This window comes from Nicotiana sylvestris, chromosome 5 (assembly GCF_000393655.2).
Source record: "Nicotiana sylvestris chromosome 5, ASM39365v2, whole genome shotgun sequence".
NCBI lineage: Eukaryota > Viridiplantae > Streptophyta > Magnoliopsida > Solanales > Solanaceae > Nicotiana > Nicotiana sylvestris.
Window position 1 is genome coordinate 116,600,239 of NC_091061.1, and position 144,179 is coordinate 116,744,417.

Genomic DNA, 144,179 nt, shown 5'->3' on the forward strand with positions numbered 1-144,179 from the left:
TTTGGGCTATTTTTGCAAAAGGGAAATTGGACCCGATGGGGGTTGCCTACGTATCCCACATCCGGTGAGAATCAAACTGGCATAGTTTGGGCAAATAAAATAAAAACAAAACCCTTTCTTTCTTTTTTTCATTTTCCTCAAAAAAAATCGGCAGAGTTTCAGTACCATCTAGACATTGGTTTTTTCAAAACAGGTGATTTAACTCACTTAACCTCACATTGCTATTCTATTTTTTCCAACTTTCTCACATTATTCAAAAGTCGGTCAGCATGCAAATCCAAATCAAATAAATTCACAAGTAGCAAGTAAGATGCATCAGGATGGTCTTTTCATTTTTGGTGTACCTGTCCTAGACAGACCCAACCCCTGTGTTGAGTCTCCAAAGTCAAATGCATGTGATGCAAGCAAACATTCCTACTAGGGATCTGGCATGAGGTCTTGTTATACTAGATTTAAAACCTGGGTTTATTGTTCTAGACCTAGCTTACCCGAGCGGACAACTCGAGCCTAAGGGGGGCAGCGCACCGGAAATACAGAAGCTTCACCGGCTTTGCAACTTGTTCGAACCTCATTCTAATATTTGGGATATGACTCTAACAGAAGAGAAGTCACACGAAGTGCACACTCCTCCATGATTTAGAAGACTCAGAGAGAAGAAGGGTTTCGTAGCAGTTTATATACAGTTCACAGAATATCAAAGAGGTAAAAGCAACACTTAGCACATTAGGCCCAAACATGTAACAAATCAGATAATTAATAAAGCCAGCTATACCAATTCATCTAAGCTCGAATTCTGAACCCTGAACCAGAGATTCTGGGTTCGATCCTCAGTAGAGTTGCCAGAGCTATCACACCTCCTTTTTACCTACACCACAGTAGGGGTATAAGGGAGTTTTTCCAATTTAAGTGACAATCAAAACGGGATTTATTTATTTGAAGGATTCAGAGTCTCCACTTGGGATGATTTATGGTGTCCCAAGTCACCGATTCAAATCCCGAATCGAGGAAAAGATTGACTCTGTTTTACAGTTCGCGAACCAACAATCCGTGTAAGGAATTCTGTTAACCCGGGAGAAGGTGTTAGGCATTCCCGGATTCTGTGGTTCTAGCACGGTCGCTCAACTGTTATATTTGGCCTATTTACTTGATTTTAATACATGTTTTAGCCCATGGTTCAATTTTAACCTTATAACCGCTTTACTTAAATATTTTAAGGAAGATTTCAACGTCATCTAAAACACATCTTTGGACCGTGCCACATGAAATGCACCCGCAGTCTGAGACACATTTTATTTAACGTTGTTAAGATTTGGATTTGGGTCACATGAAATGCACACCCGAGTTTAGGAAGGTAGTTTTAAATTACGCGCCTAAAGCAACTATGTATTTGCAACTTTGCGAGGGCCATGAAAAATTTGTTAAATGGCACGCCTCGAATTCTAAGGATTTTAAAAGAAATAATTAAATGAGGGCCACACATTTGAGATTTTGTTTGGCATGGAATGCCTCGATTCCAATTTTAAAAGGGAATTTAAGCTAACTTTGGAGGGCCATAAACTATTTGTGTTGTTCAATATGGCCACCTCTACTAATTTAAGAGACTGGATTATTCAAACATTAAAAAGGGTTGGGGTTCTATTCACCTTATGAGATTATTAAGTTAAAACTTGATAACCAAAGCCAACGACGAATGGCCCAAATGATGAAACATAAACAATCTTTTCCTTGCAAATGTCTTCAGGCTCAGAACCCAAAACAGGCCCCAAGTCCGGTTCCTATCCATTTAAACCAATTCGTGATTATTTCCAATTAAAAGGGACATATCAAATTCTCATGCAAAGACTAAAAACTGACATTGGCCAACTTTGTGATAAAAAAAACGCATTCTGATAGTCAGTTCCTATCTCAAATCTGGGCTTAAAGGGGAGCCCAACACCTTATTGCAAATGTTGCTAAGCTACTGATTTTTAAACGGCTTGAAATAGACCCCAAAAGAGAGCCCACTTCGAAAGCAACGCGCAACTGAACAATGGGGACTCAAGATCGAATCCCTGTGAGCCCAGATTAACTCCCTTATGGAAATTGGGCTCCAAGTGGCCACTATGAAGACAAACCTTAATTAAACTACTGGTTTTTAATATTTTACACAACGAAATAGCAATGGCTGCTCAAACAAGCAATTACCTACATTAAATCAAATGAATTGTCTAGGATGTATTTACCATGCCTTATACACTATCAAATTAGCATCTTGCATACTAACACAGTTTTCATAGTCAGTGTACATATGTTGGCATATATTCCCCTATACCCCATTTTCCTCATCTTAAATACCCATTAATAATGACTTGACATCAACAATTACCTAACAAAGCAATCAGAGATCAAACATAACACGTTATCATGCTAATAGACTCAGAGTATGATCCAGCTAATAGTCCAACTAACAAATTTCGAATTCTCAGCAATGCAAGATTATCCAATTTATACAAATCCAATAAAACTAAACTCCTGATTTCCCAATAGTGCAAAACCAGACTCAAGCAAAGATGATCACACAAAGCCAAGATTTAATACTAGTAATAGAATATGTTGACCAAATCATAAGAAGACAACATTTACTAGTTAATATGATTTAAACTTCAATTAAAATTCACACTAAATAAATACATCCGTAACAATCTTTCTAGAACCAAGTATTACATGTTAAACACAAGATTGAAAGAAGAAAAGATGATTCATATTCACAGCATCAAAATTTTTATCTTACTTTCAAATCCATACTTCGAGATACACATCAAGTGGCATACCTATGGTTGAGGAATACCTCGAAATGAACAAAGCAAACAGATGAGGTGAAGAATCCGCAGTCAAGCAGCAGCAGTACAATAGAATCAACACCAGCAGAACCAGCTCAAACAAAAAATGAGTATGAAAGCAGTAAAGAACAGTCCCCCTCTAACAGTAACCACAATAACTTCAAAACCAAACCTTAAACACCCAACCTCAATCCATTTAAAAGCTAACTAAATCAGAAAATCTTTTCAGGAATGGAAGATTTGAAAAATCACAAAATGAGTTTCAATGGAACAGTAATTCCACTCCAATTTCCAGTCGTTTGTGTTTTTCAGAATTTTTTCTCTTCATCCTCTGCCTTCAATGCCAAGTAAAGGTACATTTAAAGGCAAGGCATTAGGGCATCCTAAAAGTATTTAGTTTTTGCACCTTACCCCTTTTGAAATTCTCATTTTTGCTTAGACCTCTTTAGTGTAAAATTCAGACATTCACATAAGCCCCCACCCCAACTTCTAGGAAGTTTTCTTAGGCAGTTACATCAAGATTCACTAAGACAATTACCCAGAATACCCCCTTAAACCCCTACTTTTTACTTTCAAACAACCAAACGGGTCATGGGTCAATTTAACCCAACAGTTTAAACCCCAAATGAACAGGTCAGAATTGAACTTAAGGCCCGAACAAAACTCAGAAACCCATTTAGCAGAAAAGAGAAATAATTAAATGACTTCAAACATCAAAATCTAACCAAACGATTGATTTCTTTTAGAACTAAATACTGAGTCGGAGTTAACCAAATTACCGAATCAACAAAGCCTAAATTAAGCTAATTATCAGAAATGTCATAAATAACAAAAACAAGCAGAGAACAATATTTAAAACCTGAAAAGAAAGACTGAAAATCTAATGGAGCAAGTACGAACACTAAATTATTCAAAAAGGAAAAACTAGGTCTGAACTTCTATCTACTTTTCAAACATTCACAGAAGCGGGAAGACAAAGAAGAAAGGAGTAGGAAGATGAAACGGCATATAAGGGCAAGCAAAATGAAGAACACTTACCGATTCACATTCGAACCCAATATTGGATCTTCAATTTAACATCAGTGTTAACCGCTTGTTCTTTGTTAAGAACAAACGATCATCACTGCTTATGCCAAACTAGACTTTGAAAATATCGAAAACTCGGACGCTTGTGGTCATGCAAGCCACAGAACCAAAGGCAGAACAATTTTGGCTTTTTGGGGCTTCGAACTTTGACTTTAGATTTAAGATTCGACGAGATTAAGGGTGATTCGAGGGGAGCTATGTTGATATTTGGAAAGAGGAAGGTGAGGGGGTTCGATGGTGTTACTTTGGGGGTAGTTGGAGGTGGCGTCACCAGTAGGTAGTGGTGGGATTTAGGGCGGCTCTAGGGTTCCACGGTTGGTCTCTCAGATGAGAATGAGAGAGATGAGAGATGGGGGTGGGCTTAATTTGGACAGATATATACCAACCCCAACCCACTTCACAGCCGTTGGATTTGAAAACAAAGACGGCTTAGATCAAAGGACTAATCTAAACGGGGTTGTTTAATTTAGTGGGGGGACGGACCAGGTCAGGTGTGTTTGGGGCCGGGTGTGGTCAGTTTTTGGTAGGGGAAATTCATTTGGTCTTGTGGATTTTAATTAAAACAAGCCCAAAACTTTATCTCTTCAAATCCTTTTTCTTTTTTCCAAATTAATTCATTTATTTTCAAACTCTCTCTTTTTTTCTTTTTAATTAATCTTTCCAAAATAAAACTCAAATAAAACCCAAACTAAATCTTATATTAAATCAATCCTAACACATTGAGTTAATTAACTCTAATTAAAACCAAATTAAGCGGAGAAACCACCAAAATTCAAAGATTAAAAAATAAAAGTGCAAAAATACCATTTTTGTGTTATTCCCAATTCTTATGAAATAAATAATTTACTAATTAATTCAAAAATACCAAGTTTAATCCTAAATGCAAATGAAACATATTTTTTGTATTTTTCATTAATTAAACAAAATTAGCATGCACAGACAATATGCAAATAATAACAGAAAATGCCACAAAAATCCACAAAATGCAAACAATGGAAAAATTATTTTGTTTTGAATCTGTGGGAGTAATTCATGTAGGGCAAAAATCATGTGCTCACAGTTTCTCTTCAAGGTGACTTAGTCCTTTACTAATTTCTTCAAATGCTTCATCTTCATCATAGTTTATTTCATCATCACACTCTATTTCTTGGATTATTATTTTAGAGTTAGATTGGCTTTTAAGACCCGGCTGAAGATTCCTCATGCATGTCATGTCATTGAAACTAGCATAAAAAGAACTGCACAAAGAAAGAAAAGAAAATGACATTGTCAGGAGTAATGGAAAAGGGAAATTGCATTTCTTTAAAATTAAAGGATAGAATGGTTTATACATCAACAGACGGAAAATAAAATCTGAATTACAACCCTGGAATAATCCAGATAAACTGAAAGGAAAATAAAGCAAACTACCAAAACTCCTTCCGGGTAGGGAGATGAGTAGCATCCCAATTGTTAACCTTCACTTTCGGCCCAATAAACTGCACATCCATTTTGCTGGAACCTTCCCCAGTTTCTACCATGTTCACCTCATCAAACAGACTCTGGAACCTTTTAACCAATTCCTCATCAAAATCAACCGCAGGCTTTGGCACTGTTGTCATTGGACGCTTCACGACCCCTGCCTTGATGAAAGACCTGGAGAGACGTGGGACTGGCTTAGGGAGCGACCATGCCTTACTTTTCAGCTTTCGAGCCTTCTCCATATCATCCCCTATAGGCTTGAACCCTAGACCAAATGTGCCCAGATTTTCATGCAAGGACACTGGTTGCACGATACCTTGTAGAGATGCACCCAGACCCTTGCCCGACATAAAATCATTTTTTAACATCTCGGTTGCTACCATGACGATTGCAGATGCTAACTTTAGACCCGGGATGTATTCCTTTTTTGGAACCTTTTCAACTGATACCGTATCAGACATTTGATAGATCCGCGGCCCCTTATCCTCTTCAGCCTCAATAAACGGGACGAAAGTATTATTGAAAGCACATAAATTCTCATCCCCATGCACGATGATTTCTTGTCTATATCATTCGAACTTCACCATCTGGTGTGAAGAAAATGGAACCGCCTTGGCAACATGTATCCAAGGCCTACCCAACAACGAATTGTAAGAAACAACCACATCCAGTACCTGGACCTCCATAGTGAATTCAACTGGTCCTATTGTCAACTCGAGCATGATGTTTCCAACAGAGTCTTTTCCCCTGTTACAACCCATATCCACATGTGTTAGTTCATGCCATATATTAGTTAACATAAATCCAAGAAGGAATTATCTTTGAGATGATAAGAAGTCAATCATATTGGTCTTAAGTGATACAAGAGTGTATAAGGGTGATTAACAAGTATTAGAAGTTAAATGAATCAAGGATGTTGTAACTCGTATTTTCAGGTAAATCTAGCGGTGCTTAATACACTCAAGAGGTCATGTATTAAGGTATTTTAATCATATAATATCCGTATCATAAGTCTTGAAGTCAAACGAGTTATGAAACAAAAGTCGACAAAAGTTGTCTCAACTTAGGTTCATAATTTTACTTAAACATTAGGTCAAATGTTTCTAATCTTTTATCCTAATTTAAAAGGAATTACGGGGTGATCTACCAACCAAATTAAATATCTATGAGTCTAGTTTCCAACTCATTAAACTGTTCATCGATACGATCTCAGAGTAGAGAGATATTCGCATTTTTGCGAGACTGCAGCAAGCACCTCTCTATGGGGCCCACTAAGGCGGTTTAAGATATTTGGACTTATATAGGATGCCTCCAACCCATTTTAAGTCATTTATTCTCACTATTTTCAAACCTTAGAACCCTAGGAACATCCTCTCAAGGTTCTCTCAAGATTCAAGACCCAAAAAGGGCAAACAACACAAATCAAGTGTCGGGAATTTCGTGGCACTAGTAAGTCTCTTGTTCTTCTTGTTGTTGCTCATTTTTGTGTTGTTCAAGCTCGTGTGGGAGGTTTTTTTAAAGGGTTTATGTTCTGTAAATACTCCCTCATGTTCTTAATATCAATCCTAGGTGATTTCAACCCTTCTAAAGTGATTCTAGTGCCGAAAAACACTAATTGATCGCTAGTTTCGCTTTTTTGTTGTTGTGGCAGCATTGGAGGGATATTTCATGGAAATTTAATGTCAAATTGGAGTTTTTCTTTCTATATAAAGGTAAGGAACCTCTTACTCTATATTTATTTAAGATTATCCAAGTTGCGGCTAAGCCATTGAAGCTAGAACTTGTGAAATATATATCGAAAGGCTTGGTAGTAATGTTATTGTTTTGTGGACTATTTTGCGTTGCTGTTGGGCTGCGTATTTTACTACTGTTTTGTGGAGTTTTGGAGGAGGAAGGGTGTGGAGAAACACCATATATATGTAGGTTTGTGGGATGATAGTTATTCGTAATATTTTCGGGTCGTTTGACACGACTACGGTGGTCGTCGTATGTATGGAGTGATTAGGCTGTGCGTGGACTATTTTGGGAGGCTCAATATGTTTATTATTGATGTTGTTTGGGCTGTTTGGTGACTGTTTTGAATGGTGTGAGGTCATATATATAGGGGAGGTGCTGTCCGTTTCATCGTAAAATAGGTTGTGGTCGATACATAATAGTTATGACGCTTAAATGATAACGATAGTATCGTTTCTCTTATTGTAGACTAAGGAGTTTTGACAATTGCATAGCTTGAGATTGGGGAAGTATATACAAGGTATGTGAGGCTATCCCTTTCCTTCTTTTGCACGACTCCGATTGTACATAATGTAATGAACGAGCTTCCAAGATACTCTACTCTTAGAAGCTAGCAGTACTTACATTGTTTTCCCTCTTATGGAACGATTGATGTTAATGTTGCTTCTCTTATTCTTATGTTATCAATGTTGTTGGTACTTCCTGATTCTTATAAGGTTCATAGTGAAGAGTTAGTCCTAATAACGTGTACAGAGGATACCGACCTTACGTCACTCCGAAAGGTTTAGAATGTGATTCCATGAGTCGAGCATGCATTATATATATGTATCTATTTTACTCTACCGAGCCACGCTATAGTTGGCCGGGTACGGCACCTATTGTGCAACCACTGATCAGTTGGGTTTTACCGAGCTCCACGTGGCCGGGTACGATTCTACCGAGCCTATTATGGCCGGGTACGATATGATGATCGAGCCTATTATGGCCGGGTACGATATGATGATGATGATGCCCACAGAGGCGAATGTTTTAAAGGTTTATGTATTTATACATATGTATCATGCATTTCATGTCAGTAGCCCTCAGAGGTACTAAGATGTTACAGGTTGTATATTCTCTATCCTTGCTTACATTACTGATCGTATTTATGGTTCCCTGCCTTACATACTCAGTACTTTATTCGTACTGACGTCCTTTTATTTGTGGACGCTGCATGTCGTGCTGCAGGTCCTAATAGACAGGCAGGTGCAGCTCCTCCACCACAGTAGGCTGTCCAGTTCAGCGGTGATTGGCGAGATCCCTTCTCCGGACTTGCCTTGGTCTTGGTATGCATTTTTGTTATAGATATTATGGGTATGTCGAGGCCCTATTCCGGCTATGTTGCAACACTTATGTTCATTTAGAGGCTCATAGACAAGTGTCGACTCATGTATAGTTTGGTATGCCTTGTCGGCTGGTTTTTATTATATAGTCTTTCATGGTAGCGTGGTAGCTCATACCTTATATGTAGTTTCTTGATTGTCTGGTCATCCCCTGCTATGTATGTACATGTCGTCATCTTTAATTGTTGGTTGTCCATGATCCAGGTCTACCATTTATATTGATCTCGTCAAACCTAAAAGATCATAATGAAGGTTAGATGAAATGTACGTTGGTGCTCGGCAAGTATGGTCGGGTGCTAGTCATGGCCCTCCAGTTTGGGTCATAACAAACTTGGTATCAGAGCAAGTCTGTCCTAGGTATTGTCTATGAGCCATGTCTAGTAGAGTCTTGATTATGGATGTGTAGCGCGCCATATTTATAATCAGGAGGCTACATGACATCTAGGGTTGTTACCTTCTTCCTGAATCTAGATCGTGCGTAGAGTTGAGTCGTAAGTGTTTGTCTCTAATATTCACCTTGTTTTCTTTCAGCGATGCCTTCGACTAGGAAGCAAACAATTAGTAGACGGCTTGATACAGCTGCGGGAGAGGGTACCAGTCAGGTGCCCCAAGCCAGAGCAGGCCAAAGTGAGGCTCAGAGTGAGATGCCGTCTCATACCTCATCTACCCCGTCTCCTCCAAAGGATATTAGGAGGCACCCAGCACCTCCAGTTCCTCCGTCTAGCACTACAGACCAGGATATGCGGAGTGCTTTGTAGTTATTGACTAGCTTGGTAGCTGCTCAAGCTCAGAGGCAGAATACAGGTGCTGCTGAGAAACCAGTTAGTACGAGAGTTCGTGATTTTATTAATTTAGACCCTCCAGTGTTTACCGGATCAAACCCCAAGAAGGACTCGCAGACTTTTATTGACCTGGTTCATCGTACACTTCGGGTTATGCATGTTAGTGATACAGAGGCAGTAGAGTTGGCTTCTTATCGGCTACAGGATTTAGCGGTTCTCTGGTATGATAGTTGGGAGATATCTAGGGGTCTGAACGCTCCTCCAGCTGTGTGGAAGGAATTTTCTGAGGCCTTTCTTTGTCACTACTTGCCAGTTGAGATACGACGAGCTAGAGCTGATAAGTTCTTGAACCTTAGACAAGGTAATATGAGTGTGCGAGAGTACAGTATGCAGTTTGATTCTTTGGCAATGTATGCTCCCTATATGGTGGCAGAGATGAGTGAGAGGGTGCATATGTTCGTGAATGGGTAGGGACCACATCTGATAAATGAGTGTACGATAACCTCCTTGGTGGAGGGCATGGATATTTCCCGTATTCAAGATTATGCCCAGACCCTAGAGGATCGTAAGCGCCAGCAGAGGGCAGTTAGGGAGCAGGATAGGGGCCAGCATAAGAGGGCGAGATTTGCAGGGTATTCTGATGACTTCAGAGGCCGCATCAGGCCACAGTTTTCGAGGAGTTCGGCGCCACCTGTAGCTAGTGCTCCTCCACAGTTTCAGAGGCCTCGATATGATCGATCCTATTCTGGTCCAGGTCAGAGTTCGCGGGCATCTGGCTCGCAACATCACAGGGATACTAGTCAGATGAGACCCCCAACACCACATTGTGATCAGTGCGGCAAGGCCCACTTTGGACTGTGTCGTCGAGGTTCTGATGCATGCTATTCGTGCGGGCAGCCTGGCCATATGATGCGGGATTGTCCTAATAGAGGAGGTGATGGTATGGCTCAGCCGACTGGATCTGTGTCTGGTTCTTCCTCATCAGTTCGACCTCCAGCACGGGGTTTTCAGCAGTCGACAGGTCGTGGTAGGGGTAGAGGTGCAGTGCCGAGTTCGAGTGGTGCTCAAAATCGAACCTATGCTCTAGTAGGTCGACAGGATCTCGAGTCGTCTCCAGATGTTGTTACAGGTATTATATCTGTGTTTTCTTATGATGTATATGCGCTGATTGATCCGGGATCTACATTATCATATGTTACACCCTTTGTGGCTAATAAGTTTGGCATTGAACCTGAATTGATAAGTAAACCCCTTGCGGTATCTACTCCGATAGGAGATTCTGTGATTGCTAGAAGGGTATATAGAGGTTGCACTGTGATGATTTGTAGTCGTCAAACCTCGGCAAATTTATTTGAGTTAGAAATGGTTGATTTTGATGTGATAATGGGAATGGACTGGTTGGCCTCATGCTATGCAAATGTTGACTGCCGTACGAAGATGGTTAGGTTCCAATTTCCGGGTGAACCCGTCATTGAATGGAAAGGGAACATTGCTACACCAAAAGGTAGGTTTATTTCCTATCTTAAGGCAAGGAAAATGATCTCAAAAGGTTACATTTATCATCTCGTTCACGTTAGGGATGCGGAGGCGAAGCCGCCTACTCTACAATCAATCCCCGTGGTCAACAAATTTCCAGATGTTTTCCCAGATGAACTCCCAGGCCTTCCTCCTGAAAGGGAGATTGAGTTTAGCATTGATGTGTTGCCTGACACTCAACCGATCTCTATCCCTCCATACAGAATGGCCCTGGCAGAGTTGCGAGAGTTAAAGGTGCAGTTGAAGGACTTGCTAGATAAGGGCTTAATTAGGCCTAGCACCTCACCTTGGGGTGCGCCAGTCCTATTCGTGCAGAAGAAAAACGGGTCGTTACGAATGTGTATCGACTATCGACAGTTGAATAAGTCTACTATAAAGAACAAGTATCCACTTCCAAGAATTGATGACATGTTTGACCAACTCCAGGGTGCCAAGTATTTCTCCAAGATTTATTTACGTTCAGGGTATCATCAATTGAGGGTTAAGGAGAAAGATATTCCAAAGACGGCCTTCCGGACAAGATACGACCACTTTGAGTTCTTGATGATGTCGTTTGGGCTAACAAATGCCCCAGCAGCTTTTATGGATCTCATGAATACTATATTTAGGCCCTATCTTGATGTGTTCGTGATTGTATTCATTGATGACATTCTAGTATATTCTCGTTCGGAGGCAGAATATGCGGGCCACTTGCGGATAGTATTACAGATGCTTCAGGATAGTAAGTTATATGCTAAGCTCTCCAAATGTGAATTTTGGCTGAACTCAGTAGCGTTCCTTGGCCATGTGATATCTGACGAGGGTATTAGTGTCGATACTCAGAAGATCGATGCAGTAAAGAATTGGCCGTGACCTACAACACCATCAGAAATCCGCAACTTCCTAGGGCTAGCAGGATATTATAGGCGGTTTGTGGAAGGGTTTTCCTCTATATCATCACCATTGACTAAGTTAACACAGAAAGCTACCAAGTTCCAGTGGTCTGACATTTGTGAACGTAGTTTTCAGGAGCTGAAGAATCGATTGACATCCGCACCAGTGCTCACTCTTCCTGAAGGAACAGAAGGTTATGTGGTATATTGTGATGCCTCATGTATAGGTTTGGGGTGCGTATTGATGCAACGTGGGAAGGTGATTGCTTATGCATCAAGACAATTGAAGAAGCATGAAAAGAATTATCCAACCCATGATTTGGAATTGGCTGCAGTAATATATGCTTTGAAGATATGGCAGCACTACTTATACGGCGTCCATGTTGACATCTACACAGATCACAAGAGTTTACAATACATCTTCAAGAAGAAAGAGTTGAATTTGAGGCAGCGTAGGTGGCTTGAATTATTGAAAGACTACGACGTCAAGATATTGTATCATCCCGGTAAAGCCAATGTTGTGGCAGACGCTCTCAGCCGTAAATCAATGGGAAGCTTAGTACATATTGAGGCAGGTAGATAGGGGTTGACTAAAGAGCTTCATCATCTAGCCAATATGAGAATCAGATTATTAGACTCTGATAACGGAGGTGTTACTGTACAGAATACATCAGAATCATCTTTGGTAGTCGAGGTAAAAGCACGGCAATATGAAGATCCTATCTTAGTACGATTAAGAGAGAACATTCAGCAATGTAAAAGTATGGCTTTTGAGATCAGAAGAGATGGGGTACTGAGATACCAGGGCCGATTGTGTGTGCCTAATGTGGCAGGGTTGCGAGAGAAGATTATGAATGAGATTCATCAATCCCGATATTCCATCCATCCCAGCTCGACAAAGATGTATCATGATGTCAAGGAGCAGTATTGGTGGGATAACATGAAGAAGTCTATTGCAGAATTTGTAGCCCAGTGTCCCAATTGTCAACAAGTAAAGATAGAACATCAGAAACCCGGTAGATTGCTTCAGAATATAGAGATTCTGACCTGGAAATGAGAGGTGATTAATATGGACTTCATTATTGGATTACCTCGCTCTTATCATAAGTTTGACTCCATCTGGGTGATAATTGATCGACTTACAAAATGTGCCCATTTTCTGCCAGTTAAGACAACTTACACGGCTGAAGATTATGCGAAGTTGTATATCAAGGAGATTGTTAGGCTTCATGGTGTGCCGGTATCTATTATATCAGACTGAGGAGCTCAATTTACAGGTAACTTTTGGAGGTCTTTTCAGAAGGGTTTAGGCACACAAGTGAATCTCAGCACTGCATTTCATCCGCAGACTGACGGGCAGGCTGAACGTACTATTCAGACACTGGAAGATATGCTACGAGCATGTGTTCTAGATTTTAAGGGAAATTGGGATGACCATCTTCCACTCATAAAATTTGCCTACAATAATAGCTACCATTCCAGTATTAAAATGGCCCCATATGAGGCACTATACGGGAGAAGATATAGATCACCAGTTGGATGGTTCGAAGTCGGTGAAACAGAATTATATGGGCCAGATTTGATTCACCAAGCTATTGAGAAGGTGAAAGTGATACAGGAGCGATTGAGGACGGCACAAAGCAGGCAAAAATCTTATTCTGATGTCCGACGTCGTGATCTAGAGTTTGAGGTTGGTGATTGGGTTTTCCTGAGGATCTCACCAATGAAGGGTATTATGCGTTTTGGGAAGAAAGGTAAGCTGAGTCCAAGGTATATCGGGCCGTATAAAATTCTTCGACGGATTGGACAGGTTGCTTATGAGTTAGAATTGCCATCCGAATTGGAATTTGTCCACCCGGTATTCCATGTATCTATGTTGAGAAAATGTATTGGAGACCCTTCTCGAGTCATCCCTATCAAAGATGTACAAGTTACAGAGGACCTATCATATGAAGAAGTGCCAGTGGCGATATTAGATCGGCAAGTCCGCAAGCTGAGAACAAAAGATGTAGCTTCCGTCAAAGTATTGTGGAGGAACAAAAATATGGAAGAAATGACATGGGAAGCAGAAGAGGAGATGAAGTCTAAATACCCTTACTTATTCCAGAATGAAGATAACAAGGATGCTGGTGGAAGACAGGATACATTGGAAGGTGAAACGGCTCTATGAGGTAAGCAATAATTTGAGAATACTCCTCCTTAATACAAAATGGTGATATGTAGATAATGTAAATACGCATAATGCTTTGTGTAGCCTTGTGAAGCCATATGTTGGGCTTAATTACTTGCAAGTTTTGCTAGTGACCATTTTATAGGGGAAAATTGATCGGAAATTTCCATTGGAATCCACGATGATTTAAACTCCCCATAAACCCTTACATTCGAGGACGAATGTTCCTAAGGGGGGGAGGGTGTTACAACCCATATCCACATGTGTTAGTTCATGCCATATATTAGTTAACATAAATCCAAGAAGGAATTATCTTTGAGATGATAAGAAGTCAATCCTATTGGTCTTAAGTGATACAAGAGTGTATAAGGGTGATTAACAAGTATTAGAAGTTAAATGAATCAAGGATGTTGTAACTCGTATTTTCAGGTAAATCTAGCGGTGCTTAATACACTCAAGAGGTCATGTATTAAGGTATTTTAATCATATAATATCCGTATCATAAGTCTTGAAGTCAAACGAGTTATGAAACAAAAGTCGACAAAAGTTGTCTCAACTTAGGTTCATAATTTTACTTAAACATTAGGTCAAATATTTCTAATCTTTTCTCCTAATTTACAAGGAATTACGGGGTGATATACCAACAAAATGAAAGATCTATGAGTCTAGTTTCCAACTCATTAAACCGTTCATCAATACGATCTTGGAGTAGAGAGATATTCGCATTTTTGCGAGACTGCGCCAAGCACCTCTCTATGGGGCCCACTAAGGCGGTTTAAGATATTTGGACTTATATAGAATGCCTCCAACTAGTTTTAAGTCATTTATTCTCACTATTTTCAGACCTTAGAACCCTAGGAACATCCTCTCAAGGTTCTCTCAAGATTCAAGACCCAAAAAAGGGCAAACAACACAAATCAAGTGTCGGGAATTCCGTGGCGCTAGTAAGTCTCTTGTTCTTCTTGTTGTTGCTCATTTTTGTGTCGTTCCAGCTCGTGTGGGAGGTTTTTTTAAAGGGTTTATGTTCTGTAAATACTCCCTCATGTTCTTAATATCAATCCTAGGTGATTTCAAGCCTTCTAAAGTGATTCTAGTGCCGAAAAACACTAATTGATCGCTAGTTTCGCTTTTTTGTTGTTGTGGCAGCATTGGAGGGATATTTCATGGAAATTTAAGGTCAAATTGGAGTTGTTCTTTCTGTATAAAGGTAAGGAACCTCTTACTCTATATGTATTTAAGATTATCCAAGTTGCGGCTAAGCCATTGAAGCTAGAACTTGTGAAATATATATCGAAAGGCTTGGTAGTAATGTTATTGTTTTGTGGACTGTTTTGCGTTGTTGTTGGGCTGCGTATTTTACTACTATCTTGTGGAGTTTTGGAGGAGGAAGGGTGTGGAGAAACACCATATATATGTAGGGTTATGGGCTGATAGTTATTCGTAACATTTCCAGGTTGTTTGACACGACTACGGTGGTCGTCGTATGTATGGAGTGATTAGGCTGTGTGTGGACTATTTTGGGAGGCTCAATATGTTTATTATTGATGTTGTTTGGGCTGTTTGGTGACTGGTGTAAAGTCATATATATATAGGGGAGGTGCTGTCCGTTTCATCATAAAATAGGTTGTGGTCGATACATAATAGTTATGACGCTTAAATGATAACGATAGTATCGTTTCTCTTATTGTAGACTAAGGAGTTTTGACAATTGCATAGCTTGAGATTGGGGCAGTATATACAAGGTATGTGAGGCTATCCCTTTCCTTCTTTTGCACGACTCCGATTGTACATAATGTAATGAACGAGCTTCCAAGATACTCTACTCTTAGAAGCTAGCAGTACTTACATTGTTTTCCCTCTTATGGAACGATTGATGTTAATGTTGCTTCTCTTATTCTTATGTTATCAATGTTGTTGGTACTTCCTGATTCTTATAAGGTTCATAGTGAAGAGTTAGTCCTAATAACGTGTATAGAGGATACCGACCTTACGTCACTCTGAAAGGTTTAGAATGTGATTCCATGAGCCGAGCATGCATTATATATATGTATATATTTTACTCTACCGAGACACGCTATAGTTGGCCGGGTACGACACCTATTGTGCAACCACTGATCAGTTGGGTTTTACCGAGATCCACGTGGCCGGGTACGATTCTACCGAGCCTTATGATGGTCGGGTATATTTTTTTACCGAGCCTATTATGGCCGGGTACGATATGATGATGATGATGCCCACAGAGGCGAATGTTTTAAAGGTTTATGTATTTATACATATGTATCATACATTTTATGTTAGTAGCCCTCACAGGTACTAAGATGTTACAGGTTGTATATTCTCTATCCTTGCTTACATTACTGATCGTATTTATGGTTCCCTGCCTTATATACTCAGTACTTTATTCGTACTGACGTCCTTTTATTTGTGGACGCTGCATGTCGTGCTGCAGGTCCTAATAGACAGGCAGGTGCAGCTCCTCCACCACAGTAGGCTGTCCAGTTCAGCGGTGATTGGCGAGATCCCTTCTCCGGACTTGCCTTGGTCTTGGTATGCATTTTTGTTATAGACATTATAGGTATGTCGGGGCCCTGTTCCGTCTATGTTGCAGCACTTATGTTCATTTAGAGGCTCATAGACAAGTGTCGAATCATGTATAGTTTGGTATGCATTGTCGGCTGGTTTTTGTTATATAGTCTTTCATGGTAGCGTGGTAGCTCATACCTTATATGTAGTTTCTTAATTGTCTGGTCATCCCTTGCTATGTATGTACATGCCGTCATATTTTATTGCTGGTTGTCCATGATCCAGGTCTACCATTTGTATTGATCTCGTTGTCTGGTCATCCCCTGCTATGTATGTACATGCCGTCATATTTTATTGCTGGTTGTCCATGATCCAGGTCTACCATTTGTATTGATCTCGTCAAACCTAAAAGATCATAATGAAGGTTAGATGAAATGTACGTTGGTGCTCGGCAAGTATGGTCGGGTGCTAGTCATGGCCCTCCATTTTGGGTCGTGACATCCCCTTCCGCCAAAACCTCGGACGCATATGATGTTCTTGTGAATCCTTTCATCATCAACTTTTAACTTGTTCAGAGTAGAGAGAGGGCAGATGTTTGCACTGGAACCATTGTCAATTAACACCCTTGTGGCCACAGAATCTTCGTATTTCACTGTGAGATAGATGGCTCGATTGTGTTCTGTACCCTCTAGAGGCAAATCATCATCCGAGAATGTGATCCTATTAGACTCAAATATCTTATTGGCAATCTTCTCCAAATGGTTCACTGTGATTTTGTCGAGGACATGAGCTTCGTTCAGAATCTTCATCAGGGCTCGTCGGTGCTCATCTGAATGGATCAACAATGATAATAGGGAAATCTAAGCAGGAGTTTTTCTCAACTGTTCTACGATAGAGTAATCTTGTACCTTCATTTTTCTCAAAAACTCCTTTGCCTCTTCTTTAGTGACCGGTTTCTTCACTAGAACTGGATTGTCCTTGAGTGTTTTAGCTTTCCTTAACTTTTCCGGGGCAAAGCATCTCCCCAAATGATTTAATCCTTGGGCCTTGTTAACTTCCTCTTTAACTTCCTTCCCCTTATAGGTCACTATCACTCGCTTATAGTTCCATGGGACAGTCTTGGTGTTAGCTACCGAACAGCTGGGTCACAGCTTTGATAATGATAGGGTCCGTGCGAGCGCCCTCCACAATTATGACTGGTTTACTTGTGACCCCTAGCACGATCACCTTTGGCTTTTCTTGATTTGCTATAACATCACTTGGGGACCTCTTTTCAACTACCACAAGTGACTTATCATTTGGCATGCTCAACTTGTCCGCCGATCCTTCAGCTATCAGAGAGGTTGCTTTTGTGACAACCGGGTCCTTGACCGACTTACTTTCACTAGACCGGATCATCATGACAGATTGTGAAGGCTTCTTGAGCTTCCCATCTTTGTGCACTATCTCAATCATGTGTGTTTCAACATGGGCCGACAATGGGTTCTGATTGATATTGGGTGCTTCTGGGCTCTAGACCACAATCTGGTTTGTATCAATGAGCCCTCGGATGGCGTTCTTCAAGTGCCAATATTTTTCTGTGTCGTGCCTCGGAGTATCAGAATAGTACGCACATCTGAGAGAATAAGCTAGGTTTTTTGGAAGGGAGTTTGGTAGTTTTGACTCAATTGGCCTTGGAACATCCAACTACCTCAACCTTTGAAATAGGCTGGTATAAGATTCCCCAAGTAGGGTGAAAGTTTTCTTCCGCTGCAACCTTTCATTCCTGAATTCTGGCTTGGCTCGAAAATTTGGACCATTAGGGTTTCAGTATGTTTGTGGTGGTGGGTAAGGGTTTCATGGAGCTGGTGCATGCCATTGCGGGTGATGAGGTGGTTGAGCATATGACTGTGCATGATGGACATGATATTGGGGTAGCCTGGCTGAGTATTCAGGCTCTGGTAGTGGGAAGTAGTGCTGGGGTGGGCTATATGAAGTTGGAGTATAGTTTTGAAGCAGGGGTCGAGGTTGGGTGTAGTAGGTAGGAGAATCCCCTGGTCCGTGCCATGATCCTAAAATGACCATAGCGACATCCTCTTTCTTATCCCAAGCACGCCTCCGGTGCCATTCTGGATTGCCTGCATAGTTACTTTGATGGCAGAGTAGCTCATGATCTTGCTTGATTTGAGCCCTTCCTCTACCATTCCTCCCATTTTTACTACTTCATTGAAAGACTTACCTATGGCTGAGATCAAATGACCAAAGTAAGTAGGCTCCAAGGCCTGAAGAAAGTATTCCACCATTTCGTTCTCCTCCATTGGAGGGTTAACCCTTGCTGCCTATTCTCTCCAGCAGAAACCGTATTCCCTGAAGCTTTCACTAGGATTCTTCTCAATCTTAGTCAAAGACAAATGATCTGGAACAATCTCGATGTTGTATTGGAAATGACGAGCGAATGTTTGGGCGAAATCATCCCAGGTATACCATTTGTTGTGATCCTGACGAGTGTACCACTCCAATACCGCGCCACTCAGACTTTGGCTGAAGTATGCCATTAACAGCTCATCTTTCCCACCGGCTCCTCTAATTTTACTGCAGAATCCCCTTAAGTGGGCCACGGTATCTCTGTGCTCGCCATACAAGTCAAATTTGGGCATTTTGAACCCAACAGGTAGTTGTACGTCAGGGAACAAACACAGATCTTTGTAGGCTACACTTACTTGACCTCCCAACCCTTGCATGTTTCTGAGCGATTTTTCCAGGCTACTCACCTTCCTAAGCATCTCCTCATATTACGGGTTTTTAGGTAGTTTCTCAGTCTCAATAGGGAGGTCGAAACGAGGAGTGTATGAGTAATGATATGGGGCCTTGAAAGTAGGCTCTGGGGGATAGTACTGATTATCTTGGGTCTGGAATAATGGTTTACTGGAAGATTGATGGAGTGTAGCTGGTGGAGGTGCTACGAAAATAGGGGTAACTGGTGGAGGGGGTATGGGGTTGTTTTGGCTGGTGGAGCTTGTATGGTTTGGTAAGTGGTGCCATGATAGTGGTGGTAAGGGGTGAAGTTTGGTGCATGTTGTGGGGATGGATCTGTAGTGGGAGGTTCTTGGGACTGGGCTAGCGGTGGGATGAAAACAGGGTTGGCGGGGTATAATGGTGAGGGATGCCCTTTCATCCATGCCTGGTATATCTCTGCCATCTGGTGTTTCAACTTATGTAACTCCTCTTTCAACCCAACCTCAGACTCTTCTACCTCTCTTGGTAGATCAATAATACTTACGTCCAGTTCTTGGCCAGCCATGATCAACTTGTTTTTAGACCTGGTGTTGTACGGATGGGTTGCCAGAATGCCAAATAAACTAACCACCATCCTGTTCTCAATGACAACAGCAACTTGTTAGTGTTTAAGATTTAACAGATAGGCAACCACATATTTGGGATGCAATGCACCTAAACAGTTAAAGCTTTTATCGTGTATTAGAACGGCTGCATGCTTCATTCCGACTTTAAACTAACTCTTCTCATTTTGCGCTTTCTCTTCTTTTTTTTATTTTCTTTTTACTCCAATCCCTCTTTGATCACTATTGGCCTTTCCCACTTGTTTTTTATTACTTCCCTTTTATTTTGCACTCGTTTTCTCTCTTGTTTTGCCATTATTTCCTTCCACTCAATTTTATTTTCTTTTATTCCCTTTTTCTCTCTTTTTTTCTCTTTTTCATTTTTCCTTATGTTAGGGTTATGATCAAATCCTATGGGGATTGCCTACGTATCATGATGCCACATGAATCAGACCAGTAAGTAGTTCAGGAGATAAGTGCAAAATAAAATAAAGATACATTTTTTGGGTTTTAAAATTTTCATAAAATAAAATAAAAACAAAATATCCTGCTTACAACGACTTCTCCTACAGAATTAATCATAAAAATTAACAGACTCAAAAAGTGGACTAACAGACCTCAAAAGAAAAATGAAAATACGGACTCGAAAGTGGACTAACGAACTCCAACAGAAACTGAAAATACAGACTCGAACAATAAATCAGAAATACATGAGTGCATCAACTGCTGCTCTAGGGGCCTGCGGGACATCAGTCGGTCTGCCATATCTTCTTGGAGGGGAAATAGGACATCCATGATCTGCCGAACAAAAATCATAACGGAAATGAAGAACATGGACCTGGTCATGTATTCACATTCGTTGCACTTCATCACAATGTAGTCCACAATCATCCTAACTCTTTCCCTAATAATACCCTTTCTCTTGAAGCAACCGTCCGATCTGCTGAGATCTGGCCCCCAAAACTTGTTCGGTTGTATGATTTTGCTCTTGAAGCTGTTGCAGGTCTTTTTCTAGCTGCGACATCAGGGCATAACAGTGTTCTCTTTCTGCTTTGAAGCTCTTTGCTTGTTTGGCCATCTCATTCTCAAGGGTAGTTAGTTTTTTCTTCAAGTTGGTGGCTTCTCCCTCATATTTCCTTTTTAATTGCTGGACAAACTCTGCCCATCCCTCTGCTTTCTTCACCAACTGTGCCCAGGCTCTCGCCAGATTACCCTCGGATTTTTTCAAATCATCCTCGTACTCAGATATTTTCCTCCTAAGACCATCTATGAGTCTTTCATCCGTTCGGATCCTTTCCTGATTCTCAGCAGCTATCTTCATTTTTTGGATCTGGCTCGAAGGGCTTTGTTTTCTTAGGCCAATTTCTTCCTCTCCCCTTCATCAGCAGCCTGTACACTTTTGTCAAATTTAAGATCTCTGATTTGCCCCTCCAATTTGCTTATTGTGGCTCTATAGCTTGTATCTTTTGCCAACTAATCCCATTGCTCATGTGCCCAATTAGTGAATTGTTGAATATGGGGCTTTTTGGCGGGCTGTTCGGTCTCTTGATGGACTTGAGACCTTTTACCATACCAGGTTGTGTAACTAGGCTCCAACTCGCCTTTGGACAGATCTCGTACCTGAGTCTTTGGCTCCATGAACCTACAAAGATGCCAAATTCGGCGCACCTTTTCTTTCGGGAATACAGCTTTTCGCCCTAGTTCGATGACTTGTCGACTCAAATCTTCATCATGTGGGATTATCTGGTACCTGCCTTGCTGGCGCAGAACCTTATGTGAGACATAGGGCTGAATGCTCCGGAGACCCATTAATATAAGAAAACACACTTCGGCCGACATGTAAATGATTTCAGTGAACGAGAGCCACCCGAATGTCTAATCAATTTTGCTTGCTGTCAGAGAGCTAAAATGTGTGAACCATGCCTCCGTACCTTCCGGAAACTCATGACCCTTTACCCGGTTTTCATGTTCTTCAATGCATTTAAGACCGGTCATACCACAGTTCATGTACCCCGGACGATGGCAGAGGTGTTCTTCTATACAAAGTTGTAAGAGCATGTTGCAACCCTCAAAAAAATTTCTCCCTCATCGGCAAACAGTTAGAGCTTGATAAATCTCTACTAGGATCATCGATACAATGGTGCCAGTAGCCTTTTTAGTCATGAAGTCGGCCATTCCCACGATCCCCAACTCTATATTTCTATCCTTTCTTGGGCAAATTAAGACGCCTCGGAATGCCACTATAAAAGCCAGTCCTTGTCGAGCCTCCCATTTAACTTTGTTCCCTGAATGAGTTAGATCAGTATCTGGAGCCTCAAACTCGTGGGGATCCCCATAACGCCGGTACAAGAAGTAGAATGTGCAAAATCCCTCAGCCAAATTTCCGTCTTTAACTTCCCGACTGATACTCAGGAGGTCTAGAAACTTATGAGGAGTTACCGCTCTAGGTGCCACTGCGTATCGATTTCTGAGATTCCCACTAAGACCACATAACCTGCTATTTCCTCAAGCGTAGGGGTTAGCTCTAAATCGAAAAAATGGAACATATTATGCGCCGGGTCCCAGAAAGGTATCAAAGCCTCAATTATATCCAACCTCAGCTTAATCTTCAAAAGACCAATGAGACCGCTCAAAGCTTTTATCACAATATCTCTACTGACTTTCCCCAAATCATTCCACCACATATGGAGTTCTAACGGGATTTTCTCGAGGATTATGAAGGGTTCATTTTCAATAATGCTCATCTTGCACATTTATTTAAAGTGATCAGTTAAAAGACCATGATTTATTTTGACTCAAGAGAAAATTGTCAATTTTCAAAAATTGCAATTTAAAACAAAAAAAGACCTTTGCAAATACGGCCCTTCAGCACCTCAGGAAAGAAGATTTTAGGGCCGTGTTTGCTAATCGGCCAAAAATTTAAAAAAGGACCATAGGTGGCTATTCTTGCCAAAGCAGCCTTCCAGCGCCCTTTTGGGGGCATTTTGGCTATTTTAGACAAGAACGACGTTACCTAATTTTATTTACGACGAAATAACAACACTTCATATTTTTGGGTTATTTTTTGCAAAAATGGAGTTGGACCCGGTGAGGGTTGCCTACTATCCCACATCCGGTGAGAATCAAACTTGCATAGTTCAGTCAATTTTGACGCCACAAACAAACATAAACATTTTTGAAATAGCTTTTTCCCTTTTTTCAAAAATTTATGCGGAGTTTTGGGATATTTGGACACCAAGTTTTTCACAGGCGGGTAATTTCCTCGCTCCTACCTCAATTTGGTTTTTCTCAATTTTTCTTCCCTATTCTAGAAGCCGGTCAGCATGCGATCCGAGTCAAATAAATGTGCAAGTAGCAAGTAAAATGCATCAGGATGGTCTTTTGATTTCGGGTGCACCTATCCTAAACGGACCCAACCCCTGTGTTAAGTCCCCAAAGTCAAATGCACGTGATGCAAACAAGCGTTCCTACTAGGGATCCGTCATGAGGCTATGTTATACTATGTTTACAAACCTGGGTTTACCCGAGCGGACAGCTCGAGCGGGGGGGGGGGCAGCGTACCGGGAATACAGAAGCTTCACCGGCTTTGCAACTTGTCCGAACCTCGTTCTAAAATTGGGATATGACTCTAACAGAAAAGCTACACGAAGTGCACCCTTCCCAGATGATTTAGAAGACTCAAATAGAGGAGGGTTTCGTAATAATTTATATACAGTTCAACACTATTAAAGCAGTAAAAGAGCGGCATTTAGCACATTAGGTTCAAACATATAAAAAATCAGATAATAAATAAAGTCAATTATAATATATATTCTAAGCTCGAATTCTAAACCTGAACCAGAAGTTCTGGGTTCTTTTCCCCAGTAGAGTCGCCAGAGCTGTCACACCTCCTTTTTCACACCCCCGGAAGGGATATAAGGGAGTTTTTTCTAATTAAAGTGACAATCGAAATGGAATTATTTATATTAAATTCAGAGTCTCCACTTAGGATAATGTAGGGTGTCCCAAGTCACCGGTTTAAATCCCGAACCGAGGAGGTTTGACTCTATTTATGGTCCGCGAAACACAGAAATCCGGGTAAGGAATTCTATTAACCCGGGAGAAGGTGTTAGGCATTCCCGGGTTCTGTGGTTCTAGCACGGTCGCTCAACTATTAATATTGGCCCAATTATCTGATTTAATTACACATTTTAAGCCTATGTGCCCTTTTAAATTTTAGCCACCTTTAATATTTCAAGGTTATTTAAAACGCATCGTAAGCCACGCTACATGAAATGCACCTGCGGTTCACGATATGTTCTATTTAATCTTGTTGTAAATTAGAACCGGGTCACATGAAATGTACACCCGAATTTTAATAATTACAAATCACAACTACGTCACGGGAACCATACCCATAGCCATGATAATTATTTAATTAACACGCCTAAAGTAAACTACGAAATTCATTGTTTAGTATCTAAGTTATAAAATTAATATGAGGGCCATAGGTGGTTTAATTAAGATGGCACACCTTACTCTATTTTAAATAAAAGAATTACGTTTAATTAGAGGATTATAAGGTCCTTGATTAATCTAACTCAAGATTTAGTCTAAACACTAATTTCGAATATGCATTGAGATAAATTAACGGGCTCGATTACTTAAGGAAGATTGAACCAGCTGCAGACCAGCTGATAATTTAATGAAAATACATTGGGGATGGGCTCGAAGTTGAGCCCACCACTCAGAACGAAGGGCCAAATACACCTAGCAATAAGATTGGGCCAATAACAGGCCCAACAATACACTGGACTCCAAATTACAAGCCATTTCTTTAAACATAAGGCACCGAAAGGAAAAGGGGTGGGGCTGAATACGCTTGGGCCTGAAATTGAGCCCAAAACATGGCAAAAACCAAATAGAGGCAAGTTCCAAGGGTCTGATTCAAACCCAACTGCCCCATCTTGAGCCAGGGCCAGTGGGCCAGGCGGATTCCAGTATATTAAATCCAAAATCCAACTGGACAGCCCACATAGCTCCCTTGCTCAAATAACTACACCATTACTCAATGACAGTGAATATGCTAAACACACTTTAAACTATTGATTAATTTTGCCAACATCATATGCATAAGCACCTTATCCATCTTGAATTCTAAGATAAAACTAACAATACATAAATCACCATGCAACTTTCTTGTATTTTCAGCAAGTCTAATACATTAAAATAAAACTACTTGAATCATTCAGTACTGAACCTCACAGCTTCTTTATACATCATATCTACTTACATGTAGGTTCAATGTCTATTTAACAATAACCACAGACTTTGAACCATTGATGAGCAATTAACTATTAAACAAAAGATTGGACTCGACTTGACCTATGAAATAGCAAATAGACTCGACCTAAACTATCAAAACCAAACACCTATGACCATAGTTTTCCAGAAGGCTGCCAGTTCTTCCCACTCATGAGCAACATTTGTTTCAGCTTCTAACTCTCATGAATCTGATCATGTCGAGATCAGAACCTCTAAGAGCATGGTTATACATAGGTTGACCACAGATCTATCATACAAAACTCAACCTACAAAGCAAGAATATTAGGCATGAATGAACATTAACAATAGTGTATATAGTTCAAACCCAACAGATGACAAATGCTACACTTAAAACACCAGAAAACATGTTTTTTACAGCATAAAAAACATTAAATTAACAGAGATGTACAAGGTCCAGAAAATGCAAATGGTATGGCATCATAACAACCTATCATTCAAACAACATTTCTAGCATTCATGTTAAATCAGATTTACAGAGGTTTGGCACAAGGCCATGGTGTGTATCTTGATGCTTGAAAATTGCTCCAAAGTAATACACAGATGCAAGTAAATCAACAGCTAAGAGATGGATTTTCAGCAGCAGATCAGCAGAAAGCAAACAGCAAGAAACAGCCTACACATCCTCAAACTTAATCCTTTCTTCAACTTGTGGAAACTAGAAATTTCAAAGAAGTTTTTTTAAAAATTTTTTGGCTCAAAACAGAAGAAAAAGAATCAGCTCTAATGAAGCAGTGTTGAACTTTCAAGAGGTTTTTTAAGGTTGTGAAAATCTGATTCCCAAATGAGTGAAGAGAGGATACTTTTTATAGCCTATGAAAATGTCATGTGCTCCCGATGATAAGGAATTACTCCCTCAGCCATAAAGGCATCTTTTAACAAACTTGGACAGCTGGTTGTCCCTCATTGGTTTCTGCACTGTGTGCTAACCAAATGAGGTCAGCTGCCCCTATTCTAAACCTTTCTTTCATTGGCCTTATCTGAACTTCCCATTTTAATCATTTCCAATGACCCCCTTAAGTTTTTATATTGCTCAATTAAACCCAAGGAATTTTTACTAATTCACAAACTAGGGTAAACACAAATGAGGCCAGAAATGAAATAAAATTCATATCCAAATGCCAAACAGAGTTGAAATAGAGCGATATAAGAAATTACCCTAATCAACCTTCAAATCAAAACAAACTAACCAATTAAACTATTTTAACAGCTAATCAGAAATCAACCAAGTAGATTGTTAATCATTCTAATTAAACTTCAGACTAAAATAAGCAATTATTAAAAAACAGAATAGCCAATTTATCGAGAGCCTTATAAATATTAGACCTAATTAAACCAACCTATGCAAATTGAAATTAAACCTCAGATAATGAAATCTTAACATGCTTTGTCTAATCTAAAGAACAGATGCACAGAAAAGTCGTAAAAGGAAAAAAAACTAGAGTTGTGATGATTCCAGACAAACGGATAAAAGAAAGAAAGAAGATAGAGATAAACAGAAAGAAGGAAGAAAAAGGAAAGTAAAAGGGATTACTCATGCCTGCTTTGGATTTTGACTCTACCGAGAACTTTGGACAAGCATCAACGGGATAAAACGAACTTGGACGATCATTAATCAATGGTTCTCAACAAGAACAGTCGACTAATGGACTTCTTAGGTTCAAATAGCCCAAAAATTGACCGAAAATTAAAAAGGGAAAAGTTAGGGTTTGGATCTCAGATCCGAAATTTGAGCATTTTGAGGAAGATTTGAGGAAAATGGTTTGGGGATTTAAAAAGGGGAGGGGAAGGTGGTTGTTTGGTGTTAATTTGGAGTAGTTTGGAGAAACTCCGCCGCCGTAAGGCGATTTTTGGCGGCGGAATACTGTGGAGACGTCGGGGAATATGAGACTGGCTAGGGTTTCATGTCTTTGAGTTTGAGAGAGATGGAATGGGGGGTCGAATGGGTATGGGGGCGTTTGGACAGTTTTATACTTATGAAAGGGTAGTTCCCATCCGTTCGATTAAATGGGATGAACGGATGGGACTTAATGTGATGGAAACGATGTCGTTTGATATGGGGCAGAGCTGGACCGGGTAATTGTTTCTTGGGCTCGGACTTTGGGGAGGGTTTGGGTTGTGTTTGGGCAAATCTGGGGCAGAAATGTTTGGACTTTGGCCCAATGAAATTAAAACAACCCCCTCCCCCCCCCCTTATCCAATTCTTTTATTTTCCTTTCTTTTTGTTTTTCTTTTTATTTAATTAAAAACCTAAATTAAAATCCTAAATTAATCTAGATTGTAAAACTAACTAATTTCTTAAAAATTACAAATATTCCTTGATCCTAGATTAAAAGAGAAAAGCTACTATTATAAAATTAAAGCTAAAAATGCAAAAATGAACCATTTTGTGATTTTTATTTTTTAATAAAACAAATAATAACTAATTAACCTTAAAAATGTAACAAACACAACCTAAATGCAATGCATGGTATTTTTTTGGCATTTTTTATGATTTTTAATGGAAATTAAACGTGCACAAAAATACAAACAATTAATAAAATTCTACAAATATCCTATAAAATGGCAAAAAATGGAAAAACCCTATTTTCTTGGATTTTATAGGAGTAATTCATATAGGGAGAAAATCACGTGCTCACAACTTGGAACTTAGGAACTTGCACACTCTCTGAACTTTGTTCCTAGCCCAGCTTTTGCGGCCGCACAAGTCTTGTGCAGTCCGCAATTTGCCAGAATGTCTGATGGACTTTTCTCCATCATCTTCGGCTGCAGATGAAATTCTGCGGTGCGCACTTTGTAACTTCCGTGCCTTTTATTGCATTGAGTTTAGATTACTACTTTTTGGGTCGGATTTCATTTATGGAGTCCAATTTCCAATATTTCTGTAATTTAGCACATTTCATTAGTTTCGGGAACACAATTCAATGCTTTTAGACTAAAATAAATGCTAAAAGGCGCTAATAAATAGTCAAAATCCCCACTTATCAGTAGAACAAATTAAGGAAGTTATTGAAAGAATAGGTTCACTAAGAAGGTAAAAAAAAAGGGTACATAATTTGCGGAGAGTTTTTGATGAGGTTTATATGCATATAGTGCTTGTTTAAAGGCTTAACATTCATAACAATACGTTATGAACTTAAGTGCTCTCTAAGTGCATTCATTTTGCTATTAATGGTAATATTCATGGTTGTACAAAAAAAAATTAAGAAGTGCTAATCTTTTCACATGAAAAATGAGACAAAGAAGTTATCCAATTCATTGATTCAATTTCTTTCTTGTTCATCTCACAAAGAATAACAATTATGCCCTCACTAGATGGATAATATTTACATAACGTGTCAATAATATTTTATTTATTTTTAAATTCTGAGTACCTAGTCAAATAGTACCAAATAAATTAAAATAAAAGAAATAATAATTTTTTGTATAGTTTAAAATTGAAAAAATGTCTCACTGTAAATTCTTTTTATTCGCGGGGAGAGATATCGGGTGAGTGAAAAATCTTCTCATTCCCCTTTTAGGGAGAACATAAAATAAAATAAATATAGAAAAATCAAGGAATATTAAAAAAATCCATGGTTTAACAATTAGCATAGACTAGTACGTAGTAAGTTTTATCCCTAGTCACATTCGATAGAAAATTTGGCGTAGGAATTAAGGCCTGTATTCTATCCCAAACCTAACAGAAACGAGTTTTTAGCAAAAATCATCCTTAAACTATGGCTCAAATCAAGGGTATATCCTTGTCTTATCCTAGTAAACGAAAACCATCTTTATACTATTTAAAAAGTTGCAAGAATCATCATTCCATTAAATTTTATCACAAAAACTAGCAGCATCGTCAAAAGACCATGTCCATCACGTGCCTTTTCCCCTCAATTTTCCAATATTGTCCCTCCTGCCCAATCGACTTTTCCAAGAACGTGCTGACCGTCTTCTCTTTCCTTCTTAATTTTTGTTTCCTCCCTTTCTTCTTCTTCTTCTTCAAGAAAACTAGCAGGATGAACTAGGTGCTGCTTATTTCTTCTTTAAAGTTGCTGCTATTTAATGAACAAAAATGGCCTACACTGAAATAACTTCTCCTTAAGTTGTCTTCTTATAACAAGCAGATGATAACAAGAGATTGACACGACCTTGAGGTGGAAATGCATTATGATCATGTAAAATCTTATATTTGTGCCGAGCTTTGATGAGGGTGCCGATTCTCTTTGTGTCAGTTTTATTAGTCTACCTATAAATGAGAAAAATTAAAAGGTTCTAGCTCTAAATCAAGAACCTGAAAGTCAGAAACTAGATTAGTTCTCTTCCATTTGTCGGAGTGAGTGATTTCACAATAGTTGAGCTAAACCGAAGTTGGAGTCACATTTTAAAAACAAACCTTGCATCATCACCTCAAATTAAAGATAGAATATCAGAATCTACCGTACGTGCATTGAAATACATGCTGCTGCTTAGAAAGTCAAACCTCTTCCATTATTTTTAAAGGCTTTGCACTTTCCTCTCCAAAAGGAAGGTAGCAAGAAATAGTACAGCATGAGATCGGAGTGTTCCAACTATCATACCATAGTTGGGTGTGAAGTTCATATGGAAAGAAACTTCTAGTTTTGAAGTCTTAGTCCTTTTTGGCAAAGGTGGAAGACGATCGGGTAGGAGGGACAATATTGGAAAATTGAGGGGAAAAGGCACGTGATGGACATGGTCTTTTGATGATGCTGTTAGTTTTTGTGATAAAATTTAACGAAAGGATAATTCTTGTAACTTTTTAAATAGTATAAAGATGATTTTTATTTACTAGGATAAGACAAGGATGTACCCTTGCTTTGAGCTATAATTTAAGGATGATTTTTGCCAAAAACTCCTAAGAGTAGGCCGACTTTGACCTTTCCTTCACGCTATTTCAGCCCAATACATCGCCTATATAAACTAGCCCTTCTTCCCTTTCGTTCCATTCACAACTTCACAAACAAATTCTTCTCTCCTTTTGCAAAACAAGCTAACCTTCTCCCGACTCTTTTTCTTCTTCCTCTCAAGGTAAGCAACTCCAATTCTTCCTTTTCTCTCTTAATTTTTGCGATTTGAATTGATCTATATGTGGTTTTTTGTTGAGAAACATGTCAGATTATATTGTCCTTTTAGTTTTTTTCTGTGTGTTTGATTTATCACACGTGGTGAATTACTGCAATCGACATTGTTCTTCGATTAATTCATGTGTAAATTCTGGATTTTGCTTGTGGAAGTTATGAATTTGTTGAGCTAGGCTTTGTTGCCTTTTTTCGTTGTTTTTGCTTATTATGGTAACTTTTTTCCTTTTTTGATTTATTGGAATGTGATGGGATCTGTGTGTGACACGGTTCTTCGGTTAACTGATATTGCCCAAGTTTTCACTAGGAATTTGATGACCTTAGGGTTTGATGGTTCGATAGTTGCAGCTTGTTTTGATTTAGGTTGATCAAAAAATCACGAATATAATTAGAGAAAACTGAGCGGTAAATGATTGAGAGGTGGTTGATGCTGCTGACCCATGATATATCACTTACATATACTAACTTGGTCTACTGTCTACTTGATATACATTTTTTTCATGAATCCATGATGATCAGATAACGAGAATAAGCTTAAGCCTGGGTAGGAAAAGATTTCATCACAAACGAACTTAGATAGAGGACTAATCACATAAGCGAGCTTCATCCCGATCTCTTGTCCTTGAAGGGGACAAAGAATGGATAATATTTTCACTTGGTTCTATAATCTATGTAATACAAGTTGGATCTTGACATTGAATAATAGCTTTTGCTTCCAGCCTTTATGATGTGTTTACCATCTTGTTTCAATTGTGTGCATATGTTCCTTTTCTTTTAGGTATTGGTTGGCTATCTTACATGATTTCTTTGTTGTAAACTTTGTATATATGGTTGCTTGCGTACTATGTTTCAGTAATTAGGAGAACCTAACTGCATTGAGATTGTTTGTGCCTTAATGAAACTCTTGTTCTGGTGTCCTTGAGACAATTAAATATTTAAGTTAGATTCTAAGTGGTAATAATAGTTTCTCATTGTCCTTTCAGATGCAGATATTTGTAAAGACACTCACTGGAAAAACCATTACTCTCGAGGTTGAGAGTTCAGACACAATTGATAACGTGAAGGCCAAAATTCAAGACAAGGAAGGAATTCCCCCTGACCAGCAGCGATTGATATTTGCAGGGAAGCAACTTGAAGATGGAAGGACACTTGCTGATTATAACATACAGAAGGAGTCGACACTTCATCTGGTGTTGCGTTTGAGGGGAGGTATGCAGATTTTTGTCAAAACTTTGACAGGAAAGACCATCACTTTGGAAGTGGAGAGCTCTGACACTATTGACAACGTGAAGGCCAAAATTCAGGATAAAGAAGGGATCCCACCAGATCAGCAGAGGCTCATATTTGCTGGTAAGCAGCTGGAGGATGGGCGCACCCTTGCAGATTACAATATCCAAAAGGAATCCACACTCCACCTTGTGCTTCGCCTTCGTGGTGGTGAATATTGAGGATTGAAGTGCTGCTGGTGTTTTATATAAGATGCCTACCGTCTTGTTCTAATGGTTTTGTTGTTAAGACTTCTTTTTGGTTTCTCAAGTATTCTTCTAATGTTGAATGACCAACTTTAAGGGGTTCGCTTTCAACTAGATGTTGTTCTCTGTTTCTTTTCCTTTGCTCTGCTAAATATTAGGTCATTCTGTTTCTTGAGTAAATGTTGTCTCCTTATCTTAATCTGTTTCCCTCCCCCTTTCTCTAAAGAGAAGTAAGAAAATAAATTCAACTTTAGGGAAGCACAAGACAGCAGGCACTCATTTTGTGACACTTTCTTGAATGCCTTACCTGGGCTTTCTATGGTAGCAGAATTTGGACGGATGGTTCATATAAGGCAACTTAACTTGCAGTAATAACCTCCAGGTCTATCAAAACTGCCTTCGCAGTTAGTTTTGTTCTGCATTGTTAGCGGAAACGTGAAAGAAAGAATACAAGATTTAACGTGGTTCGGATCAAAATAATCCTACGTCCACCAGAGAACAGTTGCTTTTTTTTTTTTTTATTAACAAAGGAAGGGGAGAGTTCCCAATTACACTTAAGAGAATTTCTCTCTTAACTCTCTACTCACTACAATGTGTTGTATTATTTTTGGGATGGTTTCTACAAATGAAGGAGTGCATCTATTTATAGAGGTAAAGACCTCCTCTTGATGTCATTGGTGACATCAAACTACCTCCTCTTGATGTCATGGGTGACATCAAAGGAGGAAGCTTCCTCCTAGCATCCACACCAACTCTTTCCACCAACTCTTCCAATTGGCATGCCATTGTTGACTAAACATAAACCAACACCTTCAATCTCCACCTTGGTTTGCGTTTCGAGCGTGCGTGTGAACAACTCTGGCCAAAACTTCTAAGCTTACTGGGCAACCCCGTTGTAAGAAACAAGAAGAATCAAACCATTGTTGAACATACCACCTCCACCTAACAACTGTTCTCTTCGGAGTTGCATCAGTTGATGCACACCCCCGCCAAGTCCTTGCAGTGTGCAAACTTAGCGAGTGGGACTATCTTGGTCAACATATCTGCAGCATTATCGTCTGTGATAACCTTCACGACCTTGATAGTTCCCTCTTCAACAACATCTCGAATAAAATGAAATCTGACATCAATGTGTTTAGTGCGCTCATGAAATCTCTGATTTTTCATTAGATGAATAGCACTCTGACTATCACATCTAAGAGTTGATTCCAGCTGAACCAAACTCAATTCCGCTACTAAACCTTTCAACCAGATAGCTTCCTTCACCGCCTCCGCTGCTGCCATGTATTCTGCTTCTGTCGTAGACAAAGCGGCAATCGACTGCAGAGTCGACTTCCAACTAACGGCACTGCCAACGAGGGTAAAGATGTATCCAGTTGTGGACCTTCTTCTGTCAAGATCTCCTGCATAGTCAGAATCTACATAACCGAGAATTGAAATACCTCCACCACTTTTTCGAAAGGTCAGACCAACACCAGAAGCTCCTTTGAGATATCTCAATATCCACTTGACAGCTTCCCAATGCCTCTTTCCTGGGCTGGACATGTATCTACTTACCACACTTACAGATTGAGCAATATCTGGACGTGTGCATACCATAGCATACATAATGCTACCAACTGCACTGGCATAAGGAATCTTTGACATATGCTCCACCTCATCCTCGGACTGAGGCATTTGTAACTCTGAAAGTTTAAAATGAGGAGCTAATGGTGTACTTACAGGCTTGCACGTATGCATATTGAATCTCTTGAGAACCCTTTCAATATACCTCTTCTGAGAAAGATGTACAACACCGTCTTCTCTTGAAATCTCCATACCAAGGATTTTCTTTGCAGCTCCTAAATCCTTCATGTCAAATTCCTTACTCAACAGTTTCTTCAAAACATTTATCTCTGTAATGTTGTTAGCAGCAATAAGCATATCATCAACATACAATAGTAAATAAATCATTGAGTTACCAGACATCTTCTTGTGATACACACAGCTATCAAATGCACTCCTTGAGAATTCATGTGTAGTCATGAATGCATCAAACCTCTTGTACCACTGTCTAGGGGATTGCTTCAAACCATACAAAGACTTCTTTAGTTGGCATACGTGATCTTCTTTTCCCTCAGCTAGGAAACCTTCAGGCTGATCCATATAGATTGTCTCTTCTAGATCACCGTGTAAGAAAGCAGTTTTGACATCAAGCTGTTGAAGCTCCAAGTCAAATTGGGCAACCAATGCTAGTAGCACGCGAATTGAGCTATGCTTCACGACTGGAGAGAAAATTTCATTGTAGTCAATTCCCTCCTTCTGACTGAATCATTTTGCAACCAATCTCCCTCTTTCTTTCGGTAGACCCACTTGCATCCAACTGTCCTCTTCCCCTTTTGTCTTTTCACTAAGACCCATGTCTGATTCTTGTGAAGAGACTCCATCTCTTCAGTCATGGCTAACCGCCATTGTACAACATCCTTGCAAGAAGTTGCTTCAATATACGAGGAGGGCTCCAGATCCTTAATCTCTTCTTGTGCAGCTACGAACGCATATGCAATCAAGTTTGCTTGATTTATAAGGCGTTCCGGTTCTCGTGTTTGCCTCTTCTCCCTCCCCTTTGCAATTGTGTATGGTTCATTGACAACAAGTTCTTCAAGGTCTACATCTTCTGACTCATCTTTAACCTGAGTCTCTTGATCCTTTTCCTTGGCAAGCTCCACCGGAAGCTCCACCTGCTCGTCGTTCTTGTTTCCTGAAAACTCCACGGAAACTTTACGGGGATCAAGTATAGAGGATTCATCAAAGGTGACATCTCTACTAACTATAAATTTGAGTAAAGACAAACACCAAAGTTTGTACCCTTTTACTCCATCCACATACCCTACGAATATGGCCTTCTTAGCCCTTGGTTCAAGCTTTCCTTCATTAACGTGATAATAAGCTGGACACCCAAATACTCGTAAGTATGAATAGTTAGAGGGTTCACCTGACCATACCTCATTCGGAGTCTTAAAGTCAATTGCCGATGCTGGAGATCGATTGACAATATGAGCAGCAGTGTGAACTGCTTCAGCCCAAAATACTTTGGACATTTTGGCTTGTAGGAGCATACAACGAGCCTTTTCAAGAAGAGTTCTGTTCATTCTCTCGGCAACTCCATTCTGCTGTGGGGTATGCCTGACAGTCCTATGTCTTGAGATCCCATGAACCTTGCAGAATTCATTAAACTCTTCATTGCAAAACTCCAAGCCATTGTCTGTGCGAAGATACTTGATTTTCCGCTCCATTTGATTTTCAACCAAAATCTTCCACTCTTTAAATGCTTCAAAAGCATCACTTTTTGCCTTCAAAAAATGCACCCAAACCTTTTGTGAGAAATCATCAATAAAAGTGAGAAGATACCTCTTTTTGCTCTTCGATGGAAGTTTAGAGGGATCCCATAAATCTGAATGGATGTAATCTAGCACTCCTCTTGTCTTGTGTTTGCCAGTGCTGAAGCTGACCTTCTTTTGCTTCCCTAGAACGCAATGCTCACAGAAGTCAAGTGTGCTGATCTTCTCACCTTCCAAAAGGTTGCGATTTCTCAACATCTCCAGTCCACGTGCGCTCATATGACCCAGTCTCATGTGCCATAGTCTTGTCTTGTCATCATTAGATAACTGCATTGTAGATGCATTTGCAGAGCCAACAATGGTGCTTCCGGCCAATGTGTAAAGGTCGTTCTCTAGCTTGCCTTTCAGCATGACTAAAGAACCTTTAGTCACCTTTATAGTTCCTGCTTCGCTCATGTACCTGTAGCCTTGTTCATCCAGAGTACTCAGGGAGATCAAATTCTTCTTCAGATCAGGAACATGACGGACTTGTGTAATAGTCCTCACGACTCCATCATGGCAGCGAACCCGAACTGAGCCAATGCCAACTATTGCACAAGTTGCATTATTGCCCATTACTACGGTTCCTCCACTTTTCTCATAGCTGCTAAACCAGTCTTTTCGGAACGTCATATGCAGAGTGCAAGCAGAGTCTAACACCCATTTGTTTCCATAACTACTATTATTATTACACGATGTTGTTAGTACATAATCATTATCAAAATCATGTACCTGTTCAACTGTGGATGCACTCGCCTTTTCCTTGGACTTTGACATTGGGCAGTCTCGTTCAAAGTGCCCCTTCTTGCCACAACCCCAACACTCTGTATTCTTCTTGTTCACACGAGACTTTGATCTGTGCTTTGATTTGCTCTTTCCCTGTTGGCTAGTCCGGCCTCTCACAAAGAGCCCACTTGCCTGGTCATCTCTATCTCCTTCAATGTGCCTCCGCACATCACTAGAGTTAAGTGCCTGCCGCACTTGCTCAAGCTTGATAGGCTCCTTGCTATACATCATTGAATTCTCAATATCACGATATCCTGAAGTCAATGAAAATAGCAAAGCACATGCAAGCGTCTCCTCCTCCCTTTTTAATTCCTGCAATCTGTAAGTCCATGACAAGTTTATTGAACGCATCTAAATGATCTTGTAACGAAGTACCTGACCCCATCTTAAATGTGTGAAGACGCCGTTGTAACAACATCCTTGTTGTCACTGATCGGTCTTGGTATAGCCCTTCTAGCTTTTCCCATAACTGTTTGGTCGTCTCTTCGGTACCCGTACTCACTTCACAAAGCACGTTAGGTGCAAGGGATAGTTGGATTGCACTCAATGCATCCCCTTCAATCTTCTCCTTGTCGGGAGTTGATATATCCTTAGGATACTTTCTGTCAATAGCATGGATTGAACCTTCCCTCCGCAGTAACGCCATCATCTGGATCTTCTAGATATTGTAGTTGTTGCGTCCACTGAATCTATCAATTTCAAACTTCATGGAACTCATCTTTGCTTGTTCTTCCTCCTTGGATCGTTAAAGAATCATGTTGCTCTGATACTAATTGTTAGCGGAAACATGAAAGAAAGAACACAATATTTAACGTGGTTCAGATCAAAATAATCCTACGTCCACCAGAGAACAATTGCCTTTTTTTTATTAACAAAGGAAGGGGAGAGTTCCCCATTACACTTAAGAGAATTTCTCTCTTAACTCTCTACTCTCTACAATGTGTTGTATTATTTTTGGGATGGTTTCTACAAATGAAGGAGTACATCTATTTATAGAGGTAAAGACATCCTCTTGATGTCATTGGTGACATCAAACTACCTCCCCTTGATGTCATGGGTGACATCAAAGGAGGAAGTTTCCTCCTAGCATTCACACCAACTCGTTCCACCAACTCTTCCAATTGGCATGTCATTGTTGACTAAACATAAACCAACACCTTCACGCATTATTTTTATGCACTCTACCAAATGACCTCTTATACATATGATAATACCAAATAGGTCGTATAATTAATACTTGCATTAGTAATACATATGTTCAAAAAGCGTACCAAACAAGGTACACAAAGTTAATGCATGCATTATTTTCTCTAATGCATCCTACCAAATGACCCCTGCCTCACGGGAGTGTATGTAGCCCTATAATATCGGGTTCAATTGAACGCATAACTTTTAACGCAGAGTATAAATTTATATGTAAAAAGTTACTACAATCGCAATAACTTATGGATATGAACCCATAAATTTAAGGACTCAAAGTAGTAAAAACCTTAAAGGTTGAACCCATAGAGTTTAAATCCTGGATCCGCCTCTGCTAACTAATACATAGTAAACTATGGTATTAGCAATATCAAGGCTATTAATGCATGTATTAGCATGGTTAAAGATAAAATTATAAGTCCCTTAAAGCTAAAAAATATGGAGTGAATTTTTGTAAACAACAAATTTTCTTAAAAATTATGCAATGAATTTTAATTTTTAATACACATACCAAATAGTGGATAAGAAATAATCTCTGCATAATTATGCTTGCATTACTAACCTATGCATTACTAATACACCTTATTCATCACTCTTCTTATACAACCAACCAAACGACCCCTAAGTATATTTTAGAACTCATACCCTGAGAGGAAACTGCAGTTTGATTCTTCCGACTTTTTGAGTGACAGTGATGAGAGATCCGTAGAAGAAAACAAGGAGACGAGAATAACGTTTTTTTTTTACTTTAGGCAGGGTTAATTTGGTATATAAATTTTTTTATAAGGGTATCTTTGTCATGAAATAAATCAATCTCCTTTTCTACAATACCCAGATGTCAATCTTAAATCACATCGCTTTCAGGCCTTCATTTCTTGAGATATTGAACATTTTTTTTCTCCATCTCAAAATGAACACCGTTGATTGCTTTATGACAAGTTGGTCTTACACTGAGATGACCGGGATCAGAATAGGTTAGTAGATCCATGTACTTGGTTCGTCATCCCGATCCCGATCTCGATCCCTGTACTTGAGGAAGTTTAGTTGGAACACTTGTACTCGATCAAATTGAATTATTTAAACCCTCCTAATATTTGTGAGTCTCACATGGTCAGATACATGTATCCACATCATCATCTTCTTATTTACTACTAAATTTTCTTTCTCCTTCACGCTATTTTTCACCTTCACAATATTCTGGTATTTTCAAAACCTCCGGGAAAATTCGCCTCCAAATTTATTTGCTTCAGCTTCCTCTCTCGACTGTTGCTTGTGAAACTATTAGGATTCAATTTTTTGGGGTTAAGGAAATGGTTGCATAAAGAATGTGCTAGCCGGGAGATCCCAACCTTTGCCTTCAAACCACAGTTTTTTCCATCCAACGAGATCCAAAATTTTCATACATTCTGATAGCTATCATCGCCGTCTTCGTGACCTTCGTCGGAGCAAGCACTTAATGGTAAAATCATGCATTTGCTCAAGAATGATTTAATTGCCATTCTTCGCGAACTCATCCACCAGAACCAATCCACAAATTCTTTATTTCCGAATTTCTAATTTTACAATATTGTAGTTGTGACTCATTGGAATTTGCATTTCCTAAAACATTGCAAGTCAAAGAATAGAAAGGGAAAAAAAGCTCTAATTGACATACCCACTATAGTTCTCATTTATCGCCTTCAATATGAAAGGTGATGGAGGTCTTGATGGAGGAGCGGTACGGGGTGGAAGGCAGCGGGTGGGGGTGATGGGTAGCGTAACTTTTTGGAATTTTTACCTCCTATAGCAAAGGTTAACACCTTATTTATTTTAAATAAATACCATTTAAAAAATTATATTCTATAGATACCTTTTAATGTTTATAGCAAAATATCTAATTTTGGTTACCTCATACCCCTAAGCCACTAAATATGCTATTCAGTTACACTATTTTCTTTCTCTCTCTACTTTGATACATGTCATTCTCTTCCCCCGTCCCATTAAAATTCTCGCTCTCCTCCTCCTTCTAACGGCATCTTCTCTTTGTTTCACTTTAATCAATTCTTCAAAATCCAGCGACCCAATTCCTACACCATGGCCAAACACAATTCCACTCGATTCTCTTCATGAATAACACCAAAGGGAATCTTCAGATTGTTGATTTGTGGTATGATTATCCCAATGGCAGGAACTTCAACATTATCCAAAACCAATTGGGAAAGCGATAAACTCGAGGTTCTCAACTTCCGTCATCTTCAATACAAGATTCAAGTTTTAACAGAGTCCTTATTTTGCCACCATTGGTCGATGGCGGATTCGCCGGAAATTAGGGTTTGTTCTTGCACAAAAACGATGGAGTTTGGGGTTGAGCAACTTGATTTTCTGTTAATATATTTCAATGTATTTTCAACGTATCACGATGTATTTTATGTATTTCATTGCCTTTTTTTTCAATGTAATTCAATGTATCTCGTTATATTCCATATATTTCATTGTATTCACTGTCTTTTTTTTCATTGTATTTCAATGTATCCCGCTGTATTCTATGTATTTCATTGTATTCACTATCTCGCTATATGTCATGAATGTATTCATATATTTTTTTAATTAATATAATTTATGTATTCAGATGTATTATATAATTTCTCTGAAGATTGCTATATTTTTGGGATATTTTTCGGTTGAGAATCTTTTTTATAACCGAAAATACAAATTTTGTGTGTTATAATTGAGTTTGTTGAGTTATATTAGGAGTCTATTATGTTGATTGATACACTTTTCGTTTAAAAATAGTGTAATCCCCTATTTCACGTCGTGAATACAGTCGAATACAATAATCTGTCCAGCTGTAATCTCATGTTTCACGCCATGAATACAATCGAATACACTCGAATACAACAACTGATTAGGTGGACTTCCCTGATTCACGCCTATTTTAGCTATTGTATTCATGAATACAATAGCTTAAATACATCTAATACATCTTATAACTACAGAAAATGTATCTACAATCCGTAATATAACAAATGATATCTATAAATAACTAATTATCACTAAAAGATAGTGGTTTATGAAAATTTCTCTAACTTTCTTGGGGTGCTGGATATGTTTGAAGATGGGACGAGGGGGCGTTCTTTTTTACTTTTATTGTTCTATTTTTCCCCCTTTTTTATTTAATTATATTTGAGTTTGCTTCTAAAAAAATATAAACTATAGGTTCATGCTCTATTTACGGTGCATACCATGAAGCTTTGGTTAATGGTTTGAGGGATTTAAATCATTCATTTTGATCAAGGACAAATGTTCGAATGAAACTTAAAGAAGTATAAAGATCGGGATGACAAATCGGAACAAGTACATGAATCTATTGGGCTATCATGACGTTATTTATTGATTCGCGAGATTTTTACTTAGTCATGCTACATTTTAAACCTTTTTCTTGTTGGTCGGAGAAGGAAATTCATGATTATGGTTTGAAATAAGCGCAGTACCAACCCATTTTCTCTCTTCTTTCTTTGACAAATATATCATCACTATGCGCCATTCTCTTTTCTTTTAATTATTTGACCAGACAAACTCTTAACAAATCATTGATTTATCTTAATCTAAATATGATTTCTATGCGCACTAAAGCCACAACAATAAGTATACTTAAATGAAATTTAAATGCAGTATTAAGCGAGTGAATCATTGTCGATTTTTCATCACCTAACTAAGGAACAAATGATACAATTGCATTCATGGTTAAAAGTTTTACGGTAACTAAACTTAGGGTGTTCATGGTTTGGTTTGGCCGGTTATCTTATAAACTTATACCATATTAATTTTTCGGTATTCTATTTTATATAATCAAAATTAGATTTTTTGAAACCATTTCAATCATCTCGATTTCTCTTCGGTATCGGTACGGTTCAATTAATTTTCAATATATTTTTTTTAAAACATGTAAGAGTCATTAACAAAAGTTAAAATACGATAACATGTGTACTTGCTTACAGGGGCGGACCAACCTTATACGAAGGGAGTTCAATTTAACCTGCTTTGTCAGAAAAATTTATTATTCTTGAAATTTTTATCAGGAAAACATGAAACAGATAAATGCTAAAGTACTTGAACCTACTTGACACATATAGAAGTTGCAGAGCAATGGTAAGGCCTAAGGTTGGAAGTTTGAACCACTTCTAAAGAAACAAATTGAAATATTATTTCTTTTAGCTATGGTCCTTTTGCTAAACGTGTATTTTGAATGCACATTTGAATTCATGTTCTAGTTCATCACATTGTTGTAGTATTTTGACACATATAGCTGTTTCTATTTTTGTCTTTATTTTTTTTTTACTTCTCTTTATGATTTCTTTTTTTATTTAAATCCAATAAAAGCTATTCTTATTAAACTTCATTTTACTTCAATTAAAATTTATACCTTTCTACAAAGTGAATTTTGGTTCTCTTTTTTATAATTTTTGCAAAAAAAAAATGAGAGGCCCAAAATCCATTAAAGGTCATGATGACGCCTTATACCAATGTCAGGCAAGACAACAATAATTAATTAACATAATTACTCATTTTTAGTATTTTGAAATCATAATGTTTCCTTCATTCAATAATAAGAAATAAATTAACAAAGTAATTGATAATATTTTCCCAATTACAATACTGGACAACTCATAAGTACCCTCCAAAATCCGGTGTCAAAAGTGCATGAGCATCAACTGGGGAGTAAAATAAAATACAGCATTTGTCCGAAATACAAATTAGACAGAAAAAATATAGATAACTCTGAGGGAGACTTTGTTGGCTGCAGATTGTAACATGGAATGGAGCTCACCTAAGTCCCCACAAATAACCACGCCTCTGCGCTCACAAGGCCACTCAACATATATGTACTTGCACAAAAATATACAACAAGTGTAGTATGAGTACGTAAATCAACGCGTACCCAGTAAATATCCAGTCTAACCCCGAAGAAGTAGTAACGAGGGATAGACTCTGACACTTACTATGGGCTAACAATAAAATGCCGATATTATATTTAAGCATGGAATACGTAATTTAGCTGAAAATTCAGTAACCAGAAATAATCAACAATCCTTTTACTAATAGAAATTCCCAAACTCATTTCATCATTTAACATATCTCAAGCCAATGTCAATTATTATTAGTTCCAAAGAGTTATCATGCGCAAGTCATGCAGAGTTCGTACGGCCCGATCCAACATAAATATTTAAATTATGCACTGCCAAGGGTCGAACGACATGAACCATAGACGCATCTATCTGCTACCAAAGCATTCGGCCCGCTCCACAAAAGAGAAAAATACATTTAAAACAACCAATTCAAGATTTATTAAGGGACGATTATTCAAGGAAATACCAATTCTCATGAACGGTCAAGCAAATGAAGTTTAACCTTTTACAATTCTTATATCAAGTCTTCAATATGATTTAAGCAATTAAATTAGCAAGTAAAGTGCAACAATGCAAGTATAACATGATCTGGGTCCTAGACTACCCGGACACAAGCATAAAAGTAGATATGCACGGACTCTCATCATCTCGTGCGTACGTATCCCCCACAAATAGAAGCACATATTAAATCAATTCACCTATGGAGTTAATTCCCTCTTACAAGGTTAGAAAAGAGACTTACCTCGCTCCTAAGTTCAATAACCGGCTCCCAAACCTTTCCAACAATTCAAACCGGTGCCCAACACTACAAAACTAGTCAATAAATGTACAAATCCATAAATATATGCTCTAATACTCATTATAATCCAATTACAATAATTTTCAACACCGACCGAAAAGTCGATAAAAATCACCCTCGGACCCACGTGCCTGGATTCTGAAAATTTTCGAAGATAAACATTACCCATGACACCACGATCTCAAATATGATTTATTCCAAATCCCATGTCCAATTTCGTGGTCAAAATCTAAAAATATCAATTTCTAAGTTTTCTACCAAAAATCCCAATTTCTACAAATTTACATGTATAAATCCATATACAAACCATGTATTTAAATCACAATGTGCGGGAATTTACTTACCTCATGATAGATGATGAAATCTCCTCTTCAAAAGCTGCCAAAAATCACCCAACCAAGTGAAAGATGGGAGAAATGAGCAAACCCCCCCCCCCCCCCGTTTCAAAATAATCTGCCCAGGTGCTGCCTTTATTCGCGTTCGCGATCCCTGAGCGCGTTCGCGAAGGCTAGCTGACCTTGTCCCTTCGCGTTCGCGTTCCCCTCTTCGTGTTCCCGTAGGCCAAACGGCCTCAGGACCAGCTTCCCCCTTTCCTTCTACGCGTTCACGATTGACCCTTCGTGTTCGCATAGGTTCCTCAGGCAATCCCTCCGCGTTCGCGACCTCTGCCCCGTGTTCACGAAGGCCAAAACCCAACAACCTTAGAATTCCTCTTTGCGAATGCGGGACTCCCTTGGCATTCGCGAAGAAGGAACCCAGATACCACCAACAGCAGTTCCAAAACAGCTCAAATTGATCTGAAACACACCCGAAGCCCCTAGACCCCCTCCAATCACACAAACCAGCCCATAACATAATACGGATCCGCTCGAGGTCTCAAATCACATCAAACAACACCAAAATCATGAATCTCATCCAAATTCAAGCTTAATGAACTTTAGAACTTCAAACTTCTACATCAGATGCCGAAACCTATCAAATCACGTCCGATTGACCTCAAATTTTACACACAAGTCACATTCGACGTTACAGACCTAATCCAACTTCCGAAAATCGGAATCCAACTCCGATATCAAAAAGTATACTCCCGGTCAAACTTTTCAAAAACCTTCAAATTTCTAACTTTCGCTAAATGACCCCGAAATGACCAACAGACTTTCAAATCCACATCCGACAGCGCTCCTAAGACCAGAATCACCATACGGAGCTATTTTCGGGCTCGAAATTCCAAATGGACATCGATAACTTTAAAATAAACTTTAACCCAAATTTATGAAATCCTTCCAAAATGCCAACTGTCGCACCTCCTTTTTCCGCACCCGCGGGGGGCGTAGGGAGTTTTCTCCAATTAAAGGACAGTCGAAACGGGATTTGTTTGTTTGTTTCAGAGTCGCCACTTGGGAATTTTAAGGCGTCCCAAGTCACCAATTTTAATCCCTGAATCGAGGAGAATATGACTCTGTTTATTATTCTGCGAACCAGAAATCCTGAGTAAGGAATTCTGTTAATCCGGAAGAAGGTGTTAGGCATTTCCGAATTCCGTGGTTCTAGCACGGTCGCTTAACTGTTTTTATTATTGGCTTAATTATCTTGATTTTTATTAAATACTTTTTGTTACGTGATTTTTCTACCGCTTTTACTTATTGTGATTAAGGACCCTTCTTTGAATCGAATTACGCGTACGTATATTCGTGTTATAAATTTAAAAATGATTTTAATGTGAGGAATCGTGTCACGCGTACGTGTACACAATGATATTGATAATATATTTATTATAAACATAATTATTTTTTTTCGAAAATGTGTTTAAAAATAAAATTAAGAACATTCGCCTTTCTTAAATAGTAAACCGCACATCTCGGGTTTTATGAAATTAATAATGATATTCTCCGAGAAATCTCTTTTTAGTAAAAATTTGCTCGAAGTTGCGCGAACGCATAATCCGAATCGCCTTTAGAAGTATAATCAAGTCACGCGAACGCATCCTTAATTATGCAAATATTCTTGACAGTAATATAAATTCTCTACAAATGTTTATTGCATCCATCTATTTTTAAATGTAAGAGTCATGGAGAATCACCGATTGGGATGCCACCAAATTTCTTGACAAAGAATTCAAAATTTATTAGGCGTTGCTACAAGTCTTATTTTACGCGTATGAATTATATACCTCAAAACTATTCAAATTTTAAAGAATTAATGATATGAAAAAGAAACAAACAACATGTAACTAAAAATACTACCATTCTTATCGTGGATACGACATTAATATATCCAAAAATCGAATCGCATATAAAACTGGAAAAAGAATTAATTTGATAGACAAATTAATAATTTCTGAAGAATTTTCATTGTTATATTTAATGCGAACTCTATTTCTACATATCCTTGACATAAAATGTTGCAATTCGTGCTTATAAATCCCATATCCTTCTCATATACTTGTTTTTAGTCCAAAGTTATAATTGTTTGGTTAATTTGTTTACAATGGTAGATAAGAATCAAGTTGATAAGAAAGAGAACTATTATACAAATTGATTCAATAAAATTGCATCACATGCAATATAGTTGTACGTCTGAACCATTCCTAATATTCTAACCTTTGTTATTAAGAAAGAAAACTAATCTACCAATTGATTTAATAAGACGACATCATCTAGCCTTAAACAAAATTGGATATTTGACAAAATAAGCTAGTAATGTAATTTCTGGGTATTTCCGTACTATTATTTACTTAGCTCAATATCACAAGATTTAATTAATGGCCAATTTTCTGCAATGTTCCCTATCTCAACAATTCAAACAGTAAATGTCATCACTAGTCCTCAAAACATATAAGATTATCGTGGAATTTACTACTCCAGAAGGTTAATTAGTTAACAGTTTATCATGTCAAGTATAATACTATGTTAACCAACTAAAACAAAACTGAAACTTAAACTAATAAAATTTAAATGAGTAGAAGACATCCTTATAATTCCAAACTTCATTTACTTGCCATGTTGAAGCTTTTCATGACATGAATTTACAGATATGTACCTGATATTGGAAGCAAAAGAAAATGATGATGAGAATCAGCGACAGTAATAACAATACAGCAACAACAGTCCAGCAACAGTAACAACCCAGTAACAGACCGGTGGAGTAGTAATCCCAAAAACAAAAGCTTTAAGCTTTGAATGAAACAACAACCATTAATACTAATTTCAAAACAAAGAAAGAAAGCAGAAGATTTTTTAGTTTTTATTTTTATTTTGAAAGCTTAAATATTTTTCGGAATTTTTCTCTCTCTTTTTTTCAGATTTGTTTCTCTCTCTCGTATCTGTGTATATATTTTCTCTATCTCTCTCTATTTTTTCTCTCTGTTTCTCTTGTTGTCTGTCTTGTCTTGTGTTCAAGACTTCTTCTTATAACTCATCCCATAAACCTTTCAATTAATTAAAATCCATACTTTTTCTCTACCCAACACATTATCTTTCCATTCATCCCCATTACATTAAATAAACATATCACACCACCCCATTATATTTTGTCCCCCATGCTTCATTTAAAATAATACAAGATTCCCCCTTTAAATTAAATCTTGTCCCCCCTTTATATTAAATAATCATATCACAACCCACCCCATTTCATTTTGTCCCCCATGCTTCAAATAAACAATTACAAAATGTACAATTCCTAAACTACCCCCTCCGACCTTATTGAAATTACCAAACTACCCCTGAACGTACTACAAATTTACCAAACTACCCATCAGCTATAACACATCAATTAATCAAACTTAACCAAAATATAGACTATATGATCAATTTCTAACAATGTTCAAACAACAATATGAACACGGATGAACATCATAACAACAATATCACATGAACACGATTTTAACAACAAATCACATGAACACAAATTGAACAACAAAGAACAACTAAAATTTGATTGAACAATATTTTAGCAACAAACAATCCTATTTTCGGATTCAACAACTACAACAAACAAGTATATTTAGATTTCTAACTTCAATCATATTGAACTTAAAATCAATTCTAACAACATTACAACCAACAATTCCTATATTAAACTTTATGAGACAAATTCAAGAAATAATCACAAATGGTAAACAAGAAATCAAGCTATACAAATTTCGGATTCAAGAACAATCAAACAAAGTATGAACATGAATTAAATCTATTTTAAACAACAAACATGATGGATTTAAACGATTAAACCAACATATTTCTCTAACACAACTAAATTCTTTAAACAAATAACAAGATCGACGAAGAAACAATTATGAACTTAAACTTGAACTTAACAATATTAACAATTTCTAACAATACATAAACACATGAAACAAATTGAAGAAATAGTTAATTAAATTTCAATTTGAATCTAACAAACCTCAAACTAACAAATATTCATTTAAACAATAATACAAACATGAAATGAATATGAAAACAACTAATTAAACTTCTATTTTGAAATCTGAAAATTAATTTAACAAACAACATGAACACACTAGAAAATTATTTCAACGATGAATCAACGAACAAAACAAGGATTAAATCATTTAACGATTTTGGATCCGGAAAATATAAAACAAAAATATGGACAAAAATAAAACTCAAAAACTACTAACTGGATCGAAACGACGAACAACGACCAAACAAACAACGAACTTGACGATGAACTCACGACGTACAAGATCTTGACTCGACGAAAAACCCTCGACCAAACGAAGAAGACGGAGGGAAAGGAGCAGCAGTCCGCAGCTGGCCATGGCAGCATCAAAGCTTGCTCGTCCATGGCTGAAACGTGAGCAGCAGCAGTTGCTGCGTGATCTTGGCCATGACGGAGACGAAGAAGAACAACGCAGCAGCAGTTGGGTTGTCGCGATGGATGTTCAGCCATGAACGACGAGGCATGAAGCTGGATGAGGCAGCTCAGGGCTTGAAGTTTGAACCACGAAGCAGCAGCAGCTGGGGGGCGTGTTTGGACGTAAGCAAAAGCAGCTGAAACGCAGCGGGGAAGCAGCCATAGTCGAGCAAGCTTTGAGCTTGACGAGCTTCAATGGCGGATAGGGCTGGGGTCGTTTAGTTGAGCCGGGGTCGTGAGGGTGACGTGCGTGTGTGCGTGTAGTCATGGCTTCTTGATGTTGAAGGCAAAGGGAAGCCATGGGAGGTGGAGAAGCTTGAGGAAGAAGAAGAAGATAGGAGGGGTGGGGGCGGATTGGTTTAGTGTTTTTAGGGTTTTCTTCTTTTAATTTTTGTTTTGTTTTTGTAAAATGTAAGACAAAGGGGTTTGGGTCTTTTGGGTTATGGACTGGGTCGACCCAGTTCGAAATGGACTGGGTCGTAGGGAAGATTGGGCCATTTTTTGGGCCTGTGGCTTGAAATTGAAGAAGAGGCCCAATTCCGACTTTCTTTATATTTTCGCTCTCTTTTCTTCTTTTATTTTTCTAAAACTAAATTATAAAAATACTTAAACTATTATTAAGAACTAAATTAAGTTATAAAAGTGCAAATTAACTCCCAATAACAATTAACGCACAATTAAGTAATAATTAAGCATAAAATTGTATATTTGGACATTAAATGCTAAAAATGCAAACGATGCCTATTTTTGTAATTTTTAATTTTTGTAAAACAAATTTAATTACTAACAATTTTAGAATTAAATCCTACATGCAAAATGCGACATATTTTTGTATTTTTTATTAATTTAGCAAATAAACATGCACAGACAAATACAAATAATTATTCAAAATATCACAAAATTGCACACCAAAGAAAAATCATTTTATTTTTGAATTTTTTGGGAGTAATTCTCATATAGGGCAAAGCTCAAGTGCTTACAGCTGCCCCTCTTTGCCCGAAGACACGAAGGGTTTTCGTGCAAAGATAAAGCGAGCGATTTTTGCCCATCCGAGTACTCCGTTGAAGCATTTTTTTTGAAAAAGATTTGACCAAACCTTTGCTTCAAAGGTTTCCTACATATCCTGGGCTAAACAGGAATCAGGTCAATGTAGTTCGGAAAATTTTGGTAGCTGGGACTACCGTGGGACTGCATAGTTACTGTTGTTGCATGCTATTACTACTGCTTACCGATCTCCTTGTTACACCGTGCTTAAAAAAAACAAGAAGCTAGGCTAGAGTACAATTTGTTTTTGTTGCCTTGCTTCCTTGTCTGCTTGCATTTCTTTCGGTGCTTTACTTCTTTTGACACATGTACTTGAGTTTGTACTGTGACCTCTTGTTGCAACCTTCTGTTTCCCGGTGCCGGGGAATTTTATTGTTTCCTGCTGGGGATTCCTATTGTAACCCTCTGTTTTATTGTCCTCTGACTTGATCTTGAAATGTATGCCTCTGTTATCTGGGCGGGCTCCCAACTTCAATACTTGAAAATTAAAGACTTGAAATGTATGCCTCTGTTATCTGGGCGGGCTCCCAACTTCAATGCTTGAAATGTAAAGACTGAAATGTATGCCTCTGTTATCTGGGCGGGCTCCCAACATCAATAACAACTTTAGAAATAAACGTCATTCCTCTCTTCAGGCGGGCTCCTGACTTCAACCAATACATTGCCATTCCTTTCTTTAGGTTGGCAAGATTTCAACAACTTTTAAAAATGCCTTTCCTCTCTTCAGGCGGGCTCCTGACAACAACTTAGAAAATAATCGCCATTCCTCTTCAGGCGGGCTCTTGACTCCAAACCATACATCGCCATTCCTTTCTTTAGGTTGGCAAGATTTCAACAACTTTTTTTTTTTTTAAAAAACATCTTTCCTCTCTTCAGGCGGGCTCCTGACTTCAACAACAACTTTGAAAATAATCATCATTCCTCTCTTCAGGCGGGCTCCTGATTTCAACCAATAAATCGCCATTCTATTCTTCAGGGGGCTCCTGACTTCAACCATTTTTTTTTCAATTCAAACTTTTTTTTTTAAATTATTATCCTAGGAGAAAATTCATCAGACTAGGATTTGATATCTTATCTTAGGAGAAAGATTCATCTGACTAAGATTTTATCTTGGGAGAAAAATTTCATCAGACCAAGATTTTGACTCTAGGAGATAAATCGTCAGACTAGGTCCATTTGTTGTGATCTTAGGAGAAAGATTCATCCGACTAAGATTTTATCTTGGGAGAACAATTTCATCAGACCAAGATTTTGACTCTAGGAGATAAATCGTCAGACTAGGTCCATTTTGTTGTGATCTTAGGAGAAAGATTCATCCGACTAAGATTTTATCTTGGGAGAAAAATTTCATCAGACCAAGATTTTGACTCTAGGAGATAAATCGTCAGACTAGGTCCATTTTGTTGTGATCTTAGGAGAAAGATTCATCCGACTAAGATTTTATCTTGGGAGAAAAATTTCATCAGACCAAGATTTTGACTCTAGGAGATAAATCGTCAGACTAGGTCCATTTTGTTGTGATCTTAGGAGAAAGATTCATCCGACTAAGATTTTATCTTGGGAGAAAAATTTCATCAGACCAAGATTTTGACTCTAGGAGATAAATCGTCAAACTAGGTCCATTTGTTGTGATCTTAGGAGAAAGATTCATCCGACTAAGATTTTATCTTGGGAGAACAATTTCATCAGACCAAGATTTTGACTCTAGGAGATAAATCGTCAGACTAGGTCCATTTTGTTGTGATCTTAGGAGAAAGATTCATCCGACTAAGATTTTATCTTGGGAGAACAATTTCATCAGACCAAGATTTTGACTCGGGAGGGAAATTCATCATACTAGGACTTTTTATCCTAGGAGAAAAATGTAAAGATCAATGATTTGAGAAACTTACCTTTGCAATCTCTTCTTTTCTTTTCTTTTTCCTTTGCGCTGCTTTGTTCTTGCTTGCTGGGGATAATACCACTGCGGGAGTCTTCTTTCTTCCCCTCCTTCAAATTCAAATTCAATAACACTGTTGGGGATATAAGTGTTATCTTTTTGGGATAACGTTGTTGAGGATAACGCTGCTGGGGAATTTTATCCCTTCAAATCGATGCTTCATTCTTCTGGAAGCTGCTGGGGATGACAATGGCTTTTGCTTTTTTTATACACCAATTTCATCTCTTTGGTTCTGTCTGCTGGGGATCAATTTCCTCCATTGGAAACTTATTATATTGGGGGAAACCCTGGTTCAAAGACCACTTCCTTGGTGCTATCTTTATTCTTCCCCAAATGGGTACCTGATTTTCCAGAAAATTTTCTAACTGAAAAGAAACTTTTTTGCCCCAGTTTGACAATCTTTCTTGTGGCATGCATTTCCGACATCAATGCCATTTCCTTTACCTGTTTTAACTCAAACAAAATTTGTTAGCTTAAAGCGTGGTAGTTGGTTGTGATACTCCACTGGGATGGCTTTTCCCTTTCTCCTTCCTTGCTCTGCATTCCACAAGGGACGATATTATTTGCTGGGGATAATCCTTTTCTGCTGGGGATATCCCTCTTGACACTCGTTGATCTTTTTATCAATTCCCTTTTGCTGGGGATATCTTTTTTTTTTTTTGACATTGGCCTCGCGCTTGTTCCTTGCTGACTATACCATTTGTATGTACTAGTCAGATCTTATCTTGGAAAACTGATGACCTATTTTGAAGTCATTTCCCACTGGTTCTGACCAAACAGACTCTACTGGGGAATTTTCTATGAAAGGAGAAAGATAAAAAGGAATAGAATAAAAGACAAAAGAAAAAAGATGACTCTTTAACGAAAGAAACTATAAATAAAAAAAAACAATCAAACGCAGACACCGACTCTAATGGTCATGACATGCATATGTGTCATATCCTCTGCTGTCAATCATCTTTCAAGATCTTCAATTGGCAATTCCCCATCTGATTCTTAATCTTATTCGACTTGTAGTGCCCGAAGAGTTTTCACTATCAAGCCTCTCTCATTTTGGGTTTTTCTCTCAGCTTTCATCGCCTTATGGTGTCCGTGAAGATTTTCACCGATAAGACTCTCTCATTTATATCACTTTCCAGCTAGGGATTTGGAGTGTTGCCGGTATGACTCTCTCTGCTGGAGATTAGAGTCATTTCTGCTGTGGAACAGAATGTTATGTTCGCCGGTAAGACTCTCATTTGTCTGACTTGGCATCTTCTGCAGACTGGTCAGAAGGTCTTTCTTTGGACCGTAATATGAGTTTTTTGGATAGGCTTAGAAAGAAAGGGTATTAAAGGCTCAAAAACAAATCAATTTGGGGTTCAAAATTACAACCTTCGAAATCATATTTGTTTACAACAAGCGCAACCTTTGCCCCAGTTTCTTGCTTGGGGATTATTTATTTATTATTTATATTTTTTTTTAATTTTTTGTTACACTATGCACACCATGCACATTATGCACACTATGCACCCTATGACCGAGCCGTGAGGCGCCTACGTATCCTCTTTGAGGAATCAGGTCAAACGTAGTTCCCAATTCCTCTGTTTTCTTCTGACTTTCTTTTGTTTTTTGTTGTTATCATTTTTCTCTCATTTTTTGTTGTTTTTTTTCTTTTTTTCTTTTTTTTTTCTTTACCTTCTAGGCTTGTATTTCCTAGTCGTTGCTATTGATTCCGAACGAGGGGTATGAAAGAAAATAAAATAAGGCTCAAAAGGGGTAACGAAGGATAAAGTGTTTAGGTAGCAGAACAAAATGCCTTCGTCATTCCAGTCTTCAAAACATGCCAAGTGCAAACAACATAATTGAACATAGATTTATAGTCTCTTCCGACGGTGCTGGTCTTGACAATTATGTTAAACACTTGCTTTTTCATTTGTCATTTCTAAAGCACTGCTGGGCGACACTCTCACTCTCATGCACGACCCTCATGCCAATTTGGCGAATCTTGCATTTAACGGTTTTCTTTATGTTTTACTTGCCCCAGTTCCACATGACTCGGGCTTCAAATAATCTCAAACCGTTCTTATTTCCTTTAAATGCTTTGATCACCTTCCCAGGGTTTTATGATTAACTTTATAGACTAGGCCCAAACTGTGTGCGCATGTCATGTCCCTAGAATCGGCGCTTGAATAAAAATGATAAAAGGACTAATCAAAAGAAAACTGGAAATAATAAAAGACCGGCTTTTGTATTAGACTACTGGCGAAATGGTTTGAATAATAAAACAAACAAAACAAGCAGAATAAAATCCTAACACAGCCTTGACAAAACTTAAACAAACTGATATGACAAAATGGAAAGATAAGAAGGTTTGACTCAAGACAATATTCGGATTACAACCCTAAGAATAATCCGGACAACAGAAATGACAAAAAAATAAGCCACCACAAGCTTCTCTCTTGCTAACCAAGGAACGGAGCGTCCTCCCATTTTATCAAAGTTGGCATCTTTAGCCACTAGGCTTTGCAGTATTGTCCAGACCATTTCCAACTTCGATATCATTATCATCAGTTAGCGGCTTTCCGGGATGACTCTAAAATCCCATGTTACCAGGCATCCTCCCCATAAAGTGTGCATCATGATGTGCAGGTAAAGGATTCTGTGCGATATTCTGGGTGTCATTACCTTGGATCACAATCAGATTTTCCTGGATCATCCTTTCTATTTCTTTTTTCAAATCCCGACAACTTTCAACATTGTGCCCCTGGGCATTGGAATGGTATTCACACCTTTTAGAAGGGTCAAAGCTTCTTGCACGTGTGTCCAGATGATTTGGAGGAATAGATGCAATCATGTCGTGATGCTTTAACCTCTCAAATAAGCTTTCATAGGACTCTCCTATTGGTGTAAAATTATCTTTCAACCTTCGTTCCCCTTTATACTTCTGGCTTGGATGTGGGTTATAGGGCACCTGAAAGTTATGTGGAGGCTTCTGGAGATTTTGTGACGCTCGTGCTCGCCTTCTGGGGCGTTTTGGTGGCCGGGCAACATACTGAGGTGGAACAATAGAGTGTTGTGGGTTCTGAGGGGGATAATATTGCTCAGGGGATTCATAGATAACTTTAGGAGGCTGCTCATACCTTCGAGATGTTCTCCTAGGACCTCTTCTTGACCCTGATGTCATCATGATTTCTTCAATCTTCTCATTTGTGTCGCAAAAATTATCAGACTCAACCCGGACAGCGTGAGTTGCAGCTTTAAAAACTGCTTGACTCATAATTTTTCCTGTCTTAAGACCATTCTCTATTATTTCTCCCATTTTGATTGCTTCCGAGAAGGATTTGCCAACTGCGGACATCATGTTCTGAAAGTAATCTGGCTCTTGCGCTTGAAGGAAGACAGTTATTAGCTCGTGGTCATCCATGGGTGGCTTAACTCGAGCTGCTTGCTCTCTCCATTTAATGGCATATTCCCTGAAACTTTCACTTGGTTTCTTCTTCAGGTTTGAAAGGGAAATGCGGTCTGGGGCAATGTCGATGCTGTATTGGAACTGTTTGACAAATGCTTGTGCCATGTCGTCCCAGACATACCAGCGAGACGTGTCTTGATCCATAAACCATTCGGAAGCTACTCCCGTAAGGCTTTCCACAAAATAAGCCATCAATAATTCTTCATTTCTTCCCGCACCTCTCAGTTGATTGCAATACCTTTTCAGGTGGGCAATGGGATCTCCATGTCCATCGTACTTTTCAAATTTGGGAGTTTTGAAACCAGGCGGCAAGTGGACATCGGGGAACATACATAGATCTTTGAAGGCAACACTCTTTTGGCCAGACAACCCTTGCCTGTTTTTCAACCATTGTTCTAAGTTTTTTACCCTTTGGGTCATTTCTTCTTGTACCATTTTTCGGGCAGGCTCTTCAATCTTTGAAGGAAGATCTAACGAGTACGGGTGGTACTTAGGAGAGTGGTACTGCTCTTGTTGTGTCGCAAATTGTGACTCATGACGAGGTTGTCCTTGCCCACTGACCCATGCTTGACACACTCCGGTCATTTGCTGTTTTAGTATTCTATTTTTTCCCGGCACAGTAGACTCTTGTTGAACCCTCTGAACAAACCGACCAACTCAACTTTCTTCACAATTCAAAATAAAACATGTTAGAATGGACTCAGTCGGTTCTTATTACTAGCAACATCTTTTTCCCCTTTTTTCGATTTTTTTTTTCATTATTTGTTGTGGTCGAATCTTATGGAGATTGCCTACGTACCATGACCCCGCATGAATCAGACCTTGCATAGTTCGGACCAATAAAAGATAAGCAATACTAATCATTTTTTTTTCGATTTTCATATTGGGTTTCAAAGGTTTAAAAATGACCTATAAACTTGAAAATCAAACGACCCACATATTATAATCAAAAGTCTTACAAACTCCAAAACAAATGGCCAGCTTCCTTTCTCCGTTTGACAAATGCAACCAAACGGCTATTTTTGCAAATGTGGCCCCTTCCAAATCTCACATGAATTTTGAGGCCGGGGAGGATTATTTTGACACTTTACACACTTGTTCGTTCTTTTACGAAAATAGCCTTTCGACAACTGAAAGATATTCTAAGGCTATTTCGGCAAGAACGGTTTAAGACGCGGCCGAAGCTGGCTCGGCTTATTTTGACCAAATATCCAAACGGTATTCACCTGACCGTTGACTCTTTGTTTTTGTGTTTTTTTTTTCAAATTACAATAAAAACCGGGTGTTGCAAACACGGCCCTTCAGCGCCTCGGGGACGAAAATTTTTTAAGGCTGTGTGGGTCAACTGGACCAAAAATCCTAAACATGACCCAAAAGGTGGCTGTTTATGCAAAGTCAGCCTTCCGGCGTCCTTTTCGGGAACATTCGGCTATGTCTTGATAAAATAGCGTCACCCGACTTCTTTATGACGAAATTAAAATTTGACATATATTTTTTTGGCTATTTTTTAGCAAATGGGGAGGTGGGATACCGCCCGACTTATTTATGACAAAAATTAAAATTTTGACACGTTTTTTATTTATTTATTGGTTTTTGGCTATTTTAGCAATAAAGGGGGTTGGACCCGATGAGGGTTGCCTACGTATCTCACATTCGGTGAGAATCAAACCCGCGTAGTTCGGGCAGGTCATGAATAAAGTAAATAAACTAATTTTAAATTTTTTTTTTGAATTTGTAAAAGAACTGCTTTAAAAGAAGAAATGAAGTATATATATATATTATTTTTTTTGATTTTTGATTGATTTTCTTTTTGAAAGAAAGACTTCTAAGAATTCCTTTTCTTTTGATTTGAACTTTGAGAATTTCAAAAGTAAAAGGAAGATATTTTTTTTTTGTTTTTTCATATTCTAAGAAGAAAGAAAATATCTTTTTTTTTTTTGGAATTTTACCTTTAATAAAAGAAATGCTTTCTAAAAAAATATTTTTTGAATTTTGAATTTTCTTTTCAATTTTTAAAGAAGAAGGAAAATATTTTCGAATTTGTTTTATTTTATTATATATATATTTAATAATTAAAAAGACTTTCTAAAGAAGTCAATAATGGAAAATATTTTTGGATTTTTTATTTTGAAAATTGGGAGTCTAAAAAAAACTTTTCTAGACTTTTTGGCAGGATAAATATTTTTGCAACAAATAAAGATATATATACATTTTTTGGAAATAAAGAAAAAAAATTTGGATTTTTTATATATATATATTTGCAACAAATAATAAAACCACTTTCAACGCGACTCTTTTTATTTTATTATTGACATTTTCAGAAACAAATAAAAAAAAACTATTTTAAAAATAAGATTCTTTTTCATTGTCATTTTTCAGGGGAAGACAAACTATTTTCCATTTTTTTATTTTTTTTTATTTTTATTTTTTGAAAAATAAGACAGAACAACGATTTTTTTTATCTTTCTATTTTTCTTTGCTTTTAATAAGACAAACTAATAAAACATTTTTTTTTCATTTTCTCAAAATTTCGGCAGAATTTTGACAGTTATTTGGGCATTGGTTTTTTTTTCAAAAATAAAGAATCAATTCCCTAACCGCTATTTCTTTTTTCTTTTTTTTTCAATTTTAAAATATTATTCCTGATATTCAAAAGATAGTCAGCACACAAGTCCGAATCAAATAAATGCACAAGTAGGAGCAAGTAAGATGCATCAGGATGGTCATTTTCATTTTTGGTGCACCTGTCCTAGACAGACCCAACCCCTGTGTTGAGCCTCCAAAGTCAAATACACGTGATGCAAACAAACGTTCCTACTAGGGATCCGGCATAAAGCTGAGTTATTCTAATTGAAAAACTTGAGGCATATTGTTCTAGCCCTGACTCACCCAAGTGGACAGCTTGAGCCGAAGTGGGGGCAACGTACCGGGAGCACGAAAGTCTGCCCAGCCTAGTTACTTGTCTCAACTTCGTCTTATTTGGTATGACTTCTAACAGAAAGGTGGGCCACGCGCACGTGTACACCATAAATTCAGAAGACTCAGAAAGAAGAAGGGTTTCGTAGCAGTTGTATATACACAGTTCAGATAATATTAAAGCGGTAAAAAGCAACATTTAGCACATTAAGCATAAATCATGTAAAATCAGATAATAAATAAAGCCAACTATAGCAGTTATTTTAAGCTCGAATTCTTGAACCCTGAACCAGTGGTTCTTGGTTATATGATCCCCAGCAGAGTCGCCAGAGCTGTCGCACCTCCTTTTTCCGCACCCGCGGGGGGCGTAGGGGAGTTTTCTCCAATTAAAGGACAGTCGAAACGGGATTTGTTTGTTTGTTTCAGAGTCGCCACTTGGGAATTTTAAGGCGTCCCAAGTCACCAATTTTAATCCCTGAATCGAGGAGAATATGACTCTGTTTATTATTCTGCGAACCAGAAATCCTGAGTAAGGAATTCTGTTAATCCGGAAGAAGGTGTTAGGCATTTCCGAATTCTGTGGTTCTAGCACGGTCGCTTAACTGTTTTTATTCTTGGCTTTAATTATCTCGATTTTACATTTTTATTGCATGATTTTGTTACCGCTTCTGTTTAGATTGTTTATAATAAAAGACCCTTCTTCGAATCGAATCACGCGTACGTGTATTCGTTTCATATATTATATATTATATTAACGTGAGGAATCGTGTCACGCGTACGTGTACACAATGATATTGATAATATATTTATTATAAACATAATTATTTTTTTTCGAAATTGTGCTTAAATAAAATTAAGAACGTCTGTCGCTCTTGTATGATTAAATAGTGAACTGCACATCTCGGGTTATATGAAATTAATATTGATGATCTCCGAAGAACCCCTTTTTATTAAAAATTTGCTCGAAGTTGCGCGAACGCATAATCCGAATCGCCTTTAGAAGTATAATCAAGTCACGCGAACGCATCCTTAATTATGCAAATATTCTTGACAGTAATATAAATTCTCTACAAATGTTTATTGCATCCATCTATTTTTAAATGTAAGAGTCATGGAGAATCACCGATTGGGATGCCACCAAATTTCTTGACAAAGAATTCAAAATTTATTAGGCGTTGCTACAAGTCTTATTTTACGCGTATGAATTATATACCTCAAAACTATTCAAATTTTAAAGAATTAATGATATGAAAAAGAAACAAACAACATGTAACTAAAAATACTACCATTCTTATCGTGGATACGACATTAATATATCCAAAAATCGAATCGCATATAAAACTGGAAAAAGAATTAATTTGATAGACAAATTAATAATTTCTGAAGAATTTTCATTGTTATATTTAATGCGAACTCTATTTCTACATATCCTTGACATAAAATGTTGCAATTCGTGCTTATAAATCCCATATCCTTCTCATATACTTGTTTTTAGTCCAAAGTTATAATTATTTAGTTAATTTTTGATTACGAAGATTGAGTTTGAGATAAATAAACCAATTCTTATTCTCTGCCTACGCGAATATTTGCAAACACTAACTCTATATTTTGTAAAAAATCATCGACATTATTTCATACATTAAAAGAAATGAGTTGATCGCGTTCCTAAAATAACTATGCCATTTGTTATTAAGAAAGAGAACTAATCTACCAATTGATTTAATAAGACGACATCATCTAGCCTTAAACAAAATTGGATATTTGACAAAATAAGCTAGTAATGTAATTTCTGGGTATTTCCGTACTATTCTTTTACTTAGCTCAATATCACAAGATTTAATTAATGGCCAATTTTCTGCAATGTTCCCTATCTCAACAATTCAAACAGTAAATGTCATCACTAGTCCTCAAAACATATAAGATTATCGTGGAATTTACTACTCCAGAAGGTTAATTAGTTAACAGTTTATCATGTCAAGTATAATACTATGTTAACCAACTAAAACAAAACTGAAACTTAAACTAATAAAATTTAAATGAGTAGAAGACATCCTTATAATTCCAAACTTCATTTACTTGCCATGTTGAAGCTTTTCATGACATGAATTTACAGATATGTACCTGATATTGGAAGCAAAAGAAAATGATGATGAGAATCAGCGACAGTAATAACAATACAGCAACAACAGTCCAGCAACAGTAACAACCCAGTAACAGACCGGTGGAGTAGTAATCCCAAAAACAAAAGCTTTAAGCTTTGAATGAAACAACAACCATTAATACTAATTTCAAAACAAAGAAAGAAAGCAGAAGATTTTTTAGTTTTTATTTTTATTTTGAAAGCTTAAATATTTTTCGGAATTTTTCTCTCTCTTATTTTCAGATTTATTTCTCTCTCGTATCTGTGTATATATTTTCTCTATCTCTCTCTATTTTTTCTCTCTGTTTCTCTGTTGTCTATCTTGTCTTGTGTTCAAGACTTCTTCTTATAACCCATCCCATAAACCTTTCAATTAATTAAAATCCATACTTTTTCTCTACCCAACCCATTATCTTTCCACTCATCCCCATTACATTAAATAAACATATCACACCACCCCATTATATTTTGTCCCCCATGCTTCATTTAAAATAATGCAAGATTCCCCCTTTAAATTAAATCTTGTCCCCCCTTTATATTAAATAATCATATCACAACCCACCCCATTTCATTTTGTCCCTCATGCTTCAAATAAACAATTACAAAATGTACAATTCCTAAACTACCCCCTCCGACCTTATTGAAATTACCAAACTACCCCTGAACGTACTACAAATTTACCAAACTACCCATCAGCTATAACACATCAATTAATCAAACTTAACCAAAATATAGACTATATGATCAATTTCTAACAATGTTCAAACAACAATATGAACACGGATGAACATCATAACAACAATATCACATGAACACGATTTTAACAACAAATCACATGAACACAAATTGAACAACAAAGAACAACTAAAATTTGATTGAACAATATTTTAGCAACAAACAATCCTATTTTCGGATTCAACAACTACAACAAACAAGTATATTTAGATTTCTAACTTCAATCATATTGAACTTAAAATCAATTCTAACAACATTACAACCAACAATTCCTATATTAAACTTTATGAGACAAATTCAAGAAATAATCACAAATGGTAAACAAGAAATCAAGCTATACAAATTTCGGATTCAAGAACAATCAAACAAAGTATGAACATGAATTAAATCTATTTTAAACAACAAACATGATGGATTTAAACGATTAAACCAACATATTTCTCTAACACAACTAAATTCTTTAAACAAATAACAAGATCGACGAAGAAACAATTATGAACTTAAACTTGAACTTAACAATATTAACAATTTCTAACAATACATAAACACATGAAACAAATTGAAGAAATAGTTAATTAAATTTCAATTTGAATCTAACAAACATCAAACTAACAAATATTCATTTAAACAATAATACAAACATGAAATGAATATGAAAACAACTAATTAAACTTCTATTTTGAAATCTGAAAATTAATTTAACAAACAACATGAACACACTAGAAAATTATTTCAACGATGAATCAACGAACAAAACAAGGATTAAATCATTTAACGATTTTGGATCCGGAAAATATAAAACAAAAATATGGACAAAAATAAAACTCAAAAACTACTAACCGGATCGAAACGACGAACAACGACCAAACAAACAACGAACTTGACGATGAACTCACGACGTACAAGATCTTGACTCGACGAAAAACCCTCGACCAAACGAAGAAGACAGAGGGAAAGGAGCAGCAGTCCGCAGCTGGCCATGGCAGCATCAAAGCTTGCTCGTCCATGGCAGAAACGGTGAGCAGCAGCAGTTGTTGCGTGATCTTGGCCGTGACGGAGACGAAGAAGAACAACGCAGCAGCAGTTGGGCTGTCGCGATGGATGTTCAGCCATGAACGACGAGGCATGAAGCTGGATGAGGCAGCTCAGGGCTTGAAGTTTGAACCACGAAGCAGCAGCAGCTGGGGGGCATGTTTGGACGTAAGCAAAAGCAGCTGAAACGCAGCGGGGAAGCAGCCATAGTCGAGCAAGCTTTGAGCTTGACGAGCTTCAATGGCGGATAGGGCTGGGGTCGTTTAGTTGAGCCGAGGTCGTGAGGGTGACGTGCGTGTGTGCGTGTAGTCATGGCTTCTTGAGGTTGAAGGCAAAGGGAAGCCATGGGAGGTGGAGAAGCTTGAGGAAGAAGAAGAAGATAGGAGGGGTGGGGGCGGATTGGTTTAGTGTTTTTAGGGTTTTCTTCTTTTAATTTTTGTTTTGTTTTTGTAAAATGTAAGACAAAGGGGTTTGGGTCTTTTGGGTTATGGACTGGGTCGACCCAGTTCGAAATGGACTGGGTCGTAGGGAAGATTGGGCCATTTTTTGGGCCTGTGGCTTGAAATTGAAGAAGAGGCCCAATTCCGACTTTCTTTATATTTTCGCTCTCTTTTCTTCTTTTATTTTTCTAAAACTAAATTATAAAAATACTTAAACTATTATTAAGAACTAAATTAAGTTATAAAAGCGCAAATTAACTCCCAATAACAATTAACGCACAATTAAGTAATAATTAAGCATAAAATTGTATATTTGGACATTAAATGCTAAAAATGCAAACGATGCCTATTTTTGTAATTTTTAATTTTTGTAAAACAAATTTAATTACTAACAATTTTAGAATTAAATCCTACATGCAAAATGCGACATATTTTTGTATTTTTTATTAATTTAGCAAATAAACATGCACAGACAAATACAAATAATTATTCAAAATATCACAAAATTGCACACCAAAGAAAAATCATTTTATTTTTGAATTTTTTGGGAGTAATTCTCATATAGGGCAAAACTCACGTGCTTACACCAACTAGGCGCTGAAACACTCCCGGGTCATCCAAAACTCGGTCCAAACATACGCCCAAGTCCAAAATCATCATACGAACCTGTTGGAACTTTCAAATCCCGATTTCAATGTCGTTTACTCAAAAATCACACCTTAGTAAATTCTTCCAACTTAAAGCTTCCGAAATAAGAATTTTCTTTCTAAATCAACTCAGAACTTCCCGAAATTTAATTCCGACCACACGTACAAGTCATAATTCCTAAAGTGAAGCTACTCATGGCCTTAGAGCTCAGAACAACCGGTCGAGTCGTTAGAATGAGAGTGCTTTATTGAATTTTCTTGTAATCACTTAATTTAATTTAGTTAGTTTATATTGAAATTGTTAAATTTTAGTTTGGTGCACAATATCTTTTAATCATTTGTATTAATTTATTTTGTTTAAAACTCTTATTTCGCGTGTCTTTTATTTCTAACAACTTTGCACGTTAAATTTCTTAGATTAATAGTACGACTTTTAAGTTGGTTAAATACTTTTTGGTTAAATTTGCTAAATTTTCTAAAATAAAATTTGTTAATTTATATAGATAAATTTTAAAATTTTAAAGTAAATAGATTTTCTTTGTTATCTTTTTAGATTTTTCCCAATATTTAAGAAAATGATTCATTTTTAAGTCATGTGATGAAAAAAACAGTAGAGCGCAAATATTGTTTACTGTGCACTTATACATTAATTGTCTGACGTGATCGTTGATTGAACCCGCTTGTATAAAATTTTGAGTTAACCACTGCTTGCATAGGACTTTGGCAAAGCTCTTTAGATATTTTTACCGTTTAAGGTGATGAATCTAGAAAACATGAAAGATGGGCAGAATAAAGATTCATCTCACTATTCAACAACAACATAAAATAAATTAAGCAAAGATGAGAAAAATAGAAATCACACAAGTAAAAAGATGTTAATCAAGATGAGACTCAAGAATTGAGTCTATTAGATTATTAAGTATCCAACAAATAAAATCTAAATCATACGAGAGAAAAGATATCCAATATCTGTGACTTTTTACTCAAGATGATAGAACTAATTTAATTAATTTAAGGGAAAGTAGCAGAATAGTTTTTGGGAGTTGTATGTTGGGTGCTAATTATATGTTGGCTTGTAACCATTTTTATAAGGGATTTTTTTGTTCCTATACACTATTTGAAACATTATTACGAAAAATGTCCAAGTTTTCGTATTTATCCGACCTAAATACGTTTTAGCTACAAAATATATACAATCTACCTTAAAAGACTTCCAATCCATTATTAGTGCGTTCAATCAAAGGGATTTAGTTATACTCTTTTCCTTTTTTTATCTCTCCTCTCCCCTCTTCTCTCCGGATCAAACTTATAATTTTTCTCTCCTCTCTCTACTCATTCCAAATTTATCAGAAGCTTGGAAGGGGTGAGATCCTCCTCCCTTTTGGATTGCCAAGCAAAATCGAAGTCACCCACAAATGAACAAGAAACTGATTGCATTTTGTTTGCAATGTTATAGCCTATAATGAAACTAGTAGAGAGTATTATTACCTAACAATGACCTAGCATTAACTTCCTCAGCATCATGAGAAAATATCAAATGCAGAATCAAATAAAAATATCGGCAATCAATTATCAGCATTCAATTTTTGCAGAAAATACCAACATTGATATACTACCTTGCAATCTTACCTTGAGGCTTGAACTTTCACTGAACGCAAGCATTACTCCAGCTCCAATTTGCCGACGAAAAGGAAAACATGTCGATTTCACGAACAATTTTATACTCTCTTTTTGGATTGCCAAAACCATGTCGCGTCTAAAAGGCAAAACAACATGAATTCGTACTGTTTAATTTCACGAACAATTTTATACTCTACAAAAGAGTCTTTCTTTTGGTGAAATCTATGTAGATGCTTTATCTTTGCTATATTTTTCCGTGACCACATTTTCTGCGCTCATTAGTTTCTCCGCCTGATGTTTCTCATCATAATCGACATATCTGTGGTGTCTGATTTGAAACCTTATTATACAGCTATAGTGTGTGCTTAAATACAACTACAATATCATACAATTTAAATATAATTTTTTATACAATATGTCTTTTGTATATTTTGTATTTGATTTATACATAGTAATTATATATTACACAACTTATTTATTACTTATCTACAACTTTCGAACATTATTTCTACCTAGTTAAATAGAACTCAATATCATATAACTTAAATACAATTTTTATACAAATGTTATGTGATATGTCTTTTATATATTTTGTATCTGATTTATAAATAGTAAAAATAAATTTCATACAACTAATTATATATTATACAACTTATTTACAACTTATCTACAACTTTATACATTATTTCTACCTAGTTATATGCAACTACAATATCATACAACTTAAATATAATTTTTATACAATATGTCTTTGTATATATCTTGTATCTGATTTGTATATATTTTATCTGTAGTGTGTTTCTTCCTCTCTAAAATTCCAATTAAAACTTGTGTGCTTCTTCCTCTCTAAAATTCCAATTAAAACTTACTCTCTTAATACGATTTTTATACATATCAATAACTTTATGTAAAAAGATTATATTGATAACTTAAATACAAATTTTATATTGATATCTTCGTGGGGGTATGCAGATCTTCGTCAAGACTCTCACCGGTAAGACCATCACCCTTGAAGTTGAGAGCTCGGATACCATTGACAACGTCAAGGCGAAAATCCAAGACAGAGGGGATTCCTCCAGACCAGCAGAGGTTGATTTTTGCTGGAAAGCGAATTGAAGATGGCTGAACTCCTGCTGATTACAATATTTAAAAGGAGTCAACCTTTGTGGTGGCATGCAGATCTTTGTTAAGACTTTGACGGGGAAGACTATCACCTGGGACATTGAGAGTTGACACAATGGAATGTTGGGATATACTATTAACCATGCGGTTTAGACATAGTATTATATTTTATTCTTTATGGAACAATTATTTATTTATTATTCAATTCAATAAAGTACTATTTTAAATAGATCATTTGTTACATGTGTGTCCTTTTAGTTATGTAGTAGACAATTTGGTGTATGGAGTTTTAGCTCATGCACAAAAGATTAAATTGTTGGTTCTCACAATTAATAAACTATGTTCACAATCAAAGATGTTGTTGGACAAAATATCTTGATGATTGTAGCACACGATTATCGAATAATTTGTCTTGATTATGGGAGTAGTTTTACTCCAACTTCTTGTGCTAATATACTCAGTGTATATTGAACGGACCAAGTAGAGAAAAGATGTTTTTGTACTGAATATATAAAATATTTTCTCTGATTCATTAAATGAGTTTATACTCCTAATCTTGATATAATTATTATGATCAATGTAATTTGTTTATTGTTTTGATTTATCAAAAGGTACGACTCTATTTAAAGTTAGTATATACATAATAGATTGCACAATAACGAATAACATTTGTGAATAATAATTAGTTGATAGAATCCATAACTCAGTTTTGAGTTTGATGATACCCCTTTATGTAAGCTTATAAGTTTTCATGTGAAAACCCGGCCGGTGGATTTTGCATCCGTCACATGAAATAGTTTAAGCGGAATTATAAAGGATTTAATTAGTTAATTGAATTAAATTTTCAATGATTTAATTTAATCAACTGGTATTTGAAATCTTAACATGTTGAGTTAAAATAAGTGTTAATGAATTTTTGAAATTCATATTGAGGAGTTCAATTGCAATTTTTTTGTGGAATAAATTGCAATTAATTACAATAAGAGTTAATTCATGCTAATTTCGAATTAATACTATAATTAGTAGTCTCTTATTATTTATGTGGTCCCTGCTATACCTAGTAAAAACCTGGACAAACTTGGGTAAAAAGTAGCTTGGGAGAAAAGTTATCCTTTTGAGTTAGAGTAGGATTCTACTTGCAGAATCCTACATGTTTTTGAGCCCATATTGTGGCTTAATTTCGGGTCTATCAAAAGAAGACTAGTTTCACCTAATAACTTACCTTTCAGTTGTATTGTTCTTGCCCACCCAATAGCAAAATCGTCCAAGGTTTTACTAGACAAATAGCAGAAGATTGCAGCCCTGGATTCTTGTTGTTTGGAAGGTTGTGCAACTACTTCAAGAGGTTAGTACTTCTAATCTCGTTATTATTGCGTTGTCTAGTTTATATGTACTGGGTTGTATGCTTGCTTCCGCTGCGCATGGTCTAACATGGACAATGTGAAGGCCAAAATTCAAGACAAGGAAGGCATTACCCTAGACCGGCAGCGTTAGGTATTTGCGGGGAAGCAACTTGAAGATGGAAGGACACTTGCTGACTATAACACAGAAGGAGTCGACACTTCATCTGGAGTTGCGTTTGAGGGGAGGTCAAAGAAGGGATCCCACCAGATCAGCAGAGGCTCATCTTTGCTGGAGGATGGGCGCACCCTTGCGGATTACAATATCCAAAAGGAATCCACGCTCCACCTTGTGCCTCGCCTTCGTGGTGGTAACTATTGAGTATTGAAGTGCTGCCTGGTGTTTTACTGCCTACTGTCTTTGTTTTAATGGCTGTGTTGTTAGACTTCCTTTTGATTTCTCAAGTATTCTTCTACTGTTGAATGACCAACTTTAAGGGGAGAGCAATCTATGTTTTTATGCCTTTGCTCTGCTAAATATTAGGTCATTCTGTTTCTTGAGTAAATGTTGTCTCCTTATCTTAATCTGTTTCCCTCCCCCTCTCTCTAAAGAGAAGTAAGAAAATAAATTCAACTTTAGCGAGGCACAAGACAGCAGGCACTCATTTTGTGACACTTTCTTGAATGCCTTACCTGGAATGGTTCATATGAGGCAACTTAACTTGCAGTAATTCGCAGCTAGTTTTGTTAACACACAGGGTGTGTTTGGTACGAAGGAAAACATTTTCCTCATAATGTTTTTCAATTTTTCCATGTTTGATTGGCTTAAATATTTTGAAAAATATTTTCCTTATGAACCCATTTTCCTCCAATTGGAGGAATATGTTTTCCCTATCAAGATAAAGGAAAAATATTTTCCAAAACTCCTTCTCCACCCTATTTCTCATCCCCACCAACCCACCCCCACACTCATCCACAGAACCCCATCCCACCCCCACCCAAAAAAACTGATTAAACCCCCCCACCCCCACTCTCACCCCCTCCCTAAATAAAAATATTATTAATACTACTTTCTTTTTATGTTATAGATAAAAAAAATTGCATTTCAACAAATGAGTTTTTTTTTAACATGATATGAAAAAGTATTTTTTTCATTTCAACAAAAAAAAACACACTTTTTTTTCATAGATTTTTTTTTTCTTTTCTTTTCATGATGTAAATTCTTTTTTTCATTTCAACAAAATGAGTACTTTATTTTCATTTTGAGGAAAGAGTATTTTCTTTTTAGTTATGAAGCACAAATTTTAACGTTATTTTTGCGTAAAAGAGTAAGCAACAGATTAATTCCTTGGGGTTTTTGTGAATTTTTAAAAAATAATTAAATTCTTGAAGAAAATAAAGTCCTGAAAACATGGAGTATTTGGGGGGAGGGGGCTAGGGGGAGGGGAGTGAGCAAGGAAACATGGGGATTGGGAGAATGGGGGTGAGGATAGTATCATAAAAAATTATTTTTCTAAATAAATATTTGCTACACTCTACACAAACACCAGAAAATATTTTCAGGAAAAAGTTTTTCACTCACCAACCAAATAAGAAAAAATAAGTGATAAAACTACTTATTTTCTATGAAAACATTTTCTAGGAAAACATTTTTCTTCGTATCAAACACACCCACAAAGGAAAAAGAAAAAGGGAATATCCGTTTCCCTTTTCTTTCAGCACGAAGAAATGAACTGAGCTGAATTAGTAGGAAAAGCAAAGGAAAAAAAAGTTCATTCATCACCCATCTATCTATATCTATATTATATTAAAAGTAGGAAGACTTAAAGCAAAAAATTAAATTACATAAATACCCTTCTAACTAAATTAAATAATATACTTATAAAAGATATTAAATAAAAATACTAAATTTATTTGAAGAGGGGTAACTTTTCATAATAGTATTAGTTACTAATGTGTCAAAGGACGGATCCGTTGCTGCCTTTATTGAGCCCAAAGGAGGGAAAGACACGATGTTTAACTTATATTCATTCCTATATGTGTCAAAAATAAAATTATATTGTGGCAAACTCTTTCCATGTGGGTATATTTCTGTCAAAAGGTGTGTTAATTGGTGATTGTTGCCTTTGTGGATCTTCGGAGTCTACATAACATGTTTAGAAGATAAAATTCAAGGAAAATTGTCAAAAGAGTTGATTGCATGCAAAAGGAACGAGAACGAAAGACAACAATCTCTTGGATTAGACTCAATAAAAACGGGTTCTGTTTTCTTAACTTTTCTTTGTTATTTACTTACAGATTTCTACCTTTTGTGGATTTTGTGAAATTTATGTTTTGTAAATATTAGGATAAATAACATATATACTTATGATGATCTTGAAATGTATGCTAAATTTACATTTTTGATATGTTTATAATTGTTATTTCGTTGCCAAAAAGCATTTAGATGGCAAATATATATATATATATATATATTTTATATATATATATATATATAGCATACTTGCATGCATAAATCATGTAAAGTTCATTTTTAAATTGTGGAATGAAATATTTAATCACAAAGAACATTAACCCTTAACCAATATTTAATCTCAAGTTGGTGCAAAGTAGCGTTTATTCTCAAAGTGATGTTGCAGTATAAATTTATACTACAACTATCCCATTATTGTCTCTAAATTCAAACTATGATCAATAAAAGAATTGGCAATATGAACGGTATAATATTCTTGAGAGAGGGGAATTTTATGATTTCCGTATTGCAGTAAGTAGAATATAGAATAATAAAGTTCTTGTGAAAGAATGAAAATATCATACGAAAAAAATTTGTGGTCGTAAAACATTTTAAGATAACCAAAGAAGTAAATTGAACTCTATGTTAAAAACTTAAAATGTATAAATTATTTAATGTTAACGTTGGATGTTAAATTGATGGAATCTTCAATACATTATTCTTTCGTTCCGCAAGAATAGAATAGGCCAATTGTTTTCTCTTCATACTAATTTCCCTTATAATCTCATTTATAACCATTAAAAATATCAAATCTTTCTGCAATAAATTTATGGCAGACAAACAAATTGAAATGAAGATATCCAACATGACTTGTTCGATAAAATCATTAATTATTCACCCTATAATGTTCATTGCTAGGAATGAGAGATGTGTGCTTGTTTGTTAAATTAAATTTGACGAAACTTTATTTACAGTATCAGAAATATATTTGATGGAAGTGAACGGAAAGGAAGTGAAAATCGGTGCTACTTATTCTTATTTCGGTGCAGTTGAAAAAATTCTTGTCATCCAGGTATGCATTGCATGTATTCACTTTCAATGTTATAACTGAACCATCCCTTCAAGTTTTCTATCTGTATGATTTAAGGAATGCTTTAAATTTCCTAAACATGGAGGAGGGTTTCTTTAAAGTGCTAATAGTTTCAGTTTTTTTTCTAGGCAAATTAAAATTTAAATGCAAAAATGAATACGATAAAGAAAGTTTCATTCAAATGAGATTCTTTTGATGCAGAATTTCAGAATATCACTTTGTTCCTAGGTATAGTAGTTCTAAAATGATGTTACACAGAAAATATATTCTCTCTTATGAAACTAGATCATTTAAAGAATTACAGTTCTCGAAGATTATATTCATGAAATTTAAAATGCTGGATCAGTGCGATTGTTTTGAAACTTGATACAGTTCCTATCCAAGCGCTAATGAAGGAAAAGTAAATTCTCAATATATTTTTTTTTGTTCTGAGATATTTGGCATTATTTTTTTTACAAAACTTAGCTCTTTTCGTTAATATCCTTACATATGGGATGGTTTTACTTGGTAATAGAGGTACTATTTGACTTAAGTTAATCAGTTGTTTGAAATTTTTTTTGTTTGTTTGAAACAAACTCTCAAAGTTTGGTATTTGTTTGGCACATACTTTTATTTGAAAATTATCATTCTTTCACTATAAATTTTATATTCCATCCAATGTAAATTTGTATTCTATACTTTTTTTCCTTAATATCTTACTTGGATTACTCGGTCACACAATTAGTAATACTTTAATTTTTAATTAATTAATATATTTTAATGCACTAACTAAAAAAATAGCTACTATCAGCACAAGATGTTAAATTATCTTAATTTGTTGTATATCTCAAATAAGAATGTTGATCACCGTAGAAAGTACAAAACCTATCATATATATATATATATATATATATATATATATATATATATTAGTATATACATTTTTGCGTTCTCTATCTAACCATATTATGTTCAGTCAAAATGGCAAACAAAGTAAAATTAGTAAAATAATTTGTCCCTGTTAACAAGCTACAAAACATATTCAATTAACTTCTTTTCAAATAATATATATATTCATTATTAGTATACTTTTTTTTGCGTTCTCTATCTAACCATATTATGTGCAGTCAAAATGGCAAACAAAGTAAAATTAGTAAAATAATTTATCCCTGTTAACAAGCTACAAAACATATTCAATTAACTTCTTTTAATAATTATGTGAAAAAGTGAAAGGACTTATATGAACCAAATAAGAGCTAATATATTAATATGGTTGATTAAATCGTGCTAACCGCAACAACATTTCAGTGCACAAAGAAGTTGAAATAACTTTTACTAACAACACCATTGCTAAGAAATCAGCCAATAACATTGCCATCCAAAAGTATTTTAAATGATTTTGTATCCTTGGAACAGGTGGAAAATATTTAATGGTGATACTATATTTGACAATTATTTATAGGAACTTATGAATTATTTTTGTACATAATTAATTATTAATACTTATCAATAATTTTCTAATCTCATACTTTTAGATGTAATTTGCATGTTAATGACAAGGAGATGACTTATTAGAGATGGATGGACTTGGAGAAGAGAGTACGAATAAAAAGTAAAATAAAATTACACACATAAAAAAATATTGGTTGATGATGTATTATATAAAATTATAATTTAGTGGAGATGTTTTTCTAGATTGTACCTCATAAAATCAAAATAAGTAAATATATCATATGTATCAAATTAAATTTTGGTTCTTCGTTTTTGCGGGCTCAAACGATATCCAATCATCTACAAACTTTACAAAATTATACTACATAGCTCGGCATACACGTGCCGAAAAACTAGTATATAAAAACGAGGGATTTTTAGTCGTTCCCTATATTTGTATCACCTTTTAACCTATACCCTATTTTTAAAAATTATTGATGTGATAACTAGCTGACAAAAAATCCGTAATAAAATGACACTTATACCCCCGATAAATCGCGTGATCTGCACTCTCATTCATGAAAAAGATCTCCTCTTTTCCTCTTAGCAGCTTTATCAAAAAACCATAAACTTTATGCTAATGTAGCATGAAGTTTTCATGTTGAAACTAAAACTTCATGCTATACATTGAAGCTGAAACTTCATGTGATACATGCTGAAGTTATTTATCCTGCAGTCTATAGTTTTGTTATGAGTGCTGAAGTTATTTAGTTCATTTGCTAAAACTTCAGTTTATGCTTGCTGAAGTTATTTAGTTAATTTACGAAAACTTCAAACTAAACATGCTTAAGTTTTTGTCTTGTAGTATGTAATTTTCTAATGAGTTTTTGCTAATGCATGCTGGAGTTATTTTGTTCATTTGCTAAAACTTCAGACAAATACTTATGTTATTTAGTTCATTTGCAAAAACATCAGACTAAACATGCTTATGTTTTTGTCTTGCAGTATGTAATTTTCTAATGAGTTTTTGCTAATGCATGCTGAAGTTATTTAGTTCATTTTCTAAAACTTTAGACTAAATATGCTTAAGTTATTTAGTTCATTTGCTAAAACTTTAGACTAAACATGCTTAAGTTATTTAGTTCATTTGCTAAAACTTCAGACTACACATGCTTAAGTTATTTAGTTCATTTACTAAAATTTTATGCCAAAACATGCGGAAATTTTGTCCTGCAGTCTACAATTTTGTCAATAGTCCTGAAGGGAAAAATTGCCTTTTTAAAACGCTTTTAAAAAAAATGGGTAGATGCAAACAAAAAAATAAAACGAGTATAAGTTAAAGGCGACCAAATAGGGCGCCCCATGTAATTTTTACTATAAAAACGGTCTGCCATAAGTCCAAAAGGAAAGAAATCAATCCAGTATTCTTGGAGTTAATTGTTCTAAATAGAGGTGTATATGGACCGGATTGGTAATAAGCTATATCAGTTTTGATTGGTTCGGTTTCGTCTGTTTTTTCGAATTTTTTTGTTACATGAATATTATTTCAATCTTACTTTATTAAGATAGATAAAGTTTTGATAAGTGAATATATTTTTAATAAAAATTTAAAAAATTAACAAACATATGATCTATTAAAATATTCTTATGAGAGAATATTTTAGTAACATATGATAGTTATTTTCTTAGTCATCTAACAATAATTTTTCGCTGATGTACGCTTTGAATGTTTACCGAATTTAATGATTAAACATAAAAATAATATGACACTTAAATAGTAATATGTTCTACTTAATTTTAAGTTATCGAAATACCATTTCAAAATTGAAAAAGATATAAGAAATCTTGACATATAAATATGGAAGAACAAAGAGATGATTGATACATTTCAATAACACTTGATAAGAAAGTGATACAACCCATTATTTAAAGTAAATAAAAATGAATGCACTTTATATTTATATTAAATATTACATCCCACGAGGAGATCCTAAATATTTCTGGATATTTTTTAAAGGATATTTTATATAAAATCTTAAAAGTATATATAAAAATTATATATTTATATTCAGGTTCTTTTTACTCAATACCAAACCAAATCAAACCAAACCTAATCGGGTTTTTATAATCTGTTTGGTTTGACATTTTCGTTTGGTGTAATTTTCCGGTTCGGTTTGAATACCCCTAGCTCTAAAAATAAAGCCACAAAGATGGAAGCTCCGGAAGAAGAGCAATTACCTCCATAAGATTGATCGCAATGGTAAGAGGGGGGGATTAAAATAGCTTGATTTACAACTGGTAATTGAAATATAGCTATAGTTTCAAAAGTAATCCAAATATAGTCATTTTTCATGTAAAGATAAAATATGAACAAAAATATCTTGGAAAAGTTCCAGCATCATATTTTGGAGTTTGAATTTTTTTAACATATGAGATTCCAACATAATATGTTGGAATTTCATAATGTGCTAGAGTTCCAATTAGAAGTCTATATGCATGAGCTCCATAATCCAGCATATTATGTTGGACCTTTTTGTATTTTAGCTAATCTATTTTTGTCCAGATTTTATATCTACATAAAATAGTGGTTATTTTTTAATGACTTTGCAAATGCTAACTATTTTTCGATTACCGGTCCAAAAACTAGCTAGCCCATTCTATTTTCACCAATAGTAACCAGTCATGATTTATTTGGGAATATAAATAAGCAAAAATTAGATCAGCAAAGAAAGTAAATATACGCATTTGGACCTAATAAACATACTTTGACATCGTTAAAAATTGAATAATTAGCCTAAATAACCGGCCATCCAACCGTTTAAACTAAAAATAGGTGGCGGATGTGTAATTAAACATAAACGCTAAAATGGTTGATGAACCAGGGATAGGAGAAAACCACTCAATGCTTCACAAATTTTCTAATTTGTGAAAAATAGAGAGGTGCGTGTGAGGGGAAAGAATTATAGAGAGATTTAGTATGAACAATTGTTCGGCTGGAACTGTTCCAATTCAAAAAGGGGATAAATTTAGTCTCATGCAATGCCCTAATAATGATGTAGAGCGAAAAGAAATGGAATCAATTCCTTACTCTTCTATTATTGGTAGTTTGATGTATGCTCAGACTTGCACAAGACCGAATATTAGTTTTGCGGTCGGAATGTTGGGAAGATATTAGAGTAACCCAGGAATTGATCATTGGAAAGTTGCAAAGAAAGTTTTGAGGTACCTGAAAGGAACGAAGGATTACATGCTCATGTATAAGAGGTCCAAGCATTTGGAAGTTGTTGGATACTCGGATTCAGATTTCACTGATGTATTGACACTAGAAAATCCACGTTAGGTTATTTATTCCAATTAGCTGAAAGAGCAATATCGTGGAAGAGTGCCAAACAGTTTTTCATTGTTGCATCCACGATGGAAGCAGAATTTGTGGCATGTTTTGAGGCCACAATTCATGCATTATGGCTGTAAAACTTTATTTCAGGACTTGGGGTTGTCGACACCATTACCACGCCACTGAAAATTTACTATGATAATTCTGCAGCAGAAAGATAAGTACTCCAAAGGTGCCAAACATATGGAATTAAAGTACTTTACCGTCAAGGAGGAAGTTCAGAAACAAAGAGTGTCACTTGAACATATTAGAACTGATCTCATGATTGCAGATCCGTAAACGAAAGGTTTACAGCCAAAGATATTTAAAGAACATGTACATAGAATGAGTCTTGGCTGTATTTATGATGTTTTGACACTCTGAGCTCATTTATATGTTTCTGATATACATTAGTGATTTCCTGTTTCTCATAATGGTGTACACATTATTGTTTTGAGATGTTGCAGGATAAGTCTCAATGAGATATTATTGTGGACCATAATATTTTATAGCTCATGCACCGGTACGATGAGTTGCTAAGGTTGTAGTATATGGAAGAGAGTATGTAGATAAATTATATATAACCGGCATAACTCACATTTAGTAGTTTATCGTATTATGGTATTTATGATGGACATTATAGAAGAGATTTGTTTATGCGCAACTAATGTTCCTATATTAAATATTAATATTATGTAGTTATTGAGCCAAGTGGGAGAATGTAAGATTTTCTTACGTTAATTTATTGGTGGCCCAATAAGATTAGGCCCATAATTAATATTTAATTAATGAGCAAATCCCATCCGTCCGATCGGTTACTTGATGGACGTACCGGATTAAATAAGAACCTCTATAAATTGGTCCTCTCCCCACCCATTAGGGTTACCGTATTTTATTCTCTCTTCCATCACTAAAGTCGGTGGTGACGAAAGCTAAGGCAAGGGGCGAGAAACCAATTTTAATTAATGCTTCCGTTTCAAGATAATGGATTCTGCTTCAGGTATGTTTTCTATGACGATTATATGTAAAATTATCATGTTCAAAATCCTGGTATGCAATTAAAGTTTATGTTTACACATAGTCCTCCCAAGTGTTCTCAAATTCAGGCAGGTTCTTCCACTTGATTAACACCTCTCATTTATCATTAAGTAGCTTTCTAATCGGTTTTTATAATCTGTTTGGTTTGACATTTTCGTTTGGTGTAATTTTCCGGTTCGGTTTGAATACCCCTAGCTCTAAAAATAAAGCCACAAAGATGGAAGCTCTGGAAGAAGAGCAATTGCCTCCATAAGATTGATCGCGATGGTAAGAGGGGGGGATTAAAATAGCTTGATTTACAACTGGTAATTGAAATATAGCTATAGTTTCAAAAGTAATCAAAATATAGTCACTTTTCATGTAAAGATAAAATATGAACAAAAATATCTTGGAAAAGTTCCAGCATCATATGTTGGAGTTTGAATTTTTTTTACATATGAGATTCCAACATAATATGTTGGAATTTCATAATGTGCTAGAGTTCCAATTAGAAGTCTATATGCATGAGCTCCATAATCCAGCATATTATGTTGGAACTTTTTGTATTTCAGCTAATCTATTTTTGTCCAGATTTTATATCTACATAAAATAGTGGTTATTTTTTAATGACTTTGCAAATGCTAACTATTTTTCGATTACCGATCCAAAAACTGGCTAGCCCATTCTATTTTCACCAATAGTAACCAGTCATGATTTATTTGGGAATATAAATAAGCAAAAATTAGATCAGCAAAGAAAGTAAATATACGCATTTGGACCTAATAAACATACTTTGACATCGTTAAACATTGAATAATTAGCCTAAATAACCGGCCATCCAACCGTTTAAACTAAAAATAGGTGGCGGATGTGTAATTAAACATAAACGCTAAAATGGTTGATGGACCAGGGATAGGAGAAAACCACTCAATGCTTCACAAATTTTCTAATTTGTGAAAAATGGAGAGGTGAGTGTGAGGGGAAAGAAAACGATCCATTTTTATTTTAAATCAATCCAAAATTATGCGGACTTCAATTTTCTGATAAGTCTTCACCTGTTATTTTGGTTGGAAGTTTTACTTGCAATGAACCTCATATGAGCCGGTAAATTGCTAATCTGAAAATAGTTCAGTAGTTTTTGTAGCACATTACCCTCTTATTTTTTTAATTATTTATTGACAATGAACTAACTTTTTAAAAAAATTAAATACAGCAAAATAAATCTTTATATCTGCAATACTAGAAGCAATTCATATTTCAAAAGAGTATCAAATTGGACGAAGAGAATATCGTTTACGCTGAGGAGGCACAGTGTATTATCATCTGAAAATATTGCTAGTATTACACAACGATAAATAAGTGACTAATACATAAACCAGTGCTATTTTTGTTTCGATGAAGTGTAAAAGAACGAAACCTCAACTTATTACCTGCCTTAGGTTGAATAGTGCAAAATAAATAAAGCAGATATACTTTCTCAAATCGCAAGCTTGGATTTAGAGATATGCATTTTTGCGATTCATTTAAAAAACGAACTGAAAATATCGAAATTCATTTGGTGTTGATTTAATATTTTTAGAATTTAGATTACGATCTTTACGACAGCCGAATTACTTTTGATTTTTTTCAGGAAAAAGTGAAATAACTAAAACCAAACTTTAATCAAATATAAACAGATGTTAGATTTTCCAGTCCATCCTTTTATTTCTAAGCTATCACTGTAAAACATCTTCTCATAGTGTGAGGCTGTGAGCATTTAGCAAGTGGTAATTTGTATCTATTGTCATAACTCATAAGAATGTTTTCCCATTGTTTAAACACTAAAATTTTGTGGAAAAAAAAAAATTAAAGTCCTGAATCATAGTGATATCATGTAAAATAATAAAACCAACTTCATGCCATAGTCGAACAATTAAAAAAATAATTAAAAAATCGAAGCAAACCAAATTGCGGGTGGTTGCACACATCAAACTGAAAACAAAAAAACCGAGTGTCCTTCACCCGCCATTCTGCTTTTAGGGTCGAAATAATACAAATTGAATCAAACAACAAAATGAACACCCTATTTTGACGTGCTTATATTTATATATAATAATAATAATAATATCTTAACCTGTTAACTTTGATCCCATTCCTTTTTCCGTCCAACCAACTCAGAGTAATTTTTTTCGAAAAAAATAGCTTAAGCTGTTTATTCAGTTCGAATTTATAAATTTACATGGGAAACTATTTACCGATCAAGTTGCTCTCTGCTTCCACTACAGTAAAATGCCTAATGCATTAAACAAATAAGAAGAGAGAGACCAGCGCATTACCATATAATTTCCTCTTTCAATCTGATAGAGTTTACTGCACAAATAGAAAATAACAGGAAGAAATACTAATGCATTACACTGAAAACACAAAATCTACTTCAGTAAAGTCTGAGAATAACCACTCCAACACTAATAATTCCTAAATTACAACATATAATATTCTAGACTGGATAAAAAATTACTAAAATCAATACTCGCAACACAGAGTCAAAATACATATTACGAAGATTACGCAGATATGAAATTTCTAGACATTCGAGGGGTTAGAACTCTCCCAAGGATTCTTTATTTTTATGTTGAATATTTTCCCCCTGCTACTTCCTTCTTTCTCCGGATAAAACTGCCCAATACATGAGTAACTATCAACGGACAGTTACTAAGTTTTCAATTTGTTATTTTGGCCCTCCTGAAATACGTTTTTATAACATGAGACTTATCATTACCCTCCCCTGTATGAGTCACCTTGAGGACAAGGTGAAAGTCAAGAATTGTAGATTAACGACCGCATAGTGTAAGATTTTCTTGCGTTAATTTATTGGTGGCCCAATAAGATTAAGCCCATAATTAATATTTAATTAATGAGCAAATCTCATCTGTCCGATCGGTTACTTGATGGACGTACCGAATTAAATAAGAACCTCTATAAATTGGTCCTCTCCCCACCCATTAGGATTACCGTATTTTATTCTCTCTTCCATCACTAAAGAAGGCAGTAACGAAAGTTAGGGCAAGGAGCGAGAAACCAATTTCAATTAATGCTTCCGCTTCAAGATAATGGATTCCGTTTCAGGTATGTTTTCTATGACGATTATATGTAAGATTATCATGTTCAAGATCCTGATATGCAATTAAAGTTTATGTTTACATGTGGTATTACGAGCCTGGATTGTTTGAACTAATAATCTTCATTATGAAATCTATTCAGACTAATTATCGAGAATCACTCTTACGAGTTTCGTATAAGATAATTCTTCTTGGTAAAGTTCGATGCATGGCAATAACAGAACGAATTGTTTAACCTATTGATTTATCAAGTTTTGTGTTGAATTTTGTGTAAACTTAAGCATGCTTAAAGATCTGATCAATTAATGTTCTTTCACTGTTTCCTTTTATTTCAACGTGTGTATTGAATTTAGTATTTTTTACTAATATAATAAAGTAGGGTTGTATGAAAAAGTCTAAGCTCTTAAAAGCGGCGCCGACAATGAATTAATGAACGAAGTCTATAGGATTCTGTAATGCTTCTTTGTTGTTTGACCATTAAAGCAATGAGGTTTCTTTGCTAAAGTCCCTGGAATGTACAAACTTTGCACATAAATCCCACGTAATGTATCACTGTGTTGTGATCCTTATATTAGTTTTAAACAACAACTAATGTTTGTACTGGAATCTAAACCTGTGGGATTAAATGACTCCACAATCTCACCAGTAAAGTAACGTGACTTTTGAAGTAGATATTTTGTCTCATGTTTCTAAGCCCATAATGAATTGTTTTAGTTTTTTAAAAGTAATTTTTAAACGTTAGTTATTGTTTATTTTATGTATGTGATTAATGTGTATATAGTTTGTTAGTCACCAAAGTGACCAAACTAGATTGTTTAAAGTATTCACATGCATAAAATCTTATGATCTCTATTTTGTGTGTGCACTTATGTTATATAGTTTGTTAGTCACCAAAGTGGCCAAACTAGTTTGTTTATGAAAATATGCATACATAAAATTATAGTTTATCCATGAAATTAATGAAATGCCTATATTTAAAAATTAGTGGATAAATTAATTTTTACTATTGCTAGAACTTAAGGATTTACCCAAAGGTGAATCAATTGTTCTATGAATAGTGAATATGATGAGGTAAATTAATATTCTTAGTCAAATATATATTGTTTGTCCAAAAATGGCATATATATTTGGTTAAGAATATTTAATTATCTATTAAAGACTAAATGACACTTAAATTATGATAGTGTATCGTAGTATTTACCCAAAGGAGAATTGCAATATGCTTTAACTGTTTTGTTGAATCCATATTAATTTGTGAGCATGTATTATCTATTTTGCAGCTATTCCTTTTCATTCGCTTGCTTCGTCTGTTACTGTGTTCAACGAATTGAACTTTTCTGAATGGCGTGAACAAGTCCAGTTCCACTTAGGTGTGATGGATCTTGACTTGGCTCTGCTGAATGATAAGCCCGCTGCCATTACTGATTCGAGCAGTGCGGATGAGAAGTCTTTCCGTAAAGCATGGGAACGCTCTAACAGGCTAAGCCTTATGTTTATGCGAATGAATATTGCTAACAACATTAAGAGTATTATTCCACAAACAGAAAGTGCCAGGGAATACCTGAAGTTTGTGGAAGAACGTTTTCGTTCAACAGATAAGTCTCTCGCTGATACACTAATGGCTGAACTCACGACCATGAAGTTTGATGGGTCGAGTAGTATGCAAAACCATATCATCGAGATGACTAACATTGCAGCAAGAATTCAGACCTTGGGGATGAAAGTGGATGACTCCTTCTTGGTTCAGTTTATTCTGAACTCGTTACCTCCTAAGTATGGACCTTTTCAAATTAACTATAACACTATTAAGGATAAGTGGAATGTTAGTGAATTGTCCAGTATGCTTACTCAGGAGGAGTCAATACTTAAGAAACAAGGGAGTCATTCAATTAACCTCATAGGTTAAGGAGCTGGTAAAGGACTTAAAGTGAAGGCCAACAAGTTCAAGAAGAAGAAAGCACCTGCTAAAGCTCAACAGGATGCTAACAAGGAACATAAGACAGATATGTGTCATTTATGTAACAAGGAAGGACACTATCAGAAAGATTGCTTGAAACGTAAAGCTTGGTTCGAAAAGAAAGGTACAATTAGTGCTTTTGTATGTTTCGAATCAATTTTAGTAGAAGTTCCTAATAATATTTGGTGGCTTGATTCTGGTGCAATTGCTCATGTATCTACTACGCTGAAGGGATTCCTTACGATCCAAACTACAAATCCAAATAAGGATTTCTTGTTCATGGGAAATCGTATGAAGGCTCTAATTGAAGGCATAGAGACTTATCGTTTGATCATGGAGATTGGAAGTCACCTTGATCTATTACAGACTCTTTATGTACCTTCAGTTTCTAGGAATTTGATTTCTCTTTCAAGACTTGATATTTCTGGATTTGATTTAAAGTTTGGAAATGGATGTTTCAATTTATATAAAAATGCTATTTTTTATAGTTCTGGTTTTATTTTTTATGGTTCTGGTTTTCTTAGTGATGATTTATATAAATTGAAACTCGATATTGGTTTTTCTGAAACCCTTCTTATTGTTCAACATAATGTTGGAATTAAACGTAGTTCACTAGATGAAAGTTTTGCTTACTTGCGGCATAGACGTTTGGGTCATATATCCAAAGAAAGGTTAGAAATATTAGTAAAGAATGAGATTCTTCCGAATCTAAATTGTACTGATCTTACTCTATGTTCGGATTGCATTAAGGGAAAGCAAACCAAGCATAGTAAGACAGGTGCCACAAGAAGCATCCAGCTTCTTGAAATTATACACACCGATATTTGTGGACCCTTTGATGTTCCATCTTTTGGTGGAGAGAAATATTTTATCACTTTTATCGATGATTTTTCACGTTATGGATATATCTATTTGCTGAAAGAAAAATCTCAAGCAGCAGATGCTCTCAAGGTGTTTGTTACTGAGGTTGAAAGGCAATTAGATAAAAAGGTGAAAATCATTAGGTCAGATAGAGGTGGTGAATATTATGGAAAATATAATGAGTCAGGACAATGTCCAGGTCCATTTGCGAAGTTCCTCGAGGAACGTGGCATATGTGCACAATATACTGTGTCAGGAACACCTCAACAAAATGGTGTTGCAGAAAGGCGTAATCGAACACTTATAGATATGGTTCGGAGATTGATAAGTAATTCCTCATTACCCAAATCATTGTGGACGTATGCTCTTAAAACTGCTATATATTTATTAAACAGGGTTCCTAGTAAGGCAGTTCCAAAGACCCCGTTTGAACTATGGACAGGAAGGAAACCTAGTTTAAAGCACCTGCATGTTCGGGGTTGCCCAACGGAAGCTAGAGTCTATAATCCACAAGAAAAGAAATTAGATTCTCAAACAGTAAGTGGTTACTTTATTGGTTACCCAAAGAAATCCAAAGGGTATGTATTTTACTGTCCAAACCATAGTTCGAGAATTGTTGAAACCGGTAATGCAACATTCATTGAGAATGGTGAGGTTAGTGGGAGTGTTGAAAACCAAAGTGCGGAAATTAAAGAGGTGAGGGTCAATATTTTATTACCCAAAAATGTGCCTACTTCCACACAAATACCAAATATTGTTCCAGTTGTTGAAGAACACTTTGACAACACCAAGCAACATTTGGATGAAACACTTCATGAAGAAACTAACTCACAAATATCTGACACAAATGAACCACAAGAAGTGCCATTAAGAAAATCTCAAAGAGTTAGAAAATCAGCTATTTCGGATGATTACGTGGTTTATTTGCAAGAATCAGATTTTGACATTGGTCTTAATAAGGATCTGGTTTCATTTTCACAAGCCATAGAAAGTAACGAGTCTGAAAAATGGATTGATGCCATGATGGAATAGTTAAAATCCATGGAATACAATAAAGTTTGGATCTCGTTGAATTGCCAGAAAGTTCTAAAAGAATCGGGTGTAAATGGATCTTTAAGACCAAGCGTGATTCAAATGGCAATATTGAGAGATACAAAGCCAGACTTGTTGCCAAGGGTTATACTCAGAAAGGAGGCATTGATTATAAAGAGTCCTTTTCACCGGTCTCAAAGAAAGACTCGTTAAGAATTATTATGGCTTTGGTGGCTCATTATGATTTAGAGTTACACCAAATGGATGTGAAAACTGTCTTTCTTAATGGAGATCTCGAGGAGGAAGTTTATATGGACCAACCAGAGGGTTTCGAATCTAAAGGAAAAGGTCAAATGGTCTGTAAACTGAAGAAATCAATATATGGACTTAAACAAGCTTCACGACAATGGTATATAAAGTTTAATGATACCATAACATCTTTTGGATTTGTGAAAAATACCGTTGATCGGTGTATATACCAAAAGATCAGTGGGAGCAAGTTTATATTTTTAATCCTATATGTTGATGATATTCTACTTGTTGCTAATGATTTAGGCATATTGCGTGAGACTAAAGATTTTCTTTCTAAGAATTTTGAAATGAAAGATATGGATGAGGCATCATATGTGATAGGAATAGAAATACTCCGTGATAGATCACAAGGATTATTGGGATTGTCTTAGAAAGGCTATATCGAAAGAATTATAGAGAGATTTAGTATGAACAATTGTTCGGCTGGAACTGTTCCAATTCAAAAAGGGGACAAATTTAGTCTCATGCAATGCCCTAATAATGATGTAGAGCGAAAAGAAATGGAATCAATTCCTTACTCTTCTATTATTGGTAGTTTGATGTATGCTCAGACTTGCACAAGACCGAATATTAGTTTTGCGGTCGGAATGTTGGGAAGATATTAGAGTAACCCAGGAATTTATCATTGGAAAGCTGCAAAGAAAGTTTTGATGTACCTAAAAGGAACGAAGGATTACATGCTCATGTATAGGAGGTCCAAGCATTTGGAAGTTGTTGGATACTCGGATTCAGATTTCACTGATGTATTGACACTAGAAAATTCACGTTAGGTTATTTATTCCAATTAGCTGAAAGAGCAATATCGTGGAAGAGTGCCAAACAGTCTTTCATTGTTGCATCCACGATGAAAGCAGAATTTGTGGCATGTTTTGAGGCCACAATTCATGCATTATGGCTGTAAAACTTTATTTCAGGACTTGGGGTTGTCGACACTATTACCACGCCACTGAAAATTTACTGTGATAATTCTGCAGCAGAAAGATAAGTACTCCAAAGGTGCCAAACATATGGAATTAAAGTACTTTACCGTCAAGGAGGAAGTTCAGAAACAAAGAGTGTCACTTGAACATATTAGAACTGATCTCATGATTGCAGATCCGTTAACGAAAGGTTTACAGCCAAAGATATTTAAAGAACATGTACATAGAATGGGTCTTGGCTGTATTTATAATGTTTTGACACTCTGAGCTCATTTATATGTTTCTGATATACATTAGTGATTTCCTGTTTCTCATAATGGTGTACACATTATTGTTTTGAGATGTTGCAGGATAAGTCTCAATGAGATATTATTGTGGACCATAATATTTTATAGCTTATGGACCGGTACGATGAGTTTCTAAGGTTGTAGTATATGGAAGAGAGTATGTAGATAAATTATATATAACCGGCATAACTCACATTTAGTAGTTTATCGTATTATGGTATTTATGATGGACATTATAGAAGAGATTTGTTTATGCGCAACTAATGTTCCTATATTAAATATTAATATTATGTAGTTATTGAGCCAAGTGGGAGAATGTAAGATTTTCTTACGTTAATTTATTGGTGGCCCAATAAGATTAGGCCCATAATTAATATTTAATTAATGAGCAAATCTCATCCGTCCGATTGGTTACTTGATGGACATACCGGATTAAATAAGAACCTCTATAAATTGGTCCTCTCCCCACCCATTAGGGTTACCGTAGTTTATTCTCTCTTCCATCACTAAAGTCGGTGGTAACGAAAGCTAAGGCAAGGGGCGAGAAACCAATTTCAATTAATGCTTCCGTTTCAAGATAATGGATTCCGCTTCAGGTATGTTTTCTATGACGATTATATGTAAAATTATCATGTTCAAAATCCTGGCATGCAATTAAAGTTTATGTTTACACATAGTCCTCCCAAGTGTTCTCAAATTCAGGCAGGTTCTTCCACTTGATTAACACCTCTCATTTATCATTAAGTAGCTTTCTAATTTGCCTCACTGCTTCAGGTTCAACTTGAAGCTCCAATTCTATTATAAGAAATGGAGGTAGGTCTTGAGTAGGTGTAGTTGGTTGCAAGCATTATCTTAATTGTGAAACATGAAACACTGAGTGAATGTGTGCTCCAACAGATAACTCCAACCGATAAGCTACGGGATCAATCTTTGAAGGCCATAAAAACGGGGACTGAGTTTTTCATTAATCTTCTTAGCCAGAGAACGTAGTTTGTATGGCCGAAGTTTGAGATACACTGTTTCTCCAACCTCAAAAGTTACTTCCCTGCGATGTCGATCAACCTGATTTTTCATTCTTACCATGATCAACTTGTTCATGGTAAGAAGTTTCCAGTTTACCCTCATCTCACCCAAAGTGGCTAACCATTCCATCCCTAATACTACATCAGTTCCAATTAATTCAAAAAAAAAATATTGTTGGTGAATTTTTACTCCCTGCACGTCTAACCTCAACCCTTTGCATACTTCATTCCCGCTAACTTGTTGATCATTACCAACTGTTACTTCAAATTTATTTGTCTTTTCAATAGGTAATTGCAGATGACGAGCAAGCTTGGAAGATACAAAATTATGGGTAGCTCCACTGTCTACCAAAACTATCACGTCATGCCCATGAATTTTTCCCACAAGTTTCCATGTTCTTTCTCCAGTAAGGCCCACAACCGAATTCATATTCAACACCATCATAGTAGCCTTTTGTTCTCCTTCATTTGCGGCCTCTCCGGCGACCTTAAAGAATTCTTCTGTTTCCTCTTCCTCGGTATTAGGTGCCTCTGAAACAATCAAGAGGTTAAATTGCTAATTCTTGCAACGACGGTTATGGCCAAATTTTTTGTCACATCTAAAACATAACCCTAACTCTTTTTTTCGGGCAATTTATGAATCGGACAGCCTTCTGAATCGTCCCTCGGATTTTGCTGCAGAAGACACGCTGAAGCCAGTTGGCTTTGCTGAAGCATGCAATTGCGAATCAATGTTGCGTCCTGCTGCTCTGACTCTTGAATCACGTGTTTCAAGTACGTTTGTGACCTGAGAGTAATTGGGTATAAACCCAACTTGTTTGTTGCTCGAACTTCATGTATTTGGTTCAGATTTAAACACTTGAACTTGCTCCGAAATAGAATTGTGATTCTCTATCTTTTGAGCTATCTCCATTATCTCCCTCAATATTTGAGCCCGCAAAAAAAATCACTTCTGCTCGCATTTCCTCTTTAAGACCATTCAAAAACACTCCAGATAACAATCCATCAAATTCCTCCCTCATAGAACCTGTCACCTTCTCAAATTCTTCACGAAACGCTGCAACAGTGGTGTTCTGCTTTAGCCTCATTAAGACAACATACTGGTTGCTCTTCTGCGAATGATGAAATCGGTTTAGCAGCTCTCTTTTGAAGTCTTCCCAAGTTGGAACTGGTTGTCTAGACTCTAACCAATAATACCAATTTAAAGCCTTTCCTTCGAAACAAACACCGGTTGCCTGCAATCTTTCTGCTTCAGAAACTTCATTCACTGCAAAGTATCGTTCCACTCTACAAATCCATCTCATAAGATCCTCTCCTTCGAAAACTGGTAGCTATAGTTTCCGAAATTTCTTCCCATCTTTTTCTCCAGCCAAGTTAACATTACTTCCTTCTCCTTGGCTTCCCAAAATTCTGGTTTGAGAAGGGGATGCTTCTGCAATCACAGTTCTCCCTTGTGCTTCAATTCTCGCAAGAGACTCTCATTTCTTTGAATCATCCTTCCAGCCTTCTAACATCTTCTCTTACCCCAGTCAAATTAGTTTCCACTTGCTCAACTCGTGCCTCCATTTTACTCCTTACTATACCCGAACATCACCGCTCTGATACCAAATTGATAGAGTTTATTGCACAAATAGAAAATAACACGAAGAAATACACTGAAAACACAAAATACTTCAACAAAGTCTGAGGATAACCACTCCAACACCGATAACTCCTAAATTACAACATATAACATTCTAGACTGAATAGACAACAACAATAACAACAACAACGACCCAGTATAATCCCACAAGTGGGGTCTGGGGAGGGTAATATGTACGCAGACCTTACCCCTACCCCGAAGGGTAGAGAGGCTGTTTCCAGGAGACCCTCGGCTCAAAAAGCAACAGGAGATGATATATTAGTACCATAAAAATGCGTAATAAAAATAACAACAATATATAAGAGATATGAAATATAAAATACAGGATACGAAATACGAACTACGAAATAGATGGCTGGTATAGTACAACTAGAAGGTAAAGCCCCGCATCGATAGACGACCAATGACATTCCTAGTCTAACTCCTAACTGGATAGTCTCCCTCTATTGTGCTGTAGAAATATTCACACTCTCCCCTAACCTACAACCTTAATGCTCGACCTTCATAATTCCCTATCAAGGGCCATGTCCTCAGTAATCCTAAGTCGCGTCATGTCCTGTCTGATCACCTCTCCCCAATACTTCTTAGGTCTTCTTCTACCTCTAGACTGAATAGAAAATGATTAAAATCAATACTAGCGACAAAGAGCCAAAATACATATTACTAAGATTACGCAGACATGAAATTTCTAGACATTCGAGAGGCTAGAACTCTCCCAAGGATTCTTTATTTTTCTCTTGAATATTTTCCCCTACTGCTTCCTTCTTTCTCCGGATAAAACTGCCCAACATAAGAGTAACTGTCAACAGACAGTTACTAAGTTTTCAATTTGTTATTTTTGGCCCTCCTGGAATAAGTTTTTATAACAAGCTTATCACAATCACAATTAATAACCTCTCAAAAATGTACCACATACAAAATGGTCTACTGAAAGTGGTCAATACAAAATGACAACTTTTCTTACCTAAACTATCAAAATTTGATGCTAAACTAGAAAGGATTAAATCAACTTAATATCAAACTTTACCTATGATACAAAAGCAAAATGGTACAGTTGCCTCCTGCACCCACCCCCCTCTTTTTTTAGTCCTTTTTTTTTTTTGGGGGGGGGGGGGTGTTGTAGATTCTACATTCCTTGGGGAAATCAGTTTTCTAATTTAAACGAAACAAATTGCTCTCCTTCCCTCAAAAAGGTAAAGGCAGAAGGCTGCAGTTAAGAGCAACACAATCTGAATTGAGCCAACTCAAGCTTCAACCTTGGCCACCTTTCTCTGTTCTACTTGACCTGTTAGAGGGCACTGCATTTCTGTCCAGCTAATTGGAACCATGGTACCACCTGCAAAAATTTACCAAGCACCTTTTAGGAACCTAAACCCTGCAATCCGTAACATGTAATGATTTAACAAATAACATTTTCCTAAATATACAGAGTAGCTTCTACAACTAAACAGGCTATGATATCAACTCAAACTGCATCTAGCATCTAGCAAGATGCAAACGCAAAGGTCTTTATACAACTATCCCTCCATATGATAATGTTTGGAATTCAAATTTTCTCCGTTTGGAGAAACTGCTTGCACAAGAAAGTTAACTTCTAATTGATCCATTTACTAGATATTTAACATGCCAAACTACTCATGTTGATGCCTGTTTGATAAATTTATCACCGCGCAGCATCCTCAACGACAATCATTTCAAGTGGAATTACTTTGGCAAGCGACGTTTCTATTTCAACTCAATATTCAGAACAAGTCAGTCATGTTCTGAATCAAATCTAAATAGCATCAACAAAGTTGAAAGGATATGGATCATCAAAATACAAAGAACAAACAGGATAGTTGATGAAGAAAGCCTTACCAGCTGCACTTTCAGCAGATACAACACCCAGCTCATTTTTTGCAGTTGACAGATAATATGCCCGTGCATCTCCAAGTGATAGCTTTTCAAGAAAGAATATAAAGGAATTATACTCAACACTGGAGCAAGTTAACAAACTTCACAAACAAGTTCCACGATATAACAACTAAGATTCCCAATATTGCCAACTTTAAGTACAAAAGGCCAATGGCTCGTATGGATTCTCAAGATGGACTAAAATGCAACTTTTAACCTGCATTATAGCACTTATTTCTTCTGAATTTGGGATTCAACCTTACACTGTCCCCCTGTTTGCACTTTTTTACTTCAGTTCCCCCAACGATGTTACTCGCTCTTTAAATTGCCTTAGCTGGCTTCTGGGGATTGCATTCGCTCAAAAATTCTAATCTTGTATTAGTCATAAAGTTTAACAGGAGATTACCACCAATGCACGAACAATATCACCCGGGCGGAAGGACAAATGCATGTCGACTTTGTCAATCTCAGTCGCTCTCACATCCTGTTGCCTGTTGATTCAAAAAGAAGTTTTAGATTTTCTGTGCCAAATCTTGCAGCACTGTAGAGTGTAGAGTATCAATGAATGTGCATATAAAGCAAGTCGACATGATAAAGACTGGGGAATCTGTTTAGTAATCCAGTAAGTAAAAATTACAGCTTAAAATTTAAGGCTCAGCTCTGATACTATTAGTACAATATCAACATACTGCTATCTGAAAATAGAAATTACTGCAATTCAGCATATAGAGCAAGTGGAGATGGAAAGCCCCATATGAGATTTGAGCACCAAGAAAAACAATAAGGAGGGTTGTTAAAGTGGAAATCAGTTTTAATGGTCTACAGCATCATGATTTACAAGCAGTAGACTGGCTTTATGGTGGATACTTGACAAACCAATGGGACGACTTTTATTGGAAAGGAGCAACTTCATACCAAAGATTACCTCCAACCTCCAAATGTAATAACAAGAAATACATTTTGCTCGTTGTGACACAATTCAAGATGGAAGTTGAGACGTTTTGACAGCTCCACAAAAACAAAAATTACATGTTAATTTTACACCGATAACCACTAGACTACATTTTTCCCACACGAGTTAACTCTTTTATTTAACCTGGAACCACATATTAATTAGAGTATCAAATTTTCTTTTACCCCCCCCCCCCCCTTTTTTTTTTTTTTTTTTGGCTGGAGAAGTCTTTATCCCCTTTCTTTTTAACACAAGATCCATGTGAAGACCTTATTAAACATCAATTTTACTCAGATTGTAAGATCAATTCAAAGATAGTATATCCCAATATTCCATACAAATGTAAGAAAAACAGCCAAATTGAATAGTATAACAATTACATTATTCAGTTTCAACAAAATATATTTAACTTTCACAGTAGTCTATAAAATAGCAGTAACTTTATGACCTATGATCATCTCATAAAGCTTATTTTTAAAGCATTCAATGCAACAAAGTGCAATTCGATCCGTCTAATTGTATTGGGTAGAGGTTTCAAATTAAAATCTAGACTGACAGGCATTTTCAGCAAATCTATCATATTTTGCACTTTGTGACATTTGGAGTAGTTGGTAATATTATAATATGTACAAATTAGCATGAAAAACCAGTTACCAAACTTAACCACCGAACACCTTTTTCAGCCACGGTTATTGTCTGAATTGCAAAACAACCATAAGCATGAGACGATCTGTGTCAATATTGTCCATTCTTTTAATAAGAACATTCAGGGTGCAACCAGTACAAACAAGTATACAAAGACCACATGCATAAGAAAAACTGTGTCACAAAACTCAGAAGTAATACTTATATTCATTACATCAACTATTCTGTCAAGTGAGGGGGCTCTGTATTATGCCCCAACAGATTTCTTCATCCATCTTGTACATAAGAAAAGACAAACTTTTGATGAAATCACTCATCAAGAATCACCCTAAACCTGTAGTCATAATTTTTAACCAAAAAGGAAACTCAATTTAACTAACCTAATAATGCCGGTGAATTTCTCACGCACAGACTTGGAATCAACACACACTATGTCTGCTGAAGCCATTCTAGGCATAACCTTAGTGACCTGTCAAAAGAATATAATTAATTAAAAAGAGAGCTCATCCAGGGAATGACTATCAAATAATGATAAAACGAAAGGGCAAAGGGCCCATGAACTATGCGAAATTGAACAATTTGCCCTCTGTTGTTAGCTCAATATTGCCGTTATTCACTAACACACCAGGCTTGGAGACACTTAAGTACTAATTAGCCTGATTAAAAGACACGTCTCCAATTAAGCTTTCACCTACTCATCTTCCTTAGCCTTAATTCCCACAGTTATGGCCTCTGCCTCCTCTTCTTCTCCCTCTCTCTTCACCATTTTTCCAAACCCCAACTTTTTCAGGCCCCATCTCTGCATTTTCAGCTCCCCCATAACAATACTTCTCTAAATACTTTAGCATTCTTGTTTATGGGTTATCTATGCAATGCAAGCTATCAACTAGCTGTTTTTGGATAAACTTAATCATATAGAGACAAGAGACAATGTTTCTCTCTAAATAGCTCTTAATGTTTTATACTCAGGCAAATACTGGAGCAGAGAGAGTGATGACTGTGTCATCAAACTAAAAAAATTAGCTATTCAAATTCGGTAATACTAAAACGTTAGAGCAGAATATTCATGAAAACTACCCATAACCAAGAAAACTCACTCTAGCAAAAACAATTGAACCGGGCTGAGGAACAGCTCCATGGGCCTTATGACCAGTAACTTCCACTGTTGGTCTCTGATGATTAAATATTGACAAAATAGAGGAAAACATCGTCAACAGAAAGTGATGAAAACCACATAATTATAGATTAGTCTGCTAGGATTCAGAAGAAAACCTGGTCAAGAGAGTCAGAAGGCGGAGGTATGAGAGAACGGAAACCGGTGAGAGAGGCGTAAACGGTGTCGTGTTCGGTTGAAACGTAAGCTCCTTTACCGGCTTTCAACTGTGACGCTTTACCCAATACTTGTCCCGGCGTCACCACCTCTTGAGTCTCAGTTTCCATTGCTTTCGTCATTCTCCAGCAACGCAGCCCTCTCACAACGTGTGTTAAAAGGTTTTTGCAGTGTTATATGTGGTTGTTAAATTTCTATTTTGTACCCTATATTTAAGCCTTTGATTCTTGGTTTCTAAGCCAATGTCAAGGGTTTAAGTTTAAACAAAGGAAAAAGTTAATTCATTTCCTTTCATAATTTGATACAGTAGTTGTGTAGTCCTATACTAGTCCTAGTGAAATAATTTGCTCTTTTCCTTTCTTTCGATGGGCGAATTAGTGCTAGTAAGAAGAAACAAAGACGTGTAAAATAGATTGAGATTGGTGAGGTGGCATGTAATTTCTCCAAAATGTTAATGTCATACCTTGGACAGATGACGGATATTTTTGAACTACTTGGATAAAGCTCAGTGTAATTATTGTATGTACTACTAGTAGGGATAGCCCGGCCCCAACATAAACAATCTATATTATTTCATTACACTATGTTACTTCTGATTCTCACCGTAATATTTTGACTCTCTTATGAGAGGTTTCACTAATTTTTCAAATTCTTTGTCATGATTTTTTTAAGTACTAAAGAGAAATATAAAAAATACTACTACTGTAAATAAATGTACAGTGACAATATCTGCAAGGACCCAAAAGCAAAGTGCATAAAGTTCTTTATCCTTTGACTTTTAAATTTTAGTTTTCAATATCATATAAGTTCGTCAAAAAGTAGATCGAGCTGAGCGCGTTGTGAACTAAATCATCAAAAAGGACAGACCCTGCATCCAAAATGTGCGAGCCTAGTTGATCTGCACAGAGTTAAAAGGAGTATCCATGAAAATGTTTATGATCATTATTATTTCAAAAATGAGTTGGTAACAGTATTGCTGAAGTAGAATCAATTGAAACTTTATTAAAATATTAGTAAATGAATAGCATAACGTATGTAAATACAAGTATTGATAATGAGCGAAGGAGCATACTAATTTACATTTGATAACTTTAATGAAATTGGTAAAACTATATCTCAAGAAGGCTAGTACATGCCACCTCTATTAATATTTCCAGATGTAAGTCATTTCTTCTCAAGAAAAGCATGTAATTGTATCTCGCAAAGAACTCGTCGTATAGAGAACACATACTAACAGGAAAACTCTATCAATATGAGAAGACTATCCATAAGTACGTCAGTCAACATATTCAAAGACTTTTTTGCCTAAATCAAGTTAAAATTAGAGGACTCTTAGTTAGGTCTCTTAGTTTACTGGAAAATTATGCTTTTAACTCCTTTGTTTCGCCTTTCGTCATTCCTTCTTATTTGTACAAAACCTTTTAGTTGGCGAGTTTGTATCTTTGTGTCAAAGGAATAAGCTTTACTAACTGGACCTTTTCAATGCAGTCAAATTCATCCATAACTTGCACTAATCAAGTGATTTATCAAAAACTCTTCTTATGTGTCTAAACAACAACAACAACAACTAGTTTGAGTGTGAACTCCTTGACGGTTTTATATGAGTATGAGCTTCAACTAACAAATGGAGCAACTATAAAGTATCCTACATAACTGATATGTCTTCTTAAGCAGAAAATTTACTTGCCAAATGAAAACATCAAGGTCATTTAACAATTGTCATCTAATTTTTTTTACAATACAAATGGAAAGAATGCGGGTAAGAAATAACATCTTCTGTATCTTATGCTATAGTTTAATGTCTAGCAAGCCGAAACAGTATCTGAAAATAAAAACACCAACTAACTTTAGTTATGGCCACTAAGAACCACTAAGCTTGGAAAGTAGGTAAGGAACCCAAATTGGATGTTTCAAAATTTTGCCCTACAATAATAACTGCACAATACTTTTTGCAGTCATGCAAAAAACCTAATTATACAAAATATTTTACACAAGCTAGCTACCTAAGATACTATGAGAAGGAAATTCAAAACACTGTTAAGAAATGGAGAGTATGTTGTCCAGATAAGGCCACATGTGCTCAAGAAATTTATTGAGTCAGTCCAGCTTCGGCAACATATAAAGATAATAATTATGTATAATAACTAAGCAACTCTAAAGATGCAGGTTAAACATGTAACTGAATACATACACGGTCATTATCCAGACAATAAACTCAACCAGTAATTTCAGGAAGTAATTACTGCAAGCTTTGAGAATCTTGCTCGACTAATAGATGAATAGCAGGTCTTGATAGAGTAAATGATTTCAAAGGTGTTGATTGTGTAAAATAGAAAATATTATCTCTACCAATGATAAAAGTGCAGAAGTAAGACATATGGAATATATCAATGAGCAAGAAGGAGACATAAGTTAAATATGAGCAAAGTTTTAACGTTCCAACAACATGGCTACTAACTGACATATATTAAAGTACTCAACATTTCATACCTTTAAGATAGTAATCAGAAATAGTAGTTTGGTCCTGAGTGTTTATTTTAATTTGGGCAATTCATACACTCTTATTTATACCCAACCAGAAAGGAAAACTAAACAACTCAAACTATCCAAATCTTTACTTTGAGACAAAGAACGAAAAAAATCAAAGCCCTATAATTTACAGGTTATACATTAAAGATTACAGTCTGATTATCAGTTTATTGAAGCTCAGTGAAGTCAAACTTATAAACCTTCAAACAATAGAGCCGTAATAAAAGACCCAACACGATAGATCAGCACACTAACTTTTTTAACTATGCGCTTACCTTGAAAGAGCAAAATGGAGTAGTGAAGAACGTCACCGAAGTCGTGAAGATGGACAAATTATTTTGATCTTTATGCTCTGTGTTTCATAGAAACCCAGCTATAGAATCACAACAAAATACCTAAAAAGAACTTTTAAAACCAATGAGCTTGAGTTTTATACCATGCAAAGGATTATATGTTATTGGTACCTACTAAACCCAAACCAATAACAAAGAGAATAAGTTTTAATCAAGATAAAAATGAACCATCAAATAGAGTGCTTATTTCATGACCAATAGGTTCGGGAATATATGAAAAAAAAAAACAATAATTTAGCTAAATAAGAACTGCAAGATTTATTCATATTAGGTTCCTATAACTATAAGTATGTATATCTGCAATTAAACAAACTACAAGATGACATTGAAGTGGGTAAGCAGACATGTCCAATGGTCCACTCTACTCTCAGTTACTATCGTTCTTCAAGTAAGAAAAATTTAAGTTTATGTCCTCGTCTCCATTATATAGGATGTGGAAAGGTATTCAAGAAGGAAAACTGCAGAGGGCAAGCTACCAAGATACAAAGTTCTATACTACAGGGATCAATACATCCTTAAACACATGACAACAAGCTTTAACCCAAACTTCATTCTATTCTAAGGCGAAATTTTGTCAAGTTCTCAGTTTCGAGTAGTAACAATTCCAAAGGATATTGGCATGTGCAAATTAATATTGTGTGTAAATTTAAGTATCTCTAAAGCTAACACAATGAACATTACCTTTTTCAACTAAGAACACTTTTTGAATGATCTAGGACATGCCTTTGACACTTTTAAATAATGTTGCTTTATTACAATTTTTTATTGGCATCTCTAAAGCGTTGAAAAAAGTACAGAGTCATACTTAATCGCAATCTGAATGCCAAAATAATGAAAGTATAATTTCTTAAAATATTATTCTTGCGTAATATTCTCTCGGGCAGCTTATTTTTTTCGATTGTGCTGTAATATTTTACCATTTTGTAAGCCCGAACCTATATCAAAGTACCAGCTACAACATAGCTGGGGAAAAACTTTTTAAACCCATGCAATTACCCTGACAGAGCAAAAGTACAGTTGGCGGATGACGATGTTACCAGTGTTGCAAAGAGATGACCAAATCACTCTGTTATTCAAGGAAATCTAGTAACAGATGTAACCTTCGATTAATTTTTTTTGAGAATCTCAGTAGAAGTCAAAATTTAAATTTTGGCAAAACAATGTGCGAAAATCAAAGAGAAGAAAGTAACAAAACCCAAAGAAAAACAGAGAGGAAACAAAGCAAATCAAAAGGATTTACTTTGGTAGAAGAAGCTTGAGCGGCGAAGAACTATGCGTCAAAAATTGAGGAGAGAGAAAATTGTTCTTCAAACTCGGTAGCGGTGATTGCCACAACATAGGTAGAAAATGACCTACTACATCTAATCCGAATATTTAACAACAATAAAGACATAATAGACAATTTAAAGCAAATAGCACATCAAATGATCAGACTGTCCTCGTCATAAGCAGGCATGTTGACGGAGAACTCTCTGCTATTCCCTCTTCTAAGAAGTAGGAAAATAATGAAAGATACAATTGTTCTCTTTCACATAGTAAATAAAATATAAAAAATTGGCCCTTTTTCTATCAAACAAGTTGTAATTTTGTATTTTAACATAATTAACTACACAAGCTACCTATTAAAATAAAAACTAGTATTAGAACCCGTGCGATGCGCGAATAACACTAAAAAAATATTAATCATATTATTTTAATAAAATTTCAACTATTATTTTGTATCTTTAATGCAGTGTAACCAACAAAAAAATAATAAAATTAAAGGAAACTAATTATATAGTTTAATTAGCTTTTCTATTTGTTATTTTAATTTATTACATTATCGGCTATTTCGTATTATTACATAGATATAAAAGCTTTATTAATGGGTTAGTATCTTTGTCCACTACTCCATTTTATATATCGATACACATTTTTATTTCTCCTACTTTTTAAATTTTTTTGTTTCTTATATTGTTATTTTTCGAATATTTAATATATAAATAATAATTTTGTATTTCCTATTTTATTTTATTTTTAAAATTTCTATGCCCTATTTTGTATATTTTTTATACTATGATGTTTTGATTAGGTTTCCTCATTTACTTTTTTATCTAATGTTTTAATATTTTTTTATTTTATATTACGTCTATTAACGATATTTTTTTCTATTTTATTTTAATTATTGAAAACTTTCTACATGAGAAATTTCTTTTTATTTTTAACATTTCACTATGTTGCTCAGAGGACTTTTATTATTACATATTTTTATTATTGACTTAATGAGATTCGAGATATGTAACATTATTTATTGTATATCATTGCTCTTCACAAATCAAAAATAATGCTTCATCTCAAACTAAAATAAGTATTATTCTTTCAACCTTTTAAACCATGTTAGTTCGTTGTTGCATTATGCAATACTTAGTCTAACTCTTAAATTTAATTTATTTTTGTGAGCACGTGATTTTTGTCCTACATGAAATACTCCCATAAATTCAAAACAAAGTAGTTTCGTTTCATTATTTGCAATTTTGTGGATTTTGTGGCATTTGCTGTTAATTATTTGCATTTTTTGTATGTGCATTTCATTTGTTAATTAATGAAAAATACAAAATATGCTGCATTTGTATTTAGGATTTAATTTTTGCATGTTTGAAATAATTAGTAATTTAGTGTTTATAAAACTAGAAAATCACAAAAAAATAGTTCATTTTTGCATTTTAATTTTAATTTCTCGAATTTTGTTAGCTTTCTTTAAGTTGGTATTTAATTAGTATGGTAATTATTTTTAGAGGTTAATTAGTTTAATTTGATAGGATAATATTAGTTTTAATAATTAATTTAGGATTTATTTCTAATTTTGGAAAGAAAAGAAATTTGGAAATTGAAAAAAAGAAGAATAAAAGATTAAAAAAAACAAAGGGAAATTCGATTTGGGCCATTTATGTAAACCCCCCTTCAACCCAATTGTCCCCCCTCGTACCCGCCCAATTCTAGCCCAAAACCGCCTATACCCGGTCCGGATTCCCCTTTCAGGCGAAACGACGTCGTTTCGACCGGTGCCAATCTGAGTCGTTGATCCTCACTTGATCGAACGGCTCAAAACTAAAGCTGGGGGAGTATATATATGTCCGAATATGCACCCCCCCAGTTCATCGTCCCAACATCCCCAACTTCAGAACCCTGCCCCCAAACCCTAGTAGCCGCCCCAGAATTTCCCACCGTCCGGTGGCGGCGCCGGCGTCCAATCGCCACCAAATTAACACCATGAACTCCTTTCCACCTCCCCATCCCAAATCTCCAAACAGTTCTTCTCGAATCCCTTTCCACCGCCTCGAATCTCAGATCTGAGGTTAGCACGGGAAACCCTAAAATTCCTAGATCCACCCAAAATCACACCATGCAACCCCTCATCTCCTTCCTTCCTCAAATACGTGTTTGTTTTGTTTCAAAATGGTTCGTCAGTGGTAAAGCAGAAGGATGGATAGCCAAGTTTCTCTTTGTGTTCCTTTCTAGCTTAGCAAGGTCAAGTGAACCTAATACCGTCATTAATCGTTTGTCTTTTGTTAAGGACAACCGATTAATGACCGTCAAAGGTTCACTGTCTCCTCCAAGGTTGTTCGAGTTCATGCGGTTCTTGCCGAAGCAAGTTTGGGATAATTTCCCTTTGCATCGATTGGTTTCTGTTGATCTCTTCTGTTTGTTTGCTTGGTTGTTTGTTTTACAGCTTTCCAGAATTTTCGTCTCTTGATTAATTGCATTATGTTCTGATTGCAAGTTTGTTAGTTAGCTTTTTTGCGTAGTTGTCGATGACAATCGGCTTCGTAAGGTTTGAGTTAATTTGGTTTCAATTCACGAGATTTTCTTTTTTTCGTTGGGTTTCATTTCACATTTTTTGAATTAATTTTGGAACTGAGTTAAGTAGTTCATCGTTCGCATTAATTCTTGTTTCAAGAACATTTTCTGAATTCATGTTTATGTGTGAAGGGTATTCAAGCTAGTTTCTCTTAATTTCAATAGTTGTTTTGGATTTCAATTTGTTTAAAAGTGTCAGCCCGTTTGTTTGTTGTTATTGAGATTGTGAGCATTCTGAATTTAAGGGGGTAAGTGAATAATGGTGAACTTTAGGGAGTAATTTGGAGATTGTTTCAACTTAAAGAATCTTTAATAACTGATGGAAAGCTTCCTAAATGGATAGCTGCCCAAAATGGTTAGGGAAAACAGGCTGTAAATTGAAAATATCTAAAGGGAATGGACAACTGTCCAAAAATCAGTTTTAAAAGATGCCCTATGAGGGTATTTTGAAAAAAAAATCTGACTGCCTTGCCTTGGAAGGCACACAGCAGACCCTCAGCTTTTAAAAAGAAAGCTTTCTTCTCATTCAAGACAATTTTTTACACCTTAGAGAGAAAAGGGCTGAAAGATCAAAGAAATCAGAAACGGCTAAAAAATACAAAAAGTATTGTTCCATTGAAAATCTTTTGGAAATTCTTGTGGTACTGATTCTGTGACAAGTCTGAGCAATTGAAGTTTTAAAGGAGCTGAATATGTTTGGTATACAAGTTTTTGGTTCACTATTGGGTAGATTTTGGTTCTGAGTTGTGTATGATATCACTGTGAGTGCAAACTGGGCTAAAGTGGTTTTTTCTCAATCATTTCTGGGCTGATTTTGTTGCTGATTCCTGTTCCTGCTACTGAGTCCATTACTGATTCCTCAATTCTCTGTTTTGCTTTTCAATTTCCAGGTATTTCCTTCAAACCTTGAACGGAAATGAAGCTTTGTATGGCAATTGTGCTTGAATTATGTAGTTCGAGTTGAAGAAATTGATCGCTGCCCTTTCCCTATTACCTTACCAGTTGTGATGTTTATTATATGTTGTCTTCATGTTCCTACTAGGTTCACATAAGTTATTTAGTTTATTGTCGTACCTTTTAGATTCTTTATGGTGTTGTATAAAGGTTTCCCTTTCACTCGCTTAACTTGAATGTTGAAGGGTCTTGATCATGTGTAGGAGCAGTAGAGAATTATCACAAAGAATTTTAGTGGTATCAAGTGTCTTTTAGGTCTGTTTTGGGTCTGTTGAGACCAGTGTTGTTGGCTTGAATGCATGCTGTCCAGTTTTCTTTAGTTCAGCTATACACTTGCAAATTGAGGCCTGTTTATTAGACATACATTGTTCGCTGCTGAGGAGATTCGATATCGAGTCTTAAAGCTTCTAACAGATTACCTTGAAATCTGACTTGGGCTCGTTGGGCCCAAAGTTCATTTTCTTGCGAGATGGCTTTGTGAGTCAAAGGAAGATGTGGGCCTGAGGTGCAGACATGATTGAAATTATGAGTCTAGTTGCTCTATGTTTGAATAATTAAGAAAAAAAAAGAAGTTGGTTTAGTTACTACTCAACATTGTTTTAGCTGATTGATATTCAATAAAGTATGTACAATGCTGGGTTCCTGGGTATGATCTGCGTTGGAGCTCGCAATTGGGCCTTTAACGTTGGCCCCGTGCATTCGGCGTGCTATAAATTTCAGTTCGGACTTCTGTTGTGTTTTGTAATTTGGGCCTGTCTTATTTGGGCTCGCTTACTGATTGAATGAGTGTCATTTTGGTGACAGCCTTGTAGTCGAACGAGCTCGGATTAAGTTACTCATGCGATAGTAAGGGTTCGAATTCCATTAGTGCTTAATTAACTCGATTCCGCCAAATTGATATGAGACAAGCCATAGTTAGACATTTAGTAAACTAATAGCTCATGTGTTGATTTCACAATGTAGATGTAAAATAATAATTATTCGTGGAGAAACCTTTAGGGTCGTTAAAATACAATTGTGATTGTGTACACGTTCGCGTGACATGATTACAATTCTAAAAACCAATTCGGAGTATGCGTTCGCGCAACTTCGAACAAACATTCTTAATAATAAAAATGGGTTTTCATAGGGTATTAATTAAATTAGCTCATATAATCCGAGGTGCATCGTATACCATTTAATCATACAAAATGACAAGTGTTTATAGTTTGCTTTAGATACGCGCAACTTTGGCCAAATCTTTTTATATATAATAATAAAGTGTTATTAAATGTGGACACGTTCACGTGACATGATTTTTGACGCGCCAAAGGGAAAGAGTATACGTACGCGTAACTCAATTCTTTAACTACGAGTAATCAAGTGGTTTAAAAGTGGTAAAGGGTAAATCCACATAGGATCTAAAGTCAGTAATTAAACAATTTTAATAAGCCAAGTATGATCAAAGCGACCGTGCTAGAACCACGGAACTCGGGAATGCCTAACACCTTCTCCCGGGTTAACAGAATTCCTTACCCGGATTTCTGTGTTCCCAGGCTATAGAACAGAGTCAACTTCCTCGATTCGGGATTTTAACTGGTGACTTAGGATACCATAAACCTCCCAAGTGGCGACTCTGATTTTTTAAAAACGATTCCGTTTCGATTGTCCTTTAATTGAAAAAACTTCCTTGAATTTATGCCCTTTACGGGGTGTAGGTAAAAAGGAGGTGTGACAGCTCTGGCGACTCTGCTGGGGACCGAACCCAGAATCTCTGGTTCAGGGTTCAAGAATTCAAGCTTATTAATGCGCTTTTTGTTTGGTTTATTGTTGATATTACTGTATTTTGCAGACTTAATGCTAATTGTCATTTACCGCTTTGATATTGTTTGAATTGTATATAACTGTCTTCTTACGCCACCCCTCTGAGTCTTCTGGAAATGGTGCACACGTTCGCATGACCCGCTTTTTCTGTAGAAATTATACCAAATAGAACGAGGCTGGGCAAGCGACAAGGCCGGGTAAACTTCAGTGCTCCCGGTACGTTGCCCCCTCCTCGACCCCAGTTGTCTGCTCGGGTACCCCAAGTCTAGACCAAAACCCCAAGATTTAAACCTAGAAAAACATAGCTCCATCCCGGATCCCTAGTAGGAAAGTTTGTTTGCATCATGTGCATTTGACTTAGGGGACTCAACACAAGGGTTGGGTCCGTCTAGGACAGGTGTGCCTGAAATAACAGACCATCCTGATGAATCCTATGTGCTATGTGAACATTTATTTGTTTTGGCTTGCATACTGACCGGCTAGGGAAAATAAAGCAAAAAAAGGAAGAGAGGAAAACCAAGAATGATATAGGGAAGGAAATAAGACTCGGTTCTAAAACATTCCGGTATTTGAAAAACGTCCTAAAACTCTGCCCAAAAAATTTTCAAAAAGGCGTTATTTTTAAAAGAGTCAAACACTATGTTCTTTCAAATGTGTCAAAACTGACCGAACTACGAAGGTCTGATTCTCACCGGATGTGGGATACATATGCAACCTACATAAGGTTCGGCCTTATTTTTTGAAAATAAGAGAAAAAGAAAAACAAGAAAAAAGAGAGTCGGTGGTCGAATGAATGCAATCTTGATTTCGGTCAAAATAAGCTGATCCAGCCTCGGCTATGTCTTAAACAGTTTTTGCCAAGGTAGCCTCAGAGTATTTTTTAGTTGTCAAAAGGCTATTTTCGTAAAATAATGGACAAGTTTGTGAGGGGTCATAAAATAATTCCCCCGGCCTCAAAATTCGCGTGAAATTGGGAAGGGGCCGCATTTGCGAAAACAACCATTTGGCCAAAGCGGGCATACATGGGAAGAGATTATGGTTCTTTTCTTCTTTTATTTGTTCTATTCCTTTTCTTCTTCGAAAAACTGTTTACAAAAGGGTCAACTCAAGTCAAACCCTAACCTTAATCCTCCAGGAACAATGAGTACCATCCAAGAACCGCCAGAAGTGGTCAGGGAACAGGCTTGGCTACACTTGCGTATGTGGTGGAATGATCTAGACGAAGATGGTCAGAAATGGGTGAAAAAACACTTGGGGGCTCTTATAGACATCTTTGAAATCAAACCACGGGAAGATCTGGTCAAAGCTTTGGTAACATTCTGGGATCTTGTCCACAATGTCTTTCATTTCTCAGATTTCGAGATCACCCCTACTTTGGAGGAAATAGCCGGGTACATTGAATTCGGGCGGGACTTGAGGAAGCAAAAACTCATATTTCCAAGGGCTCCATCGGTGCACAAGTTCTTTGACCTCTTGAATATTAGTAAATAGACAAATAAGGAATGGGTGAGCAACGAGTGTTGTGCTTCCCATTTCTTATACTTCAGATTCGGGCATTCCTCTAGTTTTGAAACGCATGAAAAGGGCCTGAGCAATAAACAAAACAAGGGCCTTTGGCAAATTCATCGTCGGTTCGTATTTATTGTGGCATTCTTGGGGATCATGGTTTTTCCAAATGAGAAAGGAACGGTGGACATTCGTATGGCTAGAATTGCACAAATCCTCACTACCAAGGAAGATCATACACTTGCCCCATTGGTGTTAGAAGATATCTATCGCGCATTGACTGTATGCAAAGCAGGGGCTCAGTTTTTTAAGGGTTGCAGTATCATTCTGCAAATGTGGTTGATCGAGCATCTTCGCCATCATCCCAGATTCATGAGTTATAGTTCGAGCCCAAACAACTTCATCATTAGTTACGAGGAGAGGATAAAAGATTACAACACACCAGAAGGATTTGAAGCATGGGTTTCTCATTTGAAAGCTCTCGACACAGGTCAGGTTGAGTGGACTATAGGATGGCTCCCGAGGATAGAAGCCATCTATATGACTGCTACCAAAGGATACCTGAGGATAATGGGCGTAAGGAGTATTCAGCAATATGCACCGTAGAGGGTCTTGAGGCAATTGTGGAGGTATCAGATTGTGCCTGAAGATGAAGATCTAAGTATCCAGGTCATATAGTTGCATCCAGAAGCCGCATTGCCTGAGGCTGTAGTTTAGCAGGATTGGAATAGCTGCTGATATCTCAAAAACGGCACCCAGGTACCAGGCATCGCCAAGGGGGAAGTAGATCCAAATTATGCTGCTTGGTTTGAGGAAATTCCTTATGTAAACAACGAGACAAAGCCCGAGAGACCCGGCAAAAGGCCTCATGTTCAAGCCTTTGATGATAAAATTCAAGAGAGGTTAGCTTGGGGGGAGAAGGAGAAGGAATATAAGGCCATCATCCATGGTCTGCGAGAAGAATTGAGAAATGTCACCTTCAACAATGATTTGCAGGCATAAGAGGCCGAAGGTGAAAGGAGAAGATTGGTGCGAGAAAACGAGGCCCTCAGAGCTCAAGTTCGACAGTTGAAAATTGAAGCCGAGAACCCAGGCCGAAGCAGGAAAGATGAGAGGCTCATTTACAACCTCACTCAAAAGGTACGTGACTACGAAGACCTGCAGAAAGCTGAGTCTGAACTAGCAAAAGCACGGGCAAGGTTGGCCAAAAGCGCCGAGGGGCATGAAACTTTCATTCAACAGATGAAAGAAAGATATGAAAGAGGGGTCACAGGTTGGGAAAAGGCAGTCGGCAACCTCGAGGGGGAAATGTCTAAATAAGCCAAAAATTTTAAGGCTGAAAGAGAACATTGTTACGCCTTAATGGCACGGCTAGAAAGGGACTTGCAACAACTCCAAGAGAAGAACCAGGTAGCCAAACAAACTTTGGAAGCCAGAACCAAACAAATTGGGCGTTTGTTGCAAGAGAAGGGCGTCATAAGAGAGCGAGTCAAAAGGGTTGCCAACTATATCGCAATGAAGTGCAGTAACTGTGAGGATATGACGAGATCCATGTTCTTTGCCACTATGATGATTTTTGTTCGCCGGGTAATGGAAGATCTCTACCACCTTCAGGAGGATTTAACAAGTCGGCCCACAGCAAGGCCGAATGCTGCCCCGCGGGTCCCAGGGACAGTTGAGGCATTGATGTATTCGTGATTTCTTGAGTCTGTGTTTTCTTTCCGTTAAAGTCTGCCAGTTGTTTTGGAGTCTGTATTTCTATTATTAGACATGCGGGTTGTTTGTTTTTGAGTCTGTATCTCGAATCTATTAGTTTCTTTTGAGTCTGTTAGTTTCAGTCTTTGTAATAGCGTTTTTATATAAAAATTGAAAAATCCCAAATGTTTTTACTTTATTTTACACTTATCCACCAGAACTACGCTCGGTCTGATTCATGCGGGGTTATGATACGTAGGCAATCTCTATAGGATTCGATCATAACCAAAAAAGCGAAAAGAAAGAAAAGAAAGAAAAGGGGGGGGGTGAGAAATAAGAGGAAAAACAAGGGAGTAAAGAAAAGGAAAGAGCGGAAAAACAAGAAAGAAAAAGAGAAAATAAAAGAGAGTAAAAACAAAGAGAGAATAGAGACCAGAATGAAAGGAAAGAAAAGAAAAGAAAAGGGGATGTTTGCAATTAAAAGAAAGAAAAGGCTAGGATGACGCATGCAACCGATCAAATACATAATAGAGACGGTTAACTGTTTAGGTGCATTTATGCCCAATGTGCGATTGCCAATCTGTTAAAGCCTAATCGCTAACAAGGTTGTTTGTTTGATATATTAAGTCCAGGCAGGTGGTTAGTTGACTGGCATTCTGGCAACTCACTCCTACAACACCCAATCAAAAGACAGGCTGAATATGGTCGACCAGGAACCGGAAACCAGTATTGTCGATCCATCGAAAGAGATAGAAGAAATGGACGTTAATGCAATGAGGGAGGAAATGTATAAGCTGAAACAGCAGATGGCTGAAATGTACCAAGCTTGGGCGAAGGGGCATCCACCATCGGTTTATCCCGCCAATCCTTCTTATATCCCACCATCAGCCCAACCTCAGGAACCTCCCACTGTGAACTCATCTCCAGCCTTCCCCCTCTACCAACAATGCGAAGGCACTACTTCCCATACTTCTCAAGCTCCACCACCCAAACAAGTCCTGTACCCTCCCCCGCCAATTACACTTGTTTCTGTGGCACCCCCACCTGCTCCATTACACAGATCTTCCAGTGAACCCCTATTACAAAAATATGTCACATTTGCATTTAGGATTTAATTCTACAATTAGGTGTAATTAAGTTTGCTTTACAAGAATGAAAATTACAAAAAATATGCATCGTTTGCATTTTTAGCATTCAATGTCAAATTGTGCAATTTTGTTTTAATTGGTGTTTAATTATGTATGATAAATGTTGCTAGGAATTAGTTAGTATTTTTGATAAGTTAATTTAGTTTATAACTTAATTTAGAATTTTAGTTTTATTAATTAGAAAGTAAAAGAAAAGAGAGCAAAAAATAAAGAAAAATCGGAATTGGGCCTCTACCCAAACTAAATAACCCCTTATCCAACCCAAAGATCCACCGGGTCGACCCGACCCGGTCCGCCCCATAACCCCAAATGAACTAACCCCTCCTATCTTCATTTCATTTTTTCCTAACCCTAAAACTAAACCCATCTGCCCCCCTCTCTTTCTCTCCATCTTCTCCAAGCTTCCAAGCTCCCAACCATGGATGCCTCTTCTCCTTCACCATCTCCAAAACTCCAAAACACACACACACACACTCACACCTCACAACCAAACGACCACCTGAAGCAGCCACCTACTGCCGCTGCTTCATCTTCGTCATGGAGCTCGAGCTCCCATGGCCGCCTTCTTCGTCGAGCTCCATGTTCGCCGCCTCCATAGTTGCCTTCTACTACGTCCAGCCATGGACGACACCAAACCACCACCATTATCTTCCTCCTCATGACCAGCTGCTCCACCAAGCAAGCATCCATGAACGAAAAGCCCATAACCATGCACAACAACTCCAAACCAAAAGCCAAGCAAACTGCTTTCTTCTTCGTCGTTGAGCTCGAGCTCCCATGGCTGCCTTCCTCGACGACCAGCACCCTAGCACCTCGCCTTCTGCTTCGTCTGCAAAAGGCCACCATCACCCAGCCTCTTGCTTCATCAAGCTCGAGCCATGGACGTAGGGTTCGTTTCATCTCCTCCGTCCAAATGAACAGCAGCTCCGCCCACAAACCTTAGTCCAGCATCCGCTTCTGCTGCGTTGCTGCTGCCTCGTCGAGCATCTGATTCCAAACAAACCCCATCATTACTGCTTCACCTTTTTCCGTCGCCTCCAGTCCAAAAAACGAGACCCAACCATCTCGTTTGTTCGAGCTTTGGTCGGGGTTGTCGAAACAGTTCATACACAATCGAGGTCGTCGAGTTGCAGTGCGTCGAGGTTGCCATTCGAACCCAATCCCTTTAATATGGTAGGATTCCGATCTATTTTATGTTGTTATTAGCTTTCGTTCATCTTCTACTCAATTCTCGTTCCGGGTAAAATTAAATGTTTGGTTTATTCTGATTTTTCTTCTTCTTTGTATCGTTGCATATTTCAAGTTAGGAAGTTCAATCAGTCTTGTACAAAACTGTGGCTATTCCCATAAGTGTTTATTATTGTTATTGGTTCGGATAATTTCGTTTTGTGTATTGTTTGGTTTCTTGCTCTTTGTTGTTCATCATATGATTTCAGTTTGCATTTCGATTCGGTTAATTGTGACTCATGTTGTTTCAGTTCACTTTTGTTGTTAATATTGTTGTCTCCTTGCTCATTCATTTTTTGTCTAAGTTAACCAGGATTGGTTCCCAATATGGTTAATTTATTCCCATTAATCTGATGTTGTATGATTCAATCTGTGTTCATGGGATTTGTTGATTGAATTTGTTTAGAAATTGGTTATATTTGCTGTATTTTGGTTGGAATTGATTAGGTGAATTGGTTATAGCTGATGGGGGTAGATTGGTAAATTGCAGTACTTTCAGGGGTAAAATGGTAATTTCAGTAAGGTCGGAGGGGTATTTTTGGAATTGTAAATTTGAACAATTATTTAATCTGAGTGCTCTGTCCACTAGGCATTAACAATATTAAAATAATACCTGGTGGGGGACAAGACATAAGTTAGTGGGGAGGTGATATAATTGTTTAATGTAGTGTGGAATAAAATATGTAGGCATGAGGGACAAGAGAATTAAATAAGAAAAATATTAAGTAGTAGGGGGCAAGGCATGCCATTAGGGGAATATTTCGGGTTAGTGGTTCAAGATAAGAGTGTTGGTTATAAATAGAGTCATTTGGACATAGAAAAGGGGGAGGATTTTGAGAGGACATTTTTAGGAGAGGTTTTTTTTTAGAGAAGATTCTTGGAAGAGGAAGACATTCTGAAAATCTCAAGAGTGATGGAGAGTTGAAAAAGAGAAAACAAAAACAAAGTGAGAAACGAGTTTAGTTTCGGATTTAATACACGCGTGGGTTGTTTGTTGTTTAGTTTTTTTTTACAAACTTTTGGGTTTGTTCCATTGAGCTTGTTTAGTTTTCTTCAAAGTTTTCTGGTCCTTGAATCTGGTTCGAATTACTGCTGTTGGGTTACTGTTGCGTTGCTATATTATTACTGTTGCTGACTCCTCCTTCTTTTCTTCTTGTACTGCCATTTCCAGGTACACATTTGTACACTCTTAGCTTGAAACGAAATGAAATATTGACCAGGCTTTGTTCCTGTTGAATCCCTCCTGTTTAGATTTGTGTTTGAATAGAATTTTCCTTTCTTTGCATAAAAATGTAGTTGACTGATTAATGAGTAATGGGGTTGCATATGTATAATAACTCCTTCATCTAATAATGTTAGTTTAAATTAATCAAAGAATAGTTAATTTGTTTTGATATTATTGTGTGTCAATCTCATGTTCTAGTGTTATTAAATAATAGAATATAGAACGAAAGCAATCTCTCTTTGTACAAGCTTGATTACAATCTCCCGTTTGCATTTGTCTTAGACTAATAACTAATAAGTCACGTCCATTTTTTTTAAAAAAGCATGTAATTAATTTGGAGATTTTATTTTAGAGAAAAACTTAATAAAATGTAGTCACTTTAGGATTGTCCTTTTAAAATAAATGAGATGAGCCTCGCTGGATAAACATATAAATGGCGGGGCCCTCGTTAAATGTATGTATTAAATACTTAGATTCCGGGACGGGCCGTTTAGAAAATTTCACGGCCCTACCCAAAATAATGAGACGCTAGTCGCTTTAGGCGCGTATTTAATAATGTTATCTTCTTAAACTCGGGTGCGCATTTATGTGACCCAAATCCAAATCTCAACGAAGTCGAAATGTGTCACTAACCACGGGTGCATTGATTGTGACGTGGTTCGAGATGCATGTCCATGACGTTGCAAATTCCTTTAAAAAATAATGAATGAGACAAGCCTCGACAAACAAGAATACACAAATTGCGGGGCTCTCAACAAATACTTATTTCGATTGCTTAGATTTCGAGACAGGTCGCAGAATGAACTTTACGGCTTTTTCTCAAAATAATAACGCGTTAGTCTTTAGGCGCGTATTTAATAATGTTATCTTCTTAAACTCGGGTGCACATTTATGTGACCCAAATCACAATCTCAACAGAGTTGAAATGTGCCAACAACCACGAGTGCATTGATGTGACGTGGTTCGAGATGTATTTCCATGATGTTGCAATTCTTGATAAAAATAATAATAATGATAAAAGCGGTTAAAAGTTAAAATTCGCACATAGGTTCAACATGTATTAAATCAGATAATCCAACCGAATATGACAGTTGAGAGACTGTGCTAGAACCACGGAACTCGGAAATGCCTAACACCTTCTCCCGGGTTAACAGAATTCCTTATCCGGATTTCTGGTTCGCGGACTGTTAAACAGAGTCATTCCTTTCCTCGATTCGGGATTAAACCGGTGACTTGGGACACCCTAAATCTCCCAAGTGACGACTTTGAAATAAATAAACAAATCCCGTTTCGATTGTCCTTTAATTGGAAAAACTCCTTCACCCTTTGCGGGGGCGAAAAAAGGAGGTGTGACAGCTCTGGCGACTCTGCTGGGGATAAAACCCAGAACCACTGGTTCAAGGTTAGAAATCGAGCTTAGAATAAATTGTTGTGTTTAGCTTTATCTGATTTTGTTACATGATCTGTGCTTAATGTGCTAACTAACTGCTTTTACCGCTTTGATATTTTGTGAACTGTATATAAACTGTGCCGAAACCCATCTCCTCTCTGAGTCTTCTAAATCATGAAGAAGGGTGCACTTCGTGTGACTTCTTTTCTGTTTAGAGTCAATCCCATTTTTGGAACGAGGTTCGGATAAGTTGCAAAGCCGGGTTGAGCTTCTGTATCCCCGGTACGCTGCCCCCCCTCGGCTCGAGCTGTCCGCTCGGGTAAGCCAGGTCTAGAACAAACACCCAGGTTTTGAACCTAGAATAACTCAACTTCATGCCGGATCCCTAGTAGGAACGCTTATCTGCATCATGTGCATTTTTGACTTAGGGGACTCAACACAGGGGTTGAGTCCGTCTAGGAATAGCAACCTGAAACAGAAAAGACCATCCTGATGCATCCTACTTACTGCTTGTGCATTTTATTTGCTTTGAACTTGCATGCTGACCGGCTTTTGAATATCAGGAATATTGTGAAATTGAGGGAAAGATAAAAAAAGAGAAATAGCGGTTAGAGAGTTAATTGTTTATTTTTGAAAAACCCAATGCCCAAATACTGTCGAAACTCTGCCGAAATTTTGAGAAAATGAAAAAAATAAAAAAAAATATTTTATTAGTTTGTTTTACTAAAGGCAAAGGAAAAATAGAAAAAAAAGAGTCGTTGTTCTGTCTTGTTTTCAAAAATAGAAAAGGAAAATAGTTTGTCTTCCCATGAAAAATGAAAATGAAAAGAGTCGTGCTTTGAAAGTGGTTTTGTTATTTGCTGCCAAAAATGAAAAAAAATAATAAAAAAATCCTGTTTTAAAATAGTTCAGTTAATTTCCTGAACTACGCAGGTTTGATTCTCACCAGATGTGAGATACGTAGGCAACCCTCATCGGGTCCAACCTCCCTTTTTGCTAAAATAGCCAAAAACAAATAAATAAATAAAAAACGTGTCAAAATTTTAATTTTGTCATAAATAAGTCGGGTGATGTCCAACCTCCCCTTTTGCTAAAATAGCCAAAAAAATATATGTCAAATTTTAATTTCATCATAAAGAAGTCGGGTGACGCTGTTTTGTCAAAACATAGTCGAATGTTCCCGAAAGGGACGCCGGAAGGCTGACTTTGCATAAACAGCCACCTTTGGGTCATTGTTTTAGATTTGGTCCAGTTGACCCACACAGCCTTAAAAATCTTCGTCCCCGAGGCGCTGAAGGGTCGTGTTTTGCAACACCAGGTTTTTATTATAATTTGAAAAAAAAAACAAAGAGTCAGCGGTCAGGTGAATACCGTTTGGATTTTTGGTCAAAATAAGTCGGGCCAGCTTCGGCAGTGTCTTAAACTGTTCTTGCCAAGATAGCCTTAGAGTATCTTTCAGTTGTCGAAAGGCTATTTTAGTAAAAGAACGGACAAGTCTGTAAAATGTCATAAAATTATCCTCCCCGACCTCAAAATTCATGTGAAATTTGGAAGGGGCCACATTTGCAAAAACAACCATTTGGTTAAAATTGGCATATAGGGGAAGGAATCTGGTTGTTTGTTTTTGAGTTTGTAATTCTTTGATTAGAGTATGCGAGTTATTTGATTTTCTAGTCCGTTTGTTGTCTTTTGTCAAAGTATGTTAGTATGGTCAGTTTTTAAACTTTTATAGTCAAGTTTGTTTTATTATGAAAATTGAAAAAAATGTTTTATTATTATTTATCTTTTATGGGCACGAACTACGCCTGGTCTGATTCGTGCGGGGTCACGATACGTAGGCAATCTCTATAGGATTCGACCGTAATTGAAAAAAAAGGAGAAGAAGAAAAGAGAGGTCTCCGAAACACTCGAAAGAGGCACAAATAAAATAAGCCGGGATGATGCATGCGGTTAGAGCAAAAATATATTAGAAATGGTTAACTGCCTAAGAACATTGCATCCCCCAACGTGAAATTACAATATCTGTTAAGACTCTAACACTGACAAGTTTGTTGTTTTTCCAATCTATATCAGTTAGTTTGTTAAAGCGTACTGGCACCGTACCATTATCAAACAAGATCAAAAGGGCCCATACCCGAAAGCATGACTGGCTCAGACAATAGTGTTGAGTCGGAAAAGACGACAAATCAGATATTGAAGGAGGCCATGGAAAAAATGGAAAAGATGAGGCTGGAAATGAATGAAATGCAGATAGCCTTAGCTAGAGCCCAAAAGGGGCATGAACTACCCGTTTCTCCTACCCTCTTACCGGCTCGGACTCCGGAACACCCTCCTACTGGTCCATCAACAAGCTTCCCCATTGGCCAATACTACCAAGGGGAAACTTCCTATAATCCCCAAGCACCTCCACCAGCCACACTGCAAATATCCTCCAGCAAGCCGTTGTTTCAGGCTCATGATAACCAGTATTATCCTCCTGAACCAACCTTTAAAGCACCCGAACCATACACTTACACCCCTCACCTCCAACTCCCGGCAGAAACTGAAAGGCCGACTAAGAATCCAGAGCAGGATGAAGTGCTTCGTAAAATGAAAAGCCTGGAGCAATCTTTCCGGAGTATGCATAGATTGGGCAGCCAAGTTAGTGTGGCCTACAAAGATCTGTGCCCTTTCCCTGATGTGCAATTGCCGGCAGGTTTTAAGATGCCCAAATTTGATCTATACGAGGGGCATGGTGATCCCATGGCACATCTGCAAGGTTTCTGTAGTAAGATGAGAGGAGCAGGTGGAAAGGATGAGCTTCTGATAGCTTATTTCGGTCAAAGTTTAAGCGGGTCCGCACTCGAATGGTACACGAGGCAGGATCCAAGCAGGTGGTATACTTGGGACGATCTAGCACAAGAATTTGTGGGTCACTTCCAGTATAACCTTAAGATCGTCCCGGACCGTCTCACACTGTTAAAACTTGAGAAAAAGCCTGGAGAGAGCTTCAGGGAATTCAGATTCCATTGGAGGGAACAAGCAGCAAGAGTCGATCCACCAATGAGGGAAGGTGAAATGGTGGACTACTTCTTACAAACTTTGGAGCCAACTTACTTTGGTCACGTGGTGACGTCAGTTGGTAAATCTTTCAATGAAGTAGTAAAAATGGGCGGTATGATCGAAGAGGGACTCAGATCCAACAAAATCCTAAGCTATTCGGCGATTAAAGCAACCACTCAGGCCATCAGAGCGGCACGGGAGGTGCGTTCGGAAAGAAGAGAGAGGAGGTCGCAACGGTCGAAACAGGTACTTGGTCCAAATCCAGAGGTCCTTCCCCTCACTACTAGCCCAGACCCCATCACCCAAATTATCCACACACTCCATACAACCTTCCACAACCCTACTACCCACCATCATAGCCACTCTTTTCCGCCCATCATGCCCAAACCTGCCCCCGAGCTCCACATAATCCACCTCAGTATCATCCCCCGAACAATGTCCGGTCACATGTCCAACCATCAGGTCACCCCCTATGGCGAGCGCCAGCACCACATAATGCATTCTTGCCTTCACAACGTTTTCGAGCACCCAACGACCCTAGACAACAGGGGCAGGGAGGGGAACAAAGGCAAAGAAATAGTTTCACGCCGATTGGGGAGTCCTACACAAGCTTGTTTGAAAAGTTAAAGCATTACGGCCTGATTGAGCCACTCCTCGGCTATACTCTAGACCCATATGCAAAAGGCTTTGATCCTACTGTACGTTGCATTTACCACTCTAATGTCCAAGGGCATAGCATTGAAGATTGTCGTTCTTTGAAAAGGGAAGTAGAAAGAATGATTCAGGAAGGGGTAATTGTGATCAATGAAAGTGACAAGGAGCATGTGAATCCTCTTGGGAATTTGCGGACTGAAGTTAACGATATTGAAGTTGTTAATGGTTTTGGCAATATCGATGGGGAACCTAGTGGTTAAGATGTCGTGCTTGGTAATCGGAAAGACGCTTCATCTCTTGGTTAGCTGGAGAGGAGTCTTGGTGGTTTATTTTGTTGTCATTTCTGTTGTCCGAATTATTTGCAGGGTTGTAATCCGGACATTGTCTTGTGTCAAACCCTCTTATCCTTCCATTTTCGTCATAGTGGTTTGTTTAGTGTTGTCTAGGATTTGTTTTAGGTTTGGTCCAAAGTTTTACCCCAGTTGTTCTGTTTGTTTTGTTATTCAAACCATTTCACCATTAGTCTAATGCAAAATCCGGTCTTTTATTAATTCCAAGCATCTTTTTGTTTAGTTCTTTTATCATTTTGTTCAGCGTCGATTCTAGTGACATGACATGCGCACACAGTTTGGGCCTAATCTTAAAAGGTAATCATAAAACCATTGAGAGGTGATCAGAACATTTAAAAGAAATAAGGACGGTTTGGGATTATTCGGAGCTCGAGTCATGTAGAACTGGGGAAAGTAAAACATAAAGAAAATCGTTAAAGACAGGATTCGCCAAATTGACATGAGGGTCGAGAGTGAGAGTGTTGCCTAGCGGTGCTTTAGATATGACAAATGAAAAAGCAAATGTGTGAATATAATTATCAAGTCCAGCACCATCAGAAGAGGCTACAAATCTTTGTTTAATTGTGTTGTTTGCACCTGGCATGTTTTGAAGATTGGAATGACGAAGGCATTTTATTCTGTTATCTAAACACTTTATCCTTCGTTAACCCTTTTGAGCCTTATTGTTTTTTCTTTCGTACCCCTTGTTCGGAAACAGTAGCAACGACTAGAAAACACAAGCATGGAAGTTAAAGAAAAAGAAAAGAAAAAGAAAGAAAAAGAAAGAAAAGAAAACAACAAAACGACAAAAGAGAAAGGAGAAATGAGAAAAAGAAAGAAAAGAAAAGAAAATAATAGGTAAATGAGAAAAACAGAGGAATTGGGAACTACGTTTGACCTGATTCCTCAACAAGGATACATAGGCGCCTCACGGCTCGGTCATAGTGTAACAAAAAATTAAAAAACAAATCCCCAGACAAGAAACTGGGGCAAGAGTTACGCTTGTTGTAAACAAATATGGTTCCGAAGATTGTAATTTTGAACCTCCAAATTGATTTGTTTTTGAGCCTTTAATACCCTTTCTTTCTAGCCTATCCAAAATTCCACATTACGGTCCAAAGAAAGACCTTCTGATCAGTCTTCAAAGGATGTCAAGTCAGACAAATGAGAGTCTTACCGGTGAACATAACACTCTGATCCACAGCAGAAAGAACTCTAATCCCCAACAGAAAAGAAATAAAAAGAGAGTCTTATTGGTAACACCACAATCCCCAGCTGGAAAGTAATACAAATGAGAGAGTCTTATCGGTGAAGATCTTCGCGGGCCCCATAAGGCGAGGAAAACTAAGAGAAAAACCAAAATGAGAGAGGCTTGATAGTGAAAACCCTTCGGGCACTACAAGTCGAATAAGATTGAGAATCAAATGGGGAATCGCCAAATGAAGATTTTGAAAGACAATTGACGGCAGAAGATAGGCCACATGTGCATGTCACGACCATTAGAGTCGGTATCTGCATTTGAGAGGTTTTTATTTATAGTTTCTCTTATTAAAGAGTCATCTTTTTCCATTGTCTTTTATTCGGTTCCTTTTTTGTTTATCTTTTCCCTTTCATAGAAAATTTCCCAGCAGAGTCTGTTTGGTCAGAACAAGTGAGAAATGACTTCAAAATCTGCCATCAGCTTTCAAATTATGCAAGACCAGATCCGATTAGAACATCTAAATGGTCTAAGTCAGGAAGGAACAAGCGTGAGGCCAGTGTCAAGAAAGATATCCCCAGCAAAAGGTGATTGACAAAAGGATGGACGAGTGTCAAGAGGGATATCCCCGCCGAAATCAAAGGTTATAAACCTCAAGGCCAAAGCCCGCGGACAAATCAAGAAAGTACAACGCGAAGAGCAATGGGCATGATTTGGGAAATTCATATGAGACTAAAAGGTCGTGGAAATGCCAGTTTCCGAGCTATGCCACAAAAGAAGAGGGATATCCCCAGCAGAATAAAGAATGTGGTTTATCAGCAAAACATTGCAAAATCCTCAAGGGGAATCAACTATAATGGAAAAGATACATGGTCAGATGGAAAACAGCGTTGAGAGGTTGGTGAATAAGGAATCGACAATAAGGTCGGAAGTTATCACCCAAGTTTCAAGATAGCCGAACGACGCAAAGCAAGGCGAGTCGTTCTAAGACCAGTAGGAATATCATCCCCAGCAAATAATATCATCCCAAGCAAGTTTTGATAGTGTAATGGAATGCAGAGCAGGGAAAGAGAAAGGGAAAAGCTATTCCCAGTAGGAGTATCATAGCCAACCACCGCGTTTAAAACTAACAAATTTTGTTTGATTTGAAACAGGTAAAGGAAATGACATTGATGACGGAAATGCATGCCACAAGGGAGATTATCAAACTGGGGCAGAAAATTTTCCTTTCATTTAGAAAATTTTTTGGAAGTCAGGTACCCATTTGGGGAAGAATAAAGATAGTACCAGTCTCAAGGGAAGTGGTCTTTGAACCAGTGTTACCCCCAGCATAACAGGTTTTAATGAAGGAAGTTGTTCCCCAACGGACAGAACGAAAAGATGAAACTTGTGCTCGGAGAAAGCAAAAGGCCAGTGTCATTCCCAGCAGCCTTCAGAAGAGTGAAGCACTAGTTTTGAAGGAATCAAAATCCCCCAGCAGTGTTATCCTCGACAGCGTTATCCCCAGCTGATAACATTTTATCCCCAGCAAGGTTGAGAGAGAAAAGTTTTGAAGGAAGTAGTTTTGGAAAAAGGTGAAGAAAGGAGATTCCCCCAGTAGTATTATCCCACAACAGGTAAGTAAATAATTCCCCAGCAGTGTTATCCCCAGTAGTTTCGAGGGAAGACAACACAATTTTTTAGGAAAACAGTTTTGTAAGAAGGTAATTCAGGAAGAAGGAAATGGTTCACGCATAGGATACGCACTTCCTAAATTAAGATTTCATTCATAGGAGACACACTTCCTAGTTTAAATCATTAAAGTTTTACCCATAGGAGACGCACTTCCTAAGTTTATTTTTACCCATAGGAGACGCACTTCCTATGTTTATTTTTACCCATAGGAGATGCACTTCCTAAGTTTATTTCATGCATAGGAGACACACTTCCTAAATTAAGATTTTATTCATAGGAGACGCACTTCCTAGTTTAAAATCATTAAAGTTTTACCCATAGGAGACGCACTTCCTAAGTTTATTTTTACCCCTAGGAGACGCACTTCCTAAGTTTATTTTTACCCCTAGGAGACGCACTTCCTGAGTTTAATTTCATGCATAGGAGACACACTTCCTAAATTAAGATTTCATGCATAGGAGACGCACTTCCTAAATTAAGATTTCATTCATAGGAGACGCACTTCCTAGTTTAAAATCATTAAAGTTTTACCCCTAGGACACGCACTTCCTAAGTTTATTTTTACCCCTAGGAGACGCACTTCCTAAGTTTAATTTCATGCATAAGAGACGCACTTCCTAAATTAAGATTTCATTAATAGGAGACGCACTTCCTAGTTTAAAATCATTAAAGTTTTACCCCTAGGAGACGCACTTCCTAAGTTTATTTTTACCCCTAGGAGACGCATTTCCTAAGTTTAATTTCATGCATAGGAGACACACTTCCTAAATTAAGATTTTATTAATAGGAGACTCACTTCCTAGTTTAAAATCATTAAAGTTTTACCCCTAGGAGACGCACTTCCTAAGTTTATTTTTACCCCTAGGAGACGCACTTCCTAAGTTTAATTTCATGCATAGGAGACGCACTTCCTAAATTAAGATTTCATCCATAGGAGACACACTTCCTAAATTAAGATTTCATTAATAGGAGACGTACTTCCTAGTTTAAAATCATTAAAGTTTTACCCATAGAAGACGCACTTCCTAAGTTTATTTTACCCCTTGGAGACGCACTTCCTAAGTTTATTTTCAGGCATAGGAGACGCACTGCCTAAATTAAGATTTCATTTATAGGAGATGCACTTCCTAGTTTGAATCATTGAAGTTTCACCCCTAGGAAACGCATTTCGTAGTCTGGGTCGTTCAGGTTATCTTTTTTTTTTTGATTTAGGAGACGCACTTCCTAAATTGAGATTTCCTCCTAGGAGACGCACTTCCTAGTCTGGTTCATTTAAGTTCACTCGTAGGAGACACATTTCCTAGTTTAAATCATTGAAGTTTCACCCCTAGGAGACGCACTTCCTAGTCTGGGTCTTTCGGGTTATATTTTTGCTTTAGGAGACACACTTTCTAAAGATGAGAGTTTACCACTAGGAGACACTCTTCCTGATTTTGGTTCATACAAGTTTTACTCGTAGGAGACGCAATTCCTAGTTTGGTTCAACGAAGTTTTATTTTTAGCAAACGCATTTGCTCATCAGAGTTTCGGGTTTTACTCATAGGAGACGCACATCCTGGCTTAGTCGTTAGTTTACTCTCACCATTGTATATAGTAGATGTGGTTTACAATATTGCTAACAATTCACAAATCTTCCTAGTGCAAAATGGGGCAGAAAATTTCCTTTGTTTTGTCTATTTTGTAGCGGTCAGGAGCCCCCTGAAGAATAGAATGGCGATTCAAATTTCAAGTTTTGAAGTTGGGAGCCCGCCCATATAACAGAGGAATACATTTCAAGTCAGTAAAAAAGAGGAATACAGCCGAAATCTCCAGCAGGAAACAATAAGAATCCCCAGCAGAGGAAGGAAGTCCAAGACTCGATGGAAGAATAATGCGAAGCTCCCGAGAAGGACATAAGCAGTTCGAGATCGGCAGTCAAGGGAGAACACAAGACAAATCAGAAGTAAAGAAATGCCAGGGGAGTCTCCAAGACATCAAATCAACAAGAGACACAAGAGCATGATTGAAGATCTAGATAAGATTTTGTAATTCATAGACTATAGTTTAGTCTAGCTTCTTGTTTTCTTTCAGCATGGTGTAATAAGGTGGTCGACAAACAGTAATAACAGCATGCAACAACAGTAACATTGCAGTCCCATGGTAGTCCCAGCTACCAAAACTTCCCGAACTACATTAACCTGATTCCCTTCTAGCCAGGGATATGTAGGAAACTCTTGAAGCAAAGGTTCGGTTAAATCTTTTACAAAAAAAATGGTTCACACGGAGTACTCGGATGGGCAAAAATCGCTCACTTTATCTTTGCACGATAACACTTCGTATTTTTGGACAAAGAGGGGCAGCTGTAAGCACGTGATTTTTGCCCTATGAAAGAATTACTCCAAAAAAAAAGTCAAAATAAAACGATTTTCCTTTGTGTGCAATTTTGAGAATTTTCGCGGCATTCTAGGATAATTATTTGTATTTGTCCATGCATGTTTATTTGTTAAATTAATAAAAAATACAAAAAATATGTCACATTTGCATTTAGGATTTAATTCTACAATTAGGAGTAATTAAGTTTGCTTTACAAGAATGAAAATTACAAAAAATATGCATCGTTTGCATTTTTAGCATTCAATGTCAAATTGTGCAATTTTGTTTTAATTGGTGTTTAATTATGTATGATAAATGTTGCTAGGAATTAGTTAGTATTTTTGAAAAGTTAATTTAGTTTATAACTTAATTTAGAATTTTAGTTTTATTAATTAGAAAGTAAAAGAAAAGAGAGCAAAAAATAAAGAAAAATCGGAATTGAGCCTCTACCCAAACTAAATAACCCCTTATCCAACCCAAAGACCCACTGGGTCGACCCGACCCGGTCCGCCCCATAACCCCAAATGAACTAACCCCTCCTATCTTCATTTCATTTTTTCCTAACCCTAAAACTAAACCCATCCGCCCCCTCCCTTTCTCTCCATCTTCTCCAAGCTTCCAAGCTCCCAACCATGGATGCCTCTTCTCCTTCACCATCTCCAAAACTCCAAAACACACACACACACTCACACCTCACGACCAAACGACCACCTGAAGCAGCCACCTACTGCCGCTGCTTCATCTTCTTCGTCTTCGTCATGGAGCTCGAGCTCCCATGGCCGCCTTCTTCGTCGAACTCCATGTTCGCCGCCTCCATAGTTGCCTTCTGCTACGTCCAGCCATGGACGACACCAAACCACCACCATTATCTTCCTCCTCATGACCAGCTGCTCCACCAAGCAAGCATCCATGAACGAAAAGCCCATAACCATGCACAGCAACTCCAAACCAAAAGCCAAGCAAACTGCTTTCTTCTTCGTCGTTGAGCTCGAGCTCCCATGACTGCCTTCCTCGACGACCAGCACCCTAGCACCTCGCCTTCTGCTTCGTCTACAAAAGGCCACCATCACCCAGCCTTTTGCTTCGTCAAGCTCGAGCCATGGACGTAGGGTTCGTTTCATCTCCTTCGTCCAAATGAACAGCAGCTCCGCCCACAAACCTTAGTCCAGCATCCGCTTCTGCTGCGTTGCTGCTGCCTCGTCGAGCATCTGATTCCAAACAAACCCCATCATTACTGCTTCACCTTTTTCCGTCGCCTCCAGTCCAAAAAACGAGACCCAACCATCTCGTTTGTTCGAGGTTTGGTTGGGGTTGTCGAAACAATTCATACACAGTCGAGGTCGTCGAGTTGCAGTGCGTCGAGGTTGCCATTCGAACCCAATCCCTTTAATATGGTAGGATTCTGATCTATTTTATGTTGTTTTTAGCTTTCGTTTATCTTCTGCTCAATTCTCGTTCCGGGTAAAATTAAATGTTTGGTTTATTCTGATTTTTCTTCTTCTTTGTATCGTTGCATATTTCAAGTTAGGAAGTTCAATCAGTCTTGTACAAAACTGTGGCTATTCCCATAAGTGTTTATTATTGTTATTGGTTCGGATAATTTCGTTTTGTGTATTGTTTGGTTTCCTGCTCTTTGTTGTTCATCATATGATTTCAGTTTGCATTTCGATTCGGTTAATTGTGACTCATGTTGTTTCAGTTCACTTTTGTTGTTAATATTGTTGTCTCCTTGCTCATTCATTTTTTGTCTAAGTTAACCAGGATTGGTTCCCAATATGGTTAATTTATTCCCATTAATCTGATGTTCTATGATTCAATCTGTGTTCATGGGATTTGTTGATTGAATTTGTTTAGGAATTGGTTATACTTACTGTATTTTGGTTGGAATTGATTAGGTGAATTGGTTATAGCTGATGGGGGTAGATTGGTAAATTGCAGTACATTCAGGGGTAAAATGGTAATTTCAGTAAGGTCGGAGGAGGTATTTTTGGAATTGTAAATTTGAACAATTATTTAATCTGAGTGTTCTGTCCACTAGGCATTAACAATATTAAAATAGTACCTGGTGGGGGACAAGACATAAGTTAGTGGGGATGTGATATAATTGTTTAATGTAGTGGGGGACAAAACATGTAGGCATGGGGGACAAGGGAATTAAATAAGAAAAACATTAAGTAGTGGGGGGCAAGGCATGCCATTAGGGGAATATTTCGGGTTAGTGGTTCAAGATAAGAGTGTTGGTTATAAATAGAGTCATTTGGACATAGAAAAGGGGGAAGATTTTGAGAGGACATTTTTAGGAGAGGTTTTTTTTTTAGAGAAGATTCTTGGAAGAGGAAGACATTATGAAAATCTCAAGAGTGTTGAAGAGTTGAAAAAGAGAAAACAAAAACAAAGTGAGAAACGAGTTTATTTTCGGATTTAATACACGCGTGAGTTGTTTGCTGTTTACTTTTTTTTACAAACTTTTGGGTTTGTTCCAGTGAGCTTGTTTAGTTTTCTTCAAAGTTTTCTGGGCCTTGAATCTGGTTCGAATTGCTGCTAATGCGTTGCTGTGTTATTACTGCTGCTGACTCCTCCTTCTTTTCTTCTTGTACTGCCATTTCCAGGTACACATTCGTACACTCTTAGCTTGAGGCGAAATGAAATATTGACCAGGCTTTGTTCCTGTTGAATTCCTCCTGTTTAGATTTGTGCTTGAATAGAATTTTCCTTTCTTTGTATAAAAATGTAGTTGACTGATTAATGAGTAATGAGGTTGCATATGTATAATAACTCCTTCATCTAATAATGTTAGTTTAAATTAATCAAAGAATAGTTAATTTGTTTTGATATTATTGTGTGTCAATCTCATGTTCTAGTGTTATTAAATAATAGAATATAGAACGAAAGCAATCTCTCTTTGTTCAAGCTCGATTACAATTTCCCATTTGCATTTGTCTTAGACTAATAACTTATAAGTCACGTCCTTTTTTTTTGTAAAAGCATGTAATTAATTTGGAGATTTTATTTTAGAGACAAACTTAATAAAATGTAGTCACTTTAGGATTGTCCTTTTAAAATAAATGAGATGAGCCTCGCTGGATAAACATATAAATGGTGGGGCCCTCGTTAAATGTATGTATTAAATACTTAGATTCCGGGACGAGCCGTTTAGCAAATTTCACGGCCCTACCCAAAATAATGAGACGCTAGTCGCTTAAGGCACATATTTAATAATGTTATCTTCTTAAACTCGGGTGCGCATTTATGTGACCCAAATCCAAATCTCAACGAAGTCGAAATGTGTCGCTAACCATGGGTGCATTGATTGTGACATGGTTCGAGATGCATGTCCATGACGTTGCAAATTCCTTTAAAAACTCGACAAACAAGAATACACAAATTGCGGGGCCCTCAACAGATAGTTTTCTAATGCTTAGATTTCGAGACAGGCCGCAGAACGAACTTTACGGCTTTTTCTCAAAATAATAACGCGTTAGTCTTTAGGCGCGTATTTAATAATGTTATCTTCTTAAACTCGGGTGCACATTTATATGACCCAAATTCCAATCTCAACAAAGTTGAAATGTGCCAACAACCACGGGTGCATTGATGTGACGTGGTTCGAGATGTATTTCCATGATGTTGCAATTCTTGATAAAAATAATAATAATGATAAAAGCGGTTAAAAGTTAAAATTCGCACATAGGTTCAACATGTATTAAATCAAATAATCAAGCCGAATATGACAGTTGAGCGACCGTACTTGAACCACAGAACTCGGGAATGCCTAAAACCTTCTCCCGGGTTAACAGAATTCCTTATTCGGATTTCTGGTTCGCGGACTGTTAAACAGAGTCATTCCTTTCCTCGATTCGGGATTAAACCGGTGACTTGGGACACCCTAAATCTACCAAGTGGCAACTCTGAAATAAATAAACAAATCCCGTTTCGATTGTCCTTTAATTGGAAAAACTCCTTCACCCCTTGCGGGGGCGGAAAAAGGAGGTGTGACAATGACAACCAGTACTATCCCCCATAACCCACCTTCAAAGTTCCAGAACCATATACTTACACTCCTCATCTTGATATCCCGGCAGAGACCGAGAAACCGCCCAGTAAGGTCATGAAGAGATGAGGGGGGTGGGAGGCCAAGTAAGTGTGGCCTATAAGGATTTATGTCCGTTCCCAGATGTTCAGTTGCCAGCGGGGTTCAAAATACCCAAGTTTAATCTGTACGATGGGCATGGCAACCCGGTAGCACACTTAAGAGGGTTCTGTAGCAAGATGAGAGGAGCAGGTAGAAGAGATGAATTGCTGATGGCATATTTCAGCCAAAGTTTGAGTAGGTCAGCGCTAGAATGGTACACTAGACAAGATCATAACAGGTGGTACACATGGGACGATTTGGCCCAAGCCTTCGCCTGTCATTTTCAGTACAATCTCGAAATCATCCCAGATCGTCTGTCATTGACAAAGATTGAGAAGAAGCACAGTGAGAGTTTTCGAGAATATGGGTTCCGTTGGAGAGAGAAGCAGCGAGGGTTGACCCCCCGATAAAAGAAAGCGAGATGGTTGATTATTTCTTGCAGGCTTTGGAGCCCACTTATTTTGGTCATTTGGTGTCAGCAGTGGGCAAGTCCTTCAATGAAGTTGTGAAAATGGGAGGCATGGTTGAGGAGGGACTCAAGTCCAATAAGATCATGAGTTACTCAGCAATCATAGCAACCACCCAGGCCATTCGAAACGGCACTGGGGATGTACTCGGAAAGAAGAAGAAAGAGGATGTTGCAACAATCGAGTCGGCATCTTGGGGTGGAGCCAGGAACCTTCCACCATTCTACAACCAGCCTCGACCTATCCCCAAACATACCCCCACACTTCATATGGCCCACCACAATATTACTACCCACCGCCAAATCCCCATTTTTCTGTCTATCACGCACAAACCTATACCCAATCTCCCGCTCACGCGCAATGGCGAACGCCAGCTCCACAGAGTCCCTACCAAGCTCCACAAAATACTCATCCACCCCAAAAAGCCTACAAAACCCCCCTGGAACAGGTTTTCGACCCAATCAAGCCTTTAAGAATGAAAGGGTGCAGAAGCAGAAGACTTTCACTCCTTTGGGAGAATCATATACCAGCTTATTCCACAGATTGAAACAGTTGGGCATGTTGAATCCGATCGAGGCTAAAATGCCGAATCCCCTTCCCAGAAATCTTGATCGCTCGGTAAATTGTGAGTATTGTTCAGGGGCCCTGGGCCACGATGTTACATCTCGCATTTTTCCTACGTTAAAATTTCGTCTTCAGTTAATTGGCGTAGACTCGGGGATGAGATTATCTGGAGGTTAGCATATTTATACGATTTATAACAGGCAATAACTAAGTTCCATGAAGGAAAGGGTACACGAATTAAAGAAAATGAGTTTCGTTGAAGGTTGTCGATTTGGGATAAAATATGTGTCAAGCGTTAATACCCGATAATTATAAACTAGTACCATGGAAGGTACCATATGACCACGATAGTATAAAATATAAAGTATATATAAAGTATTTTACAAATAAATAGAATTTTAAGTAATTTGTGGTAAATTTTAAATTATGCGAGTAATTGATTAATTACCGGGTAACGAGACATTACCCGATTAACTAATAAGTGAATAAATTTAATCAATTATCCAAAGAGTAATGTGGCAGCCTAGGCTTGATGGAGGCGTGACTCTTAAAAACATAAAAATAAGGTGGCATCAAGATGGATTAATCATTAGGAAAGTGGGCCCCACATCATTGTATAAGAAATATCAAATTTAAGAGACTTAAATTTCAAGTCATATAACTTACATTCTGGTTCATATCCAAATTCATTTTATCATCGATCACTTAAGAGTCTTGTGACTCGTAAGGAGCTTCATCAGGTTATTCTGAGTCATTTCATGTGCATCTGCATATGTCCAACAACGCAAGACTACAATAATTCAAATCAAAGTGAGGATTTGCAATTATAACGGAGTACAATGCAACCTTTTCCAAGAATATCATATGGATTTTTCCCTACTTCGATCCCCGTTTCATGTTGTCGCAATCAACAGGTGTTAAAGGGATTGTCAAGAGAATCGGTTCAGGTATGTTAAGGCTATCCCTTCTTTCTTTTGGCATGATCCATACGATACGAACGAAACGTGCAAATGCACAAATTCCATGAATGACTCTATTCATAGAAGTATTAGAGATATCTGTGTTCTTGAATTTCCGTGTGTTATAATGTCTTATCATCTGTTCATGGGTCTCAGAAAAATACGAAAGTTGAAAAAAGTTTACTTTATGATATTACTTAGAGGCAAAATGGTCTTATGACATTCCGAATGATTTTATTGACGTACTTTTTATGCACTGCATTCATGTGAACTGACCCATGACCAGATGGCGTTATATACGCGTATATATGTAAATATATGTATATGGGATATGGGAAAAGGTTATGGCGTTATATACGCATCACCACCTGATCAGCTAGTATATGATGATGATGTTGCCCACAGTGGCTGAAATATGATTCAAACGGAGATTATATACGCATATATATGTATGTACTCAAACGACGTTATATACGCGTATATATGTAAATATATGTATATGGGATATGGGAAAGGTTATGGCGTTATATACGCACCATCACCTGATCAGTTGGTATACGGTGATGATTTTGCCCATAGTGGCCGGTATGATATAATGGAAGGCCCTCAGAGGCTGATGATGTTATGAAACATGTACCTATGCAAGACATGACATTCATACGCATATGCATGACGCTGAAAGTAATTTATGATTTACAAAGTTATTCAGACTTACATGTTGAGTCATGTACTCCATATGTCTTCCATGTCTCTTATGTATTTATTTACGTGTCTTACATACTCGGTACATTATTCGTACTGATGTCCCTTTTGCCTAGGGACACTGCGTTTCATGCCCGCAGGTCCTGATAGACAGGTCGAGAGCCCACCAAGTAGGCTATCAGCTCAACGAAAGATGTTGGTGCGCTCCATTTGCTTCGGAGTTGCTCATTTGGTTAGTATGATTTAGACGTGTATTATTTGGTATGGCGAGACTCTGTCCCGACCTTTAGGCATTTATGTATTGTTAGAGGCTTGTAGACATATGTCGTGTACATAAAAGATTGTACGGCCTTATCGGCCTATGTTTTGAGTTTATAAAGGATCATGTTGGCCTATTAGACCCGTATGTCACGTGTATATGATGATGTAATAAGAAAGATACATTACGTTGGTACTCGGTCGAGTAAGGTACCGGGTGTCCATCGCATCCCATCGGTTTGAGTCGTGACACACGACATAGAGAAATGTTGGAAACTAAAAACAGCCGTACAAGAGCTCATTGATACTCATCGGATCGAGGTTCAAGCCCCAGAAACACCAAACATCAACCAGAATCTGCTACCAGCTCACCATGAAACCCATATGATTGAGTTGATACACAAGGGAGGGGAGGATAAGAAACCCTCGCAGACGGTGATGATGATCCGCTCCAGTGAAACCAATTCAAAGGAAAAAGTAACCAGTGAGAAATCAGTGGTCCAGCGGAAAGAGGTAGACAACAAGCCAGCTGTGGTAGCCGAGAAAGGGTTGTCAAGTGCTGTTGCAGTGAAACCAGAGAAAGCTAAAGTGGTGGTACCAGGGGTTACAAGCAAACCTATCGTGGTCGTGAAGGGTGCTCGCACAGAGCCTGTTATTATAAAGACAGTAACTCAGTTTCCAGTAATCAGCAGCAAGACAGTCCCGTGGAATTATGAACGAGTGACAGTAACTTACCAAGGGAAAGAGGTTAGAGAAGAAGTGTGTGAGACCCATGGTTTGACTCGATCGGGGAGATGCTTTGCCCCCGAAGAGTTGAGAAAAGCTAAAACTTCCAAAGACAATCCAGTATCGGTGAAGAAAGCTGTGTCCGAGGAAGAAGCAGAGGAATTTTTGAAAAAGATGAAAGTACAGGACTATTCCATTGTCAAGCAGTTGAGGAAAACACCGGTTCAGATCTCGCTCTTGTCATTACTGATCCATTCCGACGAGCACCGTCGAGCTTTGATGAAGATCTTGAACGAAGCCCATGTTCCTGACAAAATCTCAGTAAACCACTTGGAAAAGATAGCTAAAAAGATATTTGAGGTAAACTGAGTCACTTTTTCCAATGATGAGTTGCCCGTGAAGGGCACCGAGCACAATAGAGCACTCTATCTGACGGTGAAATGAGAAGACTCTGTGGTTACTCGGGTACTGGTTGACAACGAGTCTAGCGCGAACATCTGCCCTCTCACCACGTTGAACAAGTTGTAAGTGAAGGATGAAAGAATTCATAAGAATAGTATTTGCGTTCGGGGATTCGACGGTGGAGGGAAGGATTCAGTCGGGGACATAGTGCTTGAGCTCACAATAGGGCCAGTTGAATTTACTATGGAATTCTAGGTGCTCGATGTGGCTGTTTCATACAATCTGTTGTTAGGAAGACCCTGGATCCATGCTTCCAAAGCAGTCCCGTCTACTCTACATCAAATGGTTGTCACACCTCCTTTTTCCGCACCCGAGGGGGTGCGAGGGAGTTTTTCCAATTAAAGGACAATCGAAACGGGATTTATTTATTTATTTCAGAGTCGCCACTTGGGAGATTTTAGGGTGTCCCAAGTCACCAATTTTAATCCCGAATCGAGGAAAAGAATGACTCCATACTATAGTCTGCGTACCAGAAATCTGGATAAGGAATTCTGTTAACTCAGGAGAAGGTGTTAGGCATTCCCGAGTTCTGTGGTTCTAGCACGGTCGCTCAACTGTTATATTCGGCTTATTTATCTGATTTTAAATACAATTATGAACCATGTGCAAATTTTATCTTTTACCGCTTTATTATCATTATTTTAAGGAATGTGAACATCGCTTAAAACATGTCTTTGGACTGCGTCACATGAAATGCACCCACAATTCGGAACATATTTTATTTGACGTTTTGGGATTTTGATTTGGGTCGCATGAAATGCACACCCAAGTTTAAGAAAGTGGATTATTAAACACGCACCTAGAGAGACTATCTTGTTATTATTTTGGGAAGGCCGTGAAATTCGCTGAACGGCCCTCCTGAATTCTAAGTAATTGAAAACAAGTATTTACTGAGGGCCCCGCAATTTTGTATTTTTATTTGGCGAGGCTCATCTCATTCTTTTTTTTTTTTAAAAAAAGGAATTTGCAATGTCATGGAAATGCATCTCCAACCACGTCACAATCAATGTACCCGTGATTAGAGACACATTTCGACTCCGTTGGGATTTGGATTTGGGTCACATAAATGTGCACCCGAGTTTAAGAAAATTAAATTATTAAAGGCGCGCCTAAAGCAACTAGCGCATTATTATTTTGGCTAGGGCCGTGAAATTCGCTAAATGGCTCGACCCGGAATCTAAGTATTTAATACATATATTGTGTGAGGGCTCCGCAATCTGTACATTTATTATGTGGCGAAGCTCGTCTCGTTTTTATTATTTGAGGGCAAACTTAAGACAACTACGATTTTCTACCAATGAAACCATCCGAGGTTAAACAAAAAAAAAACAATGATTCTAACAGGTAATAATATCCATGGTAAAAATGAAAAATAGAATAACCTCGTTCATATGCTCACATTTACTTTAAGCATGCAGTAACTAAACATAGAATAAATATTTTTAACACAACAACAAAAAATTGCATTGTTGACATTCATAAATATCGAATATTCTCATTTTTTGCCTTGAACCATAATATGCAAAACGAATGAAATGAAACAAAGACCTCACTCGATGAGGAACAATGATGAAACCTCGGACAAACACCTCGACGTACCGGACTTCGACGAGCAAAACAACCTCACCGAGCTGAAGCAACGGCTGAGCTGCTCAACGACGCAGCAACGCAGCAACTGGACATGCGAGTGGCGATTGGATAATCGCTTGGCATGGCGTGCTGGTTCGTCGCTGGGGAAGGAGGCGAGCTGGGTTTGGTTGATTGGTTGACGGACTGGTTGCGAGATGACGAGGGAGATGGTGTCGTCGGAGCAGGTGGTCGTTTGGACGTGGTGTTCAGGTGACGACGGTTATGGCGTTGGAGTTTTGGAGGGGACGGGTGGTTGTTTGGTGGGGGTTTGAGGCGGAGAGGGAGCTGGTGTTTGGACGAGATGGTGATGCGAGGAGGATGACGAATGAAGCAGCAAGGGTGGACTGCCGGTGGTTGTAGGGTTATGGTCGCTGGGTAGTGACGACGATGGGCAGTGACGGGTTGACGACGGGAGGAGCTGGTGGGTTTTCGTCGAAGGTTGGTGGTTATGGCGTCGGGGCAGGTGGTCGACGGTAGGGTCGACGGGTCTGTTTGGTGGTGGTGTTTGGGTGGTGTTTGGGGCAGTGGTCGACGGGCTTGGGTTGTAGGGTTCTGGGTTTTTGCTTCTTCCTCTTTAGGAAGAAGATGATGTACAGTCGTTCCCCAAATTTTTTAAAATCCTCCTCCTTTCAAAATGTTTTGCCCGTGCATTTGTAATGGTTTTTGCCCAGGGAAATGAGCCCCACGCGTAGTGGGGTTCGAGGCTTGTGTCCCCCACGCGTGGTGGGGTTCCCCATGTGTCGTGGACTCGGTTTATTATGGGCTAGGTCCGAAAATTAGGCCTAAAACCGGGTAGTTTGAACTCGAATATTATTCTTTTGCCCGGACCCGAGAAATAGGAACACGACGTTGCTCAACTAGTCCTATGTAAGCAAAATAACTAACAAAAATAAGACTAATATTTAAAACAAAACTATATTATTATTTTCTTAATATTTTTCGAGATTAAAAATAGCTACAAAATATTAATAAAACTATTTTTTGTAATTTTCGTTTTTATATGAAGATAAAATATAAAGTAATATTTTTGTATTTTTTCAAAAATTAAAATGACTACAAAACATTAATAGAACTATTTTTTGGTAATTTTCGAAATTATGTAAAGTACAAAATAAGGTACTATTTTTTGTATTTTTCAATTTTATGAGAAATACATAAGCTAAAAGTTTATGTATATATTTTTTGTAATTTTTCTTTTTGTAACGAAATAAAGCAAAAATAGTCAAAATAGGTATATTAGACCTAAATTACATATTTATGCTAAAAATGTGAAAATTCTCGGGGAGGGTCAAAAATCCGGTGTCTACAGCTGCCCCTCTTTGACTGGAAACACGAAGAGTTTTCCGACAAAGAACGACTAGATATGTTTTTGACCCGACCATTACTTGGACGGACTACACTAAGGGAAGGGAGGGAATGTGACCGAGCCCTGGTATCTGAGCCGCCTACATATCCTTGGTTATACAGGAATTAGGCCACGTGTAGTTCAGATATGAGAGATGGTGGAGTGTACCGAGGTGAAGAGCCGATCGAGGTTCCGTTCCGTTGAGGTTCCGGTCCGTGGTCCTATCATTACATCAAAAATGATAACTGAAAAAAGACTAACTAAACCTATCAGCTACTAGTTACAAGGATTCCTATCTCTAAGTCTTCTGAAACTTGATCTTGAGTCTTGAATGGTGCTTCATACAGACTTTGGATTTGAACCTTGATACTTGCAAGTTGTAGGCGCTAGTTCTTGAGCAGATCACATCTGTTCTCCACATCCGTGCTTCGGATTCATTCATTTTTCTTTTTTTTTATTTTTTCTTTTTGTTTTTGTGACTAGCTTTTGTTGACCCTCTCAGACTGTTGACTCGCATTCTTGGGGCGAGCTTCTTGTTGTTTCTATCTTGGATTGAGTGCTGGGGATTTTTGTTGTAGCCTTCTGGCTTCCAATGGGTTACGGCTTGACTTTGAACGATCCCGCTATTCTACAGGCGGACCCCTAACTTCTTCAATCTTTGACATATAACAACCTCCGCTCTACAGGCAGGCTCCTGACAACCAAAACAAACAACACAAATGAAATTTCCTAACCCAGTTTGCACTAGGGAGGTTTGTGAGTCGTTAGCAAAATTGTAACCCACTGATACTGCTGATGCAGTGCTGAGAGTGAACTAAAGACTAGACTAGGATGTGCATCTCCTACGGGTAAAATCTCAATTTAGGAAGTGAGTCTCCTAAAATATAACCTGAAATGTATTCCTCTCGTTATACAGGTGGGCGCCTGAAATATGAAATGTAAAGACTGAAAAGTATGCCTCTGTTATATGGGCGGGCTCCCAATTTCAACACTTAAAAGTAAAGACTGAATGTATTCCTCTCGTTCGTCAGACTAAGATTTTGATCCTAGGAGAAGGTTCATCAGACTAGGTCTTGTTTTTTTGGTATCTTAGGAGAAAGATTCATCAGACTAAGATTTTGATCCTAGGAGAAGGTTCGTCAGACTAGGTCTCTATCTTAGGAGAAAAATTCGTCAGACTAAGATTTTGATCCTAGGAGAAGGTTCATCAGACTAGGTCTTTTCTTTTTTGGTATCTTAGGAGAAAGATTCATCAGACTAAGATTTTGATCCTAGGAGAAGGTTCGTCAGACTAGGTCTCTATCGTAGGAGAAAAATTCGTCAGACTAAGATTTTGATCCTAGGAGAAGGTTCATCAGACTAGGTCTTGTTTTTTTGGCATCTTAGGAGAAAGATTCATCAGACTAAGAGTTTGATCCTAGGAGAAGGTTCGTCAGACTAGGTCTCTATCTTAGGAGAAAAATTCGTCAGACTAAGATTTTGATCCTAGGAGAAGGTTCATAAGACTAGGTCTTGTTTTTTGGTATCTTAGGAGAAAGATTCATCAGACTAAGATTTTGATCCTAGGAGAAGATTCGTCAGACTAGGTCTCTATCTTAGGAGAAAAGTTCATCGGACTAAGATTTTGATCCTAGGAGAAGGTTCATCAGATTAGGTCTTGTTTTTTTTGGTATCTTAGGAGAAAGATTCATCAGACTAAGATTTTTATCCTAGGAGAAGGTTCGTCAGACTAGGTCTCTATCTTAGGAGAAAAATTCGTCAGAATAAGATTTTGATCCTAGGAGAATGTTCATCAAACTAGGTCTCTATCTTAGGAGAAAAATTCGTCCGAGTAAGATTTTGATCCTAGGAGAAGGTTTATCAGACTAGGTCTTTTCTTTTTTGGTATCTTAGGAGAAAGATTCATCAGACTAAGATTTTGATCCTAGGAGAAGGTTCGTCAGACTAGGTCTCTATCTTAGGAGAAAAATTCGTCAGACTAAGATTTTGATCCTAGGAGAAGGTTCATCAGACTAGGTCTTGTTTTTTGGTATCTTAGGAGAAAGATTCATCAGACTAAGATTTTGATCCTAGGAGAAGGTTCGTCAGACTAGGTCTCTATCTTAGGAGAAAAATTCATCAGACTAAGATTTTGATCCTAGGAGAAGGTTCATCGGACTAGGTCTTGTTTTTTTTGTTTTTTTATCTTTAACAACCACTTAGGAGGAAATGCATCTCCTACGGGTGAAACTAAAACGAACTTAGGAGGAAATGCGTCTCCTAGGGGGTAAAACTTAAACTTAGGAGGAAATGCGTCTCCTATGGGTAAAACTTAAACTTAGGAGGAAATGCGTCTCCTATGGGTAAAAGTGAACTTAGGAGAAAATGCGTCTCCTATGGGTAAAACTTAAACTTAGGAGGAAATGCATCTCCTATGGGTGAAACTAAAACAAACCTAGGAGGAAATGCGACTCATATGGGTAAAACTAAAACAACCTTAGGAGGAAATGCATCTCATATGGGGTGAAACTAAAACAAACTTAGGAGGAAATGCATCTCCTATGGGTAAAACTCAAACTTAGGAGGAAATACATCTCCTATGGGTGAAACTAAAACGAACTTAGGAGGAAATGCATCTCATATGGGTAGAACTCTAATGATTTCAAACTAGGAAGTGTGTCTCCTATTAATGAAACCTTCGCTTTCTTTTTTTTTTTTGAATTATTTACTTACCTGTGTTGTCCTCCCTCGAAACTGTTGGGGATTATTTAGATGGGGATGACTTTTTACCCTTTTTTCTTTTTTTTCATTATTATCTTTTTATTCTTCTTTTTTTTTGCATAGCTTCTTCCTTCGAAGACTACCTCCCTTGAGAGTCGTTTTGCCTTTTCCCGAAAGGAAACCGCTGAGGATACCGACTTTCCAACCTTATGTTGGACTCCTCGCAACTGCTAGGGATAACATTGTTGGGGAATTATTTACTTACTTGCTAGGGATAACACTGTTGGGTAAAATGTTATCAGCTGGGGGTACCTGATTTCCAGAAAATTTTCTAAATGGAAGGAAAAATTTTCTGCCCCAGTTTGATAATATCCCTTGTGGCATGCAGTTCTGGCATCAATGCCATTTCCTTTACCTGCTTCAAATCAAACAAAATTTGTTAGTTTAAAACATGGTGGTTGGTTGTGATACTCCTATTGGGATGGCTTTCCCTTTCTCCTTCATTGCGTTGTGCTCCACGACTTGTTGGGGATGATATTATGTGCTGGGGATAATCCCTTCCTGCTGGGGATATCCCTCTTCTTTTGTGGCATAGCTTGGAAACTGGCATTTCCCCGACCTTTTAGTCTAGTATGGATTTCGCCAAATCATGCTCACTGCTCTCCTTGCTTTGTTCACGGGCCTTGTCTTTGAGGTTTATAACCTTGGTTTTGGCAAGGATATCCCTCTTGACGCTCGTCAATCCTTTTGTCAATTCCCTTTTGCTGGGGATATCTTTATTGACACTGGCCTCGCGCTTGTTCCTTGCTGACTATACCATTTGGATGTACTAGTCAGATCTCATCTTGAAAAGCTGATGGCATATTTGAAGTCATTTCATACTTGTTCTGACCAGACAGACTCTATTGGGGGGTTTTTCTATGAAAGGAGAAAGATAAGAGAAACAAAATAAAAGACAAAGGAAACGATGACTCTTTTACAAAAGAAACTATAAATAAAAATCTATCAAACGCAGATACCGACTCTAATGGCCATGACATGCGTATGTGGCCTATCCTCTACCGTCAATCATCTTTCAAGATCTTCAATTGGCGATTCCCCATCTGATTCTCAATCTTATTCGACTTGTAGTGCCCGAAGGGTTTTCACTATCAAGTCTCTCTCATTTTTGGTTCTTTTCTCAGCTTTCATCGCCTTATGTTGCTTGTGAAGGTTTTCACCAATAAGACTCTCTCGTTTTATACCTCTCCAGCTGGGGATTTGGAGTGTTGCTGGTATGACTCCTTCTGTTGGAGATTAGAGTCCTTTCTGCTGTGGAACAGAATGTTATGTTCGCCGGTAAGACTTTTCATTTGTCTGACTTGGCATTTTTTAAAGACTGATCAGAAGGTCTTTCTTTGGACCGTAATGTGGGTTTTGGATAGGCTAGAAAGAAAGGGTATAAAAGGCTCAAAAAATACATTAATTTTGGGTTATTAGTTACAACCTTCGGAATTAGATTTATTTACAACAAACGCAACCTTTGCCCCAGTTTCTTGCTTGGGGATATTTTAATTGATTTTTTTTCATTTTTCAAAACTATGACCGAGCCGTGAAGCGCCTACGTATCCTCTTTGAGGAATCAGGTCAAATGTAGTTCTCAATTCCTCTGTTTTCATTTGACTTTCCTTTTTTCTTTTTTATGCTATCATTTTCTTTTCTTTTCTTTTCCTTTTTTTCGTTTTGTTGTTTTCTTTCTCACTCTGTTTCTCTTCGTTGCTACTGATTCCGAACGAGGGGTATGAAAGAAAATAAATAAGGCTCAAAAAGGGTAACGAAGGATAAAGTGTTTAGGTAGCAGAACAAAATGTCTTCGTCATTCCAGTCTTTAAAACATGCCAAGTGCAAACAACACAATTAAACAATAGATTTATAGTCTCTTCCGATGGTGCTGGACTTGACAATTATGTTAAACATTTTATTTTTTCTTTGTCATTTCTAAGCACCGTTGGGCGACACTCTCATTCTCATTATTATGAACGACCCTCATGCCAATTTGGCGAATCTTGCTTTTAACGGTTTTCTTTGTGTTTAACTTGCCCCAGTTCCACATGACTCGGGCTTCAAATAATCCCAAACCGTTCTTATTTCCTTTAAATGCTTTGGTCACGTTCCCAGGGTTTTATGATTAACTTTTAAGATTAGGCCCAAAATGGGTGCGCATGTCATGTCCCTAGAATCGGCATTGAACAAAAATGATAGAAGAACTAAACAAAAAGATGACGAGAAATAACAAAAGACCGGCTTTGTATTAGACTACCGGTGAAATGGTTTGAATTAAAAAAACAAATCAGACTAAAATCCTAAAACAACTTGGACGAAACTTAAACAAACCGATATGACAAAAAAAATGGGAAGATAAAAAGGTTTGACACAGGACAAAATCCGAATTACAATTCTAATAATCCGAACAACAGAATTGACAACAAAATAAGCCACCAAATGTCTCTTTCTTGCTAACAACCAAGGAACGGAGCGTCCTCCCACTTTATCAAAACTGGCATCTTAGCCACTTGAGCTTCGCATCGATACTGCCAAAACCATTACCAGCTTCAATATCATCAACCTCCGTTAGCAAGTTCCCAATAGGATTTGAGTGCTTCTGTTATCAGGCCTGATCCCAGCAAAGTGCGCACCATGATGTGCAGGTAAAGAATTCTGGGTGTCATTGTCCGGCTTACCACGAACCAACCACCTTAACTTTGTGATTCAAAACGAAACAGGTTAAAATGGACCTAGTCGGTCCCCATTATTAACACATCTTTTTTCATTTCTTTTTCTTTCTTTCTTTTTCGATTTTTTCTTGTCTCTTTTTTTCATTTTTCTGTCTTTTTTCATTTTTCTTTTTTTTCTCTTTTTTTCTTTTTCATTCTCTTTTTTTTTTGCTTTTTTTTTTCATTTTGCTTTTTTTCCTTTTCTTTTTCCACTTTTTTTTCTTTTGTTGTGGTCGAATCTTATGGAGATTGCCTACGTATCATGACCCCGCATGAATCAGACCTTGCGTAGTTCGGACCAATAAAAGATAAACAATACTAAACACATTTTTTAAAAAAAAATTTAAAACAAACTGGGTTTCAAGGATTTAAAGATGACCCACAAACTTGAGAATCAAACAACCCGCATATTCTAGTCAAAAGATTTATAAACTTCAAAACAAATGGCCAACTTCCTTCCTCCGTTTGCTAATTTTAACCAAATGGTTATTTTTGCAAATGTGGCCCCTTCCAATTCTCACATGAATTTTGAGGCCGGGGAGGATTATTTTATGACACTTTTACCAACTTGTCCATTCTTTTACGAAAACAACCTTTCGACAACTGAAAGATACTCTGAGGCTATTTCGGCAAGAACGGTTTAAGACTCTGCCGAAGCTGGCTCGGCTTATTATGACAAAATTCAAACGGTATTCACCTGACCGCTGACTCTTTGTTTTTTTTTCTTTTCAAAATTACAAAAAACCTGGTGTTGCAAACACGACCCTTCAGCTCCTCGGGGGCGAAGATTTTTAAGGCTGATGTGGGTCAACTAAACCAAAAATCCTAAACATGACCCGAAAGGTGGATGTTTATGCAAAGTCAGCCTTCCGGCGTCCCTTTCGGGAACATTCAGCTATTTATGACAAAACAGCATCACCTGACTTATTTATAACTCTTTTTTATCATTTTTCAAATTAGAAAAGTCAATATTGCAAACACGGCCTTTCAACGTCTCGGGGACGAAGATTTTTAGGCTGTGGGGGTCAACTGGACGTCTGGACCAAGTTTTAAAAATGACCCAAAGGTGGCTGTTTACGCAAAGTCAGCCTTCCGGCGTTTTTGACAAAGTTTTTGACAAAACTTCTTTATGACAAAATTGAAATTTTGACATATTTTTTTTTATTATTACTATTTTTTTTGCTTTTAGCAAAAGGTGGGGTTGGACCCGATGAGAGTTGCCTACGTATCTCACATCCGGTGAGAATCAAACCCGCGTAGTTCGGGCGGATAAACTATTTTTGAGAAGACCCTTTTCCATTTTCCATTTTTTTATTTTATTTTTACAACAAACAAACAAACTATTATTTTTCATTCATAACAAACTAACAAACTAACAAAAAAACATAAAACATTCCTTCCGTTTTTCTTTTTTTTTTTCAAAATTTTGGCAGAGTTTCGACACTACTTGGACATTGTTTTTTTTTTCAAAAATAAGTAGTTATATCTCTACACTGTTATTTTCTCCTCTTTTGCACGATTTTCTAATTTGTGGAGAATGATGACACCATATAAAATCTTTTTGAATTTTCAATGCTCTTTTTTATTTATTATTATTTTGTTATTATTTTCAAAAATGCGGCATGGGGGACATAGGGAATTCCAAGACTTCTTGGATTCCACAAATGTTCCCCATGTGCTTTTTCCAAAAAAAGAAGCGTGGGAGACAAGTGGAATACCAAGGCTTCTTGAATTCCACAATGTTCCCCATGTGCTTAATTAACCTAATAGCATGCTTATCTAAAAAATCGTGCAACTTTCTTATTTAACGTGATCAGCATGATAAGGAGTGCCATTTGTCCTCAAATATCATTGGCCCGCCAAATGACCCATTCACCCTTGAATAAACACAACATGTAGCACATAGGATGCCAAAAGATGGTCCATTATTTTCAGGTTGCTTGTCCTAGACGGACCCAACCCCTGTGTTGAGTCCCCTAAGTCAAATGCAACGTGATGCAAATAAACGCTCCTACTAGGGATCCGGCATGAAGTCACGTTATTCTAGGTTCAAAAACCTGGGTCGGTGTTCTAGACAGTGTACCCGAGCGGACAACTCGAGCTGAGGAAGGAGCTCCTTTCCGGGAACCAAAAGGCCAGCCGGCTTAGAAACTTTCCGAGCCTCTTTTATTTAGGGTATGACACTAACAGAATAGGGAGTCTCAACCAGTAAGCACATCCCCCGAGGTAAGAAGAGAAGGGTTTCGGCACAGTTTATATACAGTTCAAATAATATCAAAGCGGTAAAAGCAGCATTTAGCACATTAGGCTCAAAACATGTAATAATCAGATAATAAATAAAGCCAAATAATAACAATTATTCTAAGCTCGAATTCTTAACCCTGAACCAGTGGTTCTGGGTATCTTCCCCAGCAGAGTCGCCAGAGCTGTCACACCTCCTTTTTCCGCACCCGAGGGGGTGCGAGGGAGTTTTTCCAATTAAAGGACAATCGAAACGGGATTTATTTATTTATTTCAGAGTCGCCACTTGGGAGATTTTAGGGTGTCCCAAGTCACCAATTTTAATCCCGAATCGAGGAAAAGAATGACTCCATACTATAGTCTGCGTACCAGAAATCCGGATAAGGAATTCTGTTAACCCGGGAGAAGGTGTTAGGCATTCCCGAGTTCCGTGGTTCTAGCACGGTTGCTCAACTGTTATATTCGGCTTATTTATCTGATTTTAAATACAATTATGAACCATGTGCAAATTTTATCTTTTACCGCTTTATTATCATTATTTTAAGGAATGTGAACATCGCTTAAAACATGTCTTTGGACTGCGTCACATGAAATGCACCCACAATCCGGAACATATTTTATTTGACGTTTTGGGATTTTGATTTGGGTCGCATGAAATGCACACCCAAGTTTAAGAAAGTGGATTATTAAACACGCACCTAGAGAGACTATCGTGTTATTATTTTGGGAAGGCCGTGAAATTCGCTGAACGGCCCTCCTGAATTCTAAGTAATTGAAAACAAGTATTTACTGAGGGCCCCGCAATTTTGTATTTTTATTTGGCGAGGCTCATCTCATTCTTATTTTTTTTTAAAAAAAGGAATTTGCAACGTCATGGAAATGCATCTCCAACCACGTCACAATCAATGTACCCGTGATTAGAGACACATTTCGACTCCGTTGAGATTTGGATTTGGGTCACATAAATGTGCACCCGAGTTTAAGAAAATTAAATTATTAAAGGCGCGCCTAAAGCAACTAGCGCATTATTATTTTGGGTAGGGCCGTGAAATTCGCTAAACGGCTCGACCCGGAATCTAAGTATTTAATACATATATTGTGTGAGGGCTCCGCAATCTGTACATTTATTATGTGGCGAAGCTCGTCTCGTTTTTATTATTTGAGGGCAAACATAAGGCAACTACGATTTTCTACCAATGAAACCATCCGAGGTTAAACAAAAAAAAACAATGATTCTAACAGGTAATAATATCCATGGTAAAAATGAAAAATAGAATAACCTCGTTCATATGCTCACATTTACTTTAAGCATGCAGTAACTAAACATAGAATAAACATTTTTAACACAACAACAAAAAATTGCATTGCTGACATTCATAAATATCGAATATTCTCATTTTTTGCCTTGAACCATAATATGCAAAACGAATGAAATGAAACAAAGGACGAAGAACACCAACCTTCGAACCTCGACAATCCTAGAACGACAAACAGTGCCTCCTACGGAACTCGAACCGGACCTCACTCGACGAGGAACAATGATGAAACCTCGGACAAACACCTCGACGTACCGGACTTCGACGAGCAAAACAACCTCACCGGACTGAAGCAACGGCTGAGCTGCTCAACGACGCAGCAACGCAGCAACTGGACATGCGAGTGGCGATTGGATAATCGCTTGGCATGGCGTGCTGGTTCGTCGCTGGGGAAGGAGGCGAGCTGGGTTTGGTTGATTGGTTGACGGACTGGTTGCGAGACGACGAGGGAGATGGTGTCGTCGGAGCAGGTGGTCGTTTGGACGTGGTGTTCAGGTGACGACGGTTATGGCGTTGGAGTTTTGGAGGGGACGGGTGGTCGTTTGGTGGGGGTTTGAGGCGGAGAGGGAGCTGGTGTTTGGACGAGATGGTGATGCGAGGAGGATGACGAATGAAGCAGCAAGGGTGGACTGCCGGTGGTTGTAGGGTTATGGTCGCTGGGTAGTGACGACGATGAGCAGTGACGGGTTGACGACGGGAGGAGCTGGTGGGTTTTCGTCGAAGGTTGGTGGTTATGGCGTCGGGGCAGGTGGTCGACGGTAGGGTCGACGGGCCTGTTTGGTGGTGGTGTTTGGGGCAGTGGTCGACGGGCTTGGGTTGTAGGGTTCTGGGTTTTTGCTTCTTCCTCTTAAGGAAGAAGATGATGTACAGTCGTTCCCCAAAATTTTTAAAATCCTCCTCCTTTCAAAATGTTTTGCCCGTGCATTTGTAATGGTTTTTGCCCAGGGAAATGAGCCCCACGCGTAGTGGGGTTCGAGGCTTGTGTCCCCCACGCGTGGTGGGGTTCTCCATGTGTCGTGGACTCGGTTTATTATGGGCTAGGTCCGAAAATTAGGCCTAAAACCGGGTAGTTTGAACCCGAATATTATTCTTTTGCCCGGACCCGAGAAATAGGAACACGACGTTGCTCAACTAGTCCTATGTAAGCAAAATAACTAACAAAAATAAGACTAATATTTAAAACAAAACTATATTATTATTTTCTTAATATTTTTCGAGATTAAAAATAGCTACAAAATATTAATAAAACTATTTTTTGTAATTTTCGTTTTTATATGAAGATAAAATATAAAGTAATATTTTTGTATTTTTTCAAAAATTAAAATGACTACAAAACATTAATAGAACTATTTTTTGGTAATTTTCGAAATTATGTAAAGTACAAAATAAGGTACTATTTTTTGTATTTTTCAATTTTATGAGAAATACATAAGCTAAAAGTTTATGTATATATTTTTTGTAATTTTTCTTTTTGTAACGAAATAAAGCAAAAATAGTCAAAATAGGTATATTAGACCTAAATTACATATTTATGCTAAAAATGTGAAAATTCTCGGGGAGGGTCAAAAATCCGGTGTCTACAGCTGCCCCTCTTTGACTGGAAACACGAAGAGTTTTCCGACAAAGAACGACTAGATATGTTTTTGACCCGACCATTACTTGGACGGACTACACTAAGGGAAGGGAGGGAATGTGACCGAGCCCTGGTATCTGAGCCGCCTACATATCCTTGGTTATACAGGAATTAGGCCACGTGTAGTTCAGATATGAGAGATGGTGGAGTGTACCGAGGTGAAGAGCCGATCGAGGTTCCGTTCCGTTGAGGTTCCGGTCCGTGGTCCTATCATTACATCAAAAATGATAACTGAAAAAAGACTAACTAAACCTATCAGCTACTAGTTACAAGGATTCCTATCTCTAAGTCTTCTGAAACTTGATCTTGAGTCTTGAATGGTGCTTCATACAGACTTTGGATTTGAACCTTGATACTTGCAAGTTGTAGGCGCTAGTTCTTGAGCAGATCACATCTGTTCTCCACATCCGTGCTTCGGATTCATTCATTTTTCTTTTTTTTTATTTTTTCTTTTTGTTTTTGTGACTAGCTTTTGTTGACCCTCTCAGACTGTTGACTCGCATTCTTGGGGCGAGCTTCTTGTTGTTTCTATCTTGGATTGAGTGCTGGGGATTTTTGTTGTAGCCTTCTGGCTTCCAATGGGTTACGGCTTGACTTTGAACGATCCCGCTATTCTACAGGCGGACCCCTAACTTCTTCAATCTTTGACATATAACAACCTCCGCTCTACAGGCAGGCTCCTGACAACCAAAACAAACAACACAAATGAAATTTCCTAACCCAGTTTGCACTAGGGAGGTTTGTGAGTCGTTAGCAAAATTGTAACCCACTGATACTGCTGATGCAGTGCTGAGAGTGAACTAAAGACTAGACTAGGATGTGCATCTCCTACGGGTAAAATCTCAATTTAGGAAGTGAGTCTCCTAAAATATAACCTGAAATGTATTCCTCTCGTTATACAGGTGGGCGCCTGAAATATGAAATGTAAAGACTGAAAAGTATGCCTCTGTTATATGGGCGGGCTCCCAATTTCAACACTTAAAAGTAAAGACTGAATGTATTCCTCTCGTTATACAGGTGGGCGCCTGTATTTAGGAAAACTAAACATTGATAATCTTAAGAAAACTAAAAATGACTCTTTTTTTTTCAAATTCAAACGTTGTTTTTTTTTCAACTTATCCTAGGAGAAAATTCGTCAGACTAGGATGTTTTTTTTTAATTATTATCTTAGGAGAAAGATTCATCAGACTAAGATTTTAATCCTAGGAGAATGTTCATCAGACTAGGTCTTTTCTTTTTTGGTATCTTAGGAGAAAGATTCATCAGACTAAGATTTTGATCCTAGGAGAAGGTTCGTCAGACTAGATCTCTATCTTAGGAGAAAAATTCGTCAGACTAAGATTTTGATCCTAGGAGAAGGTTCATCAGACTAGGTCTTGTTTTTTTGGTATCTTAGGAGAAAGATTCATCAGACTAAGAGTTTGATCCTTGGAGAAGGTTCGTCATACTAGGCCACTATCTTAGGAGAAAAATTCGTTAGACTAAGATTTTGATCCTAGGAGAAGGTTCATCAGACTAGGTCTTGTTTTTTGGTATCTTAGGAGAAAGATTCATCAGACTAAGATTTTGATCCTAGGAGAAGATTCGTCAGACTAGGTCTCTATCTTAGGCGAAAAGTTCATCGGACTAAGATTTTGATCCTAGGAGAAGGTTCATCAGACTAGGTCTTGTTTTTTTTTGGTATCTTAGGAGAAAGATTCATCAGACTAATATTTTGATCCTAGGAGAAGGTTCATCAGACTAGGTCTCTATCTTAGGAGAAAAATTCGTCAGACTAAGATTTTGATCCTAGGAGAAGGTTCATCAGACTAGGTCTTTATCTTAGGAGAAAAATTCGTCAGACTAAGATTTTGATCCTATGAGAAGGTTTATCAGACTAGGTCTTTTCTTTTTTGGTATCTTAGGAGAAAGATTCATCAGACTAAGATTTTGATCCTAGGAGAAGGTTCGTCAGACTAGGTCTCTATCTTAGGAGAAAAATTCGTCAGACTAAGATTTTGATCCTAGGAGAAGGTTCATCAGACTAGGTCTTGTTTTTTTGGTATCTTAGGAGAAAGATTCATCAGACTAAGATTTTGATCCTAGGAGAAGGTTCATCAGACTAGGTCTCTATCTTAGGAGAAAAATTCGTCAGACTAAGATTTTGATCCTAGGAGAAGGTTCATCGGACTAGGTCTTGTTTTTTTGTATTATCTTTAACAACCACTTAGGAGGAAATGCATCTCCTACGGGTGAAACTAAAACGAACTTAGGAGGAAATGCGTCTCCTAGGGGGTAAAACTTAAACTTAGGAGGAAATGCGTCTCCTATGGGTAAAACTTAAACTTAGGAGGAAATGCGTCTCCTATGGGTAAAAGTAAACTTAGGAGGAAATGAGTCTCCTATGGGTAAAACTTAAATTTAGGAGGAAATGCATCTCCTATGGGTGAAACTAAAACAAACCTAGGAGGAAATGCGTCTCCTATGGGTAAAACTAAAACAACCTTAGGAGGAAATGCATCTCATATGGGGTGAAACTAAAACAAACTTAGGAGGAAATGCATCTCCTATGGGTAAAACTCAAACTTAGGAGGAAATGCATCTCCTATGGGTGAAACTAAAACGAACTTAGGAGGAAATGCATCTCATATGGGTAGAACTCTAATGATTTCAAACTAGGAAGTGTGTCTCCTATTAATGAAACCTTCGCTTTCTTTTTTTTTTTTTGAATTATTTACTTACCTGTGTTGTCCTCCCTCGAAACTGTTGGGGATTATTTAGATGGGGATGACTTTTTACCCTTTTTTCTTTTTTTTTCATTATTATCTTTTTATTCTTCTTTTTTTTTATTCTTTTTTTTGCATAGCTTCTTCCTTCGAAGACTACCTCCCTTGAGAGTCGTTTTTCCTTTCCCCGAAAGGAAACCGCTGAGGATACCGACTTTCCAACCTTATGTTGGACTCCTCGCAACTGCTAGGGATAACATTGTTAGGGAATTATTTACTTACCTGCTAGGGATAACACTGTTGGGTAAAATGTTATCAGCTGGGGGTACCTGATTTCCAGAAAATTTTCTAAATGGAAGGAAAATTTTTCTGCCCCAGTTTGATAATATCCCTTGTGGCATGCAGTTCTGGCATCAATGCCATTTCCTTTACCTGCTTCAAATCAAACAAAATTTGTTAGTTTAAAACATGGTGGTTGGCTGTGATACTCCTATTGGGATGGCTTTCCCTTTCTCCTTCATTGCGCTGTGCTCCACGACTTGTTGGGGATGATATTATGTGCTGGGGATAATCCCTTCCTGCTGGGGATATCCCTCTTCTTTTGTGGCATAGCTTGGAAACTGGCATTTCCCCGACCTTTTAGTCTAGTATGGATTTCGCCAAATCATGCTCACTGCTCTCCTTGCTTTGTTCACGGGCCTTGTCTTTGAGGTTTATAACCTTGGTTTTGGCAAGGATATCCCTCTTGACGCTCGTCAATCCTTTTGTCAATTCCCTTTTGCTGGGGATATCTTTATTGACACTGGCCTCGCGCTTGTTCCTTGCTGACTATACCATTTGGATGTACTAGTCAGATCTCATCTTGAAAAGCTGATGGCATATTTGAAGTCATTTCATACTTGTTCTGACCAGACAGACTCTATTAGGGGGTTTTTCTATGAAAGGAGAAAGATAAGAGAAACAAAATAAAAGACAAAGGAAACGATGACTCTTTTACAAAAGAAACTATAAATAAAAATCTATCAAACGCAGATACCGACTCTAATGGCCATGACATGCGTATGTGGCCTATCCTCTACCGTCAATCATCTTTCAAGATCTTCAATTGGCGATTCCCCATCTGATTCTCAATCTTATTCGACTTGTAGTGCCCGAAGGGTTTTCACTATCAAGTCTCTCTCATTTTTGGTTCTTTTCTCAGCTTTCATCGCCTTATGGTGCCTGTGAAGGTTTTCACCAATAAGACTCTCTCGTTTTATATCTCTCTCCAGCTGGGGATTTGGAGTGTTGTTGGTATGACTCCTTCTGTTGGAGATTAGAGTCCTTTCTGCTGTGGAACAGAATGTTATGTTCGCCGGTAAGACTTTTCATTTGTCTGACTTGGCATTTTTTAAAGACTGATCAGAAGGTCTTTCTTTGGACCGTAATGTGGGTTTTGGATAGGCTAGAAAGAAAGGGTATAAAAGGCTCAAAAAATACATTAATTTTGGGTTATTAGTTACAACCTTCGGAATTAGATTTATTTACAACAAACGCAACCTTTGCCCCAGTTTCTTGCTTGGGGATATTTTAATTGATTTTTTTTTCATTTTTCAAAACTATGACCGAGCCGTGAAGCGCCTACGTATCCTCTTTGAGGAATCAAGTCAAATGTAGTTCCCAATTCCTCTGTTTTCATTTGACTTTGCTTTTTTCTTTTTTTTTTCTTTTTTATG

At 37.4% G+C, this 144,179-nt stretch overlaps 2 protein-coding genes across 2 annotated transcripts; one reads left to right on the plus strand and one right to left on the minus strand.

The window, feature by feature from the left end:
* The first annotated feature begins 29,916 nt into the window (after nucleotides 1–29,916).
* LOC104211601 (polyubiquitin 4) lies at nucleotides 29,917–66,264 on the plus strand. The gene is given in 9 exon segments (XM_070174607.1): nucleotides 29,917–30,035; nucleotides 31,069–31,511; nucleotides 64,374–64,481; nucleotides 64,483–64,583; nucleotides 64,586–64,650; nucleotides 65,965–66,086; nucleotides 66,088–66,132; nucleotides 66,134–66,178; nucleotides 66,180–66,264. Coding segments are annotated over 8 exon segments (1,014 nt in total). The 5' UTR covers nucleotides 29,917–30,035.
* A 20,729-nt stretch (nucleotides 66,265–86,993) lies between these two features.
* LOC104249558 (uncharacterized) lies at nucleotides 86,994–91,257 on the minus strand. Its single transcript, XM_009806000.2, has 6 exons — nucleotides 90,899–91,257; nucleotides 90,724–90,798; nucleotides 90,007–90,095; nucleotides 88,436–88,520; nucleotides 87,994–88,075; nucleotides 86,994–87,472 (listed from the first exon to the last, which is right to left on the minus strand). Exons 1-6 carry the CDS (start codon nucleotides 91,076–91,078, stop codon nucleotides 87,381–87,383), a joined length of 603 nt encoding a protein of 200 aa, XP_009804302.1. The 5' UTR covers nucleotides 91,079–91,257; the 3' UTR covers nucleotides 86,994–87,380.
* Nucleotides 91,258–144,179: the final 52,922 nt, after the last annotated feature.

Coding starts and splice junctions, on each gene's coding strand:
- LOC104249558 (XM_009806000.2), bottom strand. CDS start 91,078: ATGACGAAAGCAATGGAAACTGAGACTCAAGAGGTGGTGACGCCGGGA. Junction 90,799..90,898: donor CTTCTGACTCTCTTGACCAG/GTTTTCTTCTGA, acceptor TTTAATCATCAG/AGACCAACAGTGGAAGTTAC. Junction 88,521..90,006: donor AAATTCACCGGCATTATTAG/GTTAGTTAAATT, acceptor TTGAATCAACAG/GCAACAGGATGTGAGAGCGA.